General features: G+C 45.0%; 2 protein-coding genes, 2 long non-coding RNA genes and 3 pseudogenes across 11 annotated transcripts in view; all 7 read left to right on the top strand.

Annotated features, from left to right (window-relative positions):
- The window catches only part of LOC147982660 (uncharacterized), a 1,745-nt gene extending 52 nt beyond the window's left edge, over window positions 1–1,693 (top strand). The window contains exons 1-3 of the long non-coding RNA XR_015614884.1: window positions 1–65; window positions 145–330; window positions 1,513–1,693. The exon at window positions 1–65 is cut by the window's left edge and continues 52 nt beyond it. This is a non-coding gene — a long non-coding RNA (uncharacterized LOC147982660). The remainder of the gene's footprint in view (window positions 66–144; window positions 331–1,512) is intronic.
- A 15,486-nt stretch (window positions 1,694–17,179) lies between these two features.
- Window positions 17,180–18,924, top strand: LOC147982659 (uncharacterized). Its single transcript, XR_015614883.1, has 3 exons — window positions 17,180–17,296; window positions 17,376–17,561; window positions 18,744–18,924. It is a non-coding gene; the product is annotated as an uncharacterized LOC147982659 (long non-coding RNA).
- Window positions 18,925–41,552: 22,628 nt separating this feature from the next.
- On the top strand, window positions 41,553–46,772 carry LOC125534701 (uncharacterized; annotated as a pseudogene).
- A 295-nt stretch (window positions 46,773–47,067) lies between these two features.
- On the top strand, window positions 47,068–64,235 carry LOC125535013 (receptor like protein kinase S.2). Of its 8 annotated transcripts, XM_048698075.2 has the most exons (22): window positions 47,068–47,288; window positions 47,390–47,544; window positions 51,317–51,526; window positions 51,645–51,903; window positions 52,008–52,233; window positions 58,080–58,230; window positions 58,337–58,543; window positions 59,540–59,618; window positions 59,763–59,878; window positions 59,964–60,219; window positions 60,325–60,556; window positions 60,642–60,795; window positions 60,911–61,585; window positions 61,696–61,716; window positions 61,811–61,872; window positions 61,979–62,033; window positions 62,109–62,148; window positions 62,297–62,625; window positions 62,711–62,845; window positions 63,021–63,169; window positions 63,315–63,383; window positions 63,794–64,235. In XM_048698075.2, exons 2-22 carry the CDS (start codon window positions 47,407–47,409, stop codon window positions 63,846–63,848), a joined length of 3,618 nt encoding a protein of 1,205 aa, XP_048554032.1. In that variant the 5' UTR covers window positions 47,068–47,288; window positions 47,390–47,406; the 3' UTR covers window positions 63,849–64,235. The 8 variants fall into 8 exon arrangements, with proteins under 8 accessions (XP_048554032.1, XP_087398751.1, XP_048554034.1 ...); XM_087542625.1 differs by having other exon boundaries at window positions 59,781–59,878; window positions 61,979–62,148; XM_048698077.2 differs by lacking the exon at window positions 61,696–61,716.
- Window positions 64,236–65,347: 1,112 nt separating this feature from the next.
- On the top strand, window positions 65,348–66,710 carry LOC125535015 (uncharacterized; annotated as a pseudogene).
- An 8,483-nt stretch (window positions 66,711–75,193) lies between these two features.
- Window positions 75,194–76,018, top strand: LOC147982658 (uncharacterized). Its single transcript, XM_087539617.1, has one exon. It carries the CDS (start codon window positions 75,194–75,196, stop codon window positions 76,016–76,018), a length of 825 nt encoding a protein of 274 aa, XP_087395743.1.
- Window positions 76,019–100,137: 24,119 nt separating this feature from the next.
- LOC147982657 (protein FAR1-RELATED SEQUENCE 5-like) lies at window positions 100,138–130,138 on the top strand (annotated as a pseudogene).
- Window positions 130,139–144,179: the final 14,041 nt, after the last annotated feature.

Genomic DNA, 144,179 nt, shown 5'->3' with positions numbered 1-144,179 from the left:
TCTCCACGAAAGAGAAGAATAGTCCTAGCACTGACCAGAAGCATGCAAGGAATTATGTTGATGGAGTAAGAGTAAACAACACTTCATTATTTAATGATTCAAATTGATAATATCATGTTACAAATAATTTTAAAAACTATGCAGGTAAAACAAAATTGGACACCAGAGCAAATAATGTCCGAGTACACCGATTTAGAAGACCATTATGTCGATCAAGTAGAAGCATGCATCAACATTGGTCTACAATGTGTGGAGATTGATCAGCACAAGAGGCCTACCATACAGAAGATTGTCAACATGATCAATAAGATATCAACGAATTAGAGCAAGGTAATGATTTTAGATTACTCAAAATGAGTCTTTTGAAAACATTCAACAATGTTGCACATAGATAACGAACATTACTTATAAAAGGAAGTCCATTACCCACGTTTTCGTAGCTTCGCCTTCAACTTGTAAAGAAATATGTGATTGTTTACTCCATAGTTGAAGCCAAGACCAGCAACCTAGAATTTTAGCATGCGAGATATAACATACGAATATTGCCCATTTAAAATTTTGAATTTACTTAAGAGTCTACAAAAATATGCTTGGAAGCTTCACATGATATAGTAACAGTTGGATACAATAAATTCTGAGTTCAAACCATAAACTTATTACAAAATATTGGTTAATAATTACAATTCACCACTATAAGAAATTTTATTTTGAACACGAACCCAATGATGTAGCATTTTCTAGCACCGGACATGTTACATTAACCCAACTACTTCATGTACCTTGGAAGTGGAAAAATATCTATGGCAACTTGATGTCCACTTCTTAGGTAGGCCGAATGTGCATGTATTTTATAAAGATGTAACCTACTCATGTTCTATACATCAGCCCGTGGGAATTCACTATGCCATAGAGAAAGCTATCATTTGAGATGTTTGCATTGGAATATGACTTCTCTAGAAGAATGTTTATCTATTATTTTTATTTTTATTATCTACTCTTGAAATGATGAAAATTAAAAGGGTAGGATAAAGTATGAAAGAATGCACCCTTAGGTTTTTCCAGTGTCAAATAAAAAGTGAACCCTATTCTCCTAGACAAAAAGACGCGAGAAAACCAGTTAACCATATCCCTCGTCCACGAGATGTTTTTGGCATTGAATCACTTTCAAGTCATGGAAAGATAAGAACCATGAAGATGCTATATGCTCACCATTTCTAATTGAACTTCATTCAAATAGTTTGCTAAATATGTTACTTCCGACTTGTTCCATATTTGAAGTTTTGTTATCTACTACTCCCTCCGTTCCTAAATACTTGTCTTTTTAGGCATTTCAACAAGTGACTACATACGGAGCAAAATGAGTGAATCTACACTCTAAAATATGTACATACATCCGTATGTAGTAGTCATTTGAAATGTCTAGAAAGACAAGTATTTAGGAACGGAGGGAGTATATAGTAATGCAAAATCTCTATATTTCTACTGAAGTTGACATCTGTCATGAAATTTCAGGACTTGCATCCCAGATGAGGTAAAAGAAGATCCAATAATGCTTCAAAAATACAAGTGTATTGCGGGAACAAGAGCCACTATTGTCACGTCATTGTTGAAATATTTAAACTTTATTACCTTTGAAGTTTTCTTCAACCCAAATTACTTTTGCTTACCAAGAGAAAATAGTATGGTTACACAATTGTGCCTTTTTATGTTAGTTTAAGATATTATTATTTTTCTTTTTCCCATTTTTTGAGGGAAACAATAGGAGTTTCCTGCATATTTTTAGTAATTTTAAAATAAATAATACAGGTTCCAATAAATTTAAAAGAAAAAAGAAAAACAAAATTGAGAAAGAACTATATAGCCAGCTAGTTACAACAAAACTCTCAGGTCAAACCTGAGTGTGACCGAAGAAAAGAAAAGAAGCTATAAACATGCGAATCTTCATCTGGGATCTTGTACCCATTGTGGCATAGCAGCAAAAGAATTTCTAGTAGCTCTATGTACCAGACACTTAAGCTCGTTTTTTAGCCTGTTCCTGCAAGCATAGAGGCTGGGAGGGATGTGCTTCAAGATAAAGTCATTTTGTGTGTTCCATATTGCCCAGGAATCATGAATGATGATGTCCACAGTGAATGGTAAATTTAGATGATCGCATAGCCTTGAAATCTGCACTTGAATATCATCATTGTCGGAGTCTAATTTGGGCAAATGTATCCAGCAAAGTTGTGCAAACCTGCAATTAAAAAGGAGGTGGCCTCTAGTTTCCAGAGTAGAGTCATTGTACATCACACATGTGTAGTCCTTGAGAAAAAAAAAGGTTTTGCAGTACATGAGCTCTCTGTTACTTAGCCTATTCATCAACAAGAGCTAGAAAAAGACCTTGTGCCGCAGCTGACTGAAGGTTTCCATGGCCAATGAATAGCTTGTAGGGTTTCGTACGTGTTCCCACATCAGAAGTTTGTAGGCTGTAGACACTTGAAACACCTGAGCTCCTTTAGGGAATCGCAAAATGTTAGAGTCATCACTTGGATACATGCCATGGAAGAGATGCTGCATATCTTGGAACCAAGAAAAAGCTTCTTCAGAAAAAGGTAGATGAAACATGGTATAAGAATCCTGCACTTGTAATGTTTTCTGCAAACACATGTTAGGACTTTTAAGAAAAGAACAGTTGATGCCATGCAGTTGAATAAGGAATAATAATCAATGTATATGACCTGATGCAGGGAGACATATAGCATGCTACTTGTATTTGTGTACCCGCTTGAGACAATCTCTCCACCAAAAACAACAAGGAGCAGATTGATTTGGTGGTAGCCCTTGCTGATAGTAAGATTCCCAAAAAAGTTTGACCCATGGAATGTCCATGCACTTATAGAATTTGTGCCCCGTTTTAAGAAGCAGACTATCATTTTTAATGTCCAAATCAATGATACCTAGTATTCCCTGATTCTTAAGGCTGCAAATCATATCCTAGGCTGCCAGTGGTTAGTTCTTTTTCTTTAAATATTTCCCTCTCCAAAAACAGTGTCTTATATATTTATTTGCCTCAGAAATAGTACCTTTGTAGAGTTTGAGACAACTCGTAACAAATGTGGGAAGCGAGGAAAGCACATCCTTCACCATTAGAAGCTTCCCATCATAACTCGGAAACAGAGCAATGACTTAGTCTTTTTAAAATTCTTTCAATTAGAGGCAAGAAGAACTCCATTCTTGGTTTATTTAGGATTAGAGGCATGCCCAAGTAGGTGAATGGAAAGGTACCCATTTTGCACTATAAAATTTCTTAGAAATTCTGGAGATCTTCATCGGGAATATTAATAAGCACTAGACTGGATTTATGATAATTAACTTTAAGGCCAGAGGAAGCAACAAAAGTGTCCACCAACTCCTTAAGATGAGTCATCTGATTAGGACAAGCCTTGACTATAATGAGAGTGTCATCTACATACTCAAGGATTGGATAATCAAGGCAAGATAGCCTGGTGATGGGTGGGGTCAGTCTCCCCTGCTGCATGACATTGTTTAAAATGGTTTGAAAGAAATCAACAGCTACTACAAATTGTAGGGGATAAAGGATCTCCCTGCCTAACCCCTCTTCCGCATTTAAAATGACAACCAGGGACACCATTCAGTAGAACAGATGAAGTGGTAGAGGATAAAACTTGCTTAACCCAGTTGCACCACTCAACCTTCTTCCCAAATATTTAGAATAATGGGTATGATATGTATCTATGTGCCGCCCTCTCATCCTTCTTCCATTGTTCTCTACTCCTTTCCGTCTATCCTTCACTTCTCTCTCACCATCGTGGAGATCTCGGCCCGCTCAGACATATATAGTTTAGGCCTGATCATCATGGAGATCTCCACGAAAGAGAAGAATAGTCCTAGCACTGACCAGAAGCATGCAAGGAATTATGTTGATGGAGTAAGAGTAAACAACACTTCATTATTTAATGATTCAAATTGATAATATCATGTTACAAATAATTTTAAAAACTATGCAGGTAAAACAAAATTGGACACCAAAGCAAATAATGTCCGAGTACACCGATTTAGAAGACCATTATGTCGATCAAGTAGATGCATGCATCAACATTGGTCTACAATGTGTGGAGATTGATCAGCACAAGAGGCCTACCATACAGAAGATTGTCAACATGACCAATAAGATATCAACGAATTAGAGCAAGGTAATGATTTTAGATTACTCAAAATGAGTCTTTTGAAAACATTCAACAATGTTGCACATAGATAACGAACATTACTTATAAAAGGAAGTCCATTACCCACTTTTCGTAGCTTCGCCTTCAACTTGTAAAGAAATATATGATTGTTTACTCCATAGTTGAAGCCAAGACCAGCAACCTAGAATTTTAGCATGCGAGATATAACATACGAATATTGCCCATTTAAAATTTTGAATTTACTTAAGAGTCTACAAAAATATGCTTGGAAGCTTCACATGATATAGTAACAGTTGGATACAATAAATTCTGAGTTTAAACCATAAACTTATTACAAAATATTGGTTAATAATTACAATTCACCACTATAAGAAATTTTATTTTGAACGCGAACCCAATGATGTAGCATTTTCTAGCACCGGACATGTTACATTAACCCAATTACTTCATGTACCTTGGAAGTGGAAAAATATCTATGGCAACTTGATGTCCACTTCTTAGGTAGGCCGAATGTGCATGTATTTTATAAAGATGTAACCTACTCATGTTCTATACATCAGCCCATGGGAATTCACTATGCCATAGAGAAAGCTATCATTTGAGATGTTTGCATTGGAATATGACTTCTCTAGAAGAATGTTTATCTATTATTTTTATTTTTATTATCTACTCTTGAAATGATGAAAATTAAAAGGGTAGGATAAAGTATGAAAGAATGCACCCTTTGGTTTTTCCAGTGTCAAATAAAAAGTGAACCCTATTCTCCTAGAGAAAAAGACGCGAGAAAACCAGTTAACCATATCCCTCGTCCACGAGATGTTTTTGGCATTGAATCACTTTCAAGTCATGGAAAGATAAGAACCATGAAGATGCTATATGCTCACCATTTCTTATTGAACTTCATTCAAATAGTTTGCTAAATATGTTACTTCTGACTTGTTCCATATTTGAAGTTTTGTTATCTACTATATAGTAACGCAAAATCTCTATATTTCTACTGAAGTTGACATGTGTCATGAAATTTCAGGACTTGCATCCCAGATGAGGTAAAACAAGATCCAATAATGCTTCAAAAATACAAGTGTATTGCGGGAACAAGAGCCACTATTGTCACGTCATTGTTGAAATATTTAAACTTTATTACCTTTGAAGTTTTCTTCAACCCAAATTACTTTTGCTTACCAAGAGAAAATAGTATGGTTACACAATTGTGCCTTTTTATGTTAGTTTAAGATATTATTATTTTTCTTTTTCCCATTTTTTGAGGGAAACAATAGGAGTTTCCTGCATATTTTTAGTAATTTTAAAATAAATAATACAGGTTCCAATAAATTTAAAAGAAAAAAGAAAAACAAAATTGAGAAAGAACTATATAGCCAGCTAGTTACAACAACACTCTCAGGTCAAACCTGAGTGTGACCGAAGAAAAGAAAAGAAGCTATAAACATGCGAATCTTCATCTGGGATCTTGTACCCATTGTGGCATAGCAGCAAAAGAATTTCTAGTAGCACTATGTACCAGACACTTAAGCTCGTTTTTTAGCCTGTTCCTGCAAGCATAGAGGCTGGGAGGGATGTGCTTCAAGATAAAGTCATTTTGTGTGTTCCATATTGCCCAGGAATCATGAATGATGATGTCCACAGTGAATGGTAAATTTAGATGATCGCATAGCCTTGAAATCTGCACTTGAATATCATCATTTGTCGGTGTCTAATTTGGGCAAATGTATCCAGCAAAGTTGTGCAAACCTGCAATTGAAAAGGAGGTGGCCTCTAGTTTCCCGAGTAGAGTCATTGTACATCACACATGTGTAGTCCTTGAGAAAAAAAAGGTTTTGCAGTACATGAGCTCTCTGTTACTTAGCCTATTCATCAACAAGAGCCAGAAAAAGACCTTGTGCCACAGCTGACTGAAGGTTTCCATAGCCAATGAATAGCTTGTAGGGTTTCGTACGTGCTCCCACATCAGAAGTTTGTAGGCTGTAGACACTTGAAACACCTGAGCTCCTTTAGGGAATCGCAAAATGTTAGAGTCATCACTTGGATACATGCCATGGAAGAGCTGTTGCATATCTTGGAACCAAGAAAAAGCTTCTTCAGAAAAAGGTAGATGAAACATGGTATAAGAATCCTGCACTTGTAATGTTTTCTGCAAACACATGTTAGGACTTTTAAGAAAAGAATAGTTGATGCCATGCAGTTGAATAAGGAATAATAATCAATGTATATGACCTGATGCAGGGAGACATATAGCATGCTACTTGTATTTGTGTACCCGCTTGAGACAATCTCTCCACCAAAAACAACAAGGAGCAGATTGATTTGGTGGTAGCCCTTGCTGATAGTAAGATTCCCAAAAAAGTTTGACCCATGGAATGTCCATGCACTTATAGAATTTGTGCCCCGTTTTAAGAAGCAGACTATCATTTTGAATGTCCAAATCAATGATACCTAGTATACCCTGATTCTTACGGCTGTAAATCATATCCTAGGCTGCCAGTGGTTAGTTCTTTTTCTTTAAATATTTCCCTCTCCAAAAACAGTGTCTTATATGTTTATTTACCTCAGAAATAGTACCTTTGTAGAGTTTGAGACAACTCGTAACAAATGTGGGAAGCGAGGAAAGCACATCCTTCACCATTAGAAGCTTCCCATCATAACTCGGAAACAGAGCAATGACTTAGTCTTTTTAAAATTCTTTCAATTAGAGGCAAGAAGAACTCCATTCTTGGTTTATTTAGGATTAGAGGCATGCCCAAGTAGGTGAATGGAAAGGTACCCATTTTGCACTATAAAATTTCTTAGAAATTCTGGAGATCTTCATCGGGAATATTAATAAGCACTAGACTGGATTTATGATAATTAACTTTAAGGCCAGAGGAAGCAACAAAAGTGTCCACCAACTCCTTAAGATGAGTCATCTGATTAGGACAAGCCTTGACTATAATGAGAGTGTCATCTACATACTCAAGGATTGGATAATCAAGGCAAGATAGCCTGGTGATGGGTGGGGTCAGTCTCCCCTGCTGCATGACATTGTTTAAAATGGTTTGAAAGAAATCAACAGCTACTACAAATTGTAGGGGATAAAGGATCTCCCTGCCTAACCCCTCTTCCGCATTTAAAATGACAACCAGGGACACCATTCAGTAGAACAGATGAAGTGGTAGAGGATAAAACTTGCTTAACCCAGTTGCACCACTCAACCTTCTTCCCAAATATTTAGAATAATGGGTATGATATGTATCTATGTGCCGCCCTCTCATCCTTCTTCCATTGTTCTCTACTCCTTTCCGTCTATCCTTCACTTCTCTCTCACCATCGTGGAGATCTCGGCCCGCTCAGACATATATAGTTTAGGCCTGATCATCATGGAGATCTCCACGAAAGAGAAGAATAGTCCTAGCACTGACCAGAAGCATGCAAGGAATTATGTTGATGGAGTAAGAGTAAACAACACTTCATTATTTAATGACTCAAATTGATAATATCATGTTACAAATAATTTTAAAAACTATGCAGGTAAAACAAAATTGGACACCAGAGCAAATAATGTCCGAGTACACCTATTTAGAAGATCATTATGTCGATCAAGTAGAAGCATGCATCAACATTGGTCTACAATGTGTGGAGATTGATCAGCACAAGAGGCCTACCATACAGAAGATTTTCAACATGATCAATAAGATATCAACGAATTAGAGCAAGGTAATGATTTTAGATTACTCAAAATGAGTCTTTTGAAAACATTCAACAATGTTGCACATAGATAACGAACATTACTTATAAAAGGAAGTCCATTACCCACTTTTCGTAGCTTCGCCTTCAACTTGTAAAGAAATATGTGATTGTTTACTCCATAGTTGAAGCCAAGACCAGTAACCTAGAATTTTAGCATGCGAGATATAACATACGAATATTGCCCATTTAAAATTTTGAATTTACTTAAGAGTCTACAAAAATATGCTTGGAAGCTTCACATGATATAGTAATGGTTGGATACAATAAATTCTGAGTTTAAACCATAAACTTATTACAAAATATTGGTCAATAATTACAATTCACCACTATAAGAAATTTTATTTTTAACACGAACCCAATGATGTAGCATTTTTCTAGTACCGGACATGTTACATTAACCCAATTACTTCATGTACCTTGCAAGTGGAAAAATATCTATGGCAACTTGATGTCCACTTCTTAGGTAGGCCGAATGTGCATGTATTTTATAAAGATGTAACCTACTCATGTTCTATACATCAGCGCGTGGGAATTCACTATGCCATAGAGAAAGCTATCATTTGAGATGTTTGCATTAGAATATGACTTCTCTAGAAGAATGTTTATCTATTATTTTTATTTTTATTATCTACTCTTGAAATGATGAAAATTAAAAGGGTAGGATAAAGTATGAAAGAATGCACCCTTAGGTTTTTCCAGTGTCAAATAAAAATTGAACCCTATTCTCCTAGAGAAAAAGACGCGAGAAAACCAGTTAACCATATCCCTCGTCCACGAGATGTTTTTGGCATTGAATCACTTTCAAGTCATGGAAAGATAAGAACCATGAAGATGCTATATGCTCACCATTTCTTATTGAACTTCATTCAAATAGTTTGCTAAATATGTTACTTCCGACTTGTTCCATATTTGAAGTTTTGTTATCTACTATATAGTAACGCAAAATCTCTATATTTCTACTGAAGTTGACATGTGTCATGAAATTTCAGGACTTGCATCCCAGATGAGGTAAAACAAGATCCAATAATGCTTCAAAAATACAAGTGTATTGCGGGAACAAGAGCCACTATTGTCACGTCATTGTTGAAATATTTAAACTTTATTACCTTTGAAGTTTTCTTCAACCCAAATTACTTTTGCTTACCAAGAGAAAATAGTATGGTTACACAATTGTGCCTTTTTATGTTAGTTTAAGATATTATTATTTTTCTTTTTCCCATTTTTTGAGGGAAACAATAGGAGTTTCCTGCATATTTTTAGTAATTTTAAAATAAATAATACAGGTTCCAATAAATTTAAAAGAAAAAAGAAAAACAAAATTGAGAAAGAACTATATAGCCAGCTAGTTACAGCAACACTCTCAGGTCAAACCTGAGTGTGACCGAAGAAAAGAAAAGAAGCTATAAACATGCGAATCTTCATCTGGGATCTTGTACCCATTGTGGCATAGCAGCAAAAGAATTTCTAGTAGCTCTATGTACCAGACACTGAAGCTCGTTTTTAGCCTGTTCCTGCAAGCATAGAGGCTGGGAGAGATATGCTTCAAGATAAAGTCATTTTGTGTGTTCCATATTGCCCAAGAATCATGAATGATGATGTCCACAGTGAATGGTAAATTTAGATGATCACATAGCCTTGAAATCTGCACTTGAATATCATCATTTGTCGGTGTCTAATTTGGGCAAATGTACCCAGCAAAGTTGTGCAAACCTGCAATTGAAAAGGAGGTGGCCTCTAGTTTCCGGAGTAGAGTCATTGTACATCACACATGTGTAGTCCTTGAGAAAAAAAGGTTTTGTAGTACATGAGCTCTCTGTTACTTAGCCTATTCATCAACAAGAGCCAGAAAAAGACCTTGTGCCGCAGCTGACTGCAAGGTTTCCATAGCCAATGAATATCTTGTAGGGTTTCGTACGTGTTCCCACATCAGAAGTTTGTAGGTTGTAGACACTTGAAACACCTGAGCTCCTTTAGGGAATCGCAAAATGTTAGAGTCATCACTTGGATACATGCCATGGAAGAGCTGCTGCATATCTTGGAACCAAGAAAAAGCTTCTTCAGAAAAAGGTAGATGAAACATGGTATAAGAATCCTGCACTTGTAATGTTTTCTGCAAACACATGTTAGGACTTTTAAGAAAAGAATAGTTGATGCCATGCAGTTGAATAAGGAATAATAATCAATGTATATGCACTGCTAGGGAAAAGCCTACCAGCAGCGGGGGTTTTGGGCCTCTCAGTTGCGCGGGCACCGGCGCTACTAATAAGGCGCTACAGCTAACGTATAGCAGTAGCGCCGGTTGTCCCACACTACTGCTATACATGAATAGTTGTAGCACTCTTTGGGAAAGGGCGCTAGTGATATTATCTGCAGCGCTGTTTGCTGGGACGCGCTACTGACAGTGCGACGCTACTGCTAAATTTGCCCCCTCGCTACTACTAGTTTATTTATTAGTTTTTTTCCTGCATATTTGTTTTGTATTTGTTTTGTATTTGAATAGGCTTTATACAATAATCTTTAGCATATCATACACATACAAATGTAATCATAGCATATACATACAATTAGTCTCATCAAATCATGTCATCATCATAATCATCATCCAACACAAAGTGGTCTCTCGTCATCATCTCGAAAATAGCGATACAAGTCTCTAATGATATGCAAATACATCGTCATCCATCTAAACAATGATATACGCGAGAAGAGCTATCACTTTGAGAACATGAGTTCGTATCCCTCTTTCGCATTAGCATGAACCTCTAAACTAACTACTGCCTGTCGCTCGGAAACCGGAAGGGCCTGACACTCCGGCCACTTGTCGTATATATACTCCTGGCATAGCACTTCTTCGCCATCTATGATCTATGCACCTGCATCATCACATGAGTCAATGATATGCAACATATATAGTTGAGCAACAGAAAGAGACAGACTTGGCAAAAATAAAAACAACATATCATAAGCATAAATAACAAAGTTCATTGTACCCCAAAATGCCCTAACTAGAGTGATTTTCGCTAGTCGAGGAGGAGGACGGTTTAATTACATCACAAATAAAGTTTCACCGTGCATAACTCAAAGTTTTGTCATACAGAAAGTATGGACTAAACGGACACATTGTCATATATCGACAATCACTCCAACATGTCGTTCCATCCATCCAAGTCAGGGAGATAGTCCCCGAGCCTAGTGAAAGGCTTCAGGTCGAGACGCTGAGAGGCTATCCATGTTCAGACGTCTTCCCGCGACATTTGTCCTTCTCCGTAGAACATCCCTGTTTTTACGACGACCTCCTTCATGATGATTTGGGCAAGTTCGCGCTGGATGTTATAGAACTCAGCTCGAAGTCGATGATCCTCGATATCTCCTATGTCCTTTGCCCATTGCAGAATATGGGCATCACCGGATCTAGGTGACATGCAAAGGTTCGGGTGATCCCGTCTGTACTCCAGCATGTGGTGTAGGACATAGAATCCATCATTAAGAGAATCGTTCGGTTCCTGGATGCAGCAGAAGTCGGTCTTATGGCCGAAGGCGACCCTGCCGCCCCTTCTCTTCTTGTCCCTGACCTCCCCACCCCTTGCTTGGTAGTAAAACATAACACTGTCAAGAACATCCTTGATGTGGGTGTAATCCTTTTTGTGAATGTTCTTCAACGAGTCCAAGTAAAGAGCGTGGGAGAATCGGGGGTAGAGGATGATGAGGACGACGCGCCCGCCGCTGCGCAAAATAAGTCCTCAAATTAATTAACCTCCATCGTGCAAATGAATGATTGAAATCGAAGGAAGGATAGCAGCGCGGATGACTTACACGGGACGATAAGGCACGAGAATCGCCCCCTTGTCCTTATTGGTGAGCATGAAACTGACGATGTAATCCCTGGCGTATTCACGGTGATTTGCGCAGACTCCCAAGAAGCCCTCGTGCATGTAGTACGAGTCAGCGACACAGATATGAGATATCTGCTCAACCCCGATGATGTAGTTCATGTGCAAGGCATAAAGGCGGACAAACGTAAAATCCAGCTTCTTCACGTGAAACATGTCGAATATGTAATCGAATCGGAGGAAGAACTTATCCGCGGGGAAGCTGTCGACGTATGACATTTGCCGCGGAACGTTAACCACGTAGAGTGGGTATCCTGGATCTTTCGAGGCGATGAGGTCTTTCTCTACCCGCAGCACATCGTCATGAAGTCTCTTTAGATCGCCGAATCTGGCCCGTAGCACTGTTGCAGGTAGGATTGGTTGACCGGGGATATGCCATTTATCCGCACCGGGGATATCTATACAGTCCTGAAGCCGAGGCTGCTGAGGCGGCTGGATCATAGAAACAGCTTTTTTGCCTTTCCTCGCTCTCTTCCTAAACTTCTTTACTACCGGAAGGTCGTCCATAATATGTTGAGACGGAAATTCAGGCACCGACTCATGACGCTCAAACCCTGAGGAAGCGCCAGTATAGACATACTGTTCAGCAGCGCCATCGTCGTCCTCATCCTCATCCATGGCGATGTCATCAGCGACTAATGGAGCCTCCTCCATACCCCGTCCGCTATCACCCAAACCGACACCCGACGATAATTGGATAGGTGGGGTGATGATGTTCATACCTTGCTGAGGCTGCATGCTCGTGGGTGTGCTCCCGGCCGCCTCCAGACGAAGCAGACTCTTTGGCCACAACAGGACCCACCCAGCATTGCAACAATCACCAAGCCGCCGCGGTGTCTCGTCATCATCCCCCAGTATTACTGGAGGACGAAAATTCTCGTGGCCCGGTTTGACACTGGCCACGGAAACCTTGAAGACGTTCGGGGGGATCGGCCGGCTGTGGAACAATGGTTCCTTCGGCTCCATTATCGTCGCCTTCCCCACGTCCACCTTCTGGTCGCCGATGGTGTACAATATGGTGCATGGGGTTTCGTCGGCCTGCAAAGAGAAGTCTGCGACGTGAGACATCCGAAAGGCAACGAAAACGGGAGATTATACATTTATATTGAAGGGGGCCGGTGTGACAGATACCGTGAGGGCGTCGAGCTCAGCCAAAGACGAAGCACCGCCTAGCACGTCCGGTGTAGGAGCCGGTGCGGGAGCAGGTGTAGCTGCAGGTGCTGGTGCAACGCTAGTCGAGCTACTCCCCGCCAAGAAGTCAGCAAGGGGAAAGTCCGCTGCATCTTTTTTTGGATTTTGCCTGGTCCAATTGAAAACGGCCGGAACCAAGGTAGTAGAAATATCTAAAGCCACCTGTTTTGCGGCAGCTACCGCTGTTGCGACTGTCTCAGTTGATTTCTTCTCAACCACAATCTCAACCCTCTCGTCGATGTTTTCTTCATTTAACCTCCGTCTTTCCTTTCTCTCCTAAGTGGTCTCACGGTAGTACTTCTTCCACATGGCGCCGTCTCCGACATCGTGCACGCGTCCATACAACGGTCGAGTATCCACCGGTTGTTGTTTCAATATGTTCAACGCCCGGTTGAATGGAGTGTCCCACTTGGGCCTCGCCAATGCCTCAGACGGCGAGTCGCTTTCGACCGCAATCCTATGCTGCTCTCTCTGCAAAAGGCACAACGATCGTTTATAAATATGACTAACGTGTGCAGTCGAATTGATCAGAAACTAAAATTACCAGCAGTCTCATGAACTCCGTAATGACCGGTGTTGTCTCGTAAACCTTTTTCACTGGGTCCCAACGGTGCTGGGCCCTGATGACGTCACGCTCCTGTGGGACGGTGAACTCCGCCAAGGGGTCTGGGATGCCCAGACTCGTGGCTTCTGTGTCCTCCTTGGCCCATTTGGACCTCTTTCCGCCGTAACCACGGCTTCCGAGGTGGTGGCTCCCAATGTTCCTCTCTTGAATCCCCTTCATGTACTTAGACTTTTTTTGGCATCTTCGGCCTCGCAAGCCTCCTTGAATATTTGAAACTGCTCTTCCGTGATTGTCGGATTATCCTTTACAATCTCGGAGTAGGGTTCCTTCTTGTCGATGATCCTTGCTTTCACTCGATTTTTCCAGGCAGCCAACGCGTCGCTAAACTTGGTCATGGCGTGTTTGTTTATCTTCTTCATTGCCGGGTCCTCATCTGGATCTTTATAATCCTTCTCATTCTGGCCCGGGAACAAGAATATCTGGTGAAACTTCTTTAGGAGGGAGCTCCTCATATTTTCTATCTTCTGTAGTTTCTCATCGTTGATGGTGGCGGTTGTCCGTATGATGCAGCCTATTTGATTGCCGTAGCATCGACGCGCTTCCTCGGGCGCCGTTGGCTCAAAATTGCCGTCGTCCACCTCCGTGACCACCACTCTAGTAGCCCTGAGTTTGTTAGGAACCCGTTGCCTCTTTGCTTTTGGTTCTACACCGGCTCCGCTCCCCGAGGCAGCGCCGGTCTCAGTCTCAGCGTCGGTCTTGATGCCGGTCTGAGTCTGAGCGCGGTCTCAGTCTCAGCACCGGTCTGCGTGTCGGTCTCAGTCCCTGATGCCACCGGTGGGCCCAGCAATAACATCGGTTGATCATCGGTAAGGCTAAAAAATTCGTCTGCCGCCCGGTAGGCGTCGTCGCAATCACCAGAACCCTGTCCTTCATCGTTGCTAGCCATGTTTCCTATGATTAAATCTAGTCAATTAATTCTAGACCTAATAAAATGAATAATGACATAAAAAAGGCCTATTGTTTTGCAGGAATGTTGACTCCTTCCTGGTGCGGCAAATCACGGGCACTCAATATGTCCTAGTTTGTAGCACAAGTCATGCCGAAATTCACGGAAAATTTTGGCATGAGCTTTGCTAAAAAGTGGACAAATCGAGAACCTGAAATTTGCCGGAAAAGAAATGAATCAACATTCCGGCAAAACATAGGCCACTAAGCATCATTCCCTGCAAACAGTGTCCAAATATACACGAGTAACCACATGTACAAACAGTGTAGAAGAAAATTCATTTAACTACTAATAGAACAAAATTCAGTTAATTTTAGTGCTCTATAATGATGAAAGGAAAAAAAATCAGTTAACTACTAATTTCATTCATTTAGGTTATTCATTTAACATCACCTAATTAACCTACTGTACCAATACTACTAGCAGCACTACTAACCTAATTAACCTAGCAAAACTCTAGTGCCCTAACTAAAAAACATCTAATTAACATCTACTAGTGCCACTATTGCCCTAACATAATTAACATCTACTAGTATCACTATATACTATACAAGCAGCATCTACCCTAATTAAACCCTACCGCCCTAACTAACTTTTGTTGTAAACCAAATTTTTTGCTCTAAACTAATTTTTGCTCTAACATCTACTACTTAACATCCTTTGCTCTAAACTAAATTTTTTGCTATAAAAAAACTTTTGCTCTACTAATTTTTTCTCTAGAATGCAGAGAGAGATGAGTGGGGGGAGGGGTGGGGGACTTACAGAGAGGGGAGAGACGGTGGCGGGGAGGTGCTCGGTGATGGAGGCAGGAGCGGAGAGGGCGGGCTCGGGCACGGGCAACGGCGGTCCTGGGCGGGCTCGGGCGGCGATGAGGTGGAGGGCGCCGACGGTGACGTCAAGGGCGGTCTCGGGCGGCGGCGGTGAGGCTGAGAGCGGCCTCGGGCGGCGGCGGTGAGGATGACGGCGGCCTCGGGGGGAGACGGTGAGGTTGCGGGCGTCCACGCCAGCAGGAGACGGCGGCGAAGTGGGGCGACGGTAAATTGGGGAGACAGCGGCGAGGGCGAGGGATTTGGGGAAGAAGTGGTGGCCGGGGGGCCGGGGGGGAAACCACTGTTTAAGTGAAACGTAACGGTAGCGCGTTTCCGAAAACGCGCTATAGCTAAGTTAGCTATAGCGCGTTTCCTGAAACCCGCTACTGCTATTCCTTTCTCCTTTTTTCCCTTTTTTCTTTTATTTTTCTTTACATTTTATTTTTTTCTTTCTCCGTTTTCTATTTCTTCCATTTTCATTTACTTTCCTACTTGTTTTTCACTTTATTTTATTTGCGGTAGCAGCAGCACCTTACACGTAAGCGCTACAGCTAAGGAGAGTAGCAGTAGCGCTGGGCCAGTATACGCGCTACTGCTAGGTTGGGCTAGCCATGCGCGCCCAGTTCAAACATAGCAGCAGCGCTTTTCGCTAGTACGCGCTGCTGCAAAAGTCATAGCAGTAGCGCGGTTTATTTACGCGCGCTGCTACTAAGTAGCAGTAGCGTTTGATTTTGTACAGCGCTACTGGTAAGATTCTGTGTATAGGCTTTTCCCTAATAGTGATGACCTGATGCAGGGACACATATAGCATGCTACTTGTATTTGTGTACCCGCTTGAGACAATCTCTCCACCAAAAACAACAAGGAGCAGATTGATCTGGTGGTAGCCCTTGCTGATAGTAAGATTCCCAAAAAAGTTTGACCCATGGAATGTCCATGCACTTATAGAATTTGTGCCCCGTTTTAAGAAGCAGACTATCATTTTGAATGTCCAAATCAATGATACCTAGTATTCCCTGATTCTTAGGGCTGCAAATCATATCCTAGGCTGCCAGTGGTTAGTTCTTTTTCTTTAAATATTTCCCTCTCCAAAAACAGTGTCTTATATATTTATTTGCCTCAGAAATAGTACCTTTGTAGAGTTTGAGACAACTCGTAACAAATGTGGGAAGTGAGGAAAGCACATCCTTCACCATTAGAAGCTTGTTACTCAGACTAAAACGCGTATAGAGATGAGGACGAGTGCGCTACAAGCAGTCAAGTCAACTGATCAGAAATATCTCCTTGGTTTGCTTTATATATACCAACAGGCAACAGCCAACGGTAGCAAGGAATCCATTCATTCAGATCTGAAGTACATCCCCTCTTGTTGTTCTCTTCCCAGCTTGGATCCCTTATCAAATGTTCCTCTTGAGAGTGTCATCTACATACTCAAGGATTGGATAATCAAGGCAAGATAGCCTGGTGATGGGTGGGGTCAGTCTCCCCTGCTGCATGACATTGTTTAAAATGGTTTGAAAGAAATCAACAGCTACTACAAATTGTAGGGGATAAAGGATCTCCCTGCCTGACCCCTCTTCCGCATTTAAAATGACAACCAGGGACACCATTCAGTAGAACAGATGAAGTGGTAGAGGATAAAACTTGCTTAACCCAGTTGCACCACTCAACCTTCTTCCCAAATATTTAGAATAATGGGTATGATATGTATCTATGTGCCGCCCTCTCATCCTTCTTCCATTGTTCTCTACTCCTTTCCGTCTATCCTTCACTTCTCTCTCACCATCGTGGAGATCTCGGCCCGCTCAGACATATATAGTTTAGGCCTGATCATCATGGAGATCTCCACGAAAGAGAAGAATAGTCCTAGCACTGACCAGAAGCATGCAAGGAATTATGTTGATGGAGTAAGAGTAAACAACACTTCATTATTTAATGATTCAAATTGATAATATCATGTTACAAATAATTTTAAAAACTATGCAGGTAAAACAAAATTGGACACCAGAGCAAATAATGTCCGAGTACACCGATTTAGAAGACCATTATGTCGATCAAGTAGAAGCATGCATCAACATTGGTCTACAATGTGTGGAGATTGATCAGCACAAGAGGCCTACCATACAGAAGATTGTCAACATGATCAATAAGATATCAACGAATTAGAGCAAGGTAATGATTTTAGATTACTCAAAATGAGTCTTTTGAAAACATTCAACAATGTTGCACATAGATAACGAACATTACTTATAAAAGGAAGTCCATTACCCACGTTTTCGTAGCTTCGCCTTCAACTTGTAAAGAAATATGTGATTGTTTACTCCATAGTTGAAGCCAAGACCAGCAACCTAGAATTTTAGCATGCGAGATATAACATACGAATATTGCCCATTTAAAATTTTGAATTTACTTAAGAGTCTACAAAAATATGCTTGGAAGCTTCACATGATATAGTAACAGTTGGATACAATAAATTCTGAGTTCAAACCATAAACTTATTACAAAATATTGGTTAATAATTACAATTCACCACTATAAGAAATTTTATTTTGAACACGAACCCAATGATGTAGCATTTTCTAGCACCGGACATGTTACATTAACCCAACTACTTCATGTACCTTGGAAGTGGAAAAATATCTATGGCAACTTGATGTCCACTTCTTAGGTAGGCCGAATGTGCATGTATTTTATAAAGATGTAACCTACTCATGTTCTATACATCAGCCCGTGGGAATTCACTATGCCATAGAGAAAGCTATCATTTGAGATGTTTGCATTGGAATATGACTTCTCTAGAAGAATGTTTATCTATTATTTTTATTTTTATTATCTACTCTTGAAATGATGAAAATTAAAAGGGTAGGATAAAGTATGAAAGAATGCACCCTTAGGTTTTTCCAGTGTCAAATAAAAAGTGAACCCTATTCTCCTAGACAAAAAGACGCGAGAAAACCAGTTAACCATATCCCTCGTCCACGAGATGTTTTTGGCATTGAATCACTTTCAAGTCATGGAAAGATAAGAACCATGAAGATGCTATATGCTCACCATTTCTAATTGAACTTCATTCAAATAGTTTGCTAAATATGTTACTTCCGACTTGTTCCATATTTGAAGTTTTGTTATCTACTACTCCCTCCGTTCCTAAATACTTGTCTTTTTAGGCATTTCAACAAGTGACTACATACGGAGCAAAATGAGTGAATCTACACTCTAAAATATGTACATACATCCGTATGTAGTAGTCATTTGAAATGTCTAGAAAGACAAGTATTTAGGAACGGAGGGAGTATATAGTAATGCAAAATCTCTATATTTCTACTGAAGTTGACATCTGTCATGAAATTTCAGGACTTGCATCCCAGATGAGGTAAAAGAAGATCCAATAATGCTTCAAAAATACAAGTGTATTGCGGGAACAAGAGCCACTATTGTCACGTCATTGTTGAAATATTTAAACTTTATTACCTTTGAAGTTTTCTTCAACCCAAATTACTTTTGCTTACCAAGAGAAAATAGTATGGTTACACAATTGTGCCTTTTTATGTTAGTTTAAGATATTATTATTTTTCTTTTTCCCATTTTTTGAGGGAAACAATAGGAGTTTCCTGCATATTTTTAGTAATTTTAAAATAAATAATACAGGTTCCAATAAATTTAAAAGAAAAAAGAAAAACAAAATTGAGAAAGAACTATATAGCCAGCTAGTTACAACAAAACTCTCAGGTCAAACCTGAGTGTGACCGAAGAAAAGAAAAGAAGCTATAAACATGCGAATCTTCATCTGGGATCTTGTACCCATTGTGGCATAGCAGCAAAAGAATTTCTAGTAGCTCTATGTACCAGACACTTAAGCTCGTTTTTTAGCCTGTTCCTGCAAGCATAGAGGCTGGGAGGGATGTGCTTCAAGATAAAGTCATTTTGTGTGTTCCATATTGCCCAGGAATCATGAATGATGATGTCCACAGTGAATGGTAAATTTAGATGATCGCATAGCCTTGAAATCTGCACTTGAATATCATCATTGTCGGAGTCTAATTTGGGCAAATGTATCCAGCAAAGTTGTGCAAACCTGCAATTAAAAAGGAGGTGGCCTCTAGTTTCCAGAGTAGAGTCATTGTACATCACACATGTGTAGTCCTTGAGAAAAAAAAAGGTTTTGCAGTACATGAGCTCTCTGTTACTTAGCCTATTCATCAACAAGAGCTAGAAAAAGACCTTGTGCCGCAGCTGACTGAAGGTTTCCATGGCCAATGAATAGCTTGTAGGGTTTCGTACGTGTTCCCACATCAGAAGTTTGTAGGCTGTAGACACTTGAAACACCTGAGCTCCTTTAGGGAATCGCAAAATGTTAGAGTCATCACTTGGATACATGCCATGGAAGAGATGCTGCATATCTTGGAACCAAGAAAAAGCTTCTTCAGAAAAAGGTAGATGAAACATGGTATAAGAATCCTGCACTTGTAATGTTTTCTGCAAACACATGTTAGGACTTTTAAGAAAAGAACAGTTGATGCCATGCAGTTGAATAAGGAATAATAATCAATGTATATGACCTGATGCAGGGAGACATATAGCATGCTACTTGTATTTGTGTACCCGCTTGAGACAATCTCTCCACCAAAAACAACAAGGAGCAGATTGATTTGGTGGTAGCCCTTGCTGATAGTAAGATTCCCAAAAAAGTTTGACCCATGGAATGTCCATGCACTTATAGAATTTGTGCCCCGTTTTAAGAAGCAGACTATCATTTTTAATGTCCAAATCAATGATACCTAGTATTCCCTGATTCTTAAGGCTGCAAATCATATCCTAGGCTGCCAGTGGTTAGTTCTTTTTCTTTAAATATTTCCCTCTCCAAAAACAGTGTCTTATATATTTATTTGCCTCAGAAATAGTACCTTTGTAGAGTTTGAGACAACTCGTAACAAATGTGGGAAGCGAGGAAAGCACATCCTTCACCATTAGAAGCTTCCCATCATAACTCGGAAACAGAGCAATGACTTAGTCTTTTTAAAATTCTTTCAATTAGAGGCAAGAAGAACTCCATTCTTGGTTTATTTAGGATTAGAGGCATGCCCAAGTAGGTGAATGGAAAGGTACCCATTTTGCACTATAAAATTTCTTAGAAATTCTGGAGATCTTCATCGGGAATATTAATAAGCACTAGACTGGATTTATGATAATTAACTTTAAGGCCAGAGGAAGCAACAAAAGTGTCCACCAACTCCTTAAGATGAGTCATCTGATTAGGACAAGCCTTGACTATAATGAGAGTGTCATCTACATACTCAAGGATTGGATAATCAAGGCAAGATAGCCTGGTGATGGGTGGGGTCAGTCTCCCCTGCTGCATGACATTGTTTAAAATGGTTTGAAAGAAATCAACAGCTACTACAAATTGTAGGGGATAAAGGATCTCCCTGCCTAACCCCTCTTCCGCATTTAAAATGACAACCAGGGACACCATTCAGTAGAACAGATGAAGTGGTAGAGGATAAAACTTGCTTAACCCAGTTGCACCACTCAACCTTCTTCCCAAATATTTAGAATAATGGGTATGATATGTATCTATGTGCCGCCCTCTCATCCTTCTTCCATTGTTCTCTACTCCTTTCCGTCTATCCTTCACTTCTCTCTCACCATCGTGGAGATCTCGGCCCGCTCAGACATATATAGTTTAGGCCTGATCATCATGGAGATCTCCACGAAAGAGAAGAATAGTCCTAGCACTGACCAGAAGCATGCAAGGAATTATGTTGATGGAGTAAGAGTAAACAACACTTCATTATTTAATGATTCAAATTGATAATATCATGTTACAAATAATTTTAAAAACTATGCAGGTAAAACAAAATTGGACACCAAAGCAAATAATGTCCGAGTACACCGATTTAGAAGACCATTATGTCGATCAAGTAGATGCATGCATCAACATTGGTCTACAATGTGTGGAGATTGATCAGCACAAGAGGCCTACCATACAGAAGATTGTCAACATGACCAATAAGATATCAACGAATTAGAGCAAGGTAATGATTTTAGATTACTCAAAATGAGTCTTTTGAAAACATTCAACAATGTTGCACATAGATAACGAACATTACTTATAAAAGGAAGTCCATTACCCACTTTTCGTAGCTTCGCCTTCAACTTGTAAAGAAATATATGATTGTTTACTCCATAGTTGAAGCCAAGACCAGCAACCTAGAATTTTAGCATGCGAGATATAACATACGAATATTGCCCATTTAAAATTTTGAATTTACTTAAGAGTCTACAAAAATATGCTTGGAAGCTTCACATGATATAGTAACAGTTGGATACAATAAATTCTGAGTTTAAACCATAAACTTATTACAAAATATTGGTTAATAATTACAATTCACCACTATAAGAAATTTTATTTTGAACGCGAACCCAATGATGTAGCATTTTCTAGCACCGGACATGTTACATTAACCCAATTACTTCATGTACCTTGGAAGTGGAAAAATATCTATGGCAACTTGATGTCCACTTCTTAGGTAGGCCGAATGTGCATGTATTTTATAAAGATGTAACCTACTCATGTTCTATACATCAGCCCATGGGAATTCACTATGCCATAGAGAAAGCTATCATTTGAGATGTTTGCATTGGAATATGACTTCTCTAGAAGAATGTTTATCTATTATTTTTATTTTTATTATCTACTCTTGAAATGATGAAAATTAAAAGGGTAGGATAAAGTATGAAAGAATGCACCCTTTGGTTTTTCCAGTGTCAAATAAAAAGTGAACCCTATTCTCCTAGAGAAAAAGACGCGAGAAAACCAGTTAACCATATCCCTCGTCCACGAGATGTTTTTGGCATTGAATCACTTTCAAGTCATGGAAAGATAAGAACCATGAAGATGCTATATGCTCACCATTTCTTATTGAACTTCATTCAAATAGTTTGCTAAATATGTTACTTCTGACTTGTTCCATATTTGAAGTTTTGTTATCTACTATATAGTAACGCAAAATCTCTATATTTCTACTGAAGTTGACATGTGTCATGAAATTTCAGGACTTGCATCCCAGATGAGGTAAAACAAGATCCAATAATGCTTCAAAAATACAAGTGTATTGCGGGAACAAGAGCCACTATTGTCACGTCATTGTTGAAATATTTAAACTTTATTACCTTTGAAGTTTTCTTCAACCCAAATTACTTTTGCTTACCAAGAGAAAATAGTATGGTTACACAATTGTGCCTTTTTATGTTAGTTTAAGATATTATTATTTTTCTTTTTCCCATTTTTTGAGGGAAACAATAGGAGTTTCCTGCATATTTTTAGTAATTTTAAAATAAATAATACAGGTTCCAATAAATTTAAAAGAAAAAAGAAAAACAAAATTGAGAAAGAACTATATAGCCAGCTAGTTACAACAACACTCTCAGGTCAAACCTGAGTGTGACCGAAGAAAAGAAAAGAAGCTATAAACATGCGAATCTTCATCTGGGATCTTGTACCCATTGTGGCATAGCAGCAAAAGAATTTCTAGTAGCACTATGTACCAGACACTTAAGCTCGTTTTTTAGCCTGTTCCTGCAAGCATAGAGGCTGGGAGGGATGTGCTTCAAGATAAAGTCATTTTGTGTGTTCCATATTGCCCAGGAATCATGAATGATGATGTCCACAGTGAATGGTAAATTTAGATGATCGCATAGCCTTGAAATCTGCACTTGAATATCATCATTTGTCGGTGTCTAATTTGGGCAAATGTATCCAGCAAAGTTGTGCAAACCTGCAATTGAAAAGGAGGTGGCCTCTAGTTTCCCGAGTAGAGTCATTGTACATCACACATGTGTAGTCCTTGAGAAAAAAAAGGTTTTGCAGTACATGAGCTCTCTGTTACTTAGCCTATTCATCAACAAGAGCCAGAAAAAGACCTTGTGCCACAGCTGACTGAAGGTTTCCATAGCCAATGAATAGCTTGTAGGGTTTCGTACGTGCTCCCACATCAGAAGTTTGTAGGCTGTAGACACTTGAAACACCTGAGCTCCTTTAGGGAATCGCAAAATGTTAGAGTCATCACTTGGATACATGCCATGGAAGAGCTGTTGCATATCTTGGAACCAAGAAAAAGCTTCTTCAGAAAAAGGTAGATGAAACATGGTATAAGAATCCTGCACTTGTAATGTTTTCTGCAAACACATGTTAGGACTTTTAAGAAAAGAATAGTTGATGCCATGCAGTTGAATAAGGAATAATAATCAATGTATATGACCTGATGCAGGGAGACATATAGCATGCTACTTGTATTTGTGTACCCGCTTGAGACAATCTCTCCACCAAAAACAACAAGGAGCAGATTGATTTGGTGGTAGCCCTTGCTGATAGTAAGATTCCCAAAAAAGTTTGACCCATGGAATGTCCATGCACTTATAGAATTTGTGCCCCGTTTTAAGAAGCAGACTATCATTTTGAATGTCCAAATCAATGATACCTAGTATACCCTGATTCTTACGGCTGTAAATCATATCCTAGGCTGCCAGTGGTTAGTTCTTTTTCTTTAAATATTTCCCTCTCCAAAAACAGTGTCTTATATGTTTATTTACCTCAGAAATAGTACCTTTGTAGAGTTTGAGACAACTCGTAACAAATGTGGGAAGCGAGGAAAGCACATCCTTCACCATTAGAAGCTTCCCATCATAACTCGGAAACAGAGCAATGACTTAGTCTTTTTAAAATTCTTTCAATTAGAGGCAAGAAGAACTCCATTCTTGGTTTATTTAGGATTAGAGGCATGCCCAAGTAGGTGAATGGAAAGGTACCCATTTTGCACTATAAAATTTCTTAGAAATTCTGGAGATCTTCATCGGGAATATTAATAAGCACTAGACTGGATTTATGATAATTAACTTTAAGGCCAGAGGAAGCAACAAAAGTGTCCACCAACTCCTTAAGATGAGTCATCTGATTAGGACAAGCCTTGACTATAATGAGAGTGTCATCTACATACTCAAGGATTGGATAATCAAGGCAAGATAGCCTGGTGATGGGTGGGGTCAGTCTCCCCTGCTGCATGACATTGTTTAAAATGGTTTGAAAGAAATCAACAGCTACTACAAATTGTAGGGGATAAAGGATCTCCCTGCCTAACCCCTCTTCCGCATTTAAAATGACAACCAGGGACACCATTCAGTAGAACAGATGAAGTGGTAGAGGATAAAACTTGCTTAACCCAGTTGCACCACTCAACCTTCTTCCCAAATATTTAGAATAATGGGTATGATATGTATCTATGTGCCGCCCTCTCATCCTTCTTCCATTGTTCTCTACTCCTTTCCGTCTATCCTTCACTTCTCTCTCACCATCGTGGAGATCTCGGCCCGCTCAGACATATATAGTTTAGGCCTGATCATCATGGAGATCTCCACGAAAGAGAAGAATAGTCCTAGCACTGACCAGAAGCATGCAAGGAATTATGTTGATGGAGTAAGAGTAAACAACACTTCATTATTTAATGACTCAAATTGATAATATCATGTTACAAATAATTTTAAAAACTATGCAGGTAAAACAAAATTGGACACCAGAGCAAATAATGTCCGAGTACACCTATTTAGAAGATCATTATGTCGATCAAGTAGAAGCATGCATCAACATTGGTCTACAATGTGTGGAGATTGATCAGCACAAGAGGCCTACCATACAGAAGATTTTCAACATGATCAATAAGATATCAACGAATTAGAGCAAGGTAATGATTTTAGATTACTCAAAATGAGTCTTTTGAAAACATTCAACAATGTTGCACATAGATAACGAACATTACTTATAAAAGGAAGTCCATTACCCACTTTTCGTAGCTTCGCCTTCAACTTGTAAAGAAATATGTGATTGTTTACTCCATAGTTGAAGCCAAGACCAGTAACCTAGAATTTTAGCATGCGAGATATAACATACGAATATTGCCCATTTAAAATTTTGAATTTACTTAAGAGTCTACAAAAATATGCTTGGAAGCTTCACATGATATAGTAATGGTTGGATACAATAAATTCTGAGTTTAAACCATAAACTTATTACAAAATATTGGTCAATAATTACAATTCACCACTATAAGAAATTTTATTTTTAACACGAACCCAATGATGTAGCATTTTTCTAGTACCGGACATGTTACATTAACCCAATTACTTCATGTACCTTGCAAGTGGAAAAATATCTATGGCAACTTGATGTCCACTTCTTAGGTAGGCCGAATGTGCATGTATTTTATAAAGATGTAACCTACTCATGTTCTATACATCAGCGCGTGGGAATTCACTATGCCATAGAGAAAGCTATCATTTGAGATGTTTGCATTAGAATATGACTTCTCTAGAAGAATGTTTATCTATTATTTTTATTTTTATTATCTACTCTTGAAATGATGAAAATTAAAAGGGTAGGATAAAGTATGAAAGAATGCACCCTTAGGTTTTTCCAGTGTCAAATAAAAATTGAACCCTATTCTCCTAGAGAAAAAGACGCGAGAAAACCAGTTAACCATATCCCTCGTCCACGAGATGTTTTTGGCATTGAATCACTTTCAAGTCATGGAAAGATAAGAACCATGAAGATGCTATATGCTCACCATTTCTTATTGAACTTCATTCAAATAGTTTGCTAAATATGTTACTTCCGACTTGTTCCATATTTGAAGTTTTGTTATCTACTATATAGTAACGCAAAATCTCTATATTTCTACTGAAGTTGACATGTGTCATGAAATTTCAGGACTTGCATCCCAGATGAGGTAAAACAAGATCCAATAATGCTTCAAAAATACAAGTGTATTGCGGGAACAAGAGCCACTATTGTCACGTCATTGTTGAAATATTTAAACTTTATTACCTTTGAAGTTTTCTTCAACCCAAATTACTTTTGCTTACCAAGAGAAAATAGTATGGTTACACAATTGTGCCTTTTTATGTTAGTTTAAGATATTATTATTTTTCTTTTTCCCATTTTTTGAGGGAAACAATAGGAGTTTCCTGCATATTTTTAGTAATTTTAAAATAAATAATACAGGTTCCAATAAATTTAAAAGAAAAAAGAAAAACAAAATTGAGAAAGAACTATATAGCCAGCTAGTTACAGCAACACTCTCAGGTCAAACCTGAGTGTGACCGAAGAAAAGAAAAGAAGCTATAAACATGCGAATCTTCATCTGGGATCTTGTACCCATTGTGGCATAGCAGCAAAAGAATTTCTAGTAGCTCTATGTACCAGACACTGAAGCTCGTTTTTAGCCTGTTCCTGCAAGCATAGAGGCTGGGAGAGATATGCTTCAAGATAAAGTCATTTTGTGTGTTCCATATTGCCCAAGAATCATGAATGATGATGTCCACAGTGAATGGTAAATTTAGATGATCACATAGCCTTGAAATCTGCACTTGAATATCATCATTTGTCGGTGTCTAATTTGGGCAAATGTACCCAGCAAAGTTGTGCAAACCTGCAATTGAAAAGGAGGTGGCCTCTAGTTTCCGGAGTAGAGTCATTGTACATCACACATGTGTAGTCCTTGAGAAAAAAAGGTTTTGTAGTACATGAGCTCTCTGTTACTTAGCCTATTCATCAACAAGAGCCAGAAAAAGACCTTGTGCCGCAGCTGACTGCAAGGTTTCCATAGCCAATGAATATCTTGTAGGGTTTCGTACGTGTTCCCACATCAGAAGTTTGTAGGTTGTAGACACTTGAAACACCTGAGCTCCTTTAGGGAATCGCAAAATGTTAGAGTCATCACTTGGATACATGCCATGGAAGAGCTGCTGCATATCTTGGAACCAAGAAAAAGCTTCTTCAGAAAAAGGTAGATGAAACATGGTATAAGAATCCTGCACTTGTAATGTTTTCTGCAAACACATGTTAGGACTTTTAAGAAAAGAATAGTTGATGCCATGCAGTTGAATAAGGAATAATAATCAATGTATATGCACTGCTAGGGAAAAGCCTACCAGCAGCGGGGGTTTTGGGCCTCTCAGTTGCGCGGGCACCGGCGCTACTAATAAGGCGCTACAGCTAACGTATAGCAGTAGCGCCGGTTGTCCCACACTACTGCTATACATGAATAGTTGTAGCACTCTTTGGGAAAGGGCGCTAGTGATATTATCTGCAGCGCTGTTTGCTGGGACGCGCTACTGACAGTGCGACGCTACTGCTAAATTTGCCCCCTCGCTACTACTAGTTTATTTATTAGTTTTTTTCCTGCATATTTGTTTTGTATTTGTTTTGTATTTGAATAGGCTTTATACAATAATCTTTAGCATATCATACACATACAAATGTAATCATAGCATATACATACAATTAGTCTCATCAAATCATGTCATCATCATAATCATCATCCAACACAAAGTGGTCTCTCGTCATCATCTCGAAAATAGCGATACAAGTCTCTAATGATATGCAAATACATCGTCATCCATCTAAACAATGATATACGCGAGAAGAGCTATCACTTTGAGAACATGAGTTCGTATCCCTCTTTCGCATTAGCATGAACCTCTAAACTAACTACTGCCTGTCGCTCGGAAACCGGAAGGGCCTGACACTCCGGCCACTTGTCGTATATATACTCCTGGCATAGCACTTCTTCGCCATCTATGATCTATGCACCTGCATCATCACATGAGTCAATGATATGCAACATATATAGTTGAGCAACAGAAAGAGACAGACTTGGCAAAAATAAAAACAACATATCATAAGCATAAATAACAAAGTTCATTGTACCCCAAAATGCCCTAACTAGAGTGATTTTCGCTAGTCGAGGAGGAGGACGGTTTAATTACATCACAAATAAAGTTTCACCGTGCATAACTCAAAGTTTTGTCATACAGAAAGTATGGACTAAACGGACACATTGTCATATATCGACAATCACTCCAACATGTCGTTCCATCCATCCAAGTCAGGGAGATAGTCCCCGAGCCTAGTGAAAGGCTTCAGGTCGAGACGCTGAGAGGCTATCCATGTTCAGACGTCTTCCCGCGACATTTGTCCTTCTCCGTAGAACATCCCTGTTTTTACGACGACCTCCTTCATGATGATTTGGGCAAGTTCGCGCTGGATGTTATAGAACTCAGCTCGAAGTCGATGATCCTCGATATCTCCTATGTCCTTTGCCCATTGCAGAATATGGGCATCACCGGATCTAGGTGACATGCAAAGGTTCGGGTGATCCCGTCTGTACTCCAGCATGTGGTGTAGGACATAGAATCCATCATTAAGAGAATCGTTCGGTTCCTGGATGCAGCAGAAGTCGGTCTTATGGCCGAAGGCGACCCTGCCGCCCCTTCTCTTCTTGTCCCTGACCTCCCCACCCCTTGCTTGGTAGTAAAACATAACACTGTCAAGAACATCCTTGATGTGGGTGTAATCCTTTTTGTGAATGTTCTTCAACGAGTCCAAGTAAAGAGCGTGGGAGAATCGGGGGTAGAGGATGATGAGGACGACGCGCCCGCCGCTGCGCAAAATAAGTCCTCAAATTAATTAACCTCCATCGTGCAAATGAATGATTGAAATCGAAGGAAGGATAGCAGCGCGGATGACTTACACGGGACGATAAGGCACGAGAATCGCCCCCTTGTCCTTATTGGTGAGCATGAAACTGACGATGTAATCCCTGGCGTATTCACGGTGATTTGCGCAGACTCCCAAGAAGCCCTCGTGCATGTAGTACGAGTCAGCGACACAGATATGAGATATCTGCTCAACCCCGATGATGTAGTTCATGTGCAAGGCATAAAGGCGGACAAACGTAAAATCCAGCTTCTTCACGTGAAACATGTCGAATATGTAATCGAATCGGAGGAAGAACTTATCCGCGGGGAAGCTGTCGACGTATGACATTTGCCGCGGAACGTTAACCACGTAGAGTGGGTATCCTGGATCTTTCGAGGCGATGAGGTCTTTCTCTACCCGCAGCACATCGTCATGAAGTCTCTTTAGATCGCCGAATCTGGCCCGTAGCACTGTTGCAGGTAGGATTGGTTGACCGGGGATATGCCATTTATCCGCACCGGGGATATCTATACAGTCCTGAAGCCGAGGCTGCTGAGGCGGCTGGATCATAGAAACAGCTTTTTTGCCTTTCCTCGCTCTCTTCCTAAACTTCTTTACTACCGGAAGGTCGTCCATAATATGTTGAGACGGAAATTCAGGCACCGACTCATGACGCTCAAACCCTGAGGAAGCGCCAGTATAGACATACTGTTCAGCAGCGCCATCGTCGTCCTCATCCTCATCCATGGCGATGTCATCAGCGACTAATGGAGCCTCCTCCATACCCCGTCCGCTATCACCCAAACCGACACCCGACGATAATTGGATAGGTGGGGTGATGATGTTCATACCTTGCTGAGGCTGCATGCTCGTGGGTGTGCTCCCGGCCGCCTCCAGACGAAGCAGACTCTTTGGCCACAACAGGACCCACCCAGCATTGCAACAATCACCAAGCCGCCGCGGTGTCTCGTCATCATCCCCCAGTATTACTGGAGGACGAAAATTCTCGTGGCCCGGTTTGACACTGGCCACGGAAACCTTGAAGACGTTCGGGGGGATCGGCCGGCTGTGGAACAATGGTTCCTTCGGCTCCATTATCGTCGCCTTCCCCACGTCCACCTTCTGGTCGCCGATGGTGTACAATATGGTGCATGGGGTTTCGTCGGCCTGCAAAGAGAAGTCTGCGACGTGAGACATCCGAAAGGCAACGAAAACGGGAGATTATACATTTATATTGAAGGGGGCCGGTGTGACAGATACCGTGAGGGCGTCGAGCTCAGCCAAAGACGAAGCACCGCCTAGCACGTCCGGTGTAGGAGCCGGTGCGGGAGCAGGTGTAGCTGCAGGTGCTGGTGCAACGCTAGTCGAGCTACTCCCCGCCAAGAAGTCAGCAAGGGGAAAGTCCGCTGCATCTTTTTTTGGATTTTGCCTGGTCCAATTGAAAACGGCCGGAACCAAGGTAGTAGAAATATCTAAAGCCACCTGTTTTGCGGCAGCTACCGCTGTTGCGACTGTCTCAGTTGATTTCTTCTCAACCACAATCTCAACCCTCTCGTCGATGTTTTCTTCATTTAACCTCCGTCTTTCCTTTCTCTCCTAAGTGGTCTCACGGTAGTACTTCTTCCACATGGCGCCGTCTCCGACATCGTGCACGCGTCCATACAACGGTCGAGTATCCACCGGTTGTTGTTTCAATATGTTCAACGCCCGGTTGAATGGAGTGTCCCACTTGGGCCTCGCCAATGCCTCAGACGGCGAGTCGCTTTCGACCGCAATCCTATGCTGCTCTCTCTGCAAAAGGCACAACGATCGTTTATAAATATGACTAACGTGTGCAGTCGAATTGATCAGAAACTAAAATTACCAGCAGTCTCATGAACTCCGTAATGACCGGTGTTGTCTCGTAAACCTTTTTCACTGGGTCCCAACGGTGCTGGGCCCTGATGACGTCACGCTCCTGTGGGACGGTGAACTCCGCCAAGGGGTCTGGGATGCCCAGACTCGTGGCTTCTGTGTCCTCCTTGGCCCATTTGGACCTCTTTCCGCCGTAACCACGGCTTCCGAGGTGGTGGCTCCCAATGTTCCTCTCTTGAATCCCCTTCATGTACTTAGACTTTTTTTGGCATCTTCGGCCTCGCAAGCCTCCTTGAATATTTGAAACTGCTCTTCCGTGATTGTCGGATTATCCTTTACAATCTCGGAGTAGGGTTCCTTCTTGTCGATGATCCTTGCTTTCACTCGATTTTTCCAGGCAGCCAACGCGTCGCTAAACTTGGTCATGGCGTGTTTGTTTATCTTCTTCATTGCCGGGTCCTCATCTGGATCTTTATAATCCTTCTCATTCTGGCCCGGGAACAAGAATATCTGGTGAAACTTCTTTAGGAGGGAGCTCCTCATATTTTCTATCTTCTGTAGTTTCTCATCGTTGATGGTGGCGGTTGTCCGTATGATGCAGCCTATTTGATTGCCGTAGCATCGACGCGCTTCCTCGGGCGCCGTTGGCTCAAAATTGCCGTCGTCCACCTCCGTGACCACCACTCTAGTAGCCCTGAGTTTGTTAGGAACCCGTTGCCTCTTTGCTTTTGGTTCTACACCGGCTCCGCTCCCCGAGGCAGCGCCGGTCTCAGTCTCAGCGTCGGTCTTGATGCCGGTCTGAGTCTGAGCGCGGTCTCAGTCTCAGCACCGGTCTGCGTGTCGGTCTCAGTCCCTGATGCCACCGGTGGGCCCAGCAATAACATCGGTTGATCATCGGTAAGGCTAAAAAATTCGTCTGCCGCCCGGTAGGCGTCGTCGCAATCACCAGAACCCTGTCCTTCATCGTTGCTAGCCATGTTTCCTATGATTAAATCTAGTCAATTAATTCTAGACCTAATAAAATGAATAATGACATAAAAAAGGCCTATTGTTTTGCAGGAATGTTGACTCCTTCCTGGTGCGGCAAATCACGGGCACTCAATATGTCCTAGTTTGTAGCACAAGTCATGCCGAAATTCACGGAAAATTTTGGCATGAGCTTTGCTAAAAAGTGGACAAATCGAGAACCTGAAATTTGCCGGAAAAGAAATGAATCAACATTCCGGCAAAACATAGGCCACTAAGCATCATTCCCTGCAAACAGTGTCCAAATATACACGAGTAACCACATGTACAAACAGTGTAGAAGAAAATTCATTTAACTACTAATAGAACAAAATTCAGTTAATTTTAGTGCTCTATAATGATGAAAGGAAAAAAAATCAGTTAACTACTAATTTCATTCATTTAGGTTATTCATTTAACATCACCTAATTAACCTACTGTACCAATACTACTAGCAGCACTACTAACCTAATTAACCTAGCAAAACTCTAGTGCCCTAACTAAAAAACATCTAATTAACATCTACTAGTGCCACTATTGCCCTAACATAATTAACATCTACTAGTATCACTATATACTATACAAGCAGCATCTACCCTAATTAAACCCTACCGCCCTAACTAACTTTTGTTGTAAACCAAATTTTTTGCTCTAAACTAATTTTTGCTCTAACATCTACTACTTAACATCCTTTGCTCTAAACTAAATTTTTTGCTATAAAAAAACTTTTGCTCTACTAATTTTTTCTCTAGAATGCAGAGAGAGATGAGTGGGGGGAGGGGTGGGGGACTTACAGAGAGGGGAGAGACGGTGGCGGGGAGGTGCTCGGTGATGGAGGCAGGAGCGGAGAGGGCGGGCTCGGGCACGGGCAACGGCGGTCCTGGGCGGGCTCGGGCGGCGATGAGGTGGAGGGCGCCGACGGTGACGTCAAGGGCGGTCTCGGGCGGCGGCGGTGAGGCTGAGAGCGGCCTCGGGCGGCGGCGGTGAGGATGACGGCGGCCTCGGGGGGAGACGGTGAGGTTGCGGGCGTCCACGCCAGCAGGAGACGGCGGCGAAGTGGGGCGACGGTAAATTGGGGAGACAGCGGCGAGGGCGAGGGATTTGGGGAAGAAGTGGTGGCCGGGGGGCCGGGGGGGAAACCACTGTTTAAGTGAAACGTAACGGTAGCGCGTTTCCGAAAACGCGCTATAGCTAAGTTAGCTATAGCGCGTTTCCTGAAACCCGCTACTGCTATTCCTTTCTCCTTTTTTCCCTTTTTTCTTTTATTTTTCTTTACATTTTATTTTTTTCTTTCTCCGTTTTCTATTTCTTCCATTTTCATTTACTTTCCTACTTGTTTTTCACTTTATTTTATTTGCGGTAGCAGCAGCACCTTACACGTAAGCGCTACAGCTAAGGAGAGTAGCAGTAGCGCTGGGCCAGTATACGCGCTACTGCTAGGTTGGGCTAGCCATGCGCGCCCAGTTCAAACATAGCAGCAGCGCTTTTCGCTAGTACGCGCTGCTGCAAAAGTCATAGCAGTAGCGCGGTTTATTTACGCGCGCTGCTACTAAGTAGCAGTAGCGTTTGATTTTGTACAGCGCTACTGGTAAGATTCTGTGTATAGGCTTTTCCCTAATAGTGATGACCTGATGCAGGGACACATATAGCATGCTACTTGTATTTGTGTACCCGCTTGAGACAATCTCTCCACCAAAAACAACAAGGAGCAGATTGATCTGGTGGTAGCCCTTGCTGATAGTAAGATTCCCAAAAAAGTTTGACCCATGGAATGTCCATGCACTTATAGAATTTGTGCCCCGTTTTAAGAAGCAGACTATCATTTTGAATGTCCAAATCAATGATACCTAGTATTCCCTGATTCTTAGGGCTGCAAATCATATCCTAGGCTGCCAGTGGTTAGTTCTTTTTCTTTAAATATTTCCCTCTCCAAAAACAGTGTCTTATATATTTATTTGCCTCAGAAATAGTACCTTTGTAGAGTTTGAGACAACTCGTAACAAATGTGGGAAGTGAGGAAAGCACATCCTTCACCATTAGAAGCTTCCCATCATAACTCGGAAACAGAGCAGTGACTTAGTCTTTTTAAAATTCTTTCAATTAGAGGCAAGAAGAACTCCATTCTTGGTTTATTTAGGCTTAGAGGCATGCCCAAGTAGGTGAATGGAAAGGTACCCATTTGGCACTATAAAATTTCTTAGAAATTCTGGACATCTTCATCGGGAATATTAATAAGCACTAGACTGGATTTATGATAATTAACTTTAAGGCCAGAGGAAGCAACAAAAGTGTCCACCAACTCCTTAAGATGAGTCATCTGATTAGGACAAGCCTTGACTATAATGAGAGTGTCATCTGCATACTCAAGGATTGGATAATCAAGGCAAGATAGCCTGGTGATGGGTGGGGTCAGTCTCCCCTGCTGCATGACATTGTTTAAAATGGTTTGAAAGAAATCAACAGCTACTACAAATTGTAGGGGATAAAGGATCTCCCTGCCTGACCCCTCTTCTGCATTTAAAATGACAACCAGGGACACCATTTAGTAGAACAGATGAAGTGGTAGAGGATAAAACTTGCTTAACCCAGTTGCACCACTCAACCTTCTTCCCAAATATTTAGAATAATGGGTATGATATGTATCTATGTGCTGCCCTCTCATCCTTCTTCCATTGTTCTCTACTCCCTTCCGTCTATCCTTCACTTCTCTCTCACCATCGTTCTCATATTCCTCCCCCAATCTACTACTTTATTCTCTAGCGGCCCTCACCATTATTTTGGTTCCACCATTATTCTTAGGTCATGTCCATTAGAACCACCAAGATTGGGTGTGCACTTACCACTGGTGTGTGGTGGAAGGGTTGGGGCGGGACAAGGGGTGGATGATGCTAGAAAATAAGCAACCACCACCATTGGAGGGAAGGGTGGACGAGTCGATGTGTTCGGGGATGAGTGGGATCGAGGGGAGCTCAGCTATATAAATAGCATATGCCAACCTAATATAGGGGCAATTTTTTGCCATTTGTACGAATCGGCTCATCGCAAACGGATGAATCATCTCACACCTAAGTATGGCCCATCACTCCCAACATACTGCTATTATGAAGGGCACATTACGAATAGTAGAAACCATCTTTGCGATGTGTAGCATATTGCAAATGGCAGAAACACAAATAATCGTTTGTGATGTGTATCGCATCACATTGGCAAAGGGCAACCTTTTGCATCAATTCATCACACATATTCTTCACTCATTAATTCACAAGACAATATATCCATAGAACACACCAATTCATTCACCAGAAAATTCATCCATATAGCACGACCATTCATTCATTCACAAGACAACATAAGAATCAACATAATATATAGATCATTTTGTTGACAACCATACACGGATCAACGAATACATAGACAATATAGCTGTGCTAATCTGATTCAACAGTCTCCTCATGACAGATCTGGTGAGTGTTGTATTTTGGTGGATTACCCGAGAGTTAGTTTCATGCCGGCATATCTAAAGAGAGATGCAATGCCACGGTCATATAATACAGAAAGAGAAGAGAACAAATTTTCAAGATCAAGAGACATTGAAATAACAAACATCCATCGCCAGTTGAGGACTCCGGTTCCTATTCCTGGCGCCGAGGCAGTACTCCATAAGTCGACATTCTCCACGTGTACAATTTTCCACACTATTTTGATAATATCCCATAATTGTCGATGAACAATTTTTTTTTGTTTTCCATGCAACGTTTCTCAACAGTGGCATCCGAGCCAGGTCTATGCGTAGATGATATGCACGAGTAGAACACAAAGAGTTGTGGGCGGTGATAGTCATACTGCTTACCACCAACGTCTTATTTTGATTCGGCAGTATTGTGGGATGAAGTGGCCCAGACCAACCTTACATGTCCACGCACATGAGACCGGTTCCACCGACAGACATGCAACTAGTTTTGCATAAAGGTGGCTGGCGGGTATCTGTTTCTCCTACTTTAGTTGAATCAAATTTGACTACGGACGGTCCTTGAAGAAGGTTAAAACACCAAACTTGATGAATCACCGTTGTGATTTTTGCGTAGTTAAGAACGGTTCTTGCTAGAAGCCCGTAGCAGCCACGTAAAACTTGCAACAACAAAGTAGAGGACATCTAACTTGTTTTGTAGGGCATGTTGTGATTTGATATGGTCAAGATATGATGTGATATATATTGATGTATGAGATGATCATGTTTTGTAATATCGACAACCGGCAGGAGCCTTAGGGTGGTCTCTTTATTGTATGAAGTGCAAGCGCCATGTAATTGCTTTACTTTATCGCTATGCGTTAGCAATAGTTGTAGAAGCAATAGTTGGCGAGACGACCCCGACGCAACGATGGAGATCAAGGTGTCGAGCCGGTGATGATGGAGTTCATGACGATCCTTTGGAGATGGAGATCAAAAGCACAATATGACGATGGCCATATCATGTCGCATATTTTGATTGCATGTGATGTTTATCTTTTATGCATCTTATTTTGCTTAGAAGGGCGGTAGCATTATAAGATGATCCCTTCACTAAATTTTAAGATAAAAGTGTTCTCCTCGAGTATGCACCGTTGACAAAGTTCGTCGTTTCGAAGAACCATGTGATGATCGGGTGTGATAGATTCTATGTTCGCATATAACGGGTGTAAGACAGTTTTGCACATGTAGAATACTTGGGTTAAACTTAACGAGCCTAGCATGTACAGACATGGTCTCGGAACACTGGAGACCGAAAGGTCGAATGTGAGTCATATAGTAGATATGATCAACATAGAGATGTTCACCGTTGATGACTACCCCGTCTCACGTGACAATCGGACATGGGTTAGTTGATTTGGATCACGTATCACTTAGATAACTTGAGGGATGTTTATTTAAGTGGGAGTCTTTAGTAATTTGATTAATTGAACTTAATTTATCATGAACTTAGTCTTAATAGTTTTGCATATCTATGTTGTAGATCAATAGCTCGCGTTATAGCTCCCCTATATTTGTTAATATGTTTGTAGAGAAAACTAAGTTGAAAAGATGATAGTAGGAATGATGCGGACTGGGTCCATGATCTGAGGATTATTATCATTGCTGCACAGAAGCATTATGTTTTGATACAACGCTAGGTGACAGATCTATTGATGGAGCAAATGCAGACACTATGAATGTTTTGGCAAGCTTGATATGATGACTACTTAATAGTTTAGTGCGCCATTCCTTACGGCTTAGAGCCGGGACTTCAAAAAAGTTTTGAACACCACGGACCATATGAAATTTTCCTAGAGTTGACATTAGCATTTCAGACTCATGCCCGTGACGAGAGGTATGCATGAGACCTCTGACAAGTACTTTGCCTACAAGATGGAGGAGAATAGCTCAGCCAGTGAGCATGTGCTCAGAATATCTGGGTACTACAACCGCTTGAATCAAGTGGGAGTTAATCTTTCAGATAAGATAGTGATTGACACAGTTCTCTAGTCACTATCACCAAGCTACTAGAACTTCGTGATGAATTATAATATGCAAGGGATGACAAAAACGATTCCTGAGCTCTTCGCAATGCTGAAATCAACGAATAATCATGATCTTGTGTGGTAGAGGGTTCGTGACAAGACCAGAGATGGTGACAAAGAGAACCATAGCGGATGAAGGGTGCGAATGGGGGTCAGGTGCATAGAAGTCAGTTGTGATTGGGCACTAGAGGGGTGGCGGTGGATGTGGAGACAAAAACTGGAAAGAGTGACCACCATCGTCTTGTTCAGATATGGAAAGGGTGTGGGAATAAAAGGGTTAAGGATACGAAGGACTGAAGTTTCTCATATAGTTATTTTATGCCGACCATTTGCAATGGGGCACATGTTGCAAACACACACTCAATAATGCATATCAATAACGTCATGTCTCACATCGCCCACATGTGGTTTGGGCAGATCGTGTGCGATGAGAAGAGTGTTTTGGACCAACCGTGATCCATCAGTTGCACCAAGCGACAACTTTTTGGGCCTGCCACATTGCTAACACGAACAATTGGGCATGTGCGTGAGACTGCTCTTCCGCAAACGTTTTTGTGCCAACCGTGTGTGCGACAAGGGGCTTGTTAGACCTAATTGTTTTACCAACCTCTGATATGTCTGTGATGGGTCTTGGTTAGAAAAGGTTTCTTCGACAACAGCCCGAGGACACCACTGTTGAATGGAATTTTTCTTCCATGTTTGGTATCAACACCCCTTGTGATACAGCCCTTGTATACTAGTACTTCTGCATTTACATATAAAATCAGAGGAATGATCAAAGGTAAATTGCACTACTACAAGTTGTTATTACTGACGAGCTATATGTGAGAGGAAGGGGGTAATATATTAACAACATCATCGGCAGGTGAAAAACACGGTCGTCAGTGGTGACTTTTTTTGCGGGCAGTGGTGACTTCAATAGAAATGCAAAATTTAGCCCAATGTTAGACTTGTTGGTAGTGCTACTGTGACCAGGACAGATGACCTAATTTTTGGCCCATATGTGGTATTGTAAACACCGGTGACTGGATTATTCCCCTGGTGGAAATTCCTACCCATTATTCTCCTCTCACGCACCCTATGTCCATGAGAGAAGAAGGCGACCCCAACATCCCCTGCCGGTTGGACCTTTCCCTCTCCTCTAGTGACCACATTTATGATTGCATCCAAGGCTACCTCAGCTCTACCCAAGACTGCCTTCGCCATCTAGGCACTACATTATTGAATTCATGCTCCAGTCAGTTGCTCCAAAAGTCCGAACTGATGGAGGAAGGGGGTAATATATTTCAACACCCCCCCCCCCCACACACACACACATTTAGGATTGTTGAGGCCTTAGATGTGGGATCAATGTAGGCCATGATCTTTTTATTTTAATACTGCGTTGGCAGGGTCTTTAACTCAATACCTCTTGGCTCGGATACCATATTGAATTCCCGCTCCAGCCAGTTGCTCCAAAAATCCAAACTATGGGAGAGGGCTGAACATTATACTCCAACACTCCTCCTTACATCTATGCTCCTTTGGTGTTTATGACGCGGGGGAAGTGTTGGAGTGTAATGTCAAACCCTCTGCAATAGTTCGGGATCATGGGTGAACTGGTTAGGTGCATAAACTTGCAACCAAAAGGTTCAGGGTTCAATACCCAGTGCAATGAATAAGTATGGTCTGCCCCCGCTTTTGTAGCCCACGTTATAAACCTCAAAGGAGCATAGACATGTGGGGGAGTGTTGGAGTATAATATCCGACCCTCTCCCATACTTCGGACTTTTAAAGAGGGTCGGACATTATACTCCAACATAGATGACCAGGAGCGCCATTGTCGGCATCAGATCTTCCGTCTCAATCAAAGCAGTGAGGTTGAGGCCAATGACAGTTGCTTCTTTAAGCCATTAGGATTGCCATCGCCACCATGGAGCTGGCATGGCGGATCCGATCTCTCATCCTCCCCAGCTGCATATCTCCTTGCACCCACCTCCGCTGGATAACTGTCATGTAGGGATCGATAACTTGGAGCTTTGCCACCAAATCTGGATCTCCCTCCATGACTACAATGGTGAGGTCAATGTCATTAGCAGCTGCTTCTTCATGGCTTCTAGGAAGAATACCCCGCAAAGGCCTTGGCACGCCGGATCCGGTTTCCTCAACATCTCCTCGCACCCCCATTTTGTTTTAGGCGTGTCTCATTTCCTTGCTTCCGTTTCGGTGGAAATTTCAGATGGTAGTGATGATGGGTTAGGCTCTAGATCCAAATGGTTCGACCTAGCAAGTCGTGTCGTCTCCCTGGAACAATGCTTCTCACTAGGGACATATGATTCCATAGTTGATGACCACTAACAGGCGACTCTGTCTGTGGTGGTACAATTGTTACCGTTGATGACAAACTACTAGTTTGCTTGGTCCCCATCAGTGTAGAGGAATTCTCTAACTGTCAGTAATGATGTATCATGTAGTAGTATTGGAGAATGAAAATATCTAATACATGACCCACTTTAGATGTAGTGATGATGCATTATCTGGTGAACAATGCCGTATTCACTGATTGTGGTGATTCCGTAGATGATTTACCACTAACAGACGATTCTCTTCTTTAGTGATAAAATTGTTACCAATGACGATAAACTATTGACAGGCCCGGCAACTGTTAATTTAAAATAATTTTCACCCGTTAGTAACGATGTTTTCCGAAAAGTGGCATTTTTTATTTAAGTTGTATATCGAGTTGATACAACCGGGATAGGCGAATATTCTTTCTCTGCATGATAAGATGCACACAACTAACAAGTCTCTGAAAAAGTACTAGTACTGGAATGAAAATATCTAGTTCATCATCTACTTCAGTTAATGTGATGTTGATGCATTATCTAGTAATCTAACATAAGTACTCCCTCCGTTTCCTAAATTTAAGTTTTTTTTGAGATTTCAATAAGGGTCTACATACGGGTCAAAATCAGTGAATCTACACTCTAAACTATGTCTATTTTACTGAAAAAGTCTAAAATATGTCTATATACATCCGTATGTAGTTTGTATTGAAATCTCTAAAATGACTTAATTACATTTAGAAACGGAGGGAGTACATGCTTGTCCTGTGCCATGTGATGGGATTGCGCCATTACTAATTGAGCATCTGGATTTCATATCTGAACATGACTTCTGGTATTAGAGTTGCTAGTGTATCCAAGTACAGATCAAGAAAGGATAGTAGATAATTAAAACATAGCTGTCTTTATGTCAAGTTGGGTGTCTGCATAGTGCTTGCAACTTGGAACCATTCAAAACACAATGGATCAGCTTGTTCCATGGCATAAGACCGTAACAATAATTGTCGAGTTCCATGAAAAGTTTACATAGAAATATTGAACAGACGGGAACAGATCATGATCCACATCTTCAGGCACTATTACATGGCACAGTCCTTATTTTAGCCAATTGTTCAGAGGTTAGAAACTGACGAGGCTCCATGTTATAACGTGATGGGGCTGCAAAATCCATTTTTCGGGACCCCCAAGTCGTCTCACAGCTCTTGGGAAAATAATAGTCCATTGTTGTTCAACAATTTCATAATGAGCCGTTTCATGGCGCATGATGCCCTTGAAACAACAAATATCACTAATTAGATCCCTTTATGTCTAGTTTGATAAATGCAAAGGAGAAGGCGTTCAAGAAGATATTTCGTTTTAGCAAGATCTGTCATTTTTGTTAACGACCTAACAGTTCAAAACATGTCCGGCCAGTCTGGGCTTGTTTAAACAATGCCATTCGACGATCCACTAGTTCATAGTATTCCAAATACGACTCTACATAATTAAATCCCACAAGCCATTTCATTTACCTAGGTACAACCAGACTTGAACATGACATGATGCACATCTTCTGGCACTCTGCATAAGAAACAGCTCACATGGCTTGTGTAAATTAATATCTTTGGGACCGCCCCCCCTATAGCACCATGTGAGTATGCGACAATACACAGCAATATAGCTAGGATATTAGTGCCAGCACAGAACCATGTTAATTAGTGGGGCATCATTTCATCGATCCACTGGACTGCAAGACTATACTTAAATTTAAAGAAGTGCTGCAGCTTACGGGCAACGCAAGAGCTGAAACCAGCGCAAGAAGTGAAGTACATGGGATTGGCACTTTGAACACAGTAAGTTGATAAGCCAGACAAGAACACACAGATTAAACACAGTAAGCTACTAGAGTAGGAGAGGGATCTAGGTAGCTAGTGAGAGGGAGGGAGCCATGGCAGATCGTGGACGTGGGTGCGACAGATCCGCGACCTCGCCTACGACGTGGAGGACTGCATCGAGTTCGTCGTCCACCTCGACAAGAAGAGCAGCTGGTGGCTCCGCCTGATCAAGCCGGCAAGCTGGCTCCCCAGGTCCTGCGTGGATCTGGGGCCGCTGCCGCTCGACGAGGCCGTGGACGAGCTGGACCGCCTCAAGGCCAGGGTGGAGGACGTCAGCAACAGGAACACACGCTACAGCCTCATCAGCGACTCTGGCTCCAAGCCCGCCGCCGGGGAGAAGCATGATCAGCAGCCATCATCCCGTGATGACGCGGGCGGCACGACGGCATTCAACAGCCTCTTCGAGGCGGCATTCAAAACCACCCAAAAAGGGCGCCAGCGGGACCTCACCCAGCTGCTCACCACCAAGAAAGGCGACGACCTCAGAGTGATCTCAATCTGGGGCACGGGCACCGGCACCAGCACCGGAGGTGGGGAGGATCTTGGGATGGCATCCATCGCTTGGAATTGGAACGCCTACATTGATACTGAAACATGCAAAAACTTCGCCTACCGTGCCTGGGTGAAGCTGATGCGTCCTTTCGATCCCCGCGAGTTCATCCGGTCTTTGACAGCTCAGTTCTATGCCGCGACGTCGGTAGGTGGTGGTGTACAAGCCCTAATGAAGATGGAGGAGGCCATGCAAGGAGGAGGAGATTCCCTCAAGGATTTCGAGCGGCTTGTCATGAAAAATAGGTATCTTGTTGTGTTGGAAGACCTGTCCACCATGGCAGAGTGGGATGCTATCAGGAGGTTTTTTCCAAACATGAAGAGTGGCAGCTGCATCATCTTGTCCACGCAGCAATATGAGGTGGCAAGTTTGTCTGTGGGACATCCATACCAAGTGCTGCGCCTCAACTAGCCAGTTAATCACATTCTCAGCAAAAGTGCTTTAAAATAACTGCATATTTTGTATCACAAATTCACAATAACATTATTATTTTTACGTATTTTTGCAATCTGTTTTTGTTTCTATTGGTGAATGGACTAATTACACATTTAATGATGTCCTCAATTTGCACAAACTAATGTATATATATGTATGTAACTAATTATTTGTAGGGGTCTCAATATGATGCGGATAAATGCATGGAGATCAATAATGCACCCGCCAGCCAGAATGTATCAATCAGCAACTGTAAAGAGGAAGCAGCCAAGAAGTGGATAGTCAAGCATCCTCTTGTTGGACGCGAGTCAGAAATGATAGATCTTGATCTAAATGTAATTTTTGCACGACGCAAAAGCTACCAAATTATGTCCGTGTGGGGAATAGCTGGGGTTGGAAAATCGGCTCTCGTCAAGAACATGTTCTGCCAGAGAATTCTTAAGGCCAAACTATTTGAGAAGTATGGTTGGGTGGATGTATCACATCCATTCAATTTATGGGACTTCTCTAGAGTCCTACTTGCTAATCTTACTTCTGGATATCTTCAAGCCAGTGAAACTGAGGACTTGTGTACAATGGGAAGTAGAAATCCCATTGTAGAGTGTTGTGAGATTATGAAAAAGTATAGATGCCTGGTTGTTATTGATGGACTGCAGTCCAAGAAAGAATGGGATCTCATAAAAGCTGACTTGGTATCTGGATCTCATCGTCAGAATGTTATCATCGCGGTAACAACTGAACAACAAATTGCCACCCATTGCCGCGGAGATAAGGGAGATCTCGTGTTTAATGTCAAAGGTCTGGAAGCCGACACAGCCATTGAACTCTTCAAGAAGGTTAATTTTCGTATGAACCTTCCTACTATTTTTTTTTACTTCCTTCTCTTCAGTTCCTTGTATGTATGTTTGTACGAATTAACTTGATGTCTTTCCTCGTATTTTGTTATGCATGTGCTATTATTTTGTAAAGTACAATATGTGTGTCACTTATGTTCATTTTTTTAGTTACATCCTTTTATAGACTTATTAAAACGAGGAAAAATATGTAGTTGAATCTGCAACCATCAATAAGCAGATTTTTCTCGCTCTATAAATCAATTTTAAAAATACCAAATTCTCTGACATATTAGGTATCGGACAAATTAGAGACCCAAAGCCCTTGTCATTTTAATGACTCCTTGGATGCACTACAATGTGTTACCCATGTGACATTGATATTGTTGTGATCCCAAGCCATATGGCAGAACAACCAAGAAATAGTAAAATGTTTTAAGTAAAATTGGATCATGTTGACGTTCTAGATGTATAGCATGCCACAAAAGATCTATGCCCAATTTTTATCTGTTTTTATTTAATGTGCATATTAGAGTTGACTGAAGTCAAACTTTGTAAAGTTTTAACAAGTTTATAGAAAACAGTATAAACATTAATTTACCATAACAAATTTATATGATGTGAAAGTACATTCAATAACAAATATAATGGTGTTGATTTGTTATTGTATATGTTTGGTATTTTTGTTTACAAACTTTGTCAAAGTTTAAAAAGTTTTCTTGACCTACCGGAATGGGCAGCAATGAAAGGAGAAATTATTGAGGCGGTCAAGGACTTTTTCAGCACAGGACACATGCCGGATGGGGTTAATGAAACAGTAATTGTTCTTATTCCAAAAGTTGATAACCCGGTTCGACTCAATGATTTCAGACCTATAAGTCTGTGTAATGTCATCTATAAAATTGTTGCTAAGTGTTTGGTGAACAGACTGAGACCAATCTTAAATGACATCATTTCGCCTTACCAGAGTGCATTTGTTCCAGGGCGTTTGATCACAGATAATGCACTGTTAGCCTTTGAGTGCCTTCACTTCCTTCAGCATGAGAAAAATCCAGAGAATAGTTTCTGTGCATACAAACTGGATCTATCCAAGGCTTATGACAGGGTGGACTGGGGGTTCTTGGAGCAAGCAATGATCAAGTTGGGATTCTCCCACCAGTGGGTACAATGGATAATGTCATGTGTTACCTCGGTGAGATATTCAGTCAAATTTAATGGAGCCATCTTGGATTCGTTTGAACCGACGCGTGGGCTTCGGCAAGGTGACCCCCTGTCCCCATTTCTATTCCTATTTGTGGCCGACGGTTTGTCTGCTTTACTAAGGCAGGGAGTGATGGCACGGGCAGTCAAACCTATTAAGATATGTAGCAGAGCACCTGGAATATTACACTTGTTGTTTGCATACGATACCCTCTTGTTCTTTAAGGCTAATGTTATGCAAGCCACTTATGTGAAGGATATTATACACAGATCTGCGCGGGCCACTGGACAACTTATAAATCCTCAGAAATGCTCTATACAGTTTGGTGATAGTTGCCCATTGGTAATACAAACCTGTGTCAGACAAGTCTTGCAGGTGCAAAATTCAGAATTTGAAGGAAGATATCTTGACTTACCCACACCTGATGGGCGTATGCATAAGGGAACGTTTCAAATGTTACAAGCTAGCCTGACGAAGAGGATCATGGCGTGGGGGGATACTCTCTCAAAGGCAGGGAAAGAGTCTTTAATTAAATCTGTCTTGCAGGCCATTCCGACATACATAATGGGGTTTTTAAAATTGCCATATGCTATCTGCTATGACCTCACGCGGCTTGTACCAAACTTCTGGTGGGGCTCGAAGCAAGGGAAAAGGAAAACACACTGGCATGCTTGGGATAAGCTTCTGGAGCCAAAAGGAAAGGGCGGCCTTGGCTTCCGTGACTTCCGGTTGTTTAATCAAGCCCTCCTCGCGCGACAAGCATGGCGTCTATTGATCAATCCAGACTCGCTATGCTCTCAGGTATTGAAAGCAAAATATTATCCTAAATGGATCCCTTGAGGATATAGTTTTTTCAGGCAACGCATCATCGACGTGGCATGCCATTCAACATGGGCTTGAGCTCCTGAAAAAAGGACTCATCTAGCGAGTGGGGAACGGCGAACACATCCGTATTTGGCGTGATCCTTGGATCCCACGGCCAACATCCTACCGGCCGATTACACCACGAGGCACTTGTCGGCTTTGGAGGGTGTCAGATCTTCTTGGTATCAATGGCCGATGGAGGACGGACCTTCTTCAGCAGCATTTTGTGGCCCCAGATGTGCAGTGCATTTTGGTGATCAAGGCCAGCCCACGCCGGCTGGAGAATGTTTTGTCATGGGCGCCTGATGCACGAGGTTTCTTCAGTGTCCGCACGCGTGCCGTCTGGAAGGCAGTGTGGGGGTGCCCTGCTCCCCCAAAGGTACAAGTTTTCGCATGGAGGGTTGCGGCAAATTCTCTGGCCACACTTCAAAATAAAAATAAAAGAAATTTGGAGATCACTGATATATGTGTTCTGTGTGGCATGGAATGCGAGGATACGTTCCACGCCCTTTGCAGATGCCCATTGGCCCAGCGACTCTAGAATGTGATGGCGAACACATGGAGGACGATGCCCAAGCTGGAGGATGTTGTCAATACTGCCCAGAGTGGGTTATGCACCTGCTTGATGGCTGCTAAGCGGACGGACGACTACCAGTAATCATGACTCTATGGCGAAACTGGCACGTCCGTAACGAGGTTTATCATAACAAGCCAGCTCCCCCGGTGGAAACCTCCTTCAGATTCCTATGCGGATATATCAACTCACTGTTGAGCGTACAACAGCACCCTCATGCTGATGTTGACAAAGGGAAATCTGTGATTGTCTACAGCAAGCAGGAGCGGAGCCACAGGGAGCAGGTGAAGCGTCCGGCTAGACCACCAGAGCATTGGAAGAAACCGCCAATGGGGTGGGTGAAATTAAATGTAGATGGCTCGTGGCGAGATGAGGATGCTTCAGGTGGAGCCGGCATGCTGCTCCGTGATCATACAGGCGCTGTTATCTTTGCATCATGTCGTTTTATCCAGCGGTGTGTGAATGCTCTAGAAGCGGAGATTGTAGCAATCCTGGAGGGGGTGTCGCTAGCAATGGAGAGAAGTAGTGAACATCTCATGGTGGAGACGGACTGCTTGGTAGCTGCACAGATGATTCAGGCCCAGCTTCCTGATAGATCCTTGCTAGCTCCCATGGTAAATGACATCAAGCAACTCTTAGCTGGTAGGCCACATGAAATAATCGCCATCGGTAGAGACCAAAACAAGGCGAGCCATGCACTGGCTCACATGGGGCGCACGCTCCCCAAGACGGCTGTCTGGCTGCGCTGTGCTCCGGACGAGGTCGAGACAATTTGTCAGTCTGAGTGTAATGACTCTGGTTGAGTAATGAAAGTGGTTTTGTTCGCAAAAAAAAAAAGAGATGTGAGGAAGACGATGGCTCCCATCGAACGGCTACGTGGGCAAAGGATCCCGCGGCTGTGTGGCAACGAGCCGAATTTTGGACCGGTCGACATGCGCCTAGTGTTCGCTTTTTATTTTTTTTCCTCTGGACGTACTCTTTTGTGTATTCTTGCTTTTTTTGTCCTATCGGAATGGGTCGGATAATGATCACGGTTGTTGGATTGCACAATCGATGGGTCCGCTGGTAATAAATGCTCCCGTAGAAAGAAAGAAAATTTCGTTGGAGTTATGGCCCCACGCGAGTCAATTATTAGCCGGTGCAGCGTATCTCTCGCACCTTCCTCCCTCCCTTAGGACCCCGTGGCCGTCGGTGACGGGGGCGGGAGCACAAGCAGGCAGTGCGGCCATGGCGGCTGCAGCGGTGGAGCTCTAACACGGCGGCAGATCTGATCACCAACCTCAAGCTGAAATTTGAGAGGAGATCTGGTTGCGTTTGAGGTACGAATTACTACACAGGAGCAGGAGCGTTCCTTCCTTTGCATCCTTTTTTCAGTTTTGCAGGCTTCTTTCACTTAGTGTTGTTTTTGGTGCCATGCCAGATCTAAGCATATGTGGTATGGAGGCCAAGCTGCTAGAACAACCCACAAGTGGAAGCGAGCCAAGTAAGCTACCATACCAATTGATAAAACAGATTACAAATGATTTCGATGAGGCACGAATACTTGGGAGTGGTGGATTCGGAACAGTTTACAAGGTACGTAGTAACGTATTATGGATTAATTAAACCATGTTACCATTTATCTTTTTTTTTTGGAATTTTCAACCGGGGGGGGGGGGGGGGGAGTTTCCCCCACCTGAATATATTGATCACGACGGCTAGGCCTCCAGAATTTTTACACAGAGAGAGAGCTATTACAGACAAGACAGGTAAACATGGGTACAAACCACCCAGGAGGGGGGGGGGGGGGCAAGCCTAGTTAGCAAGGGCCATAAGGCAGGAGTCGACATGAGCCCGGGGATCTTGTTGCAAGCGCACACGCCACAGATCGGCATCCTCTCTACAGCACTGACGGGCTCTGGACAAGGACGGCACCAGCCGCTGGAAGACCACGGCGTTGCGATGTTTCCATAGCTGCCAGCAGCACAGCATCACGAATTCCCCTTCAGAGGCGACCACATCTCTCGCCGCCCTAGCAAGGGCGTTCAGGTTGGAGGCCGACGCCCCGTCCACGCACACCCCCACTTTGCGCCAGAAATCTGCCGCGAACGGGCAGGTGAACATCAGGTAGTCTACAGTCTCGAGCACAGTAGGGCACAGGGGGCAGCCATCCTCATCGGCTGCAAGAATGCACTTCCGAAGCAGGACGTCCCGCGTGTGGATGTGTCTCTGAACCAGCAGCCAGCAGAACACTTTGACCCTGGACGGCACTCGCGCGCTCCATATCATAGTGGCGAAGGGGGCGGTGACCCTGCCGAACCGCATGAGGGCGTAGACCGAGCTGGAGGACAAGCCCTCCGCTCGCGCCCGAGCGTGTATCAGCCAACGCTCATCGGTGCCGTTAGGGCGTGGCGCCTCGCCCAACAACCTCTGTACCTCCCGCAGCTCGTGCGCACCGACGGCCGTGAGTCTTGGAACCAGAGAGCTAAGAAGCCCGTGCCGCCTCACCTGCCACACCGTGACCTCGACCTCGACAGCATGCGAGAGGAGAGCGGGAAAGGCCGAGGCGATTGCACCACAGGGAAGCCATTGGTCCCACCAGAAGGAGCAGCACCTGCCATCCCCCACGTCCACCCTAGTAAGGGATCGGTAGAGCGGCAGCAGCTTGACGATGGAGGCCCGGTGCTCGCCCAGCGCCAACTCGCCGCGCGAGAGTAGAGAGTGACCGGCCGTGCCAGCCCAGACCCACGACGCCCATCTCGACCGTGGCGAGGCATGCAGCCGGGTGTATCATCTTGAGAAGGAGGCACTCATTTTGGGTGGCCAGGTCACGCACACCCAGACCACCTTCGGCTTTAGCGCGGCAAACCTGTTTCCATGCGACCAGGCATTGGGCACCAGAAGCCCGTTCAGCCACGTTCCAGAGGAACGCGCGACGGAGCCCATCCAGAGCATGGATGACAGCAGGCGGCAGGAGCAGCGCCGCCATGGCGTAGGTCGGCAAGGCATCGAGGACGGCATTGATGAGGACAAGCCGCCCAGCAGGCGAGAGAAGGCGAGCAGCCCATCCGGCAAGGTATTTGTCTACCTTCACGATCATGGGCAAGAAGTCGGCGAAGCGCAGTTTTTCCCACGACAACAGCAGACCAGGTACGACTGCGGGGACACGCCGGCGGCACACCCCAGGGCGGCCACCACCTGCTCCACCACACCATCATCGGCATGCATAGGGACGAGGGTGCTTTTGGCGAAGTTGATCACCAACCCGGTGGCCTCTACGAACTGGTCCAGAAGCAGTTTTAGGCGTGCCGCCCCCTGCTCACACGCCTTCATGATGATTAGGGTGTCGTCGGCATACTGGAGCACCCCCGCCGGGGCACCCGGCAGCAGGGGGTGGCGCAGCTCGTTGTCGTTGCGGATGAGACGATGAAGGACGTCGGCGACGATGATGAAGAGGTAGGGGGAAATGGGATCCCCCTGCCGTAAGCCGCAGCCAACCTGGAACCACCTCACCGGCACACCGTTGAGGAGGACGGCCGAGCGCGAGGAGTGGAACAGTGAATCCATCCATGCGCACCAGAGCGGCAGGAACCCCCGCACCTCCATGATAGCCCGCAAGCTAGCCCAGTTGATGGAGTCAAACGCCTTGGCGAAGTCGAGCTTCAACACCACGGCCGGCGCGCGCCGCCTGTGGCAGCACTGCACCAGCTCCGTGGCGTACACGAAATTCTCCGAGATGCTGCGGCCTCTCACGAAGCCGGATTGATCCTCGTCGATCAGGAGGGAGATTTGTCGCTGAAGCCTCGTCGTGAGCCCCTTGCAGAGGATCTTGACGTCGCCGTTTTGGAGCGAGACGGGCCGAAAATCAGCCGGGGTTGGGACGCCCGGTTTCTTGGGCAGAAGGGCGATGTAGGCTCTGTTGATCCCGTCGAGGCGCGCCGTTCCAGCATGGAATTCGTCGAAGAGGCGGTGGATATCCGGCACCACCTCCGTCCACGCCGCCTGGTAGAAAGTAGGCCCCAGCCCGTCTGGTCCCGGGGCGCTGGTGCGGTCCAGGGCATCGGCGGCGGCCTTGATCTCGGCGTGGGTGAACGGCGCCACCAGCACCGCCCCGTCCACCACGGGGACGTGGGCGTAGAGCGCCGGCGGATCAAAACGCCAGGTGGGGGGCCTGGGCCGGCCCAGCAGCTTAGAGTAGAAGCCCAGCAAGGCGGCGGCCTTGCCAACATGATCCACCACCCGCACCCCTTCAACTTCCAGAGCACCGATCGTGTTGCGGCGTCGTCGGGTGGAGGTGGAGGCGTGAAAGAACTTGGTGTTCTCGTCGCCTTCGCGGACCGCCCGGCGTTTCCCTCGCCGCCGCCAGTGTGCGCACTGCCTGCGGACGGAAGCGGCAAGGGCGAGCCTCGCGTCGAGCCGGAGGGACGCCTCAGCTGCAGAGAGATCACGCGTTTCTTCCCAAAAATCGAAAAGATCAATCAAAAAGCGACAGTCATTATCGAAAGTGGGGATGAACCGGTGTTGCTTTTTCCATACCTTGGTGGCCTACCTGAATGCTTTTTTCCGGGCAGCAAGAACACCCGCGGCGCCAGAACCACTGACCGTACCCAACCAGGGGAGGAAGGAGTGATCAAGAAGCCAGGCTTTTTCAAAGAAGAAACGCGACGGCTTGGGAATTTTGGTAGAGGCAGTGACAAGGAGCGGCACATGGTCAGAGGTGGTGCGGGGGCGCGACTGAAGGTTCGTGTCCGGGAAGGCGACATCCCAAGAGTTGTCTAAAAATGCCCGGTCGAGCCTAGCCAGGATCGGCGGGTTTTGACGATTCGACCAGGTGAAAAGGCGGTCAGAGAGGTGCAGTTCATGAAGCGCAAGAGAGTTGATAAGCGAGTTGAAAACGGATGCGCGCCCGGCGTGGAAGGCCCCCCCACTCTTCTCGCTGCGGTGACGAATGAGGTTGAAATCCCCAACCACAAGCCAAGCCCCCGAAACGCTGGGAGGGAGGGTGAGCATGTCGTTAACAAAATCCGTCGTTAAAGAGTGGTCCGAGGGCGCATACACGTTAGTCAGCGTGAGACGCTCCCCCGTGGAAACACAGGCAAGGGTGACCGTGAGCGAGAAGGCGGACTCCAAGGAGGAGACAAGAGAGAAAGAGGAGGGATCCCAGGCCGTAAGCACCCCTCCACGGCTGCCATCGGCAAGCTTGGCCACAAACTGCGATAGACGCCCGGGGAGGAAAGAAACAGCTTTGCGGGAGTCGAGCTGAGCGAGTTTGGTTTCCTGAAGACAAACAAAGCTGGGATCCGCTGAACAAACGGAGTTTTTAACAACATCACATTTATCTTTGTCTCCCACGCCTTGGACGTTCCAGGATAACAGACGGAGAGACAGAACAGAAGAACTACCCATTACAACAGCCAACACCCTGGCAAGAGAGATGAGCACGATGACACAAGAGAGAAAGGAAAAAGATACAACCATCCACGCAAATGCAGACTACACGAGCTACATGCATGGAGGCGACGAGGCCAGGGAGGCGCCCCCATGCAAAACTCTGCTTAATTATATGCTCCTTAACTTGGTGAATCCGATAGCTCCTTCACTCTCAATATATGCTCAACCTAGCGTTTCAACAATGCCATGAACTACTGCTAGCACAACAGTGATTTTTGAGTATTAACTAGAAATATGCTGGACAGGGTGTGTATGAAGATGGGAGACAGATTGCCGTCAAGGTACTACATTACATTTCCGGAGTAGATGATAAGGAATTTCACAAAGAATTCGACAATCTCAGGGGGCTCAAGCATCCAAATATTGTGGAGTTAGTTGGCTTCTGCCATGAATGGGAAAAAGAACTTGCTGTGTTTGAGGGGAAACAGGTGACAGCTGAACGTTTGCGTATGGCGCTCTGCTTCGAATATGTACAGCAGGGTAGCCTAAACAAACATATATCTGGTAATTAAGTTGGTGCCCTCTGCATTTTACACAGCACATGGAAATGTATTCTTTTAGATCTACACATTGTTCTAGAAATACTAATTTTATTTGGTTTGTTTCAGATGAAAACACTGGATTTACCTGGCACATACGTTATAAAATAATCAAAGGGATCTGTGTAGGGCTACATTATCTTCGTGAAGGAGAACATCCTATAATGCATTTTGACTTGAAACCAGATAACATATTGCTAGATGAGAATATGTCGCCCAAAATCGCGGATTTTGGTTTATCAAAGCTCTTTGGTGAAGAAAACACAAAAAAGACAATGAGTTCCGCCGGTACCTGGTAAGCATTCTCTGTGTCAGTTCCGCCTAGGTAACTGTTACACGCCTACATGAGGCTTTCTTTGTGTGTTTTCATTTCTTTATGCTAGAATTTTTTTACTTGTATGAAAGAAAAATATCGATCTTCCAAACAATACTTATATATGAATACAATTTCCAAAGCGATTTTCTCTTCATATTTCCATATAATACAGTGTCACCCGTTGTTCTGCTTTAGTGTCTTACCATCTTCTAACTTATATGGACATTAGTGTGGCGGCCTCATGTAGCAATAAAGTTTTTAAAAAGTGAAGGCCCATCTATATGTCCCTGTCCGACCACTTTCTACACCATCCTCAACTTGAAAACCCAAATAAGGTGGTTGTTCCCCCGCCCTCAACATGAGACGCGGGTGGTTAGAAATGTTGGAGGTTTAGAATTAAAGGATTGTGGACAATCGGGTTCAAAATGAAATCCAGATAATAGTTGTGGTTTTAAATAAATGGGCTTCTTCTATGTTAGGAATTTAGGATAATAAAAAATTTACATGAGACGCGGGTGTTCTAAATCTATCTATTATTGTATACAAAAGAATTTATGGACTCACCAGAAAAAAAAAAGAGAAATAGATTAGAAAAATCCCACAATAATTCGGAAGATCTAACCATTAATTTGGTGGGCCTTTTCTAATCAACAAACTATAACCGTCAGATATTCGTAAACCAAGGTGGACCCATGAACTGAACGAGACCGTAAACCAAGGTGGACCATCGATGCCAAAAAAAAGGAAGTTTTCACAAACTACAGACATGCAATCTACCACAATCTAAATAGTCATAGAAAGCTAAACGCCAGGTCGGTGTTCCTCTTCTTCGCGGTGACGTTGGTCCGGAGTAGGTTGAGCTTGACGGCGTTGTTCGTCATCAACATCGACCACCGCACCTCAGATTCCTCTTCCCTCTGGGCGGCATGGTTCTTGGCATCGGCGATGCACTGCTCGATGGATGCTTGCAGCCACTCGGCAGTCGGTGCGGCGTCCTTCGCCGTCTTGGCTCGTTCGTTGCCATCAGGGCGCCCATCACCCGCCCCCAGCGTGGGCGCGTCCGGCTTGTACGTCTCTTTGGCCTTGGCGAGGGTGCGCCGGACATCCGCCCACTTCTCGCACTTCTCGATCCGGGTGAACACATGGAGGTACTTGAACTCTTGGTCGTTGTTGTCCTGGCGGTACATGGTGAACATCCGAACCATCTGCGCCGAAGAACAAGTGTCGGCGATGTACACGGCAGCGGCAGCGGTGCGAGGGGCCGAATACTTCTTTGGCGGCATGGCAGGATGGAGGACGGATGGCGGGGAAAGGGAGGAGAATGGCGGGAGAAGAGGGGCAGAAGGGGGGAAATGGAGGGGAAAAGTGGGGGATCGGCGGAAAAAGGCCTCTCTCTCGCCGACAGAGTGGACCCACGCGCCTTTTGGCTTCAGCAGGCGCCCCCAGGCGCCCTCCCGGGGGCTTGGGTTCGCCGGCTATTATTTCGGCCCAAACCGACGATAAATAAGGTCCTGGGGCATCACTGGGCCGATTTTTCGGCGCCGGCGCTAAAAAAAGCCCTGGGGGCATGTTGGAGGGGGCTGGGGGCGAGTGGAGATGGTGTAAGCGCTCTATTCACGAGAGAAGCGGGACTAAGAAGTGGTGGACTGCCTCAGTCGTTCCTCACAGGACTGCACGAGCCAGTCCGCGTTCTTCATTGGTGGATGAGGACGCGAGGAATATTTGGTGACACCGTACAGGAATTGAGGATGATTGTTGCATGCATAGCTAACGTGGGTGGGTAGTTGCTGCATGCACGGGCACGCGGCTGAAGTAAAGTATGTTGAACATGTGTTCATGTAAATAGGTCCGGGTTTTGTATGCCGCACCTGTAGTGTCTTTCTTTTTTTTGATGGAAAGACAGTAGGAGAGGCTCCTACTGTGTGTGTATATTGCTTTTTGTAAAGAGTTACATGTGTGTTACAGATTTGTTACAAGATGGTGTCCTTCCATCACCCCCCACCCGGGGGGGGGGGTGTTATGGAGGAACACTATACAAGTAGTCACTACTCAAAGAACAAAGAGGGAATTAGGCTAGTGAGTTACAAAAAGTAGTTACAATGGTCTTCTGAGCCTCTTTCACCCTGTATTGGAGGAGGCTAAAATCTCCCTTGAAACGTGTCAACCAGGATGCAGTACTAGGGTTGACCCCTCTGAAGTGTTTGTTATTGCGTTCTTTCCACAAACTCCATGCTGCCGTGAGGACGATTTCCATGAAGAGAGGTGTACGGCCAGCCTCATTGGTTTGCGCGATCAGATCAAGTCTGGAATCGAAATCGGGCCAGGCAACATCAATCTTCTCCCAACAAGCTTTACTGAACGGGCAAGTGAAGATCATGTGGTCAACCGTTTCCTCAACATTCTGCCCACAGAGAAGGCAGTCAAACACCTCACCAATATTGTAATGATGATGTTTTAGCATGTTCCTTGTGTTCAGTCGGTCAAGCAGTAGCAACCATCTGAAGACTTTGATTTTCATGGTGCTTTTGGATCGCCACAGTAGTTTAAAGGTCGGGCGTTTTGGGGCATGTCTGAAACAGAAGTTGTAGTAGTCTGCAGCTTTGAACTCCGTTTTCCCCCAAGCATAGTGCCAGGCGTCAGTGGAGGTCGTGGAGGGGCGCAGATGAGTGGTCAGGGACTGCATATCACGAACTTCCAGAAGGGCTTCAGGAGAGAGGGGCAGATGAAAGAGTTCATGCAGGGACGTGCTCTCCAAGAAATCCTTGACGGATGCGTCTTCATGCAAGGCAAATGAAAAGGCCCGGGGGTGCGATGTCTCCAAAGTGTTGTTTAGCCAAAGATCTTTCCATATGAGGGCAGTTGTCCCATCAACCACCTGGACACATGAAATCCCATGGTATTGAGGTGTAAGTTTAGGCACGTCACGCCACCAGAACGAACCCACCGCGTCCAAAGCATGAGGAATTTTGCTTGGGACATGGTTTGCAAACCTAAAATAAATGAAGGCCTGGGAGTCATTAATCTGAAAATTCAGAATGAAGCTTTGCTCATGAAATTCTTGCACAAATTCTACAACAAGAAAGATGTCCCATGGGTGCACCTTCTTTGGGACACCTACTATGTAGTGTCTTTCTCCCTCTGTATTTACATGTATCTTGGGACATAAGACACCGGTCGCACCCTTTGTACCTATATATGTGTCTAGTGCATGATTAATGAGAATATCGATGCACACAATCAATTCTACATGGTATCAGATACCGTCCTGATCCTTTCCTCCTAATCGCTTACGCCTACTTAGTTGCCGCCGTCGCCGCTGCCCGCCCCTCCCCGCAACCGCGCCACCTCCTCTGCCGCGCCGCCCCTCCTGCCGCGCCTGTATCCAGTATACATGGCTAGGTGTGGAGTCAGATCTACATTGGCCTGGCTTACTGTGTTTCTCTTTTACTAGAGGCCTTTGATTTAGAGTCGGAGGGAGTAGTCAATGATGTAGGTCTTATAATTAATTTTCCAATATTAGAAATTGGATTTTACTGCATTTTTCAATTAGTTTGCCTTCTATAGAGAGGAAAAAATATTTCCTTTAAAAGAGACTAGCACACATGCCCGTGCGCTGCAACGGGATAATAAAATTATATGCCTCTAGCTCATTATAAGAATGGATCAAGACCCCCACATGTCTGCATTCTCTAGTTCTACATGGCACCCTTTAATTAGAGCCAAACCAGTATATTCTTTTTTATTAGCACGCGCCGATAATTTGTTTCAATTATAATTAACCAGCATATTCTCTTTTTATTGGCACATGGAAGCTACCACTATCAATAATTTAATTATGGTGTCCCTTATTCTGAACAAGCGAGTTAGCTCGATGTGCCGAATGCGGAGCAGGCCCAGTATGGGAGTGATCGAACTCACGTCCTCAAAGACCCAACCACATGTTGCTAGGCACTCAAACAAACGTGTTCTGCTAACCAATGGTCAACGTGAATATTAAAGAATATAATGCAACGACAGATTCGAGTCTTTTTTTTTACTTTTCAAAAACTGATAACTATGAAATGCCAAATATACTTCGCAACGTCAACAATTTTCCAAAATTCCACGCATTTAAAAAATACAAAGAAATTTTTTTAATGGAACATTTGTTGAAATTCACAAACATTTCTTAAAAGCATGAACGTTTTATGAAAATACGTTTTTTAAGTTGTGAACAAGTTTTGGAAATGGGAACATGTTTTGAACATATAGAAGAAATTTAGAAAATGTGTATTTTAATGCAAAAATTGTTTTAAAATTTTGAACATATCACTAAAACAAGAATATTTCTCAAATTTTTAACATTTTTTAAATCTTCAACAAAATTTTGAAAAACCCAAACAGTTTTCAAAAAATGGAAATACTTTTGAAAATTCTGAAAAAAAATCCGAATGACAAAATTTTAAAATTTCAAACATATTTTAAATAGGAACACAATTTCGGAATTCATATAATGAACTATCGAATATACTTGGCAACAAGAACAATTTTGAAAATTATGAACATTCTTTTGAAAATTCCATACATTTTTGGACAAAGCAAGAACAAAAATTTGAACGAAACATTTCCTGAAATTCACATACATTTCTTAAAAACATGAACCTTCTTATAAAAACATAAACATTTTTTAAGTTCTGAACACTTTTTAAAAATGGGAAGATGTTTTAAAGATGCATAAGAATTTTAGAAAATGTGTTTCTTTAATGCAAACATTTTTTCAATTTTTAAACATATCACTAAAACACGAATATTTTCCAAATTTGGAACGTTTTTCAAATGTATTTGTTTAAATCTTGAACAATTTATAAAAATACAAACAGATTTTGAAAAGGGAATATTCTTTAAATTTTGAACAAATTTTGCCACGACAAAAAAATCCAATCATTTTTTAGAGTAGGAACACATTTTTTAATTTGTAAATTTTACGAAATTTTGAATAAAAAATGAAATTGCGTTTTTTTTGAAAATTTGCAATTTCAGAAAAATTAAAAAATAGACTTTCAATGGGAAAAATAAAAAAGAAACAGGAAATAAAAGAGAAAGAAACAGAAAAAGAAAATTTGAAACAGGACACAAATAAAAATGGCCCGATGATTATTGGGCGCGCTGTGCGTAGGTGAAACTATTTGCCGCATTCAGCGGGAAATAGGATTTGTTTATTGCTGCATGGGCAGGAAAAAATGGGCTGACTTTACTGGGCCATTAGGCGCGCGGCCCACATACGAAATTCTGTACAAATCATTTTTCCTTTGCTAATAGACGGACGTACGAAAGTTTAGTACCACCTCGGATAGAAAAGAAAATCCTTCCATGGTGAATGAATGAAAAAATCGGAGAAACACACCTTACTTTATTATTAAAGTAGATATAGATAATATAATTATACATACATAGATAATAAAATAATTAAAATAACATATCTATTACAAAACTATGTTTGTAAATGGCTCATATTTGTGAATATGATTACACTTAGTTCAATTTTCTTCGCACAAATATTTCGTTCTAATTACCAAACTTTATAAAATTCTAGCCCGAACATCGAGTGGACCACTTTGCTAGTTAACGTAAAGGTAAATCAAAACAGTGTTATTTGACACGTAATATAAAACCATATATGATCTTCAGGTTCGTTTACTTTTGAATTTTATTAATTGGAAAGATAAGTTTGGATAAAAGAAATGTGCATCTGTTATTAAGTGTTTTCATGCAGTTTATCAAATTTGGGCATCGTTTATTTTTTGTGGTTTTAATCATCTAATTGTTGTAACATACATGACATGCAGTGGATACTGGCCACCGGAATATATAAAGCATCAGATAATATCACTAGAGTTCGACATATTTAGTTTAGGTGTGATCATTGTAAAGATAATGAATGGACATGAAAGCTACAATTCAATTGTCGAGATGCCAAAACGAAAATCTGCTAAGCTTGTAAGAATACATCTTTTCTATGTCAATTCCAACATCAATACACTGTTATTTTTATCAATTGGCCTTTGTGTGTGCTATCATTCTAACTTTAAGACCGATGTTGGAGGTACATGAAAGCTGGAGGAAAAGGCTACGTGGAACATTGAGTCACTCATCACTCGAAGTATACTGCAACCAGGTGAAAAGATGCATTGAGATAGCATTAGATTGCTTGATATCAAACCGAAAAGAAAGACCTACTATACAGGATATTGTGTCTAGTTTGAACGAGACTGAAACGATGATAGGTGACCGAGGCATGCAGAATGAACAGGTGACATTACTCTTGACTCATATGGCCTTTCTGTTTATCGGCATCTACCTTATACTCTTTTCGCTAGAATTATAAAATGCACATGAGTTTCAAGGGATTATCTGACACAAAAGTAGTATCAGCGATAAGTGCTTTTTAATAATAATAAAATTAGCAATATTAATTTGAATCTTTAATCTATATATTATTGAACAAACTTGACAAGCATGTGTGTTTTATATTTCTGAATGGAGAGAGGAAGTTTTTAGTGTTCAAAGTGCAACTCATATGAATTAGTAATTTTGTGCCCGTTAAATAGTTCATTCATGGCCATCAATGGTGTCCCAAGGAACAAATGATTTTTTGTTCACCACTTGGATTGGAAAAGGTATAGTCTATTTTTCTCATCTAGTTAGACATGCATCTTCAAAGCGATCACACATGTCCAGTGGCGGCCCTACGTGCAAGCTATTGAGTCCACATAGGCTTTTTCTAAAACCCCTTGAATTTGCATGTTAGTCCCTGGTGTGTAATGACCAGATCCCACATGTTTTGTCCGGCCGCCACTGTGCATATGTCCCTAGACTACTTTCTCATCTAGTTGGGGACTCATCTCGAAAGCGATGACCTATGTCTTGCACAAATCCAAAGCCCTACTCTCTCTGGTCTATGAAAGAGTGGTGGTGTTTTGGATGTTGCCAACCTCCATGGCACGGCTAGGTCGACGGTGGAATCAGGGGAAATCTCCTTCTCTTGAGGCAAACAGCTACCCTTCACTTCTTCCCCTACCTTCAAAGTCTTCAATGGAATCTTCCTGGATCCACTACCCATGAGGAGCTCGAATCTCTCTCTCTCTCTCTCGGACCGCCCCAGAATCTTATGGTGCTCCACTCCGCCATGGAGAGGCCACCTCATTCGGCGAGCTCCTCCGGGACGCCCCATGGGACGAAGCGTTACACCGTGGGCTTTCATGTCTCGAATTTTTTATCCTTAATTTGTATTTTCTGATATATATAGTTCTCTGAAGACGATGGAGAGTCCACCCTCCCTTCCGATCTCAGCAGCATCACCATCAGCTCCGGTCCTTCTTCAGCAGGTTAGCTAGAGCTAGCTATCTCATCTTTAATTAACAAGAATACTCTGCCGGTTTGCACTAATTTCTCGTTCTCTACTTATAATTACTGAATTGCAAGGGCACGGTGAAGCTAAACTAGCATGCATATGTCTACTCATTAAACAGAGAAATTCCCGTATGTAGAGCCGAAGATTATGCCATGGAGCTTACTAGAAGAGATAACAGATGATTTCTCTGAAGCGCGGTTAATTGGTCAGGGCGCACATGGAATAGTTTACAAGGTAAAGTGAACATTATTTTCATTTCCAAATATTTTTCATCATCACGTCATGCCTGACAGGCTCGACATGTCAAATTAATTACTAGGGAGTTGATAAGGATGGACATGCCATTGCTGTCAAAATGCTCCATGGATATCCTTTTGATATGGAGATCAAGCAGGTGATTGCAACCATCCCGAAAGTCCATCACCCAAATATCGTACAGCTGATTGGCTACTGCCATGAGATAGAACAAGTGGTTGTGGAGTATAATGGAAAAATTGTAATTGCTGACAAAATACACAACGGGCTGTGCTTCGAGTATTTGCCAAATGGTTCCCTTACCACGTACATTACACCAGGTATATGTTAGATTGCAACATCCAAGATACTATATCAGTTGTCTTTCAGTTTTAAAGAAAATATAATAACCTAATTTTGGATGCCATCGTTGCTTATGCTTACAGACGACGTGGATTCTGGACTTGATTGGCAAACACGGTACAGAATAATTAAGGGCACATGTGACGGTTTAAAATACCTCCATGAGGGATTGAAGAGTCCTATCATTCACATGGATCTAAATCCTAGCCATATACTGATGGATGAGAATATGACGCCCAAAATAGCTGGTTTTGGTTCTGCAAGACTCTTTGGTGTAGAAAATACCAATAGAACGATGAGTGTGTTGGGAACTAGGTGAGCTAAATGCCCCAACCTAAGCTGTACATTTACTTTAAACTGACCATAATGGTGATAATATTTTTCTTATTTCGGTATGCAGGGGATACATACCACCAGAGTTCATTGAAAAACAAGTAATCTCGAAAGAGTTTGGCATATTCGGCTTGGGTATTATAATCCTTAAGCTGATGAAAGGGCAGAAATCATATCATGAATGGGATTACAAGTCTCCTGAGAAGTTTATTGAGCTGGTGGTAAGTAGGAGTAGGTCCTTTCTTGTGCTGTCGTTAATTAATTGCTACAATGAACTAATGTTGCAGCTACATTAATTTACATTGTATGTGCTCCTCCTTCCATCGAATTTCGTAGGCACATGAAAAATGGGGGGAGAGGCTACAAAAAGCAATGGACGTCACATTAGTTGAAGGACATTTCCAGCAGGTTAAGAAATGCTTGGAGATAGCGGTGAGGTGTGTTGAATATGACAGACACAAAAGGCCCACCATCGGTGAAATCGTACGTATGCTGAATGAAACAGAAACCAGCTTGATTCCCCAAATAGACTCTGAGCTGCTTCTTCATGTCCATCCCCTTGAGCTGACATTCATGTTGTCAATATCGTTGGAAGTGCCGAGAAAAAAGAAGGCGGCTTCGATGTCTTCTAGCTGCTCGCTGCATCTAGATAACAAGGGAAACGACCGTGTCGCGTTCCTGCTTGTAGCCAACAGCCCCAGTAGGTACCTGGCAAAGGATCCACTCTGTGGTGTTGTGCCGCCAAGGTGTGCCTACACCCTCATTCTGACAATGTGCAATAATAAGCAGCAGCCATTGCCGAAGTCGTCGATAGATAGCGGTGCCGACTTCTTCACACTGCATAGCGTTTTGGTGGGTCAATATGAGCTCGACAAAGATACCGTCTCGGCCAAGTACCGAGAATTTTTCGAGACAACCAAAGAGAAGGCCGGGCATGAGGTACAAGAGGTGACATTGAATGTTATCTGTTGTCAACAACAAGCTGATTGTGGGACATCATCTGATTCTGAGGTACATAATTTAATTTGCTAGTATCATATTGTATGCTTAGTGGTCCACAATTAATTATTGTTTTATTTTGTTGGCTTGCACACTGTGTGATCAATTAATCTGGCTGGCAGCCAAGTGAGCCCACAGTTGAGGTGATTTCCTATAGTCCGTTCGTCTTTCTTAACTATCGTAGTATCAATCAATCATACAAATTGAGTGAATGTCCTTATACTGGGTTTAAATCAGACCATAACCAAGCGAGATGCTCAGCAAATTTCGTCCATAGATGTGCATCCAATGGAACCCTGGTGAGTGTATGCTTACTATCATCGACTGTGTGTGTGTGTGTGTGATGCATATATATGTCAGTACTCATCCATCAGTTGCTAATTTGCAAATAATCCTAATACAAAGGATTATGACGACACATCGCTCAGGGAGCCTTCGTGTTTGGAACTACAAGACAATGGTATGTTGTCGATCGCTGCTTACATACATTCTCAACGTACTTATACTGATTCAAGTTACATGTTTATATCCTCAGGCAACACTGAACTCGATCCAAGACGTCACAGATGAATCAGGCATGCACCAGCACCCATATGCGTAATTCATATGATTTAGTCCAATAATCAACACTTACACATTTTATACAGTAACTGCTCACATATGCGTGCTAAAGCATACACTCATGTATGCATGGATATATTCACTCCATGCCTGAATATGCAGTTCATTTGGCTAAATTTACCGCACGGGAGAAGTGGATCGTTGCCGGCGACCGCAGCGGGTGCATCCATGTGCACAACTATGAGAAAAATGAAAAAGTGGAAAGCTTTGATGCTCATAACAGTTGCATCACAACTTTGGCTGTGCATCCAACGGATCCATTTGTGTTATCGTCATCTGAAGATGTTGATCATCTTATCAAGCTTTGGAACTGGGCCGAAGATTGGGATTGCACAGAATTTCACGGACACATTGGTACAGTGACGCAAGTGACCTTCGACCCAAATGACTCCAATAGTTTCGCTAGTTCTTCCTTGGATGGCACAGTCAAGGTTTGCTTTCATTCTTGTTCTTTATATATTTTTTCTGCCAAATGTGTTGGTGATTTTTTTTTCTGCCTTTACCAATATTGGGTAGATCTGGAGTATTTGTTCCGATGACCCCAGTAAGTTCATCACACTGAACTTGGGTGAGCATGGGCTCTACGTTGATTACTTTACACGCAATAATCAGCATCATCTAGTCGTGGGCTGTAAGGACAGAACTGCACAGGTACCATCCTTTTTCCTGTCCACATATACTAGTTTCTCTCCACCAAAAAATAAAGAAGACGCTCAATTACTTAATCTATGTAGCTAGCTACTGTATTAGTTAATTAAGTCTCCATACATGATATATGATCGTTAAAAAAAGTCCTTTTGTTGTTGTTCTCGTTGTGTTGAATCAGATCTGGAAATTGGAGACGAATGAACGGGTACACGAGTTAGAAGGGCATACAAACCTTATCAGTGCCGCCAATTTGCACGCGGAGCTTCCAATCTTAATCACAGGTTCACATGACGGGACTGTACGCATATGGAACTCCACTACCTACAAGTACGTACAATTCTTCTGCCCTTTACCGCAGCATGTGTATATAGCTACATTAATTTTCCTTGTGTAAGACTGCAAGTATATATAGCACTGGTACCTACATTGAGGTTCTTAATTAACACTGCATGAGGCCTTCCCATCATTACAGGCTCGAGAACATAATCGGTTTCAACCTCGGTGCAGTTTATGCTTTTGGATGTATAAAAGGCTCAAGGAGGTAATAAACAACATTCTTGTACTTTATCTACTTTACTAATACTAGGAATTAGTGACTAAGTTGTATGCATTATGTATTGTATATTTTCCTGGAAATTGTGGGTGAAAACATAACTTAAACTGGCAGGTTGGCATGTTTGATTACTTCCTTGCTAGCTAGTTGTATATATGAGAAATTTATTATGTGAATATCATGGCGTATCTGACCTTCAAACATGTGCGTCGTACAACTACATGGATGCTGTAAACACACATTTGCGTCTCATATAAATTATGTTTTGTAGCATCAGTAACTATGGAGATATTCCTTCATGTATTTGCATCATCCTCCATTAATTGTATTGTCTCAGTTTTTTGGGAAAATGTTGAAATTAATTGATAACCGAAGGACATACTGGCTGGTTTGTGTAGGATCGTGGTCGGGTGTCACCACGGAATTGCAATGATGGACATTTCTTTGCCTTGAAGACTATGTTGCTATCAGAGCAAAACAAGAGCATAGCAAATTTATCAAGTGTTGTTTGCCTCCGTTGCTTATTGATGACTAAGACTTAAGATCTGATTGCATTCGGGGTTGTGGTTATATTGATAGAGTGTTTTAATGTATCCAATAAATATGTTAGAGGCAAAATATGTGTAGAAAGCACATCAGAACTGATACTCTACAAGCAAAATATTTAGTTAGCAGCACTACTGCTGCATCGCGATACCTTTTTCCATGTTTTGAGAGACTAAAACAAATATGGTACTGAACTTTAAAAAGCTGCACGACTATCCAGTCTGGGCCAGTGATGATCCCAGCCTATCACAGCCAGGTGACGGGTGCATTTGTACCCATCATTTCATTAGTTCATTCATTCTGGATACCGTTGACATTTTTCTTTGGATTATCTCTTTAATTGCGTGCTGAACACTAATTAATTGCAAGATGTTACATATCTCATCACTCAATGCTATCTATAAAGAAAATGACTGATATTATCTGCTACTGCTAGTGAGAGATGGAGAGTAGGTTTCGTTACCAGCAGATTTCCGTGCGCTTGGTCTTGATGTCATCCAGCAAATGGAAGCTCCGCAGAGCATGAGCACGAGTCAAACCAGCGTCAGACACTTCCACGAAGGCGCTGTCGAATCCTGTACCGCAAGTTCCACAATGCGACTAGGATGAGGAAGTGATGAAACAAGTCGACTGAATACATACATCAGTCTTGTAGCAGGCAGACCGGCAACTTCCATAGACAAGTTGGCATAAATCCTAGCAAATCTGTAGTTGCCTGAAGCAAGCAGCAAAATGCGCCTGAAATCAATCAAGGTGTGTGGCTTCACCGTCTCATGCGCCTGAAATGCTCTGCTTTGGAGGGGCCGGGGTCATGGCCTACCGGATTCAGCATAAGGGGCATCAGGCTGCTAGAGCAGAGCAACAAGGCCAGCCGTGTGGAGGCTGGCATGCGTTTGAGTTGTGAAGCAGAGCTACCTCCTCCTTCAGGCCGAGCTCGTGCAATGAAAGGAACTTTGAATCAAACTGTAAGTGCATGTTGTCTTGTCTATCACAACTACAGAGCTGGGGGCGTACATATATTATCCTGAACAGCTGAATGGAAACCAATTACACATACCAATATGGATGCATAAATAGCGAAAGTCTTAGGGAGAAGAATAAAACTATGCTTCATTAGACCGTATTGGGGATCGGCTAGGTGCCGGTTATTAGAAACATGTTGTTGACGTATGAAAAAAATGTAGAATAATAACGAAAAGAACAAAGAAAACCAAAAAAGAAAATAAACAAAATAAAAAAACGAAGAAACAAGGTGCAAAAAACGAATGAAACGGTAGTGTTGGTTTGCTGGCCAGGAAAAGCCCATCCGCATTCTTGTTTTGTTTGTACCCAGCCCATGATGGACCTACCTCCGTTCCTATTATCTCCCTCCGCCGCCGCTCAGCTCCAGGTTCACCGCCGCCGCCGCTCTGCTCTGTAGATCTGTGCCAACTTGCTCTGTAGATCGTCGGAGAGAGAGGATAAACGGCGGCATGCGGCGGATCCTCAACCTTGGGTTGTATGACAGCCACAGGCGCTTGGACCTCCTCAAGATTAATTTTTTTCACCCCACGGCGGAACAAGACTGATGCATGGCAAGATGTTGCCAACAGCACTGACACCAGCCGAGGCCAACACGACAGGAAGAAGGATCTCCAGCACCACTTATCTGGCGGCGGCGGAGGCGGGGGCGCCCAAGATTGACCCGCCAAAAACCGAGCTGGTCATAAGGCGCCGCAGCTCGACTACTCCATGGGGAACTATCACACCGTTCATTTCTTGCCCACCGCCTCGGAGAGCAAGGTCGTCATGGCTGACCGCCGGAACCGCATGCTGCGCTTCGACGTCGTCGATGGCACCCGCTGCATCGATACGCTGCCATGGCTCAACGGACCCAAGGTGATGCCGATGGCCATCTCCGTCCCTCCAACGGATGTACACTTCCATGATGACGAAGACACGGGTGTCCTCTACATCATCGATGGCCTCCTCTACCCGCACATGGCGGAGGAGCGGCCGCAGTTCGAGGCCCTGGTGTGGAGGGGGATCCGCCCCGCATGTCACAGGATCTGGCACTGCGACATCCTCCCGCTGCCGCCGTGGATCACCCACCGCAAGCAAGCCTTCGTCCACGGCCATGCCCTCGTCGGTGACACCATCTGCTTCTCCATCTCTGCTGGCGCCGAGGGTGCCGGCACCTACCGCTTCTCCAACTCTGCAGGCGCCTAGGGTGCCGGCACGCGGCACCTACTGCTTCCACATGGCGACTTGTGAGTGGAGCAAAGCTGGCGACTGGCTCATGCCCTTCCATGGCAAGGCGGATTACGTCCCCGTCCCCGAGCTTGGCCTCTGGTTTGGCATCTCCTCGCAAGGCAACCTCCCCTGCGCTGCTGACCTCTCGGGCCTTGTCACAGGGGAGGAGCCGTCACCGGACAAGATGCGGATCTGGGCTCGTGATGACCTGCCAGAGGAGTGGCAGCCCAACATTTTGTTCAGGTCAAGGTCGCGAGTCTTGGTTCTGGCAGGTTCATCCTCATGGACATCTTGGGTACCATTGCATCTGCATCTGGCAAGGACTTCAGCGCTATAGTTCCCAACAAGGAATTTACCCTCTTCACTGGTATGGAGCTAGCGTTCAGCAATGGCAGCAAAGGCAACGAGAGCAGTAGCTCTGTTGACGACGAGAATGGCGGCAAAGGCAAAGGGACAATGTGTGGCCTCCGTATGATGAAGCACAAATCCGGTCGTTACATGTATAACAGGCAATTGAAGATCCAGGCGGTGTTCTGAATGCATGCATGATTCAGCAACAAGTCATTCAGACTTGCAACGGACAGTTTCCGAGTTGAGCGCTCAACAACGTGGTGCCTTCTTGAAGGGGTAGTAACACACCTTCAGGATACTCTCGCTAAGAGAACACAGATCTTGGAGTGCTTGTTTTGCGAACAGGCATAATTTGAATATAACTTGAACGATTGCTGATAGCAGTTATTCTATTTGAGGCTTCCATCTCATTCATCAATACAATAGTTGAGTGATCTGATCAGGCACCAACTACATGCCTCACCAGTGCCATCGGGAACATGTCTCGCCTTCAGCGAGTCCTGGCTCCGGACTCGCTCAAGGGCGAGCAAGCTGAGCCGGCCCACGAGCGCCGTACTGGCCGCCATACTTGGTTAGGCCAGCCCGGAAAACTTCTATTCGTCCCTGTAAACATTGTGATGGTTGAATAAAGCTTTGTGAGTTTGCCTTGAAAAAAAAACCTGAATCTAGCTGAGAAGGAATGCAAACCCAAGCGGCCGCGGCTGGTGGCGATTATGTTCAGCCGAGGAATAAAATACTAGACTAGACTAGTGGGCAGGCTCCAATCCAATCATCAAGCCGAGGTGCCACAGTGTTCTTCCTGAAAATTATGGTGGTTCAGAACCGCGACCGTTCATCTAGCGCCGCCGCCGCACCTTTCTCCTCGAAAGAAGTCCACATCACCCGCCAGGGTTTCACAAACCGGCTAATTTACCCCCTGAAGTTTAAAACCGGGTACTTAACCCCCTGTCTTTCTCAAAACAATGTGAATTACCCCCTAAACCTGATTATAGTGGTTTTGTGAGGTGGTTTGCTGTGGTTTTGTGAGGTGGTTTGCTGACGTAGCAACGTTGCGAGGGGCCAGGTCGGCAGAGTTCTTTCTTCCCTATCCCATCTGCCTGCAATCACGTGTATACGGCATCGTTCACATCCTCTCACCTAAACCATCCTTGGTGCCGGCGTGCCAGTTTCACCCCGACATCGAGGTCCCCCGCGAACAGCTCGACGTTGAGGTACTCCATACTCGCTGTACAACATCAAACAGTTTACAGCAGCCGACAAGGAGCCCTAGCATGATGGAGCTCGTCCGGCGTGGTTCACTAAGCACCGCACGCTTTGATTTTTCGTAGGATGTGGTATAGGTGCACCACATCCCTCCCATTCATCCTCTCCTCGAACCCCGGAGTCATGCACTTCTCGACCTTCACCTTGAAGTCTCTGCCCTTATGGAGTTGTGCAGGCGGCCGGGACACACATCTTGCTCCTGAAGGTGGAAAACATGACGGCGCTGTCCGGGATGGAGGAGAGTCACTCTGCCGAAATCTCCTTGACCTCGCTCTGCGGCAGCTCCGGCATGTTCGTGCCGGTGACGAGCACCAGCCTGCCGAGCTGGGAGACGAGTCTTGATCACGAGCGAGGGCCTGACTGGCCTCGAGCCCAGCGAGGAACCGAGGACGCCATGGTAACATGCATGACTCATATTTGTGAACACATAGGTGATTTTGGCAGCCTGGTGGTGAGGGAGGACAAAGGTGATGCTCGCGTTTGACGTCCTTGAACTCGCTGATATACACAGGTACACACATCATGGGGAGGAATTCAGTTAGATGTGCTTGGACAGCGGCAAGCCGGATGAGTCAACGCTCCTGGGAGTCCTAGCAGTATTCTCAGATCGGCGATGGGTCAGAGCTGCAGCTTCGATGATGCACTCCGCGCCTGATTGAAGCGATGGCTTTCGATGTGTGACACTCTGGTGGCGTCGTGTAGGCTGCACGGCAACCCGTGGATGATGCGGTTCACCATCAAGAAGCTGACAGAGTTGAAAGAATGGACCAGCAAGCTACATGGTGATGTCGGCATCCAGGCGCTGCACACGACGCCGGCGTGGTGCAGGCGTGCAGCTGAGGATGGACAAGGCCAGGTGCAGTTGGGTGCAGGTCCGAAAGGACAAAACCACCTGCCAAAACCACTCTAATCAGGTTTAGGGGATGATTCACATGGTTTTGAGAAAGGCAGGGGGTTAAATACCCGGTTTTGCACTTCAGGGGGTAAATTAGCCGGTTTGTGAAACACTAGGGGGTTATGTGGACTTCTTTCCTTTCTCCTCTAGTCGCCGCGCCGTCGCCGGGCGAAGCCCGCGTGGCCGACGGCAGCGGCGGGCCGCCTTCCCGCGGCGGCCTCCGGTCTGTAGGGCAGCAGTTCCGGCAGCGCGTCGGCGTGTGTCGGGATTCGTCCAGGTCCCGGCGACCGGTGGCTGCTCTCGGCGTCCTCATGCGGGGTGCAGCAGCGGTCACCGGCGGCATGGCTGTGAGGCTGTGTCAGGGGTGGAGGCATGTGCGACGTGATGACCAGATCCGTCTGCTTGTGTGGCGGCTGGGCGGCTACTAGGCATTGGGCCTGGCCACGTCTCGGTGGAGTTAGGCCAAGGGACCATTTTTTTTGAAAAAGGGGTGACTCCCCGGCCTCTGCATCAAAAAGATGCATACGGCCCTCTTATTAAGGCCAAGGGACCATGGGTGTTGCTGTCATGCGTGATGCGGCGTCGTGGGTCTTGGCTGCCAGACAATTCTACTTTCCGGCTTCAGATCCGGCCATGTCGGCCCCTAGGTCGATGGCTTGGACAGAACTCTCTTCGGCAAGGTGGCAATCGACGGTGATGTGCTGCACGATTTGGTGCGGTGGACTCTCTGGATTGCAACGGCCACTGAAAGATCTTCATGGGGATTTCTCTCCTCAGATCGGTGGTTGCCTTTGACGGTGAGATGCAATATATGAACGATGTCTTGACGCAGAGGGTAAGGTTGTGCAGTGGCGGAGGTCGGTTTTCTAGCCCATCACGCGCAGTGCTTGGATCGCGGAAAAGTGGTGGCGACAACATATGATTGACTCCGATGGTGGTGCTTCTAAAGTACCTGGTCTTTAGCTCCGGGGTAAAAACCTAGGTCTGACATAAGTTGTTCATACACGGCAACGGTGATGCTTTGCGTCGTGATCTTGTTGAAGGCATTGCTCGGATAAGCTCAGACTGATTCTTCAGGGTGAAAACCTAGAACCTGACCTTTGATGGTTGGATCCGGTGACGGCGGCATAGAGTGTCGCTCCCTTCATGAAGGCGTTGCTGTTGAGGAATCTCATTGTCCTTATGGTGTCATGAGATGGTTGGTGCGGATACGGTTGTTGCTGTATATTGTCGATTGCAGATTTGTTTGATTCGATGTTTTTTTCCTCTCGTTTAGGCATAGCTTTGGTCTTATATGACTTTGCTATTTGCCAGCGGGTTTTGTGTGTGTGCGTTGATGTTGGCTGTGTGATCCTAGCTATGCAGAGGCCAGGTGTGTGCTCACTGTGTTTGTATCCACTTGATGCTTCATTTTGAGTCAATAAAATCCACCCTTTGTCGGAAAAAAAACCATGAAGTGGTTGGTCTCTGGAAGAAAAGAAACACAACAAAGTAGCACCAATTTACTACTTTTTGTATGACAAAGGCAGACAAGATGTTTGCAGCTGCAGCGTCCTGCGATCAGTACAATGTGCCGGATTTCATTCATGTTGCAGAAAGACGACTTGAGCTGAGACGTGAATTCGCTTTTGCTTTCTACCAGTGGGGATCCTATGGGCAATGAGATTGCGTTTTCTTGGACAGATGAAAAGGATGCTAATTTCAAGGCTGTAATGCAGATCAACGCACCATCTCCAGGAAGGAACTTATGGAACCGTCTCCAGTCCTCCATCTCCAGGCTTGGACGGAGGTGCTACCAGAATAGGATCACACCAAAGAAGGTAGATATATACATAGTGATGATGAGGAAGAGACAGAGTTTAGGTCAAAGTGCAACCAAGCGCGCTGTTTTTTGCATTCAAAGTACTCACTGCATGGATCTCGATGATCACTAGTTGTTGATCGCATTCTGGGATGCTGGTTGAAGCATGTTTCATTGATTTGGCTATGCACATGGAATCGTTGGACTGCATCACATGTATTTTCAGCATAGAAGTCTAGAATTGGGATTATGTATGCAAATTGTTGGATATACTTCATCTATCGCTGTTTGTGGCAATATTATTTCGAGTTATTTACCCAAAACCATCACACTTGAGGCTAGGGTAACAACTTAGGGCCAGTTCTTTTGCTAGCTTCTAGAATAAGCTCCCATGATCCGAAAATCATGGCCGATCGAGCTTTTCCCCCAGTTGATGGCCTGCGTTCTCGTGCTGAAACGGCTGCCATGGCAAGGGTCGAGAACGCAATCGAGATCGTCCGCAGTGCACGCACGGCGAGAAGCAGCGAGAGGCTATGGCGCATGGGGAGGAGATGAAAGGAGGAGTGGGAAAGCTTGGGGACATGGTGGTTCACCCGGGGTCTGCCGGTGGCCTCGATGATGAGGAACAGCGGCGGCGCTGACATTTTTTCATCGGTCGGACTGGTTAAAGACCGGACCGGACCGATAATTTTTCGGGTCGCATTTGGCAGACCGGACCGCCCATTTTCTCTAGCGGGCCAAGACTGAGCGGGCCAAAAAGCCCGATCGGTATGTCCAGCCCTACATGCTCTATGTGAGGTGCGTGCTGGGTTGACTCTACAGTCTACACGAGCCGCCGGATGCCCGCCGTTCAAAAGCGCTACATGGCGCCCCGCTGAACCTCCGGCTGCCTGCACCGGCTTGGAGACAGCCAGCTTCGATGGCGCCGTTCATGTCGTCGACGCCACCTCAGCAGAAGGAGAGTCTGGGCGTCCCGCTGAGCCGCCGGTGGCCTGCACCGACTGGAGGGCAGCGGGTGACGACGTTGCTGTCCGAGGAGGTGACGACGGCTGCGACGCAACCACAACCAGTGGCGTAGAAGGCGAGGATGACTCTTGTCGGTGAACCCGCAGGGATCTTTCAAGACATCCACGTAACGTCGAGTTGACTCGAAGATCCGTGGCAAGCTCCATGCCTCTCGGCGTCTGCGGCCAAGAGTTAAACAGGGTGACCGCTAAAAGCACTGAACCACCTCCCGTCACACCTCCATAGCCCATACTCGATAGTGCCCATCGTTGTACTTGAGTCTCATGAATGTTATTCGCCGGAGCAGAACTAGAAGATGGATGGTTGGATGGGTTCCTGTTGTGCTTCGAGGTCTCCATCTCATCATCCTTCTCCTTGGTGCCGCTCTCATCATCAGCATCATCACCCTTGCGTCTCCAAATAAACGTGACAAAGTCAAGGTCCGGAATGTATCCAGCCGGCTCCCTCCTGAACGTGAAAGCGTAGACCTTGAGCTTAACTAGCACATCTGCTGTAACAAAAGGCCAAGCGTCATTCTTGTCCTTAGACAAAATCTGAGAGTTGGTCATAGCCACGAGAATTCAGACTACACCACGGCGTCGCAGGCTAATGAGATCCATATCTAAGGTCTTGCCCAGGATGATGGCGCTCCCCACGGCTCCTGTACGGACATGCGTTGCGAGCGTCTCTGGCGATGGTGGCGTCGGTGGCGGTGTCTCGGCGCAGGGCGGCGGTGCTCAGGCCCCGGCGGAGGACCCGGCGGCTGGCTGGGCGGCGGCTCGCGCCCCAGTCCCCAGGCGGACGGCTGCGCCCCCCCTGGGCGCCGCCGGGTGGTCGGGAAGCCGCTTTTGGGCATTGGCGGAGGATGATTCGGACAGCGACGAGGAGGCGGAGTTAGGCGACGCGGTGGCGCCGGGGGCAGGTGGCCGTCCGGCCTGCTCCCTTGGCGACTTCGTGTCGCGGGCAGAGGAGCTCGGGGGCTCCCTCAAGGACGGGCGCCGTCGTGCGTTTGCGCCCGGAGGCCGTGGCTCGCGGCGGTTTGTTGCGGCTGCACCCAGAGCGGCTCGCCCAGTGTGGCGCCGCGAGGGTCGCGACAACCTTGCTGCGCCAGACGCGGGGCTGCTCCTGCAGCTCACGGCAGACCAGCTGTGTCCGGCGCCGGCGTCCCCCATGGCGGCGCCGGCGGCGCGGAGGACGCTGGGCGTGGTCAACCCTAGGGCGGGGGCGGACCAGCCAGTGGTCCAGTCGGGCCAGCCCACGCGGGTGGTGGACGGCCCAAATGCGGTGGTGGCGCGGGCTGGGGCCCAGTCCCCTGACGCGCGCGTGCTGCAGGGAAACGTTCCTGTCCCCAGGACCCAGCCCGACCCACAGGGGGCGATCCAGCCCAACCAGCCCAGCCCAGAGAGGCTAAATCCCTCGCTAGGTTTTCCAGCCACCGCTGCGGAGGTGCGGCGCTTCGGTCGTCTCGCCCGATTCCTCTCACCCACTCCACTCCCCTCCCCACTGCGGCGCACCTTTGCTGAAGTAGTGGCGATGGGCTCCAAGCAAGATCGTCGGGGGGAAAAGCCTCCCATGGAGCAGCCGTGGGACCGCAACCGTGGTCGCGCCGACGACGAGGGGGGTTGGGGACCACCGCCTGCATGGTGGCTCAAGGAACAGGAAAGGAAGAAAAAGAAGAAGGCGGAGCACAAGCAGCGCGGCCTCGAGCTCAAGCGCAAGGGGATGCAACCAGCGCCGGGCGGCGACCGGGGCGGCGACTCCCACGCGAAGAAGAAATCCAAGCCTGCGGGGGCGGCGGCCTCCAAGCTTCCCCTCCCGCCCAGAGCTGAGGTGCCGGGCTCATCCAAGGGCACGGAGGCGGAGCCAATCCCGATCGAGGAGGCCGACGGACCTGTATGCTTCCGATGCGGGCGCACGGGCCATTTTCAGAACTTCTGCACCTTCAAGCCTCTGTGCGTGGTGTGCACCAAGGAGGGGCACACGTCTGCGCAGTGCCCGACCCGGGGCAAGCCTCTGCTCCTCCAAACCATGGGACACGCCATCTTCGGCGAGGGCTTCTTCTGCCTCCAGTACCCGGATGTTTCGCGGGAGGAGCCGCAGATCCAGCTGGGGGCCAACGCGGCTGTGCTCTCCATGCCTTCCGGCGCGCTCACCCAAGAGATTCTACAAGTGGAGCTGCCACACCTCTTCGAGGGCGAATGGGACTGGCAGATCTCCGCAATGGAGGGAGGGGCGTTCTCAGTGGTCTTCCCTGATCCGGTGATGCTCCGGATGGCTACCAGGAGCGGCAAGCTGTTCCTCTCCCTCAACAACCTCATGGTGGACATCCGCGACGCGGTCCTCGACGCCCCCAAGGGAATGGCGATGCCAGAGGTGTGGGTCAAGTTGGGAGGAATCCCTCCCAAGCACCGGCGCTCTGACCTGCTCATGGCGGCCACCGCCATGCTTGGCCGTCCCCTGCAGGTGGATGAGGAGTCCCTCACTCGTCGGGGGCCAGTCCGTATACGTTTCGCATGCCACACCCCCCGCAAGCTGCGCGGTCTGGTCCAGATCTGGTTCAATGGCGAGGGCTTCAACATCACCATCGAGCCCGAACTTCCCCCAGAGCAACTCACGGCACCTGCCCTGCCTTCTCCACACCCGCCTTCTCCAACTGACCAAGACAGGGGTGTGGAGGGGCCCGACGGCAATCTGGGCGGCAACAAGGAGGCGGATGCAAGCATGGAGGATGATTCCATCGATACGACGGCTTGGGAGAAGCTGGGCATCTCTGACAAGGGCGGGGCGACAAACAGGGCACCGATGCCTCCGATGGAGCCGCCGCTGACAGGGGGGTCCATGGAGCTGGATCTCCCCATCCCCAACCAGTATGGCTCCAACCTGGGCTCAGTCACGTCCCCCCCGGTGCGGGCGGTGGCGGAGCCTGGTGCGGGCCAGATGGAGGAACCGCTAGGGGAGGCGCGCACTCCTATTGCGGTGTCCATGGAGTCGCAGCCGCTTGCCTCACGCTCTCCATCCCAAGGGGGGCGCAGCTCCAACAAGCTCGGGGCGGTGAAGCAGCTCAAGAAGGTGGCCGTGCGCAAGGTTAGCGCGGAGGCCGTTCGTGTGGCGGAGCTCCTGGGCGCGCCGGTGACCCCCCGGCAGGCGGTGATGGCGCTGGCTGTGCCCACCTCCGCTCCGATCGCGCTAGAGGCGGACAAGACGGTGCCTGTCCCGAAGGCCAAGCGTTCCAAGACCGTCGTGGACGGGCAGGTGGCTCATGTGCGGGTCAGCGCGTGGGCTAAGGGCGCTAAAGGAAACATGCCTTCGCTCCAACGCGCCCAACTCCTCCAAGCACAGAAGAATCTGGAAACCTCAGGTAATCCATTGCCCCGCTTCTCGATTTTGGATTCTTTCTCGGACGAGCACCTAGGCGAGGTGTTGGTGGAGAGTGGAGTTGAACCAATCGGGGAGGGCGGGGTTAGCGAGCTAATCTCGCTGGTGCGCGCTAAGGAACTAGCTCAGGCGGCACTCGCAGCGGCGGCTGCTCAACACGCGGAGCGTATGGCTGTCGAGGAGGATCCCTCGACGTCGCTAAGTCTCCGGCCCGAAGGGGAGACAGCAACAGGGTTTGCTGCTCCTCCCTCGCCTCGCTGCGGCAAGGCGAGGCGCGTGGCCAAGGCGATCACCTCTAGGGGGGTCCGCCTGCGAAACCGCGTCATCTAGATGCGGATGCTCATTTGGAACATCCGTGGCTTCGGCCACTCGGGGCGGCGCACCCAACTCCGCGACTACATCAGGAAAGAAGGGATAGATATAGTAGGGCTCCAGGAAACCATTAAAACTGATTTTCGTCACCAAGACCTCGTAGCCATAGACCCTTTGGAGCGTTCCATTTGGCAACATAGCCCGGCTAATGGGCATTCGGGTGGCATGCTGCTTGGCTTTTGCAGTGCCATATATGAGGTGCTGTCCTGGGAGGTAGGCACCTTCTTCATTGCAGCCAATATTCGCGTGAGAGCTTCGCTACGCGAGCTCGTGATCCTGCAAGTCTATGGACCAGCAGATCACTCACGTTCGGCAGAGTTTCTGGGAGAACTCGAAGCCAAGGTGCTGGCAGTCGCCGCATCCCAGGTCCCGCTCCTAGTGGGTGCAGATTTTAACCTCATCCGATCGAGCGCGGACAAAAACAATGACAACATCAACTGGTCAAGGGTGACCATGTTCAACAACGCAATTGCGTCAATGTCACTTAGGGAAGTGGCAAGGACGGGGGCAAGATACACTTGGACCAACAAACAACTAGCCCCGGTGAGATCCGTCTTGGATCGCGCCTTCATGTCTCCGGAATGGGAAGTGGTGTTCCCATTATGCTCGCTCCTTGCTGAAACAAGGATCGGCTCGGACCATGTTCCACTCATCTTATCTTCAGGGGAAGATAAGGTACGTCGCAGCCCGCGTTTCTTCTTCGAAACAACGTGGTTCGAGGCCCCTGATTTCGACAACATCTTTCGGGAAAGATGGTTGAGAAGTGTTCAAGCCACGGGCTAGCAGCGCGGCCCTATGGAGTTTTGGACAGCGGTGGGGGGACGCTTGCGTGCAAGCCTCAAGGGATGGGGCGCGAATCAGGGACGAGACGAGAAAGTTTTGAGGACGAGACTTCTCGATGAGATCGCAATCCTCGACACTCAAGCAGACTCGCGTCCATTCTCGGAGCAAGAATGGGCGCATCGATACGCCTTGGAAGGGCAAGTCGAGGAGTTGCTCCGATCCGAGGAGGAATACTGGAGGCGCCGAGGAGGACTTAAGTGGACGCTCAAGGGAGATGCGAACACTGGCTACTTCCACGCGTACGCGAATGGACGTTGCAGGAAATGCCTAATCCTGAGGCTGCAGACAGAGCAGGGGCTCCTTCTCCAGCAACCAGCGATTAGCAAACACATCTACGACTTTTACATAAGCCTGATGGGGACCGACGAGCCTCAGCGCGCCAGGCTGAGCGAGAACGCCTGGCTGCCAGCTCAAAAGGTCTTGGAGTCGAAGAACGAAGAGCTGGGGCTCGCGTTTCTCCCCAAGGAGATTGACGATGCTCTCCAAAGCATGAAAACTGACACGGCACCGGGGCCTGATGGGTGGCCGGTGGCGATGTTTAAACACTTTTGGCCACTGTTGCGCGAACCCATCTTCGCGTTTTGCAATGGCTTCATGCGCGGTTTTGTGGACATTGCTAGGTTAAACTTCGGAGTGCTCTCCCTAATTCCGAAAGTACCGGGTGCGGATAATATCCGCCAGTACAGACCAATAGCGCTCATTAATGTGCCTTTCAAAATATGTGCCAAGGGTTGTGCCACGCGGCTTACTCCGATCGCACACCGCACAATCAGCCGTTCCCAATCTGCCTTTATCCGCGGTAGGAACATTTTGGAGGGACCATTAGCGTTGCAAGAGACCCTCCACGAACTTAGGCGCACGCGCGAACCGGCGATTTTACTTAAATTAGACTTCGAAAAAGCTTACGACCGCGTCAACTGGGATTTCCTCAGACAAATCCTATTGAGCCGAGGCTTCTCGCCGGTGTGGGTGCACAGAATCATGCAGTTGGTCTCGGGTGGCCAAACTGCGGTCTCGGTGAACGGAGAGGTAGGGCACTTCTTCCGGAACAAGCGCGGCCTTCGCCAGGGTGATCCCATATCACCGCTCTTGTTCAACTTCGTGGCAGATGCACTTGCGACCTTGCTTCGGAAAGCAACGGAAGCAGGCCACATCAAAGGGGTGTTGGGGCACCTCATCCCAGGGGGGATATCGCACCTGCAATACGCTGACGACACGCTCCTGCTGTTCCAACCGGACCTGCACAGCGTGGCCACGATCAAAGCCCTGTTGATTAGCTTTGAACTTATGTCGGGGCTCAAGATCAACTTCCACAAATGCGAAGTGATGCCCATGGGACTCGAGCTGTCCGACAGTAGGCGCATCGCGGACCAGCTCAATTGCAAACTCGGCAAACTCCCTTTTACTTACCTTGGGCTCCCGTTGGATGCCAAACGCATCTCGATAGATGGCTGGGCGCCACTCTGGACCAAGGTGGGTGGGCGGGTCTGTCCGTGGAGGGGGAAGTTCCTCTCTTCTGCAGCCCGGCTAGTGCTCACAAACGCGAGCCTGTCCTCGCTGCCGCAGTTCGCAATGGGGCTGTTCCTCTTGGCCGAAGGGGTGCACGCCAAGATGGACACTCCAAGGTCCTGTTTCTTTTGGGAAGGTGCGGGACCCAAACGCAAGTACCATATGGTCAGATGGGACGCGGTGTGCAGACCCAAGGACCTAGGGGGGCTAGGGATCACAAACACACGGATCCTCAACATTGCACTCATGTGCAAATGGATCTGGAAGCTGTCGCAGGGGGCGACCGGTCTGTGGGTGGACATGCTGCGCAATAAATATTTCCCCAATGGGAACTTTTTCGAAGGCAGTACGCGGGGCTCTCCTTTCTGGAATGACCTCCAAGCGGTGCGCCCGGCCTTCGCCCTTGGCGCCAAGTTCGTCGTAGGGGACGGGCGCTCGGCCCGCTTCTGGCTTGACCTATGGCTGGGAGCGCAGCCCCTTTGGGCCCAATTTTAGGACTTGTATGTCCTAGCGGTCAACCCGGAGATGACGGTAGCGACGGCCCTAGCCTCGAACCCACCCGCGATCCACTTTCGTCGAGAGCTAACGGGCCTTGAACAAGCACGCTTTGAGGAGCTGCTGGGCCTGACTCAATCGGCGACGCTGTCCACTTCCGCGGACACGGTCACTTGGGCTCTCACCACGTCCGGAAAGTTCACGGTCAAATCCCTCTACCGCAGGCTATGCCAAGCTCAGGGACCGGCATTCCCAATGCCGACCGGTTTGTGGAACGCCCGTATTCCGCTTAAAGTCAAGGTGTTCTTCTGGCAACTTTTCCGCAATAGACTCCCCACATCGGCCAATGTTGCAAAGCGCAACGGCCCGTCATCCGGATTATGTGCCATTTGTAATACCATGGAAGATGCGAACTATGTGTTCTTCCGCTGCCCCCTTGCGCGCTTTGCCTGGAGCGCAGTCCGAGCTGCCACCAACACCAATTGGGACCCGCGATCGGCCGCTAACCTAGCGGCCATAGTTGCGTCGACGACGGGTGGCAGTAAACGCGTCCTTTGGAGTTGCCTCGGTGCCCTAGCCTGGGCAATGTGGCTTACAAGGAACAAAATTGCCATCGAGGGAATCTTCCCATCACACCCTGCTAATATTCTTTACAAATGCAACATTCTTATGCAGCAGTGGAGTCCGTTGGCGAAGCACAAGGATGCTGAGAAGATGAAGCAAGCTCAAGATCGTCTTCGCCAAGTCTACGTTTTGGCTAGGGAGCCGCCCGCCGCTTCTACGACGTGAAGTGGTTTCTTTTGTCTTGCGAGCGAGCCTGCGTGCTCTATGCTCTTTGGTCTTTGGCCTGTAATAGACTCGCTTTGATTACTTCTGGCCTCTGGCCTGTCTGCGACCTTGCTGTGCTTTCGTGCCAGCGTAACCTGAGCCTCCGCGCTCGTGACCTTGCTGTGCTTCGTGCCAGCGAAACCTGAGCCTCCGCGCTCGTGACGTTTGTCCTAGTCCTCGTCTGTAAACGCTGCCTAAGTTTGTGGGCTTTATTAAGTTAAAGCCGGACGCTTGTAGCGTCTCCGTTCTAAAAAGGTCTTGCCCATCAAAGTACCAACGGCCCATAGACCCCAAAAATGAGCACTGTATGAGGAACGCCCTCGACATGTAGCCAAATCTGCTGAAGCTCGAGCTTATGTGGGACCTCCTACGACCTCCATGGGGTGACAGTCATCTGGGCAATAATCGATGGGACGTTCATCTGAATTCCATCAACCCTATCCAAATGCTCGAAAGACGAAAAGCTAACAAGGTAAGCATCGGACCCGTGTTGAATAGCCTCCCACTTCCACTGATCATGTACTGGGCATCTCCTGGCAATCTGACTCTCGACGATGCTAGCCGTTACCATCAACCCACTCACCTGAACACGGGCGATCGGTGTCTGTGTCGGCGCCAAATGATCCTTCGCCACACTATCTAGCAACTGGGCAAAGTAAGTCTCCTCAGCACCAACTCCTGAGACAAAAGCATTGGGCTTGGGTTGTTTCAGAACAGGGCACCGCAACGTTGCATGAGCGATTTTGTCACAAATATAATAGTAATGCTGCACTGTGCAATCCTTCGCGACATGCATATCCACCGCACACTTCCAGTACCGGACCCCTTTCTTAGCATTGCTCTTTGGCACTGTAGGATCCCCCTCACATCGGAAACGCGAGCCCCCAGAGTAGGGACATCGACAGTAGTAGGCCCCTGTGGCACCTGAGTGTTCTGCGGCTGCACAACCTGCTGATATGACTGCACATACTGCTAGTGTATTGGTTGATGCGGTACATGTTGCTGAACCTGCATGTGCTGAGGGGTTGGGTGAAAACCATGTTGCAAAGCTCCCTCGGCAAACTGCTGTCGTTGCGGCTTCTTCTTCTTCTTCTTCTTCTCTTTGTGTTTCTGGACCGGTTGTGCCACAATACCACCCGGATGGAACTGTAGAGGGACGGACACCCCGGCCAGCGAAGTCCCATACATAGTGGCTGGCCCACCGGCGGCGGCCGGACAGTACGGCGAGGCGTAGTGCCCGGCCTGGCCATAGCCAGGGGCTGGTTCCCACCGCAATTGTAGACCGGCGCCGGTCCTCCTTGATGAAGAGGTGGACCGGAGAAGCCCGACGCCTGAGCCGGAGGGCGCGAGGGAGTGGAGGTCACCCCCACGACCGGAGGGGGCTGAGGGTTTGTCCTGGCGGCACCCCGCACCGAAGGAGGCACGCCCGCCATGGGGCGCTGATGCGCTGCCACGTAGGAACGGGCAACCCCGGCGCCGGGAGGTGGTGCTGGAGACGTATGCAGTGTCGGCGAGGGGAGTGAGATATTCGCGGCGACGATCGAAGCTCGAGGGACAGCAGACGACGACAACGACGCTGCAGCCGAAGGCATGGAGTTGATCGATCGCTGCTGCGTAGGGTGGTTATTCCAGAGAGCCCACATACGTCTTCTAAGAGACTAAGAAAAGCCCAAGAAAACCAACGTTGCATGCAAGGGCCCGTTCCCGAGGGCGCAATTGGAGGAGTTTTTTTTTGCGGGGAGCACAACTGGAGGAGTTTAGCTAAGCATTGCTTTAGTTTTTGGGACGCGTCTAGGGAGCAGCCGGGTGCTCCCTAGCGTTTCCTGGCAGCCACCCATAAAAGGTAATTTTCTGCCCCCCCCTGTCCAGGATAGGAAAGTACCTGGCCCCCGCTCCCGATTCCCGCAGCCACCCATCGAGCGGACAAATCACCTGGTCCTCCCCTTTGCCCGATCCCTCCCCCACCCCTGCGCATCTTCTTTTCTCCTTTCTCCTCACCTAACCCCTAGCCCCATCTTCTTCTCTCCCAAGCAAAGAAGGACAGCACGCCCCTTCCCCTCACCACTTCCAGATCCAAGAAAACCTTCATAGCCCTCCAATGGCGGCTCCATTGATGTTTCTTCTCTAGGCGCCTGGTTCCTGATTGCCTTGCAAAAAGGCAAAAAAAACAAGGCAAAAAGGTCAGATTAGCTCATCTTCCAGAGCCCCCTCCTCTTTCCCCACGATTTGTACAAGGCTTCAGATGTGCAAAATATTGTGTAAAAAAGATGTGATGTTAAGCATGTTTAGTCTGCTGTTTGGGCAAGTTTCAGCCCCCTGATTTGGGCAAATTTAGTCTGATGTTAAGCATCATATTTCTTCCCAGTTTTCAAAATCTATTTGCAAATCTGTTGCATATGAACACATTTATAAATCTGTAGGCAAGTGCTGATAGTAAATGCTGACAAAAATATTAGGAAAATATAATGCCTTAAGCAAGAAAAACAACTGAGCAAAAAACAGTACTTATAAGAGGATGAGAAACAAACAGATCATGATCTTTCTGACGTGTTCCGGTTCTATTAATTGGTTAAAACAGTGCAAAAATAAACATTCTGTTTGAGCAAAAACAGTGCTATAATGAGGCAACTAAGTATATGTCTGCACAAAACTTTGAAAACTTATGCCATGGCAAAACATGAACACTTTTGAAACTTATAAGACAATGAATACTGACATCACTATGGCTTATTGGAGCAACTTACATTATAGGATTAAGCAAAAAAGCATAATGATGTCAAGGCAACTCTTGAAGAAACTAGAAAAAGATTCCTCTTGGACATTTGTTTCCATTATTCCTTGGTTACGATAGTGAAAACACACTAGAAGAAATAAATGTAACTGAAATTGCAACTAAAAAACAAGAGACAGTTGCCTAGTACAATTTACCTTTGTTGTATCATATTATTCACCATGATCCAAGAAAAGTTGGAAAGTTGCCAGGATACAGTGGCAAAATTATTAGTATTTCATCCTGCAAAAGAAGGAAAAAGCCAACAACAAAATCCATATACCAACAACTATCTCAACTGCGAAACATTACTTCAAAACATACTGAGCATATCCAAAAACACACAAACTTGCTGCTGTAAAAGATGAAACCTAAAAATGTCAACTTAAGTTCTTTCTAACACACAAACATAAGTACTGAAAGCAGAAATAGTCTGAATATAAAAGAGCAATCATGCCCATAATTCTAACTTAAGTTTTTCCTAACACTAAACATGCTCTAATCTCTCTGAATTGGGAGTGAATTCCATTCTGAAGACACTTCAAAGTAGCACTTCTATGGCAGTATGCTTGCTTCCCCAAAATCAAATGTTGCCTGCGTTTAAAGAAAAACAAAATAAGAAAATATATTATGAAACACAAAAAACAAAAAGCCTATGTTATGTTTATATGTACAAACATGGTTCATTCAGGCAAGCTCCATGCATATCCTGAAAATAATATATTGCCTGACATATATAGTTTGACTTGCCTGATTATATGGTTTGGGTTGCCTAATAGTGCACTTTGAATTGCCTGGTTATGTTCAACTTCTATCTTGTGAATCTGGTGTGCTTGCATTGCTGTGTTGTTTCCTTGCCTGAGTTTAGTGTGGTACTAGCTTGCCTCAACAACGTAAAAATTGCTTTGGTGGGTGGGTGAGCTATTGGCTTGCCTGTATTTACTGTGCTACTTGCTTCCATCCCTCTGTTGACTTGCTTCACTTTTTCCCATATTCTCAATAAATAAAACAGGTTGACAATGATTGACCTGAATGAAGAACCAGCTGAAAATAATGATGATCCATTGTACTGTACATAACATGCTACTGGAAATGCAGAATTTGTGGCGGAATCACCTAATCCCCCTATCATCCAAAGAGTCGATGGTGCTGCTACAGAAGCAATGGAGACAGATGGGCAGTCAAGTCATGGGGGCCGTGCTCCGGGCAGTACACAAATACCTGCAGCTATAGCAGCTGGGAGTGATGCTCATACCCTTGATGTCACAGGTGCTGCAGGTGATTGTTGGGGAACGTTGCAGAAAACAAAAAATTTCCTACGGTTTCACCAAGATCCATCTAGGAGTTCATCTAGCAACGAGCGATTGGATTGCATCTACATACCTTTGTAGATCACGTGCGGAAGCGTTCAAAGAACGGGGATGAGGAAGGCGTACTCGACGTGATCCAAATCACCGGAGATCCTAGCGCCGAACGGACGGCACCTCCGTGTTCAACACACGTACGGTCAGCGTGACGTCTCCTTCTTCTTGATCCAGCAAGAGGGAAGGAGAGGTTGAGGAAGATGGCTCCAGCAGCAGCACGACGGCGTGGTGGTGATGGAGCTGCAGTACTCCGTCAAGGCTTCGCCAAGCGCTATGGAGGAGGAGGAGGTGTTGGAGAGGGAGAAGGAGGCAACCAAAGTCGTGGATGAAAAGCCCTCCTTCCCCACTATATATAGGAGGGCCAAGGGGGGGCGCCGGCCCTAGGAGATCCAATCTCCTAGGGGGGCGGCGGCCAAGGGAGGTTTCCCTCCCCCCCAAGGCACCTAGGAGGTGCCTTCCCCTCCTAGGACTCTTCCCCCTTGAAACCCTAGGCGCATGGGCCTCTTGGGGCTGGTTCCCTTGGCCCATGTAGGCCAAGGCGCACCCCCTACAGCCCATGTGGCCCCCCCAGGACAGGTGGCCCCACCCGGTGGACCCCCGGGACCCTTCCGGTGGTCCCGGTACAATACCGATGACCCCGAAACTTGTCCCGATGGCCGAAACAGGACTTCCCATATATAAATCTTTACCTCCGGACCATTCCGGAACTCCTCGTGACGTCCGGGATCTCATCCAGGACTCCGAACAACATTCGGGTTACTGCATATACATATCCCTACAACCCTAGCGTCACCGAACCTTAAGTGTGTAGACCCTACGGGTTTGGGAGACATGTAGACATGACCGAGACGACTCTCCGGTCAATAACCAACAGCGGGATCTGGATACCCATGTTGGCTCCCACATGCTCCACGATGATCTCATCGGATGAACCACGATGTCGAGGATTCAATCAACCCCGTATGCAATTCCCTTTGTCAATCGGTATGTTACTTGCCCGAGATTTGATCGTCGGTATCCCAATACCTCGTTCAATCTCGTTACCGGCAAGTCACTTTACTCGTACCGTAATGCATGATCCCGTGACCAGACACTTGGTCACTTTGAGCTCATTATGATGATGCATTACCGAGTGGGCCCAGTGATACCTCTCCGTCATACGGAGTGACAAATCCCAGTCTTGATCCTTGTCAACCCAACAGACACTTTTGGAGATACCCGTAGTATACCTTTATAGTCACCCAGTTACGTTGTGACGTTTGGTACACCCAAAGCACTCCTACGGTATCCGGGAGTTACACGATCTCATGGTCTAAGGAAAGGATACTTGACATTGGAAAAACTCTAGCAAACGAACTACACGATCTTTATGCTATGTTTAGGATTGGGTCTTGTCCATCACATCATTCTCCTAATGATGTGATCTCATTATCAATGACATCCAATGCCCATAGTCAGGAAACCATGACTATCTGTTGATCAACGAGCTAGTCAACTAGAGGCTTACTAGGGACATGTTGGTGTCTATTATTCACACATGTATTACGATTTCCGGATAATACAATTATAGCATGAATAAAGACAATTATCATGAACAAGGAAATATAATAATAATGCTTTTATTATTGCCTCTAGGGCATATTTCCAACAGTCTCCCACTTGCACTAGAGTCAATAATCTAGTTACATTGTGATGAATCGAACACCCATGGAATTCTGGTGTTGATCATGTTTTTCCCTAGGGAGAGGTTTAGTCAACGGATCTGCTATATTCAGGTCCGTATGCACTTTACAAATCTCTATGTCTCCATCTTGAACATTTTCACGAATGGAGTTGAAGCGACGCTTGATGTGCCTTGTCTTCTTGTGAAACCTGGGCTCCTTGGCAAGTGCAATGGCTCCAGTGTTGTCACAGAAGAGTTTGATTGGCCCCGACGCATTGAGTATGACTCCTAGGTCGGTGATGAACTCCTTCACCCATATTGCTTCATGTGCTGCCTCCGAGGCTGCCATGTACTCCGCTTCACATGTAGATCCCGCCACGACGCTCTGCTTGCAACTGCACCAGCTTACTTCCCCACCATTCAAAATATACACGTATCTGGTTTGTGACTTAGAGTCATCCGGATCTATGTCGAAGCTAGCGTCGACGTAACCCTTTACGACGAGCTCTTCGTCACCTCCATAAACGAGAAACATTTCCTTAGTCCTTTTCAGGTACTTCAGGATATTCTTGACAGCTGTCCAGTGTTCCTTGCCGGGATTACTTTGGTACCTTCCTACCAAACTTACGGCAAGGTTTACATCAGGTCTGGTACACAGCATGGCATACATAATAGAACCTATGGCTGAGGCATAGGGGATGACACTCATCTCTTCTATATCTTCTGCCGTGGTCAAACATTGAGCTGAGCTCAATTTCATACCTTGTAACACAGGCAAGAACCCCTTCTTAGATTGATCCATATTGAACTTCTTCAACATCTTATCAAGGTATGTGCTTTGTGAAAGACCTATGAGGCATCTTGATCTATCTCTATAGATCTTGATGCCTAATATATAAGCAGCTTCACCAAGGTCCTTCATTGAAAAACTCTTATTCAAGTAGGCCTTGATGCTGTCCAAGAGTTCTATATCATTTCCCATCAAAAGTATGTCATCTACATATAGTATGAGAAATGCTACAGAGCTCCCACTCACTTTCTTGTAAACGCAGGCTTCTCCATAAGTCTGCGTAAACCCAAACACTTTGATCATCTAAACAAAGCGAATGTTCCAACTCCGAGATGCTTGTACCAGCCCATAAATCGAGCATTGGAGCTTGCACACCTTGTTAGCATTCTTAGGATCGACAAAACCTTCCGGCTGCATCATATACAATTCTTCCTTAAGGAAACCATTAAGGAATGCCGTTTTGACGTCCATTTGCCATATTTCATAATCGTAGAATGCGGCAATTGCTAACATGATTCGGACGGACTTCAGCTTCGCCACCGATGAGAAAGTCTCATCGTAGTCAACCCCTTGAACTTGTCGATAACCCTTAGCGACAAGCCTAGCTTTATAGATGGTCACATTACCATCCGCGTCTGTCTTCTTCTTAAAGATCCATTTATTTTCTATGGCTCGCCGTTCAACGGGCAAGTCAGTCAAAGTCCATACTTCGTTTTCATACATGGATCCTATCTCGGATTTCATGGCTTCTAGCCATTTGTCGGAATCCGGGCCCGCCATCGCTTCTTCATAGTTCGAAGGTTCACCGTTCTCTAACAACATGATTTCCAAGACAGGGTTGCCGTACCACTCTGGTGCAGAACGTGTCCTTGTGGACCTTCGAATTTCAGTAGGAGCTTGATCAGAAGTATCTTGATCATCATCAATAACTTCCTCTCTAGTTGGTGCAGGCACTTCAGGAACATTTTCTTGAGTTGTGCCATTTTCCGGTTCAAGAGGTAACACTTCATCAAGTTCTACTTTCCTCCCACTTACTTCTTTCGAGAGAAACTCTTTCTCTAGAAAGAATCCATTCTTGGCAACAAAGATCTTGCCTTCGGATCTGAGGTAGAAGGTATACCCAACAATTTCTTTAGGGTATCCTATGAAGACGCATTTTTCCGACTTGGGTTCGAGCTTTTCAGGTTGAAGTTTCTTGACATAAGCATCGCATCCCCAAACTTTTAGAAACGACAGCTTAGGTTTCTTCCCAAACCATAATTCATACGGTGTCGTCTCAACGGATTTCGACGGAGCCCTATTTAAAGTGAATGCGGCAGTCTCTAAAGCATAGCCCCAAAAAGATAGCGGTAAATCGGTAAGAGACATCATAGATCGAACCATATCTAATAGAGTGCGATTACGACGTTCGGACACACCATTACGCTAAGGTGTTCCAGGCGGCGTGAGTTGTGAAACTATTCCACATTTTCTTAAGTGTGTGCCAAATTCGTGACTCAAGTATTCTCCTCCACGATCTGATCGTAGAAACTTGATTTTCCTGTCATGTTGATTCTCAACTTCACTCTGAAATTCCTTGAACTTTTCAGAGGTTTCAGACTTGTGTTTCATTAAGTAGATATACCCATATCTACTCAAATCATCAGTGAGGGTGCGAACATAACGATAGCCACCGCGAGCCTCAACACTCATTGGACCGCACACATCAGTATGTATGATTTCCAATAAGTTGGTTGCTCGCTCCATTGTTCCTGAGAACGGAGTCTTGGTCATTTTACCCATGAGGCATGGTTCGCACGTGTCAAATGATTCATAATCAAGAGACTCTAAAAGTCCATCTGCATGGAGCTTCTTCATGCGTTTGACACCTATGTGACCAAGGCGGCAGTGCCACAAGTATGTGGGACTATCATTATCAACCTTACATCTTTTGGTACTCACGCTATGAATATGTGTAGCATTACGCTCAAGATTCATTAAGAATAAACCATTCACCATAGGAGCATGACCATGAAACATATCACTCATATAAATGGAACAACCATTATTCTCGGATTTAAATGAGTAGCCATCTTGAATTAAACGAGATCCTGATACAATGTTCATGCTCAAAGCTGGCACTAAATAACAATTATTGAGGTTTAGAACTAATCCCGTAGGTAAATGTAGAGGTAGCGTGCCGACGGCGATCACATCGACCTTGGAACCATTCCCGACGCGCATCGTCACCTCGTCCTTCGCCAGTCTCCGCTTATTCCGCAGCTCCTGCTTTGAGTTACAAATGTGAGCAACTGCACCGGTATCAAATACCCAAGAGCTACTACGAGTACTGGTAAGGTACACATCAATTACATGTATATCACATATACCTTTTGTTTTGCCGGCCTTCTTGTCCGCTAAGTATTTGGGGCAGTTCCGCTTCCAGTGACCACTTCCCTTGCAATAAAAGCACTCAGTCTCGGGCTTGGGTCCATTCTTTGGCTTCTTCCCGGCAGCTTTCTTGCCAGGCGCGGCAACTTCCTTGCCGTCCTTCTTGGAGTTCTTTTTACCCTTGCCCTTCTTGAACTTAGTGGTTTTATTTACCATCAACACTTGATGTTCTTTCTTGACTTCTACCTCTGCTGATTTCAGCATTGCAAATACTTCAGGAATGGTCTTTTCCATCCCCTGCATATTGAAGTTCATCACAAAGCTCTTGCAGCTTGGTGGAAGCGACTGGAGGATTCTGTCAATGACCGCGTCATTCGGGAGATTAACTCCCAGCTGAGTCAAGCGGTTATGTAAACCAGACATAGTGAGTATGTGCTCACTGACAGAACTATTTTCCTCCATCTTACAGCTGAAGAACTTGTCGGAGACCTCATATCTCTCGATTCGGGCATGAGCTTGAAAAACCATTTTCAGCTCTTCGAACATCTCATATGCTCCATGTCTCTCAAAACGCTTTTGGAGCCCCGGCTCTAAGCTGTAAAGCATGCCGCACTGAACGAGGGAGTAGTCATCAGCACGTGTCTGCCAAGCGTTCATAACGTCTTGGTTCTGTGGGACGGGTGGATCACCTAGCGGTGCTTGTATGACATAATCTTTCTTGGCAGCTATGAGGATGATCCTCAGGTTCCGGACCCAGTCCGTGTAGTTGCTACCATCGTCTTTCAGCTTGGTTTTCTCTAGGAACGCGTTGAAGTTGAGGACTACGTTGGCCATTTGATCTACAAGACATATTGTAAAGATTTTAGACTAAGTTCATGAAAATTAAGTTCATGTAATCAAATTATTCAATGAACTCCCACTTAGATAGACATCCCTCTTCTAGTCATCTAAGTATAACATGATCCGAGTTAACTAGGCCGTGTCCGATCATCACGTGAGACGGACTAGTCAACGTCGGTGAACATCTTCATGTTGATCGTATCTTCTATACGACTCATGCTCGACCTTTCGGTCTTCTGTGTTCCGAGGCCATGTCTGTACATGCTAGGCTCGTCAAGTCAACCTAAGTGTTTTGCATGTGTAAATCTGTCTTACACCCGTTGTATGTGAACGTTAGAATCTATCACACCCGATCATCATGTGGTGCTTCGAAACAACGAACTGTCGCAACGGTGCACAGTTAGGGGGAACACTTTCTTGAAATTATTATGAGGGATCATCTTATTTACTACCGTTGTTCTAAGCAAACAAGATGAAAAACATGATAAACATCATATGCAATCAAATAATAATAGTGACATGATATGGCCAATATCACACAGCTCCTTTGATCTCCATCTTGGGGCTCCATGATCATCTTGTCACCGGCATGACACCATGATCTCCATCATCATGATCTCCATCATTGTCTCTCCATGAAGTTGCTCGCCAACTATTACTTCTACTACTATGGATAACGCGTTTAGCAATAAAGTAAAGTAATTTACATGGCGTTTCTCAATGACACGCAGGTCATACAAAAAATAAAGACAACTCCTATGGCTCCTGCCGGTTGTCATACTCATCGACATGCAAGTCGTGATTCCTATTACAATAGCATGAACATCTCATACATCACATATAGATCATTCATCATTCATCACAACTTTGGCCATATCATATCACAAAGCACTTGCTGTAAAAACAAGTTAGACGTCCTCTAATTGTTGTTGCAAGTTTTACGTGGCTGAAGTAGGGTTCTAGCAAGGACGTTTTCTTACCTATGTGAAAGCCACAACGTGATTTGTCAACTTCTATTTACCCTTCATAAGGACCCTTTTCATCGAATCCGCTCCAACTAAAGTGGGAGAGACAGACACCCGCCAGCCACCTTATGCAACTTGTGCATGTTTGTCGGTGGAACCGGTCTCACGTAAGCGTATGTGTAAGGTTGGTCCGGGCCGCTTCATCCCACAATACCGTTGAAGCAAGATAAGACTAGTAGCGGCAAGAAAGTTAACAACATCTACGCCCACAACAAATTGTGTTCTACTCGCGCAAGAAGAACTACGCATAGACCTAGCTCATGATGCCACTGTTGGGGAATGTTGCAGAAAACAAAATTTTTCCTACGGTTTCACCAAGATCCATCTAGGAGTTCATCTAGCAATGAGCGATCGGATTACACCCGTTGTATGGGCAGCCCTTTCACCATTCCACTAAGGCCCATGAAGGCCCATATGGCTCCCGGGGGGTTCCGGTAACCTCCCGGTAACCCGGTAAAATCCCGATTTCACCCGAAACTCTTCCGATGTCCAAACATAGGCTTCCAATATATCAATCTTTACGTCTCGACCATTTCGAGACTCCTCGTCATGTCTGTGATCACATCCGGGACTCCGAACAACCTTCGGTACATCAAAATGCATAAACTCATAATGTAACTGTCATCATAACCTTAAGCGTGCGGACCCTACGGGTTCGAGAACAATGTAGACATGACCGAGACACGTCTCCGGTCAATAACCAATAGCGGGACCTGGATGCCCATATTGGCTCCTACATATTCTACGAAGATCTTTATCGGTCAGACCGCATAACAACATACGTTGTTCCCTTTGTCATCGGTATGTTACTTGCCCGAGATTCGATCGTCGGTATCCAATACCTAGTTCAATCTCGTTACCGGCAAGTCTCTTTACTCGTTCCGTAATACATCATCTCACAACTAACATATTAGTTGTAATGCTTGCAAGGCTTATGTGATGTGTATTACCGAGAGGGCCCAGAGATACCTCTCCGACAATCGGAGTGACAAATCCTAATCTCGAAATACGCCAACCCAACATCTACCTTTGGAGACACCTGTAATGCTCCTTTATAATCACCCAGTTACGTTGTGACGTTTGGTAGCACCCAAAGTGTTCCTCCGGCAAATGGGAGTTGCATAATCTCATAGTCATAGGAACATGTATAAGTCATGAAGAAAGCAATAGCAACATACTAAACGATCGGGTGCTAAGCTAATGGAATGGGTCATGTCAATCAGATCATTCAACTAATGATGTGACCTCGTTAATCAAATAACAACTCATTTGTTCATGGTCAGGAAACATAACCATCTTTGATTAATGAGCTAGTCAACTAGAGGCATACTGGTGACACTTTGTTTGTCTATGTATTCACACATGTATTATGTTTCCGGTTAATACAATTCTAGCATGAATAATAAACATTTATCATGATTATAAGGAAATAAATAATAACTTTATTATTGCCTCTAGGGCATATTTCCTTCAGTCTCCCACTTGCACTAGAGTCAATAATCTAGATTACACTGTAATGATTCTAACACCCATGGAGCCTTGGTGCTGATCATGTTTTGCTCGTGGAAGAGGCTTAGTCAACGGGTCTGCAACATTCAGATCCGTATGTATCTTGCAAATCTCTATGTCTCCCACCTGGACTAGATCCCGGATGGAATTGAAGCGTCTCTTGATGTGTTTGGTCCTTCTGTGAAATCTGGATTCCTTTGCCAAGGCAATTGCACCAGTATTGTCACAAAAGATTTTCATTGGACCCGATGCATTAGGTATGACACCTAGATCGGTTATGAACTCCTTCATCCAGACTCCTTCGTTTGCTACTTCCGAAGCAGCTATGTACTCCGCTTCACATGTAGATCCCGCTACGACGCTTTGTTTAGAACTGCACCAACTGACAGCTCCACCGTTTAATGTAAACACGTATCCGGTTTGCGATTTAGAATCGTCCGGATCAGTGTCAAAGCTTGCATCAACGTAACCTTTTACGGTGAGCTCTTTGTCACCTCCATATACGAGAAACATATCCTTAGTCCTTTTCAGGTATTTCAGGATGTTCTTGACCGCTGTCCAGTGATCCATTCCTGGATTACTTTGGTACCTCCCTGCTAAACTTATAGCAAGGCACACATCAGGTCTGGTACACAGCATTGCATACATGATAGATCCTATGGCTGATGCATAGGGAACATCTTTCATATTCTCTCTACCTTCTGCAGTGGTCGGGCATTGAGTCTTACTCAACTTCACACCTTGTAACACAGGCAAGAACCCTTTCTGTGCTTGATCCATTTTGAACTTTTTCAAAATTTTGTCAAGGTATGTGCTTTGTGAAAGTCCAATTAAGCGTCTTGATCTATCTCTATAGATCTTAATGCCTAATATGTAAGCAGCTTCACCGAGGTCTTTCATTGAAAAACTTTTATTCAAGTATCCCTTTATGCTATCCAGAAATTCTATATCATTTCCAATCAGCAATATGTCATCCACATATAATATCAGAAATGCTACAGAGCTCCCACTCACTTTCTTGTAAATACAGGCTTCTCCGAAAGTCTGTATAAAACCAAATGCTTTGATCACACTATCAAAATGTTTATTCCAACTCCGAGAGGCTTGCACCAGTCCATAAATGGATTGCTGGAGCTTGCACACTTTGTTAGCTCCCTTTGGATCGACAAAACCTTCCGCTTGCATCATATACAACTCTTCTTCCAGAAATCCATTCAGGAATGCAGTTTTGACATCCATCTGCCAAATTTCATAATCATAAAATGCGGCAATCGCTAACATGATTCGGACAGACTTAAGCATCGCTACGGGTGAGAAAGTCTCATCGTAGTCAACCCCTTGAACTTGTCGAAAACCTTTCGCGACAAGTCGAGCTTTGTAGACAGTAACATTACCGTCAGCGTCAGTCTTCTTCTTGAAGATCCATTTATTCTCAATTGCTTGCCGATCATCGGGCAAGTCAACCAAAGTCCATACTTTGTTCTCATACATGGATCCCATCTCAGATTTCATGGCTTCAAGCCACTTTGCGGAATCTGGGCTCACCATTGCTTCTTCATAGTTCGTAGGTTCATCATGATCTAATAGCATGACTTCCAGAACAGGATTACCGTACCACTCTGGTGCGGATCTTACTCTGGTTGATCTATGAGGTTCAGTAGTATATTGATCTGAAGTTTCATGATCATTATCATTGGCTTCCTCACTAACTGGTGTAGGTGTCACTGAAACAGTTTTCTGTGATGTACTACTTTCCAGTAAGGGAGCAGGTACAGTTACCTCATCAAGTTCTACTTTCCTCCCACTCACTTCTTTCGAAAGAAACTCCTTCTCTAGAAAGGATCCATTCTTGGCAACGAATGTCTTGCCTTCGGATCTGTGATAGAAGGTGTACCCAACAGTTTCCTTTGGGTATCCTATGAAGACACATTTCTCCGATTTGGGTTCGAGCTTATCAGGTTGAAGCTTTTTCACATAAGCATCGCAGCCCCAAACTTTAAGAAACGACAACTTTGGTTTCTTGCCAAACCACGGTTCATAAGGCGTCGTCTCAACGGATTTTGATGGTGCCCTATTTAACGTGAATCAGCCGTCTCTAGAGCATAACCCCAAAACGATAGCGGTAAATCAGTAAGAGACATCATAGATCGCACCATATCTAGTAAAGTACGATTACGACGTTCGGACACACCATTACGCTGTGGTGTTCCGGGTGGCGTGAGTTGCGAAACTATTCCACAGTTTTTCAAATGTACACCAAACTCGTAACTCAAATATTCTCCTCCACGATCAGATCGTAGAAACTTTATTTTCTTGTTACGATGATTTTCAACTTCACTCTGAAATTCTTTGAACTTTTCAAATGTTTCAGACTTATGTTTCATTAAGTAGATATATCCATATCTGCTTAAATCATCTGTGAAGGTGAGAAAATAACGATATCCGCCACGAGCCTCAATATTCATCGGACCACATACCTCGGTATGTATGATTTCCAACAAATCTGTTGCTCTCTCCATAGTACCGGAGAATGGTGTTTTAGTCATCTTGCCCATGAGGCACGGTTCGCAAGTACCAAGTGATTCATAATCAAGTGGTTCCAAAAGTCCATCAGTATGGAGTTTCTTCATGCGCTTTACACCGATATGACCTAAACGATAGTGCCACAAATAAGTTGCACTTTCATTATCAACTCTGCATCTTTTGGCTTCAACATTATGAATATGTGTATTACTACTATCGAGATTCAACAAGAATAGACCACTCTTCAAGGGTGCATGACCATAAAAGATATTACTCATATAAATAGAACAACCATTATTCTCTGATTTAAATGAATAACCGTCTCGCATTAAACAAGATCCAGATATAATGTTCATGCTCAACGCTGGCACCAAATAACAATTATTTAGGTCTAATATTAATCCCGAAGGTAGATGTAGACGTAGCGTGCCGACCGCGATCACATCAACTTTGGAACCGTTTCCCACGCGCATCGTCACCTCGTCCTTTGCCAGTGCCCGCTTATTCCGTAGTCCCTGTTTCGAGTTGCAAATATTAGCAACAGAACCAGTATCAAATACCCAGGTGCTACTGCGAGCTCTAGTAAGGTACACATCAATAACATGTATATCATATATACCTTTGTTCACCTTGCCATCCTTCTTATCTGCCAAATACTTGGGGCAGTTCCGCTTCCAGTGACCAGTCTGCTTGCAGTAGAAGCACTCAGTTTCAGGCTTAGGTCTAGACTTGGGTTTCTTCTCCTGAGCAGCAACTTGCTTGCCGTTCTTCTTGAAGTTTCCCTTCTTCTTCCCTTTGCCCTTCTTCTTGAAACTAGTGGTTTTGTTAACCATCAACACTTGATGTTCCTTCTTGATTTCTACCTCCGCAGCTTTCAGCATTGCGAAGAGCTCGGGAATAGTCTTGTTCATCCCTTGCATATTATAGTTCATCATGAAGCTTTTGTAGCTTGGTGGCAGCGATTGGAGAATTCTGTCAATGACGCAATCATCCGGAAGATTAACTCCCAATTGAATCAAGTGATTATTATACCCAGACATTTTGAGTATATGCTCACTGACAGAACTGTTCTCCTCCATCTTGCAGCTATAGAACTTATTGGAGACTACATATCTCTCAATTCGGGCATTTGCTTGAAATATTAACTTCAACTCCTGGAACATCTCATATGCTCCATGACGTTCAAAACGTCGTTGAAGTCCCGATTCTAAGCCGTAAAGCATGGCACACTGAACTATCGAGTAGTCATCTGCTTTGCTCTGCCAGACGTTCATAACATCTGGTGTTGCTCCAGCAGCAGGCCTGGCACCCAGCGGTGCTTCCAGGACGTAATTCTTCTGAGCAGCAATGAGGATAATCCTCAAGTTACGGACCCAGTCCGTGTAATTGCTACCATCATCTTTCAACTTTGCTTTCTCAAGGAACGCATTAAAATTCAACGGAACAACAGCACGAGCCATCTATCTACAATCAACATAAACAAGCAAGATACTATCAGGGACTAAGTTCATGATAAATTAAAGTTCAGTTAATCATATTACTAAAGAACTCCCACTTAGATAGACATCCCTCTAATCTTCTAAGTGATTACGTGATCCAAATCAACTAAACCATAACCGATCATCACGTGAGATGGAGTAGTTTTCAATGGTGAACATCGTTTATGTTGATCATATCTACTATATGATTCACGCTCGACCTTTCGGTCTCCGTGTTCCGAGGCCATATCTGCATATGCTAGGCTCGTCAAGTTTAACCTGAGTATTCTGCATGTGCAAAACTGGCTTACACCCGTTGTAGATGGACGTAGAGCTTATCACACCCGATCATCACGTGGTGTCTGGGCACGACGAACTTTGGCAACGGTGCATACTCAGGGAGAACACTTCTTGATAATTTAGTGAGAGATCATCTTATAATGCTACCGTCAATCAAAGCAAGATAAGATGCATAAAAAGATAAACATCACATGCAATCAATATAAGTGATATGATATGGCCATCATCATCTTGTGCTTGTGATCTCCATCTCCGAAGCACCGTCAAGATCACCATCGTCACCGGCGCGACACCTTGATCTCCATCGTAGCATCATTGTCGTCTCGCCAATCTTATGCTTCCACGACTATCACTACCGTTTAGTAATAAAGTAAAGCATTACATCGCGATTGCATTGCATACAATAAAGCGACAACCATATGGCTCCTGCCAGTTGCCGATAACTCGGTTACAAAACATGATCATCTCATACAATAAAATTCAGCATCATGCCTTGACCATATCACATCACAACATGCCCTGCAAAAACAAGTTAGACGTCCTCTACTTTGTTGTTGCAAGTTTTACGTGGCTGCTACGGGCTTAAGTAAGAACCAATCTCACCTACGCATCAAAACCACAACGATAGTTTGTCAAATAGACTCCGTTTTAACCTTCGCAAGGACCGGGCGTAGCCATACTTGGTTCAACTAAAGTTGGAGAGACAGTCGCCCGCAAGCCATCTATGTGCAAAGCACGTCGAGGGAACCGGTCTCGCGTAAGCGTACGCATAAGGTTGGTCCGGGTCGTCTCGTCCAACAATACCGCCGAACCAAAGTATGACATGCTGGTAGGCAGTATGACTTGTATCGTCCACAACTCACTTGTGTTCTACTCGTGCATATAACATCAACATAAATAACCAGGCTCTGATACCACTGTTGGGTTTCGTAGTAATTTCAAAATTTTTCCTACGCACACGCAAGATCATGTGATGCATAGCAATGAGGGGGATAGTGTTGTCTACGTACCCAACGCAGACCGACTGCGGAAGCGCTGACACGACGTAGAGGAAGTAGTCGTACGTCTTCACGATCCAACCGATCAAGTACCGAAACTACGGCACCTCCGAGTTCGAGCACACGTTCAGCTCGATGACGATCCCCGGACTCCGATCCAGCAAAGTGTCGGGGAAGAGTTCTGTCAGCACGACGGCGTGGTGACGATCTTGATGAACTACAGCAGCAGGGCTTCGCCTAAACTCCGCTACAGTATTATCGAGGAATATGGTGGCAGGGGGCACCGCACACGGGTAAGGAATAGATCACGTGGATCAACTTGTGTGTTCTAGGGTGCCTCTACCTCAGTATATAAAGGAGCCAAGGGGGGAGGGGGGCGCCGGCCAGGAGAGAGGGCGCAGGAGGAGTCCTACTCCTTCCGGGAGTAGGACTCCGCCCCCAATCCTATTCCAACTAGGATTCCCAAGGGGGAAAGGGGGAGAAGGGTGGCCGGCCACCTCTCCTAGTCCTAATAGGACTAGGGGAAGGGGGGAGGCGCGCAGCCCTTATGGGCAGCCCTTTCACCTTTCCACTAAGGCCCATGAAGGCCCATATGGCACCCGGGGGGTTCCGGTAACCTCCCGGTAACCCGGTAAAATCCCGATTTCACCCGGAACTCTTCCGATGTCCAAACATAGGCTTCCAATATATCAATCTTTACGTCTCGACCATTTCGAGACTCCTCGTCATGTCCGTGATCACATCCGGGACTCCGAACAACCTTCGGTACATCAAAATGCATAAACTCATAATGTAACTGTCATCGTAACCTTAAGCGTGCGGACCCTACGGGTTCGAGAACAATGTAGACATGACTGAGACACGTCTCCGGTCAATAACCAATAGCGGGACCTGGATGCCCATATTGGCTCCTACATATTCTACGAAGATCTTTATCGGTCAGACCGCATAACAACATACATTGTTCCCTTTGTCATCGGTATGTTACTTGCCCGAGATTCGATCGTCGGTATCCAATACCTAGTTCAATCTCGTTACCGGCAAGTCTCTTTACTCGTTCCGTAATACATCATCTCACAACTAACATATTAGTTGTAATGCTTGCAAGGCTTATGTGATGTGTATTACCGAGAGGGCCCAGAGATACCTCTCCGACAATCAGAGTGACAAATCCTAATCTCGAAATACGCCAACCCAACATCTACCTTTGGAGACACCTGTAATGCTCCTTTATAATCACCCAGTTACGTTGTGACGTTTGGTAGCACACAAAGTGTTCCTCCGGCAAACGGGAGTTGCATAATCTCATAGTCATAGGAACATGTATAAGTCATGAAGAAAGCAATAGCAACATACTAAACGATCGGGTGCTAAGCTAATGGAATGGGTCATGTCAATCAGATCATTCAACTAATGATGTGACCTCGTTAATCAAATAACAACTCATTTGTTCATGGTCAGGAAACATAACCATCTTTGATTAACGAGCTAGTCAAGTAGAGGCATACTAGTGACACTTTGTTTGTCTATGTATTCACACATGTATTATGTTTCCGGTTAATACAATTCTAGCATGAATAATAAACATTTATCATGATTATAAGGAAATAAATAATAACTTTATTATTGCCTCTAGGGCATATTTCCTTCACAACACACGTACGGTCAGCGTGACGTCTCCTTCTTCTTGATCCAGCAAGAGGGAAGGAGAGGTTGAGGAAGATGGCTCCAGCAGCAGCACGACGGCGTGGTGGTGATGGAGCTGCAGTACTCCGTTAGGGCTTCGCCAAGCGCTATGGAGGAGGAGGAGGAGGTGTTGGAGAGGGAGAAGGAGGCAACCAAAGGCGTGGATGAAAATCCCTCCTTCCCCACTATATATAGGAGGGCCAAGGGGGGGGGGGGGGCGCCGGCCCTAGGAGATCCAATCTCCTAGGGGGCGGCGGCCAAGGGAGGTTTCCCTCCCCCCCCCCAAGGCACCTAGGAGGTGCCTTCCCCTCCTAGGACTCTTCCCCCTTGAAACCCTAGGCGCATGGGCCTCTTGGGGCTGGTGCCCTTGGCCCATGTAGGCCAAGGCGCACCCCCTACAGCCCATGTAGCCCCCCCGGGACAGGTGGCCCCACCCGGTGGACCCCCGGGACCCTTCCGGTGGTCCCGGTACAATACCGATGACCCCGAAACTTGTCCCGATGGCCGAAACAGGACTTCCCATATATAAATCTTTACCTCCGGACCATTCCGGAACTCCTCGTGACGTCCGGGATCTCATCCGGGACTCCGAACAACATTCGGGTTACTGCATATACATATCCCTACAACCCTAGCGTCACCGAACCTTAAGTGTGTAGACCCTACGGGTTCGGGAGACATGTAGACATGACCGAGACGACTCTCCGGTCAATAACCAACAGCGGGATCTGGATTCACATGTTGGCTCCCACATGCTCCACGATGTTCTCATCGGATGAACCACGATGTCGAGGATTCAATCAACCCCGTATGCAATTCCCTTTGTCAATCGGTATGTTACTTGCCCGAGATTCGATCGTCGGTATCCCAATACCTCGTTCAATCTCGTTACCGGCAAGTCACTTTACTCGTACCGTAATGCATGATCCCGTGACCAGACACTTGGTCACTTTGAGCTCATTATGATGATGCATTACCGAGTGGGCCCAGTGATACCTCTCCGTCATACGGAGTGACAAATCCCAGTCTTGATCCGTGTCAACCCAACAGACACTTTCGGAGATACCCGTAGTATACCTTTATAGTCACCCAGTTTTGTTGTGACGTTTGGTACCCCCAAAGCACTCCTACGGTATCCGGGAGTTACACGATCTCATGGTCTAAGGAAAGGATACTTGACATTGGAAAAACTCTAGCAAACGAACTACACGATCTTTATGCTATGTTTAGGATTGGGTCTTGTCCATCACATCATTCTCCTAATGATGTGATCTCGTTATCAATGACATCCAATGCCCATAGTCAGGAAACCATGACTATCTGTTGATCAACGAGCTAGTCAACTAGAGGCTTACTAGGGACATGTTGGTGTCTATTATTCACACATGTCTTACGATTTCCGGATAATACAATTATAGCATGAATAAAGACAATTATCATGAACAAGGAAATATAATAATAATGCTTTTATTATTGCCTCTAGGGCATATTTCCAACAGTGATACCGGTGGCACTGTTGGTAATGGTTTGGGTGCTGAAAATGATGATGAAGCTTGGTCACAGCCCAAGGAGCCTTACGTGGGCATGAGGTTTGACACTTTGGAAGATGCCAAGGTGCATTAAAATGCATATTCCTTGCAAATGGGGTTTTCAATCAAAATGAATAGTTCAAGGAAGGATCTCAAAACAGGGGAGTTGATAAAACAACAGTTTGTTTGCAACAAGTTTCGGAAGCCTGATGTTGACGACGGAGGGGCAGAAAAGAATCACGTGCTAGATGACATTGTTGAGCAAGAAAAAGATGATAATGAAGATGAGGCTATTGTCTTTCTTGATGATGATAGTAAAGGCAAAAAGAGGAGCAAGAAACGAAAAAGAGATAAAATTGTGCAAACTGGTTGCAAAGCTAAGATGATTGTGAAGGTAATAGATGGCAGATGGGAAGTGATCTACTTTGTTAGCGAGCACAACCATCCGTTGGTTGACAAGCCATGTTTGACTAAGTATTTGCGATCACACCAAGGGATCCCGCCGGAAGAAAGGGCCTTCCTTACTCATCTTCATAACTGCAATTTAACTACAGGTATTGAACCACACCCACCTCCCCCCTATCTTCTAACTTTAAGAACCTGCACATGCCTACTGGTTGTGTGTTTCTTAGCCTATAAACAAGTACCTGTTTTTGCTTGAACCATGTCACTGATTTGCTTCAAACAAATGCCTTAGTTGCTTGATAGTGCCACTAAATTGCTTACAACAGTAGAAAAAAGACATAAAATGCCTGATTTGTTTCTGGATGCTGGACTTGCCTAATGTTTACCTGTTTGTTGCTCAATGCAAAGTTCCTGCTTGCCTAGTTTTTTTATAAAACAAATTTGGTGTTGAATGTGAACTTGCCTATGGTTAGTCTCTTTGTAGCTAAAATGTACAATAGTACTTGTTTCTGGATAGGGTCAACTTGCCTATGATTGAAATTTGTATTGCTCACTAAATGCATAATTACCCCCTTGGTTTGTTTTGTGTATTTTTCTCATGTGTTGCCTGGGGCATATGGTTGTAGTTGCTTGTATAGCTTCATGAATTGCCCAAGCTTTGCATTTGAGTTGCCTTGCTGAAAACAGAAAAGAAACTATTTTTGGCACTGTTTTTGTGTAGAAAAAGGATTGACCACCATTGTGACTTCATGTCAAACAGTTCGTATGATGCACATCATGTCAGATTTCTATGGGACAGAACTCATTGTACCTTATGGCACTAAACACATTACAAACCTCAAGACGCTCTTGAACAAGGATGATACAAAAGAAGGGGATATGATAGAGACAGTTGCTTACTTTAAAGATCAGCAGAGAGAGGATCCAGATTTTTTTACAAGAGAAAATATGATGAGGAAGACAGGGTTGGGAATATTTTCTAGGTCGATGGTGCAGCAAGGAAGGCGTACGTGGAATCTTATCATGATTCACTGGTAGAAAAAGGGCCTATAGTCCCGGTTCGTAAGGGCCTTTAGTCCCGGTTCCAGAACCGGGACGAAAGTGTCGGTACTAATACCTCCCCCCTTTAGTCCCGGTTCAATCCAGAATCGGGACTAAAGGCCCTCCACGTGGGCAGTGCGCAGAGCCCAGTCAGGAGACCCTTTGGTCCCGGTTGGTGGCACCAACCGGGACCAATAGGCATCCACGCGTCAGCACTTCTGTGGCTGGGGTTTTTGTTTTTTTTTGAAAGGGGGGGTGGGGGTTTTGGGGGGTTAATTTAGGTGTTTCATATATTGTGTTAGCTAGTTATAATTAATAGAGAGAAGTGTCCTCTGTTATGTCCGTGCTTGGTCGACGCTACGTACTATACATACGTATATAGAGAGGACTAGACACGCTAGCTAGCTAGTAAGCAAACGAAGGAAACAAAAGATCGTCATGAACATATATGCATATATACAGAGAGAAGTGATACCGACCACCTCTCCTTCTCCGAGAGATTGGTCGAACAACAAGTTCTCGTATATCTATCTGACACTACCGGCTACATATATACAATAATTATCTCTTACAAATATAATCATACAGACTCAGGGTCCACATAGAATTCTCCGTCTTCAGGGATCACGTGGTCAAGAAAGAATGCCGCCAATTCCTCTTGAATTGCTCGCATGCGATCTGGTGCTAGGAGTTCATCCCGCTTCTGAAACATCTAATTTGAAGAAGGGGGTCAATACATATATATATATATATAAATGAATGAAACTCAACACAAATGATGGTAATAAAATAAAATTGTGAATGTTGTTATTTAAGTACTTCATATTGTTCGTTAGAGTACCCGCCCCGCTCACAGGTCGTGTGGCGGATGGACTCGCAGATGTAGTATCCACAGAAATCATTCCCTTGTTCCTGCCACAACCACTTTACAAGACATAGAGGTCAATCAAACTGATAAGCAAGAATGCTAAATGGTATTGATGAAACTAGCGCTTGAATCACTAGGAGATGCGCGGAACATGCTACTATAGTACTTACTTTCGGGTGTCTAAATTCCAGCTCCTTCGGCAGTCCCAGAACTGTTTTGGTGAATTTTCTCCAAACCCTGCCGGACAAATAAAACAATTACTTGATATCAGGAAATGAACAAAGTTGCTGATATGGTGGATAATGATCGATTTAACTTACTTCTTGAGGATTTCAGTCATGTCCACATACTCCTTGGGATCTTTTCGTTTAGAGTCCAAGACGGTTACTACTCCCTGCTCAAGCTTAATCTCTAGGAGAATATAGTGGAAACTGCACACACATGCATAACTCATGAATTACATTACTATAACCTTGACTAATATATAAGGGAAACCGAATACGCACAAGACAGTAACACTCACCTAAAGTTGTAAGGAAAGAGTATTATATCTTTGTTTTGATTTATTACGAACGATCGTAGCAAGTTGGCCTCGGTAGCTGCGGCATGAAGTTTAACCTGAGTTGCATCTATGAGATGTGTGTTAATGAACCCAATATCACCGACTTGTCTTTTCTTCAATTCGGCGATCTTCAATCTGCATAATATAGTGAGGATGATTATAAATACATGCAATGAAAGAGCTAAGCTATATAGAGAAACTTAATGATAGAAGTAGTACTACTTACAGATAGTAGCAGGCGACCGTTGTTTTATCGAGGGCCAATTGATTGAAAAACTGATAGAACTCCTCAAATGGAACAGGCAACAGATCAATTCCAATGAGGTCATGCTCCTTTTTAACTTTCACATACAAAGTACTCCTCCCCCCAGAGTCTCTGCAGATTTTCAAGTACCAATCATGCAATCTTCGCATCATCGTTGATAGAGATCTTTCATCTTTGACGAGAGGCTTCCCGTACTCGTATCTTTGTATTTGCACCTCCATGGGTTCATAATGTACTTCGTCGGGCAGGTAATCTGCAAGATTGCTATAACCGGGCACCATCCTCGGATCATTATCGACGTTGTGGCTAGGCACCTTGAGCGGGGGGCACGATTGCTTCGCTTGTTCGGCGAGCTGGGCAATTTGTTTCCCAGCTCGTCGTTCTTTTAGCCTTTGATCACTGACAGTACTTCCCGACCGCTCCGCTTCGGCAAATTCCTTTCCAATAATGCGGTCATAGTTTCCTTTCCGCGGATTAGACTTCGGTGGTTTTGTCAGGGCAGCCAGAGTGCGCTTCACTTTCACCCGATCTACCTTCTCCTCCGGAGGTGGATGTTTCTTTGCTTTCACCCCTTCAAAGAAGTTCCTCACTTCTTCTCGCGCGATCTCGGCGTTCTCCTCCAGGGTCCTCTCATATGGTAACTTCTCTGGAGTCTTCAGAGAAGGACCGAATCTGTATGTCCTCCCGCCTCTGGTTGTACTGCTAGACGCCGATCGAGCAGACGGAGCGGTTGTCTTCTTTACTTGCTTAAGCGGCGGAGGAGAAGGACTATGACGCGCCGGAGCAGCTGGAGCGGCGGCAGGTCTCTTCCGCCATTGCTGACGAGGTGGAGAAGGAGGAGGCTGGCTGCTCGGGCGCGTCGGCGCAGGCGGAGAAGGAGGCGGAGTGCCGCCATGCGCCGGAGAAGGAGCCGGCCGAGGGCCCTGATGGTCACTCGCCGGAGGAGGAGGCGGTGGAGGCGGAGTGCCCTGACTCGCCGGAGGAGGAGGAGGAGGCGGTGGCGTCCAGTTCGGAAGGTTGATGAGCTCCTTCCGCCATAGGCGTGGAGTCTTCAAAGCAGACCCCAGCCGAGTCTCCCCTTCACCGGTAGGGTGGTCAAGCTGGAGGTCCTCAAATCCCTCCGTTATCTCATCCACCATCACCCTAGCATATCCTTCTGGAATCGTCCGGCAGTGAAAAGTTGCGCCGGGTTCAGTAGGATAAACAGAGCCAATAGCCGCCTTGACCTTCAAATTCATCCATTGCGTCATAAGGTGGCAATTTTGAGACTCCGTTATAGCATCCACGGGATAGCTGGCAGGAGCCGTCAAGGCATGCTCCAGCTGAAGCAACTCGGTGGAAGCCACACTGCTTCTGCGCTGAGATGGCGGGGTAGCTTCGGGGGAGGCTTCGGCAGTACGTTTGCTGCGATTTGCTTCTCGTTCCTCTATCGCGTCTACCCTTGCTTGCAGCGCCTGTATTTGGGTCTGCTGCACTTTTTTCCTCCTCTCATGGGATTTGTAACCGCCTGCGTCCGGAAACCCAACCTTCCACGGAATGGAGCCTGGCGTGCCTCGTGTCCGTCCAGGGTGCTCAGGATTCCCGAGGGCCATTGTGAGCTCGTCGTTCTCTCTGTCTGGAAAGAACGTCCCTTCCTGCGCTGCTTCGATATACTGCTTAAGCTTACTGACTGGTATGTCCATTTGATCATTCGTCCAAATGCACTTCCCTGTTACAGGGTCCAGTGTTCCGCCAGCCCCGAAGAACCAAGTCCGGCAACGGTCTAGCCAGTTAATTGTCTCTGGTTCGATCCCTTTATGAACCAGATCATTCTCAGTCTTGGACCACTTAGGCCGGGCTACGAGGTAGCCACCTGACCCCGTGCGATGGTGAAGCTTCTTCTTCGTAGCATTTTGTTTGTTTGTCGCCGACATCTTCTTACTCTTTTCTGATGTCTTGTGGGCCACAAATGCGGGCCAGTGATATCTGATCTTCTCATATCTGCCCTTGAATTCTGGTGTCTCATTATTTTCGACAAACTTATTCAGCTCTTTCTTCCACCTCCTGAATAGTTCTGCCATCCTCTTCAGAGCAAAAGACTTGATTAATTTCTCTTTAACTGGGTTCTCTGGATTATCCTCAGGCGGTAGGGTGAAATTTGACTTCAGCTCAGTCCAAAGATCATTTTTCTGCATATCATTGACATAAGACACCTCAGGGTCTTCTGTAGCCGGCTTAAACCATTGCTGGATGCTTATCGGGATCTTGTCCCTAACCAGAACCCCGCACTGAGCAACAAATGCGCTCTTTGTCCGGAGGGGTTCAATAGGTTGGCCGTCGGGCGCGATTGCTATGATCTCAAACTTTTCATCCGAGCTCAACTTTTTCTTCGGGCCTCGTCTCTTTACCGAAGTTTTGCTCGATTCGTAGGGCTAGAAAAAAGAACAAAGACTTAATTAATATGTGTACATACCAAAACAATGAATGCATCAATCAGCTAGTCAGCATAGGCTTAACTAATATATATACCTGGCCGGACTCGGTTCGGTCACCGGAGCCGTCATCACGGTCTCTTTCTTGCACCGGCATTGGGTCATCGGAGCCGTCCTCATGTTCTTCTTCTTGCACCGGCATTAGGTCACCGTAGCCAGCTTGTTCACCCTCTCCTTCCAGACCATCGGTTTCATTGAGAAACAACGAGATGGCATCACTTCCTTCTGCGATTATGTCCCACAACAACGCTTCTTTTGTTGCTTCGTCTAGGGCGGTGTCCATAATTTCTACAAATATTTACAACATTGCAATTATTGTTCAAACATGACAGATGGATATATTAGTGCCAAACGTAGAACTAGCTACCTAATCATAGTATGCTATCGGGAGGGGGTATATATCGACAACGACGACACTACATCTATTCTTTCTTCTCCTCTTTTTTTTCTTCTTCCTCTTCTTTTTTTATCCTCTTCTTCCTCTCATGTTCGCTAGGATCACCGAGGGGTCGGGAGGTTTCCTAGTGTCAAGGGATTCAACAAAACCATGTCTTCATCATTAGGCGAAAGTAACATGTGCATGATGGTACGAAGCTCTTCAAAGTTGTTCTGGAACGGAGTCCTAGATAGGATAATTCGCTTTTTGGTACAAAGTTCAGCAAGAGCCTTCCGAATATCGCTATTTGGAAGGCCTTTGCTGAATTCGTACCAAAAGGCGGATTATTCTATCCGGGACTCCATTCCAGAACAACTTTGCAGAACTTCGTACCAACATGCCCTAGTTACTTTCGGCTAATGATGAAGGCATGGATTTCTTCAATACTTTGACACTAGGAAATGCCCCATGGGCTGAAGTGGGAGGGGAACCAGCCCCTAGTGGGCTGGTGCGCCCCCCATGGGCCTCCCCTGCGCCTAGGGTTGGAAACCCTAGGGGTGGGGGCGCCCCACTTGGCTTGGGGGGCACTCCACCCCCCTTGGCCGCCGCCCCCTTGGAGATTCAATCTCCTAGGGCCGGCGCCCCCCTAGGGGTCCTATATATAGTGGGGGGAGGGAGGGCAGCCGCACCCTAGCCCCTGGCCTCTCCCTCTCCCTCCCGTGACACTCCTCCCTCTCCCTGAGCTTGGCGAAGCCCTGCCGAGATCACCGTTACTTCCACCACCACGCCGTCATGCTCCTGGATCTTCATCAACCTCTCCTTCCCCCTTGCTGGATCAAGTTGGAGGAGACGTCTTTCCAACCATACGGGTGTTGAACGTGGAGGTGTCGTCCGTTCGGCGCTAGGTCATCGGTGATTTGGATCATGACGAGTACGACTCCATCAACCCCGTTCTCTTGAACGCTTCCGCGCGCGATCTACAAGGTTATGTAGATGCACTCCTCTCTCCCTCGTTGCTAGATGACTCCATAGATTGATCTTGGTGATGCGTAGAAAATTTTAAAATTCTGCTACGTTCCCTAACAGCAGGTGCCCACGAGGCACCAGGGCGTGGGCCCCTGGCCAGTCTCCGGTGCCCATCTTCTGCTATATAAGCCCATTTTCCCTAAACAAAATAAGGAGAGGACTTTCCAGATGGAACGCCACTGTCTTGAGGAGGAACTTGGGCAGGAGCACTTTTAATCTCCGGCAGAGCAATTCTGCCTGAGATACTTCCCTCCATGAGGAGGAAATCGAAGCCATCGTCATCACCAAGAACCCTCTCATCGTGGGAGGGCCAATCTTCATCAACATCTTCACCAACACCATCTCATCTCAAACCCTAGTTCATATCTTGTATTCAATCTTTTTATAGAAACCTCAGATTGGTACCTCTGAGTTGCTAGTAGTGTTGATTACATCTTGGTTGATTCTACTTGGTTCATTTGGTGGAAGATTATATGTTCAGATCCTTCATGATATTCAAATCCCCTCTGATCTTGAAGATGCATATGATTTGTGATTAGTTACTTTTGTTGTTGAGGACATGAGAGAAGTCTTGTCGTAAGTAATCATGTGAATTTGGTATTCGCTCGATATTTTGATGATATGTATGTTGTTGATTCCCTTAGTGGTGTTATGTGAACGTCAACTACATGACACTTCACCATATTTGGGCCTAATGAAATGCATTGTGGAGTAGTAATTAGATTATGGGCTAGAGTGACAAAAACTTACACCCTAGTTTATGCTCTATTCCGTAAGGGGATGATTTGGATCCAAACGTTTCATGCTATGGTTAGATTTATCTTAATTCTTATTTCATAGTTGCGGATGCTTGCGATAGGGATTAATCATAAGTGCGAGGCTTGTTCAAGTAAGAACAACGCCAAGCACCGGTCCATCCACATGTCAAATTATCAAAGTAGCGAACGCAAATCGAACAAACATGATGAAAGTGATTAGATGAAATTCCCATGTGTCCTCGGAGCGTTTTACTTGCTATAAGAGAAAGTTTCGGCCTGTCATTTGCTACCAAAAAGGATTGGGCTACCTTGCTGCACTTTTTTTACCATTACTATCTATTTCTTGTGAGAAATTATGTTACTATCAAACTATCTGTTACCGATAATTTCAGTGCTTGTAGAAAATACCATGCTGAAAATCGCTTGTCATTTCCTTCTACTCCTTGTTGGGTTCGACACTCTTACTTATCGAAAGGACTAAGATTGATCCCCTATACTTGTGGGCCATCAAGACTCTTTTCTGGTGTCGTTGCCGAGGAGTGAAGCGCCTTTGATGAGTGGAATTTGGTAAGGAAAAAAATCCCATTATATTACGTGCTGAAATTTACTGTCACTTGTTGCTATGGAATGTAATCCTTTGAGGGGTTTGTTTGGGATATCTTCACCTTGACTGGAAGCACAAAGAGTTTCTCCTCAATCTACTACACCTACTCAAAATATTTATTACGATATTCCTTCGGTATGATAGAGAAACTTCTAGCTAATCCTTATGCAGAAGATGAAACAATACATCCTGACATGCACCTAATATATATGGTTGAAGTTTGTGAATTATTTAAACTTGCAGGTCTATCCAGAGATGAAGTTATAAGAAGGTTTTCCCTTAATCTTTGAAGGGAAATGCATTGACATGGTATAGGCTATGTGATAATATTGGAACATGGGGTTGGAACTGATTGAGATTGGAATTTCATCAAAGGTTTTATCCTACGCATCTGGTTCATTGTGATCGGAATTATATATATAATTTTTGGCCTCGTGAAGGAGAAAGTATCGCTCAATCTTGGGGGAGGCTTAAGTACATGATGTACACATGCCCCAATCATGAACTCTCAAGGGAAATTATCTTACAAAAATTTTATACTCGGCTTTCTCATGATGATCAAACTATGCTCGATTCTTTTTCTACCGGTTCCTTTATGAAGAAAACTATTGAATTCAGATGGGATCTTCTGAAAAGAATTAAACACAACTCTGAAGATTGGGAACTCGACGAAGGTAAAGACTCATGTATAATACTTAAGTTTGATTGTGTTAAATCTTTTATGGACACCGATGCTTTTCATAAGTTTAGCACTAAATATGAACTTGACTCTGAGATAGTATCTTCCTTTTGTGAAATCATTTTCTACTCATGTTGATCTCCCGAAGGAGAAGTGGTTTAAATATCATCCACTTATTAATGAAAAGATTGAGGAACCCGTTATAGTTAAAGATGAAACTATCATTTACAATGTTGATCCAGTTGTGCCTACCACTTATATTGAGAAACCACATTTTCCTGTTAGGATAAAGGAACATGCTAAAGTTTCAACTGTGGTTAGTAAAAGTAATATTAGAACACCTAGACCCTATGAACAAATTAAAGCTAAACGTAATGTTGCTATGGTTAAAGATCTCTTGGTCAATAATATCGATGGGCATCTTATTTACTTCTGTAATGGAGATACTAGAATTGCTAAACCTAATCTTAGAGATAAGAATAGACCTGTTGTTGGCATGCATGTTGTCTCTGTTAAAATAGGAGATCATTGTTACCATGGCTATGTGATTTGGGTGCTAGTGTGATTGTTATTCCGTTCACCTTATTGATACGTCTCCAACGTATCTATAATTTTTGATTGTTCCATGCTGTTTTATTATCATTCTTGGATGTTTTACAATAATTTTATAGCAAATTTATATCATTTTTGGGACTAACCTATTGACATAGTGCCTAGTGCCAGTTGCTGTTTTTTGCTTGTTTTTTACTTCGCAGAAAATCAGTACCAAACGGAGCCCAAACGCAGCGAAACTTTTTGGAGAATTTTTCTGTCCAGAAGACACAGGATGGGCCAAAGAAGTACCAGAGGGGTGCCCCGAGGGGTAGGGATGGCAATGGGTCGGGTTTGGGGCGGGTGGAGCTAGTCCAAATCCAACCCATGACCCATCTTCGTACCCTCTGCCCATCCACCAAATTATCCATGGGCACAACTTGTGCCCATGCCCAAACCCGCTGGATACCCACATACCCATGATGCTCCATGGGCATAGAAAAGTCAATATGAAGCCTTCACAAAGATCAAATTAACTCATCATCATTCACTCACAAATGACAACATAAACTACATGCATAAGTAGGCAACAAGTAATACGATGAGTCCTTAAGTGTGACATACCAGAGGTTGATTCTGCATCATATAGCTTATGGCACCAGTTGCATATTGCCTGCCATTTCCCATTGATCTGCTCTTTCTACTGTCACTGGCTTATGGCCGCACATGTCATATGGGTATCCATTAGATATCCATGGAGCACAAACTATAACCGTGCCCGACCCGGCTGTTCGTGGGTATCCATATCCACGGACCCATTGGTAGAAATACGCTCCATACCCTTGCCCAACCGGGTCGGGTATCCATGGGTATCTAGATCCATGGATAAAATTTCCATCCCTACCGAGGGGGGCACAACCCACCTGGGCGTGCCTGGGGGCCTGGTGGGTTGTGCCCACCTCGACGGCTTCCTGCACCGCCTCTTTGCTCTATAAATACCCAAATATTCCAGAAACCCCAGGGGAGTCAATGAAACATAATTCCAGCTGCCGCAAGTCCCAGGACCACCAAATCCAATCTAGCCACCATCACGGAGGGGTTCATCATCCTCATTGGGTGCCGCTCTGATGATGCATGAGTAGTTCATTGTAGACCTATGGGTCCGTGGTTAGTAGCTAGATGGCTCCCTCTCTCTCTTTTCATTCTCAATACAATGGTCTCTTGGAGATCTATTTGATGTAACTCTTTTTGCGGTGTGTTTGTTGAGATCCGATGAACTTTGAGTTTATGATCAGATCTATTTTATCCATGAAAGTTATTTGAGTTTTGATCTCTTATATGCATGATTACTTATATCCTCACATTTCTTCTTTGAATCTTTGATTTAGTTAGGCCGACTAGATCGATTTTTCTTGCCATGGGAAGAGGTGCTTTGTGATGGGTTCGGTCGTGCGGTCTTCTTTCCCAGTGACAGAAGGGGCAGCAAGACACGTATTGATCATTGCCATGAAGGATGGGGTCTATTCCTACATGAATAGATCTTTTCTACATCATGTCATTGTTCTTATTGCATTACTCCGTTTCTCCATGAACTTAATAGACTAGATGCATGCTGGATAGCGGCCGACGTGTGGAGTAATAGTAGTAGATGCAGGCAGGAGTCGGTCTACTAATCTTGGACGTGATGCCTATATAATGATCATTGCCCAGATATCGTCATAATTATTTGAAGTTCTATCAATTGCCCAACTGTTATTTGTTTACCCACCGTATGCTATTTTCTCGAGAGAAGGCACTAGTGAAATCTATAACCCCCGGGTCTATTTCCTCATCATATATCTTTAGTTCCATATTGCTATTTTCCTTTTTATTTATTTGCAAATTTATTTTCAGATCTATATTATCAAAAACCCAAAAATATCCCACTGAATTTTATTTGCCGTTATTCTATTTGCATCTACCAAATTATATCTTTACCAATCTTTTACCCATGAGGGATTGACAACCCCTCTTACGCGTCGGGTTGCAAGTATTTGTTCTTTGTGTGCAAGTACCGTTTATATAGTGTTGCTTAGTTCTCCTACTAGTTTGATAACCTTGGTTTCATCACTGAGGAAAATACCTACCATAGTTGTGCTGCATCATCCCTTCCTCTTCAGGGAAAAACTGACGCAGACACGAGACATCATTTATATCAAGAGATTATGAGTGATATTGCACCTGTTGAGATGGAAGAAATTGATGTTACTATTAAACTTGCGAATAGGGATACTATTTCACCGCTAGGGATTGTTAGAGATGTTGAAGTCTTGTGTGGAAAAATAAAATCCCCTACTGATTTTCTAGTTCTTGGTTCTCCACAAGATGATTTTTGCCCCATTATATTTAGTAGACATTTTTTAATATGTTTAATGCTAAGCTTGATTGCAATAAAGAAATTGTCAGTGTTAACTTTGGTGACGTATCTCATGAGTTTAATTTCTCCAAGTTTCGTAGACAATCTCATGATAAAGAATTGCCTAGTAAGGATGACATTATTGGTCTTGCTTCTATTGTCGTACCTCCTATTGATCCGTTGGAACAATATTTGCTAGACCATGAGAATGATATGCACATGAATGAAAGAAATGAAATAGATAAGATGTTCTTTGATCAACCACCTATCCTTAAACACAATTTGCCCGTTGAAACTCTTGGAGGTCCTCCTCTACCTAAAGGTGATCTCATGTTTGAGTTGAAACAATTACTCCCTCCGTCCGGGTTTATTAGGCCTAAAGACAACTTCTCTTAGACCAAGACACATAGTAATTTTCTCACATTAACTCTTCCACCACACTCCCAATGCACCCTCTCACATGCATGCAGCCAATGAAAAACATGCATGAAGTGTATTAATTTCTCAGCCATGACACCAACAACAATGGTTTTCAATGCAACTAATGAAATGGTTGCATGCATGCACCTTTCCAAAGCCAGGCCTTATAAAAAGGGACGCGCTTGTGATGCTGAGAATCCTAATAAACCCGGACGGAGGGAGTACCTGGTACTTTGAAACATGCTTATCTTGATGAAAAGGAAATATATCCTGTTATTATTAGTGCTAACCTTTCAGAGCATAAGAAAAAAGACTACTTAAAGTTCTGAGGAAGCACCGTGCTGCTATTGGATATACTTTGGATGATCTTAAGGGCATTAGTCCCACCCTATGTCAGCACAAGATTAATATGGAACAGGATACTAAGCCGGTTATTGATCACCAACAACGGTTAAATCCTAAGATGGATGATGTAGTAAGAACTGAAATATTAAAGCTTCTGGAAGCAGGTATAGTCTATCCCATAGCTGATAGTAGATGGGTAAGTCATGTTCATTGTGTTCCTAAGAAAGGAGGCATTACCGTTGTTTCTAATGATAAAAATGAACTTATTCCACAAAGAATTATAGTTATAGGATGGTAATTGATTTTACAAAATTAAACAAAGCTACTAGAAAAGATCATTACCCCTTGCCTTTTATAGATCAAATGTTACAAAGACTATCTAGACACACACACACACACTTTTGTTTTCTTGATGGATATTCTGGTTTCTCTATGACACTTGAGTTCAGCCTGTAGCGTCCTTGTCCGAACCTTCGGTAGTAAGCCTATATAATTTCTTATCTTGCTTTGTCTGTCATGGGACAAACTGACTAGCACAAGTCAGTCTTCCTAGTTCCCAACAAGTAACGACTAGTACACGATCAACCAGTACAACTTCTAGCCAAGTAAGTCTTCCCGGTTCCCACCTAGTAAATGCTTCACATAAACATTGTTTAATTATCAATCTTCTAGTTTGTCTTATAACTGTATAGCAAACATACTCATGCGTTGCAATGGAAAAAACAAACTCTCATGCACCCCTAATGAGTTGTCACTTTTTCTCTTTGTACCATCGTCAATGGTGGTCACCTGTCCATCTATTTATGATAAACATGATAAGTCCCAAGGGGGAGAGTTTGATCATCACATTTTAGCATGGACGGATTGTATAATATAAACATGGCTAAGCAAAATTTATAACATGAGGTTCAAAAGAAACGAGGTTCAGTCTCAAGGCGGCGAGTTTGATGAGTTGCCAAGCTCCTCCACCATACATGTTATGGTGCCAACCAATTCAACGTCATATGTCCATGCATGCCACACGCCGCGCCCTCAAAACACTATCCAGACACCCGCACATGTAGGTTAATTACCACACCCATTCTTTCCTTCTTTTAATTTCCATTTCTTTTCTTGCCCATTTATTTAATCAAGGTCCTCTCTCTCTCACATTGGCCCATCCAGCCATGGAATTCCTAGCAATCTCATTTAATTAATGGGATATTTTCTTCCTCCAATTTAATTATTTGTGATTTTCGAAAAAATGTTACTAAAATTCAAAATTGTTTTGGCTTTTTATAAATCGTTCAAAACTTTCAAAAATGTTCCGGTTATAAAATTATGTTCACAAATTCAAAAAATGTTTGCTAGTTTGTTCAGAAATTTAAAATGTTCACATTTTCTAAAAATTGTATAGAAGTTCAAATTGTTGCTTATTCCAATTTTTGTTCATAAATTCAAAAAATATTCAGTACTTTAAAAAAAGCATCGACTATACAAAAACACATATAAAAGAAATTTTCCTCATTTTCCTAATTTTGTTTGGATTTTCAAAAAATGTACCCACTTTATAAAAAATGTTCGTAATTCTAAAAAATGTTTCGTGTTTTTCAAAAAATAAACTCGAAATATATAAAAATAGTTCATATTTTTTAAACTGTTCGATATATCCAAATTGTACGTGTTTTGTAAAATGTTCAGAATTTTAAAAGTTGTTCCTATTTTCCAAAGAACTGAGCATGTTTTCGATACATGATTCGTGGTTTTAAAAAATGTTCAGGATTGTTCAAAACTGTTCACATTTTTTACGCTGTTTGAGATTTCAAATTGTTTGGGTTTTGTCATAAAATGTTTGGAATTCCAAAAATATTCAAATTTTATCAAAAAGATTAGATTAATAAATTATTTTTGTTTTTTGAAAATATTGGCATTTCAAAATTGTTAACATGGTTTCGAAATGAAAATTTGAATATTTTTGATAATATGCGCTCAAATATGAACATTGCTATGGATATTTATATATTTCACACATTCTGTACTTTGTAGCAGCCACCGCTCTAGTGGCAAGCATGTCACTTGAGCAGTGTGTGGTGGTGAGTTCGAATCCTCATGAGCTCCAAAATCACTAATTGAGAAGCATTCCTTCCGAAGATCACTTCCACCCTTCCAGGTTGTGACAAGTGGCATGCTGGATGTGTGCCATTTGTCGTAACCTGTGTTTTCCCTTTTTTTCGTAGAATCAGTCATTCAAAACATTTTATCTCTTAAATCACGTGTCTAAATCTCGAACACTTTTCACAGTTGGATTCCTCGCGTCGAGATTCAAAATTAGGTCCCATGTTGATAGGTTTCGACGAATTTTTTTCACGAAAAAAACCAAACAAAAAACCCAACGAAAAAACCAAACTGCAAGCACTTTTTTTTCCTTTCCGAGAGGCACAGTTGTGCCTCTCACGGAAGCAAATCGGTGCCTCTCACGGAAGGAAAAAAAGAAAATGTTTTTTTTTCATTTTCGAGAGGCATGGTCGTGCCTCTTGCGAAAGCAAAACTGTGCCTCTCACAAATGAAAAAAAGATAAACTGCATTTTTTTCAAGAGGCATGGCCGTGCCTCTCGTGTAAGAAAAATTGTGCCTGTCATGGAAGGAAAAAAGAGAGGAAAAAGTTTTTTTCGTTTTCGAGAGGCACGCCGTGCCTCTCGCGGAAGCAAAACCGTGCCTCTCACGGAAGGGAAAAAGAGAAAACTCATTTTTTATGTTTTCGAGAGGCACGTCCATGCCTCTCGCGGAAGAAAAAAACACATTTTTTCGCGCAATTTTTTTAATTTTGTTTGTCGAAAAGCTAAGAAACACCGGCAGAAGATGAAAAGCCAAAAAAGGAAAAAACTTCTAAAAAGCCGAAAATGCGTGCGTAAACCCTAAAAAAACTTAAAAACCGGAGGAGCGTCCAGAGCGCGACACGTGGTGACGGATGATAGCGGCGCGCTCTCAGCCCACCTCAAGTAACCCTTCAGGAGGCTCCCGAAGGAACGCTCCTCGATTAGTCGCTGTCCATGAGCTCCCTTCTTTTTAACCATTTTTTACGTCTCGCACTAACAAAAACTAAAGAGCTTCGCTCTGCTGAGCTGGCCCGTGCAGAGCCTGTGCGTCAAGATCTGCGTCTCTTTTTTACGCCACGCGCTAAAAAAAATTTTGAGTTGCGCCGCGCGGTAAAATAAGAAGTAGCTTTGAGCTGGTGGGCCGGCCCAATAGTGTCCAGAGCCTGTGCATGTTGCTCTACGTCATATAAAATCGACAAGTAGGTCAAAGCTACCCTAGAGGCGATCTAGGGTTCCACTGTTCCTCCGGCGGCGACGTCGGAGTCCACGGAAAATATCTCGGTGGCGACGTTGGGGAGATCAACAATAGGTCCAAGGACACAAGGCCCGCCCTGCATGGCGGCTCCATCGCTTGTGGGAGTAAGGGAGGAGGAAGAGAAGTTGAAGGCGGCGGCGATCGTGGAAGGCGAGGAGGAGGAGGCCAGGAGGCAGATCGGAGTGAGAAACACAATGACGGGGGGATCGACTAGCAGGGGCCCTCCGGCAGGGGGAGCAGGAGGTAGCGGAAGCGGGGGTGGAGATGCGTTAGAGGAGGAGGATGAAGATTGGGATTACTATGGCCCGGAACCAGATTTGGAGGACAAATTTGCTGGCATGAAGCTGCATGGAGAGGAGGAGGACGACCTCGATCTGTCAGGGGAAGTCGAGGAATTTATCAAGGGGGTGCGGTGGCTAGGATTGTTTCGTGTTCATACCACCAAGCCTTTCAATCATGCAACACTGTTGAGGCAGATGCGAAGCGCTTGGGCCGCTGCCCAAGGAGTGACTTTCAATATCAAAGGCCCAAACCTCTTTTTCTTCCAGTGCCACTGCCTTGGTGACTGGAAGCGGATCATTGATGGAGGGCCATGGATTTTTGGCTATGCTCCGATAATAGTGCAGGAATATGATGGCTTCACTGATGTGTCTGAATACAAACTGAATAAAGTTCCATTATGGGATCGAATCATGGGTTTGCCTGATGGTTTGACAGCTAAGAAAGAGCTAGCAGAAAAGGTAGCCGCCAAGGTTGGAGAACCACCTTTTACAGTGACAGTCAGTGAGGGAAAAATTAACCTTCTAGCACCTTGAGGGCACGAGTTTTTGTTGATGTTGATACACCACTCATGAGGTTTGCTCCGATAACGTTGCAAAAGAGGAAGAATATCCTATTTATTATGAGAGGTTGCCGGATTTTTGTTTTTTCTGTGGCTTGATGGGTCATACAGTGGAAGAATGTGGCGACGGAATTCATGACCCACACAATTGTGAATGGGGGAGAATGGCTCCTTGCTACGTCTTGAGCTTGCGTTGGTTTTCCTCGAAGAGGAAGGGATGATGCAGCAGAGTAGCGTAAGTATTTCCCTCAGTTTTTGAGAACCAAGGTATCAATCCAGTAGGAGGCCACGCTCAAGTCCCTCGTACCTGCACAAAACGATAGCTACTCGCAACCAACGCGATTAGGGGTTGCCAATCCCTTCACGGTCACTTACGAGAGTGAGATCTGATAGATATAATATTTTTGGTATTTTTGGTATAAAGATGCAAAGTAAAAAGTAAAGGCAAAGTAAAAAGCAAAAAAAGATTAAAGTGATGGAGATTGATATGATGAGAATAGACCCGGGGGCCATAGGTTTCACTCGTGGCTTCTCTCAAGAGCATAAGTATTCTACGGTGGGTGAACAAATTACTGTTGAGCAATTGACAGAATTGAGCTTAGTTATGAGAATATCTAGGAATGATCATGTATATAGGCATCACGTCCGTGACAAGTAGACCGAAATGATTCTGCATCTACTACAATTACTCCACTCATCGACCGCTATCCAGCATGCATCTAGAGTATTAAGTTAAAAACAGAGTAACGCTTTAAGCAAGATGACATGATGTAGAGAGATAAATTCATGCAATATGAAATAAACCCCATCTTGTTATCCTCGATGGCAACGATGCAATACGTGCCTTGCTGCCCCTTCTGTTACTGGGAAAGGACACTGCAAGATCGAACCCAAAGCTAAGCACTTCTCCCATGGCAAGAACTATCAATCTAGTTGGCCAAACCAAACGGATAATTCGAAGAGACTTGGAAAGATAACCAATCATACATAAAAACATTCAGAGAAGATTCAAATATTATTCATAGATAGACTTGATCATAAACCCACAATTCATCGGTCTCAACAAACACACCGCAGAAAGAAGATTACATCGAATAGATCTCCACAAGAGAGGGGGAGAACTTTGTATTGAGATTCAAAGAGAAAGAAGAAGCCATCTAGCTACTAACTATGGACCCGAAGGTCTGAGGTAAACTACTCACACTTCATCGGAGGGGCTAGGATGATGTAGAATCCCTCTGTGATGACGGCCCTCTCCGGCGGAGCTCCGGAACAGGCCCCAAGATGGGATCTCGTGGATACAGAAAGTTGCGGTGGTGGAAATAGGTTTTTGGCTCCTGTTCTGATCGTTTGGGGGGTACGTATGTATATATAGGAGGAAGGAGTATGACGGTGGAGCACCGAGGGGCCCACGAGGCAGGGGGCACACCCTAGGGGGGGCGCCCCCCACCCTTGTGACCTCCTCTTTGACTCCTTGGAGTAGGGTCCAAGTCTGCTGGATCACGTTCGGCGAGAAAATCACGTTCCCGAAGGTTTTATTCCGTTTGGACTCCGTTTGATATTTTGTTTCTCCGAAACACTAAAATAAGCAAAAAAAACATCAATTCTGGGCTGGGCCTCCGGTTAATAGGTTAGTCCCAAAAATAATATAAAAGTGGAAAATAAAGCCCAATATAGTCCAAAACAGTAGATAATATAGCATGGAGCAATCAAAAATTATAGATACGTTGGAGACGTATCAGGCATCCCCAAGCTTAATTCCTGCTCGTCCTCGAGTAGGTAAATGATAAAAAGAAAATTTTTGATGCGGAGTGCTACTTGGCATAATTTCAATGCAAATCTTCTTAATTGTGATATGAATATTTAGATTCGAAAGATTCAAGACAAAAGTTTATATTGACATAAAAGTAATAATACTTCAAGCATACTAATAAAGCAATTATGTCTTCTCAAAATAACATGGCCAAAGAAAGTTATCCCTACAAAATCATATAGTCTGGCTATGCTCTATCTTCACCACACAAAGTATTTAAATCATGCACAACCCCGATGACAAGCCAAGCAATTGTTTCATACTCTAACTTTTTCAAAACTTTTTCAATCTTCACGCAATACATGAGCGTGAGCCATGGATATAGCACTATAGGTGGAATAGAATGGTGGTTGTGGAGAAGACAAAAAAGAGGGGAAGATAGTCTCACATCAACTAGGCGTATCAACAGGCTATGGAGATGCCCATCAATAGATATCAATGTGAGTGAGTAGGGATTGCCATGCAACGGATGCACTAGAGCTATAAGTATATGAAAGCTCAAAACGAAACTAAGTGGGTGTGCATCCAACTTGCTTGCTCATGAAGACCTAGGGCAATTTGAGGAAGCCCATTATTGGAATATACAAGCCAAGTTCTATAATGAAAGATTCCCACTAGTATATGAAAGTGACATAACATGAGAGACTCTCTACTATGAAGATCACAGTGCTACTTTGAAGCACAAGTGTGGTAAAAGGATAGTAACATTGTCCCTTCTCTCTTTTTCTCTCATTTTTTTATTTGGGCCTTTTCTCTTTTTTTATGGCCTCTTCTTTTTTTTGGCCTCTTTGGCCTCTTTTATTTATTTTTCGTCCAGAGTCTCATCCCGACTTATGGGGGAATCATAGTCTCCATCATTCTTTCCTCACTTGGGACAATGCTCTAAAAATGATGATCATCACACTTTTATTTATTTACAACTCAATGATTACAACTCGATTCTAAAACAAAGTATGACTCTATATGGATGCCTCCGGCGGTGTACCGGGATATGCAATGAATCAAGAGTGACAAGTATGAAGGAATTATGAATGGTGGCTTTGCCACAAATACTATGTCAACTACATGATCATGCTTAGCAATATGACAATGATGAATGTGTCATGATGAACTAGATGGTGGAAAGTTGCATGGCAATATATCTAGGAATGGCTATGGAAATGCCATAATAGGTAGGTGTATGATACGGGCGAAAAGTGCACGGTATTAGAGGCTAGCAAAGGTGGAAGGGTGAGAGTGATCCATGGACTCAACATTAGTCATAAAGAACTCATATACTTATTGCAAAAATCTAGAAGTTATCAAAGCAAAGTATTACGCGCATGCTCCTAGGGGGATAGATTGGTAGGAAAAGACCATCGCTCGTCCCCGACCGCCACTCATAAGTAAGACAATCAATAAATAAATCATGCTCCGACTTCATCACATAACGGTTCACCATACGTGCATGCTACGGGAATCACAAACTTTAACACAAGTATTCTTTAAATTCACAACTACTCAACTAGCATGACTTTAATATTATCACCTCCATATCTCAAAACAATTATCATGCTTCAATATTTTCTTAGTATTCAACACACTCAAAAGAAAGTTTCACAAATCTTGAATACCAAGCATATTATTATTAAGCAAATTACCATGCTATTAAGAGACTCTCAAAATAATTTAAGTGAAGCATGAGAGATCAATAGTTTCTTTAAAACAAATCCACCACCGTGCTCTAAAAGATCTAAGTGAAGCACATAGAGCAAAATTATAACGCTCAAAAGATATAAGTGAAGCACATAGAGCAAAACTACATAGCTCAAAAGATATAAGTGAAGCACATAGATCAAAACTACATAGCTCAAAAGATATGAGTGAAGCACATAGTGTCCGACACCGAAGGCCACATGTATCTCACACCCACGATGCTTGCTAGCTATTTAGGGTTTCCTCTACCGAAAAGAAGAGGAGAAATAAATAAGAAGAAGAAAAAAGAAGAAAAAGAAGAGGAGAAGAAGAAAGGAATAGTGGAGAAGAAGAGAAAATAGAATATATTCTATTTTCTCTTTTCTCCACTATTCCTTTCTTCTTCTCCTCTTTTTTTCTTCTTTTTTTCTTCTTCTTCTTCTTCTTCTTCTTCTTCTTCTTCTTCTTATTCTTATTCTTATTAGACGGAAGCCCGCGCCACTTGTGGGATGTGGGTGTAGTGTCCGACACCGACGGTACATGTATCTCACACCGACGATACTTTCTATTTAGGGTTTCTCCTCTACCGCTCCTCGACCTCTCGACGACCCTCGTTCCCGATAAAATAAAGAAGAAGAAGAAGAAGAAGAAAGAAGAGAAGAAAGAATAGAGGAGAAGACTTCCTCTTCTTCCTCTCCTCTTCTTCTCCCTCTTCTTCCTCTTCTTCCTCGCCTCTCTCATGAATGTCCGGCGTTCTCGACCCCCCCCCCCCACGTGTCGAAGAAAAAAAAGAAGAAAAAAAAAGAGGAGAAGAAGAAAGGAATAGAGGAGAAAAGAGAAAATAGAATATATATTCTATTTTTCTCTTCTTCTCCTCTATTCCTTTCTTCGTCTCCTCTTCTTTTTCTTCTTTTTTCTTCTTCTTATTTATTTCTCCTCTTCTTCCTCTCCCCTCTTCTTCTCCTTTCTTCCTCTTCTTATTTCCTTTTTCCTCTCATTCTTTTTATTCTTCTTCCTTCTTAAAAATACAAGAAGTAGTATTGCCTAATTCATTGTTCATATGAATATACAAACATTTGCATATTTACAATAATTAATATCACCAAAAAAATCTATGAACAGAAAAAAAATCCTAATTTTTCTAAAAAACAATATTTTGCATTATTCACATACACATATACATTATAGCCACATACACATATACATCACATATGAACACAAAAATTAAAGAAATAAAAATAAAAAAACAGAGCCGGGCGGCGGCTCACAGCGCGGGGGCAGGCGAGGGCGCCGGCACGCGGGGGCGGGACGGGGCAGGGGCTGGGCGACGGCGAGCACGGGGCGGCGACGGCGAGCCCGTAGCAGGGGAGCTCGAGGCGACGGCGGGGGCGGCGAGGGCGCCGGTGCGCGGGGGCGGGACGGGGCAGGGGCAGGGCGACGGCGAGCACGGGGCAGGGGCGACGGCGACGGCGAGCACGGGGCAGGGGCGCGGGGCGACGGCGAGCCTGACGGCGTCGTCAGGGCGAGCTCGGGCAGCCTGGCGGCGTCGTCGGGGCGGGGAACTGGCGATGAAATCTGAAAAAACGCTAAGTCTTTGCTTATATAGACGGAGCATTAGTCTCGGTTGGTGGCACAAACCGGGACCAATGCCCCCTTTAGTCCCGGTTGGTACCACGAACTGGGAACAAAGGCCAATTTTCAGCAGCCCAAAGGGCGGGAAGCGGCGGCCTTTGTTCCCGGTTGGTGCCACCAACCGGGACTAAAGGGGGGCATTGGTCACGGTTGGTGCCACGAACCGGGACCAATGCCCCCTTTAGTCCCGGTTGGTGCCACCAACCGGGACCAATGGCCTTTGCTGCCCCGAGCCCAAAAGTTTAGTCCCACATCGCTAGCTGAAGGGCGCCGGCACTGGTTTATAAGCGCTGGTGTGCCTACCCATTCGAGCTCCTCTCTAATGCAGGCTTTCGGGCCTAAGCTTGCTACTGCCTGTGGGCCTATTGGGCCTTCTGCGGGCCTGAATCCTGGCCCATGTAGGGATTCTAGTAGTATTCAGGCCGTGGAGGCCCAGTAGGAGGCATTTTTTTGGTTTTTTCTTTTTTATTTCTATATTTTTTGGTTTTTTATTTTTTATTTCTACTTACAACTAAATACTTACAGTTTTTTAGTGATTTCTTTTTGCTTTTAGGTCACAAAAATTATAAACTTTCTGTTAGTGCCATTAGTTTTAAATATTAAATAGTTTAAATTTGAATTTTTAAAAATTTGTGTGAATCACTAGTTTATGAATAACTTTACTATAAAAATAGAGTTTTTTTCTATTTATTTTTTTATTTCTACTTAAAACTAAATACTTACAGTTTTTTAGTGATTTCTTTTTGCTTTTAGGTCACAAAAATTATAAACTTTCTGTTAGTGCCATTTGTTTTAAATTTTAAATAGTTTAAATTTGAATTTTTAAAAATTTGTGTGAATCACTAGTTTATGAATAACTTTACTATAAAATTAGAAATTTTTTCTTCTTTCCTATTTATTTTTTATTTATACTTACAATTAAATACTTATAGTTTGATTTTAGGTCACAAAAATTATATTCTTTTTGCTATTGAAGAATATTATAGTTTTATTTTAGTTGATCATAACATAATATTTTAATTGATTGTTTTTATTTTCATAAAAGTTTTGTAGTTTATTCTGTTTGCTATTAATTCATTCTTTGAGCTAAATGACTCTGAAATTGGAAAGCATTTCAAAATGAACTCTGAAAAGGTTGAAAGTTGGCATGGTATCATCATTTCACCCACATAGCATGTTCCAAAAAGTAGAGAGGGTTACGACAAAAACTTGATGCACTTCGTGTACAAAATGGACAATCACTTTCGAAGTATCAAAGTTTCAAACCATAAGACATGAAAGCATTTCAAATGAACTCTGAAAAAGTTGAAAGTTGGGATGGTATCATAATTTCACCCACATAGCATGTGCATGTACAAAACGGACAATGGTAGCATGTTCGTCTGTTACAAATTTGGCATGGTATCATCATAATAGTTGCGGGAGAAAGTCTTCACTTTTTCTTCGCTTGTGTCATTTGCTTATTGCGCCGTAACCATGTATAATCTTCATTGTTTATCAGGATGCTTGGGTCAGCCTTGACATTGAAGGGAGGAATTTCATGAAACTTTTCATAATCTTCAGACATGTCTGTCTTGCCGTCCACTCCCAGGATGTCCCTTTTTCCTGAAAGAACTATGTGGCGCTTTGGCTCATCGTATGATGTATTCGCTTCCTTATCTTTTCTTTTTCTCGGTTTGGTAGACATGTCCTTCACATAGATAACCTGTGCCACATCATTGGCTAGGACGAACGGTTCGTCAGTGTACCCAAGATTTTTCAGATCCACTGTTGTCATTCCGTACTGTGGGTCTACCTGTACCCCACCGCCTAACGGATTGACTCATTTGCACTTAAACAAAGGGACCTTAAAATCAGGTCCGTAGTCAAGTTCCCATATGTCCACTATGTAACCATAATATGTGTCCTTTCCGCTCTCAGTTGCTGCATCAAAGCGGACACCGCTGTTTTGGTTGGTGCTCTTTTGATCTTGGGCGATCGTGTAAAATGTATTCCCATTTATCTCGTATCCTTTGTAAGTCAATACAGTCAAAGATGGTCCCCTGGACAACAAGTACAACTCATCACAAATAGTGTTGTCACCTCTGAGACGTGTTTCCAACCAACTGCTGAAAGTCCTAATGTGTTCACATGTAATCCAGTCGTCGCACTGTTCCGGGTGTTTGGAGCGCAGACTGTTCTTGTGTTCATCGACATACGGGGTCACCAAGGTAGAGTTCTGTAGAATTGTGTAGTGTGCTTGAGACCAAGAATATCCGTCCCTGCATATTATTGAGTCTCTTCCAAGAGTGCCTTTTCCAGTCAGTCTCCCCTCATACCGCGATTTAGGGAGACCTATCTTGTTAAGGCCAGGAATGAAGTCAACACAAAACCCGATAACATCCTCTGTTTGATGGCCCATGGAGATGCTTCCTTCTGGCCTAGCGCGGTTACGGACATATTTCTTTAGGACTCCCATGAACCTCTCAAAGGGGAACATATTGTGTAGAAATACGGGCCCCAGGATGACAATCTCGTCGACTAGATGAACTAGGACGTGCGTCATGATATTGAAGAAGGATGGTGGGAACACCAGCTCGAAACTGACAAGACATTGTGCCACATCACTCCTTAGCCTTGGTACGATTTCTGGATCGATCACCTTCTAAGAGATTGCATTGAGGAATGCACATAGCTTCACAATGGCTAATCGGACGTTTTTCGGTAGAAGCCCCCTCAATGCAACCGGAAGCAGTTGCGTCATAATCACGTGGCAGTCATGAGACTTTAGGTTCTGAAACTTTTTCTCTGGCATATTTATTATTCCCTTTATATTCGACGAGAAGCCAGTCGTGACCTTCATACTGAGCAGGCATTCAAAGAAGATTTCTTTCTCTTCTTTCGTAAGAGCGTAGCTGGCAGGACCTTTATACTGCTTCGGAGGCATGCCCTCTTTTTCGTGCAAACGTTGCAGGTCCTCTCGTGCCTCAGGTGTATCTTTTGTCTTCCCATACATGCCCAAGAAGCCTAGAAGGTTCACGCAAAGGTTCTTCGTCACGTGCATCACGTCGATTCAGGAGTGGACCTCTAGGTCTTTCCAGTAGGGTAGGTCCCAAAATATAGATTTCTTCTTCCACATGGGTGCGTGTCCCTCAGCATCATTCGGAACAGCTAGTCCACCGGGACCCTTTCCAAAGATTACGTAGTGTAAATCATTGACCATAGCAAGCACGTGATCACCGGTGCGCATGGCGGGCTTCTTCCGGTGATCTGCCTCGCCTTTGAAATGCTTGCCTTTCTTTCGACATTGATGGTTGGTCGGAAGAAATCGACGATGGCCCAGGTACACATTCTTCCTGCATTTGTCCAGGTATATACTTTCAGTGTCATCTAAACAGTGCATGCATGCGTGGTATCCTTTGTTTGTCTGTCCTGAAAGGTTACTGAGAGCGGGCCAATCGTTGATGGTCACGAACAGCAACGCCTTAAGGTTAAATTCCTCCTATCTGTGCTCATCCCACGTACGTACACCGTTTCCATTCCACAGCTGTAAAAGTTCTTCAACTAATGGCCTTAGGTACACATCAATTTCGTTGCCGGGTTGCTTAGGGCCTTGGATGAGAACTGGCATCATAATGAACTTCCGCTTCATGCACATCCAAGGAGGAAGGTTATACATACATAGAGTCACGGGCCAGGTGCTGTGATTGCTGCTCTGCTCCCCGAAAGGATTAATGCCATCCGCGCTTAAAGCAAACCATACATTCCTTGGGTCCTTTGCAAACTCATCCCAGTACTTTCTCTCGATTTTTCTCCACTGCGACCCGTCAGCGGGTGCTCTCAACTTCCCATCTTTCTTTCGGTTCTCACTGTGCCATCGCATCAACTTGGCATGCTCTTCGTTTCTGAACAGACGTTTCAACCGTGGTATTATAGGAGCATACCACATCACCTTCGCAGGAACCCTCTTCCTGAGGGGCTCGCCGTCAACATCACCAGGGTCATCTCGTCTGATCTTATACCGCAACGCACCGCATACCGGTCATGCGTTCAGATCCTTGTATGCACCGCGGTAGAGGATGCAGTCATTAGGGCATGCATGTATCTCCTCCACCTCCAATCCTAGAGGGCATACGACCTTCTTTGCTGCGTATGTACTGTCGGGCAATTCTTTATCCTTTGGAAGCTTCTTCTTCAATATTTTCAGTAGCTTCTCAAATCCTTTGTCAGCCACAGCATTCTCTGCCTTCCACTGCAGCAATTCCAGTACGGTACCGAGCTTTGTGTTGCCATCTTCGCAATTGGGGTACAACCCTTTTTTGTGATCCTCTAACATGCGATCGAACTTCAGCTTCTCCTTTTGACTAATGCATTGCGTTCTTGCATCGACAATGACCCGGCGGAGATCATCATCATTGGGCACATCGTCTGGTTCCTCTTGATCTTCAGCAGCTTCACCCGTGGCAGCATCATTGGGCACATCGTCTGGTTCCTCTTGATCTTCACCAGCTCCCCCCGTTGCAGCATCACCGTATTCAGGGGGCACATAGTTGTCATCGTACTCTTCTTCGCCGTCTTCCATCATAACCCCTATTTCTCCGTGCCTCGTCCAAACATTATAGTGTGGCATGAAACCCTTGTAAAGTAGGTGGGAGTGAAGGATTTTCCGGTTAGAGTAAGACCTCGTATTCCCACATTCAGTGCATGGACAACACATAAAACCATTCTGCTTGTTTGTCTCAGCCGCATCGAGAAACTCATGCACGCCCTTAATGTACTCGCGGGTGTGTCTGTCACCGTACATCCATTGCCGGTTCATCTGCGTGCATTATATATAATTAAGTGTGCAAATTAATAGAAGTTCATCATCACATTAAAACCAAAGTGCATACATAGTTCTCATCTAACAACATATAGCTCTCCAGAGCATCTAATTAATTAAACCATACATTGAAACTATGTAAAACATTTCAATGCGAAAACAAATGCGATCATAATCGCAACCAAGGTAACAATTGATCCAATGGCATAATGATACCAAGCCTCGGTATGAATGACATATTTTCTAATCTTTCTAATCTTCAAGCGCATTGCATCCATCTTGATCTTGTGATCATCGACGACATCCGCAACATGCAACTCCAATATCATCTTCTCCTCCTCAATTTTTTTATTTTTTCCTTCAACAAATTGTTTTCTTCTTCAACTAAATTTAACCTCTCGACAATAGGGTCGGTTGGCATTTCCGATTCATATACATCCTAGATAAATAAAATCTATGTCACGTTGGTCGGCATAATTTTCATAAACAATAAATGAACCAATAGTTATAAAGATAATATACATACCAAATCCGAATCATAGACAGGACGAGGGCCGACGGGGGCAGATACCAAAACCATCGCACTATATAAGATGCAATAATAAATGTAAGAAAATGATACAAGTATCTATCTAAACATACAAGTAAGAATATTTTTCCTTTCAGAAAGAAGATAAGAACAAGAGGCTCACCACGGTGGTGTCGGTGATGAGATCGGCGCGGGTGATCGACGGCGGTGAAGACGGGGACGGGGCGTGACGGACCGCTAAATCTAGACAAATCTCGAGGAAAATGGAGCTTGGAGGTCGAGCTTCGAGAGGAGAAAGCTTAAGTAGTGTGGCTCGGGCATTCCATCGAACACCTCATGTGCATAGGAGGTGAGCTAGAGCACCACAAAGCCCTCTCCCCCTCGGCCAGAAAAAACAGAGCACTGTGCTCTGCTCTTGCGCGAGGGGGTATATATAGGCACCTCATTGGTCCCGGTTGGTGGCATGAACCGGGACCAAAGGGGAGCCTTTGGTCCCGATTCAAGCCACAAACCGGGACCAATGGTGGTGGGCCAGGAGCGAGGTCCATTGGTCCCGGTTCATCCCACCAACCGGGACCAAAAGGTCCAGACGAACCGGGACCAATGGCCCACGTGGCCCGGCCGGCCCCCTGGGCTCACGAACCGGGACCAATGCCCACATTGGTCCCGGTTCTACACTGAAGCGGGACTAATTGGCTGAGCCGTCCTGGACCATAGCCCTGTTTTCTACTAGTGATTGTATCTCCTTTGACACAACGTATATGACTAACATGTACAACATGCCCTTTGCAACAGTCATTGGGATTAACAGGCATGGGCAGTCGTTCATGTTGGGTTGTGGCTTTGTTAGGCAAGAGTTGGCATCGAGCTTTGATTGGCTATTCCAGACCTTCCTTGAGGCAATGCATAATGTAGCACCCACCAACATCATAACCGACCAAGACATCGCAATGGCACAGTCAATTAAAAAGATCTTTCCTACAAGTGTGCACCGTTGTTGCCGCTGGCATATTATGAAAAAAGCACAAGAAAAGCTTGGAGCATTGCTGGGGTAAAACCCTGGCTTGTCCAAAGATTTCAACAACTGTGTTGACTTCAGCTTGACGCCGGAAGAATTTGAGGCAAGGTGGTGTGAGCTAATGATGAAGTATGAGGCTATGACTGACTCCCACTTCGAGAATCTATACAAGTACAGAGAGACATGGGTGCCCTGCTACTTCAAGCACCAATTCTTCCCTTTCTTGCAGTCAACTCAACGCAGCGAGGGGTTCAACGCTGTCCTTAAGCGATATGTGAACCCACACAAGTCCATTTTGAACTTTGTGAAGCAATATCAGAAAATCCAAACACACATACTAGTCCGGGAGGGTTCAAAAGACTACAGGACAGGACATTTACAGACTGAAATGTGGTCATCTTACCCAATAGAGAAGCAGGCGTACGGTTCATATACTAGGGACTTGTACGAGAAGTTTCGTGATGAGTTTCAGTTGACTACAAGGTACAATGTGCGACCACATGGTGAAAACTTGTATGAAGTTTACCCCAATCAAGAGTGGGTTGCCAAATATGGTTCTAGGGGCTATTTTGTCACGGTGGAAGCTAGTGCTGGAGACTACAGATGTGACTGCTGCAAGATTGAGAGGGACGGCATGCTTTGCTGCCATATCTTGAAAGTTTTCAACCAACTTGGTGTTGATGAAATCCCAGCGCAGTACATACTTAGAAGGTGGACACCTATGGCAATTCCCAACGCACCCCCTGCTGTCGAAGAGCAACCTGATGAGATGCCACCATAATCGAAAAAGGAACTCAGGCATGCAAATTTGATGATGGATTTTGGTAGTCTTGCCCAGGTTGCTAGTGCGTCAGATGCTGCGACGGATATTGTAAAGAAACATATGCGTGGTGCGCGTCATGAAATCAAAAATCTCAACATGTCAAAGAAGAAGAAACCGGCAGCACCAACAAGTGGGCCCTCTGGTGGTCCTCCACCATCAGCTGATGGTTCTGCACCACAACCGAGTAACTCTTAGGCAACTGGTGGCCCTGCGGTGCGTCCTGGAGGGCCTTCACAAGCCCCTTCTGTACCTAGGCAGCAGCGACCTGCTTCTGCGCCACCACCGAGAAACACTCAGGCAACTAGTGGCCCTGCGGTGCGTCCTGATGAACATGCACAAACCTCTTCTGGACCTAGGAAGCAGCGACCTACTTCTGCAACGCAGAGAAAAAATGCACCAAACCTAACTGGCAACTCTATGAGTGAGGATGGACACCAACAGACAGCATCCGGGGCTGCAGCGATGCAAAAAAGGGCTGTACCACTACCCATGAGCCCTCCCACACAAGGCTGCTGGCCTGTACAGCAACTGTCAAGATATGTGCCACTGAACAGTGGAGCAGCGCCGCACCTTTCAAGGGGCTCAACAATGACAAGGCCTGTGCAAGCGCTAAGAGGAGCTGCGCCACAACTTTTGATGGATACGACACTAGCAAGAAGGCCTGCGCGACCTCCTATGGGTCCTAGACCAGCAATTTGGCCTGCACCACAAACTATGGGGGCTATACAACCACCGCGGGGGCCTAACGCAGCAAACACAACCTATGTGGCTGGTCCTGGACTGGCACCATTGCCTGCATCAACAGCAACACTGGATGGCTGGATTGGGCAGCATCCAGAGTCTTCAACAACACAAGAAGAAAATGCCAATGCAATTTCATCTCCTACTGCGCAAGCTCCTGGTGGATATGCGCACCAGCCGCTTAGTATGGCATCTCTACATGCAGCTGTTGCAGTCGCACAAGGTACTACGATGGTTGAACCACAGTTTGGAAGACCTGCTACCACACTTGGCCCTGCAATTCCTAGAGACCCTCCAAAATCAACAACAAAAGGGAGGGCAAAGTCAAAAAGAATTCAATCAGCACTTGAGCTGCATCCGAAGAGAAAGAACAAGTGCAGCTATTGTGGTTCTTTTAACCACAATGGTGCAAGCTGCCCGACCAGATTGGTGTAATGGTCACACAGTGACCAGATGGCTGAAAAAGATGTGTCGAATGACATTGACGATTTAAACTATTTGTGGGTCTGTATGTTTGAACATCCTAAACTATTATTTATGGTTTACGGTTTCTTGTGGCTGACTTGCCTGGTTATAAGTTTTGAGTTGCCTGGTTATAAGTTTTGAGTTGCCTGTTGTGTGCTTTGAATTGCCCCGCAAACACCCTTGCCCTCCCCATAATAGTCGAAAACTTACATACATAAGATTCTGCAATGCTATAAAATGCAACAATTCCCTGGTTATGTAATGATCATACTATTTGTCTTTCATTTGTCTTTTATGGGTTCTTCTGAATAACTTGCCTCAAATTAAAGCTTAAATTGCCTGTTTATGCAATAGAATTGCCTAGTCCAAGTTGTTATACAGGCAACTCCTCCCCCGGCACTCCAAAATTCACAAAAGAGCAAAAGAAACAACACATGCATTTACATGGATGTAGCGCGCGTGGGGGGAGAAAAAACTGACCTATGCTAACTTGAGTATGGTTTTCCATGGAGCATTGTTGTTGGCGTTCTCAACCCACGTGTTAGGTAATTGTTTCCTAATGCTTGGAATATCCTCAGCTGTGAATTTTAGAACAGCCCTTGCCTCCCAACCGTTTGCTATCGTCAGAGAAAAAACACCACAGTCGAACCTAAACAAAAAATTGAAAAAAGAACTGGATGCTTACTCTATGTAGTATTGTGTCGCTTGTAAAAAACTAAACAAAACCATAGTTAATATGTGAAAAAGAAGTGGATGCTTACTCATTATTTTATTTTGGAACGTCGATGTTGGTAAGCCCAAACTCATCCAGTGAGACGCGGGAACTGGCGTAATGCTCTTCCCATAGAGACCGAAAACTTGCAACCATCTTCCTTGCGCAAACATCTAAAGACTTGTTTTTGAGCGTCCTCCAAGAATCAAGAGTTTCAAAACGTCGATCCCTTATGTTCACGTTAAAAATCCAGTAATGATTGCCTGTTTTAGGTTTTGTCTTGTCGATGTTCTCTAACACTGGGAACATAATCTGTTAGAAAAAACAAAAATTGGGTTAGTAGAAAAAAATACAATACTAGAAACTGGACTGAAGAAGCAAAAAATGCACATGCCAGTTTTGTGCTAGTGTGAGTAATTTGACAAAAACAGAAAATGCATTATCTGCTTGTGTAAGCAACCAGCCAAAAATGCACAGGCAAGTTGTGCAAAAAATGTAAGAAACTTGCCATAGAAAAGCAATTAAGAAATGGACTGAAGAAGCAAAAATGCACATGCCAGTTTTGTACTAGTGTGAGTAATTTGCCAAAAACAGAAGATGCATAGGCAACTTATCTACTTATGTAAGCAACTAGCCAAAAATGCACAGGCAAGTTGTGCAAAAAAATGTAAGCAACTTGGCACATAGAAGCAATTTTCATGAGTGTAGTCAACTTGCCCACCACACAACCCACCCACCCCCTAAGAAATATTTACATTTGTGTGAGAAAAAGTTTTAGCATAAAAAGTCATATATAAAAAATGCATTGGTAAAAAGTGAAGAAACCATTAACTTACCATGTCTTTACGGTCCAAGCGATTCGACTTCTTGAACCGGGAAATGAGCTCCTTGCCGTTCAATTCCATGTTTAGCATCTGAACCTGATGTAAAAAAATACAGACATGAACATGACCTTTTATGAAAAAAAGAAAAAGAAAAAAACACAAAACTACACTATTAGTTGCTTCGCGTTTTCTTACCGAGAACCTGACGGGCATCATGAGCTTCTTTGAGTCTGGTGGCAAGTTCATCATTATATTCTGTATACCAACTTCCATTACATGGCTCAAGACAAAACCTTCCTTCTTCATTGAGTTTGCGAGCCTGACCGTGACAAAGTATTCGCCATATTCAATTACCCTTATGCTGCATGGGAAAAAAAGAGGCATTCAGCTCACAAAATCATTCCATGAATTGCCTACCACCATTTCAACTCAGGGAAAACACATAGGGGCATGGGCATATCAAAGGATAAACTACTTCAAAAAATAAGAATTTCACACTAAGCCAAGTTTCCTGATTCTATAAATGGATTGCTTGTAAACACAGTTTGAATTGCCTGGATAACATGACAGACCTTGCCTGGGGGAAAGTGCATTGTGCAATGGCTGCCAAAAAGAAATGCAGTGATATACTGTCATACCTGCTATCCATATCTGGTGATTCTTCTTCATTAATTCTTCCATGCAAAATAACTGATGCATACAATCTATTTGCTTCGGGTATGGACATGTAGACTTTCTTCTCATTATAGTCAATGAAAGGTGACCTCTTGCAAGGAGGTGGCTTGATAATCCTTCTCTCGAATTGATGTGGATGCATCTCTACTGAACTACTACTGCTGTAAACCTTGCTGCCTGACCCCACTTCTCCTTGGTTGGAACTTTTTTCAGGTGTTTGGTACGCATTTCCTTCTGCTTGAACACACAGTTCGTCTATGCCTTCAACGTCCAATAGATAATCATCATCGGTTATATCGATGATTGGCTGGTTATGTACTGGGAGTTCCTTGAACTCATGCTCTGTAAATGTGCTTGACCAAACATGTTGATGTGTTGTGTTGTCTGTAGATCTTGTGTGCAAATCATCTATGCCTAGATCGAAACTTGGTGCTGGGCAGTACTCTCTGAAAAAATCATTTGATCTTTTGGTGTCGCTGAGCTGTGATTTGTGGAGTTGGATTGGGCATTCTGCTGTTTGGATCAACACACCTTGCAAACAGGTCACTCACATCTAGAACATTGATTTCTAGTGCATTGGTTGTCTTCCCACTAACACGCATGAATTCATGGTACCTCTCCTCCACATGAGAGAAATGGGAAGTGTTCCCCTGGCCAGTTGCCTCTACTGCTTCTGGAACACTTGTGGCCTCAGGTTGGGCAAGTACAGTTGAGCAGACAGGCAATTTCCCTAGGGCTCTTAGCAACTTTTGTTCCGGACTTTTTCCCATGGTTACAGCTTCGGGCAGGTCTTGTATCCTATTCATCTCCGTACATGACACCGGAGGGATGTTCTCTTTCTCCTTTTTGTGTCCTGCATGATTTAATGGCGTAGCCTCAGGTGATGCGTTGAAGTCTTGCACCTTGGCCCTCTGGATACCATTGGCTGACTGCATCACATTTCCCCAAGATGAAGGAGGCACTTGACCATTTAAGTCACCTAGTGGTTGTGTTCTGCTGTGGTTTCCTGTGCTTACTAGCACTGTGGGTCCCTTCTTAAGTTGAACTAGACTTACTTTTGTGGGGTCCAGTGTTTCCTCTGCAGAACTTGCCTGAAAAATAGCTGGTCTTGCTTCCTCCTTAGACTGAGTTGCCAGAATATGTGATCCACTTGCTTGACATTGGGAATGAAAATTACCCGACTGCTTTGAATCTACTCCTGTAGGTACTGCCTCATCTCCAACTTTGCTGCACGGGGGTGCTGCTGAGCTTGATGGTGTACTCTTTACCACCTGTGTTTTGGCATCACTAGTAGAAAACAGGGCTTTGGTCGAGGCCGGGTCAGCCCATTAGTCCCGTTTCAGTCTAGAACCGGGACCAATGTGGGCATTGGTCCCGGTTCGTGAGCCCAGGGGGCCGGCCGGGCCACGTGGGCCATTGGTCCCGGTTCATCTGGACCTTTTGGTCCCGGTTGGTGGGATGAACCGGGACCAATGGGCCTCGCTCCTGGCCCACCACCGTTGGTCCCGGTTGGTGGCTTGAACCGGGACCAAAGGCTCCCCTTTAGTCCCGGCTCATGTCACCAACCGGGACCAATGAGGTGCCTATATATACCCCTCGCGCGAGCAGAGCACGCCAGTGCTCTGTTTTTCTCTGGCCGAGGGGGAGAGGGCTTTGTGGTGCTCTAGCTCACCTCCTATGCACATGAGGTGTTCGATGGAATGCCCGAGCCACACTACTTAAGCTTTCTCCTGTCAAAGCTCGACCTCCAAGCTCCATTTTCCTTGAGATTTGTCTAGATTTAGCGGTCCATCACGCCCCGTCCCAGTCTTCACCGCCGTCGATCACCCGCGCCGATCTCATCACCGACACCACTGTGGTGAGCCTCTTGTTCTTATCTTCTTTCTGAAAGGAAAAATATTCTTACTTGTATGTTTAGATAGATACTTGTATCATTTTCTTACATTTATTATTGCATCTTATATAGTGCGATGGTTTTGGTATCCGCCCCCGTCAGCCCTCGTCCTGTCTATGATTCGGATGTGGTATGTATATTATCTTTATAACTATTGGTTCATTTATTGTTTATGAAAATTATATCGACCAACGTGACATAGATTTTATTTATCTAGGATGTATGTGAATCGGAAATGCCAACCGACCCTATTGTCGAGAGGTTAAATTTAGTTGAAGAAGAAAACAATTTGTTGAAGGAAAAAATAAAAAAATTGAGGAGGAGAAGATGATATTGGAGTTGCATGTTGCGGATGTCGTCGATGATCACAAGATCAAGATGGATGCAATGCGCTTGAAGATTAGAAAGATTATAAAATATGTCATTCATACCGAGGCTTGGTATCATTATGCCGTTGGATCAATTGTTACCTTGGTTGCGATTATGATCGCATTTATTTTCGCATTGAAATGTTTTACATAGTTTCAATGTATGGTTTAATTAATTAGATGCTCTGGAGAGCTATATGTTGTTAGATGAGAACTATGTATGCACTTTGGTTTTAATGTGATGATGAACTTCTATTAATTTGCACACTTAATTATATATAATGCACGCAGATGAACCGGCAATGGATGTACGGTGACAGACACACCCGCGAGTACATTAAGGGCGTGCATGAGTTTCTCGATGCGGCTGAGGCAAACAAGCAGAATGGTTTTATGTGTTGTCCATGCACTGAATGTGGGAATACGAGGTCTTACTCTAACCGGAAAATCCTTCACTCCCACCTGCTTTACAAGGGTTTCATGCCACACTATAATGTTTGGACGAGGCACGGAGAAATAGGGGTTATGATGGAAGACGGCGAAGAAGAAGACTACGATGACAACTATGTGCCCCCTGAATACGGTGATGCTGCAACGGGGGGAGCTGGTGAAGATCAAGAGGAACCAGACGATGTGCCCAATGATGCTGCAACGGGTGAAGCTGCTGAAGATTAAGAGGAACTAGACGATGTGCCCGATGATGATGATCTCCGCCGGGTCATTGTCGATGCAAGGATGCAATGCATTAGTCAAAAGGAGAAGGTGAAGTTCGATCGCATGTTAGAGGGTCACAAAAAAGGGTTATACCCCAATTGCGAAGATGGCAACACAAAGCTCGGTACCGTACTGGAATTGCTGCAGTGGAAGGCAGAGAATGCTGTGGCTGACAAAGGATTTGAGAAGCTACTGAAAATATTGAAGAAGAAGCTTCCAAAGGATAACGAATTGCCCGACAGTACATACGCAGCAAAGAAGGTCGTATGCCCTCTAGGATTGGAGGTGGAGGAGATACATGCATGCCCTAATGACTGCATCCTCTACCGCGGTGCATACAAGGATCTGAACGCATGCCCGGTATGCAGTGCATTGCGGTATAAGATCAGACGAGATGACCCTGGTGATGTTGATGGCGAGCCCCCCAGGAAGAGGGTTCCTGGGAAGGTGATGTGGTATGCTCCTATAATACCATGGTTGAAACGTCTGTTCAAAAACGAAGAGCATGCCAAGTTGATGCGATGGCACAGTGAGAACCGAAAGAAAGATGGGAAGTTGAGAGCACCCGCTGACGGGTCACAGTGAAGAAAAATCGAGAGAAAGTACTGGGATGAGTTTGCAAAGGACCCAAGGAATGTATGGTTTGCTTTAAGCGCGGATGGCATTAATCCTTTCGGGGAGCAGAGCAGCAATCACAGCACCTGGCCCGTGACTCTATGTATGTATAACCTTCCTCCTTGGATGTGCGTGAAGCGGAAATTCATTATGATGCCAGTTCTCATCCAAGGCCCTAAGCAACCCGGCAACGAAATTGATGTGTACCTAAGGCCATTAGTTGAAGAACTTTTACAGCTGTGGAATGAAAACGGTGTACGTACGTGGGATGAGCACAGACATGAGGAATTTAACCTTAAGGCGTTGCTGTTCATGACCATCAACGATTGGCCCGCTCTCAGTAACCTTTCAGGACAGACAAACAAAGGATACCACGCATGCACGCACTGTTTAGATGACACTAAATGTATATACCTGGACAAATGCAGGAAGAATGTGTACCTGGGCCATCGTCGATTTCTTCCGACCAACCATCAATGTCGAAAGAAAGGCAAGCATTTCAAAGGCGAGGCAGATCACCGGAAGAAGCCCGCCATGCGCACCAGTGATCACGTGCTTGCTATGCTCAATGATTTACACTACGTAATATTTGGAAAGGGTCCCGGTAGACTAGCTGTTCCGAATGACACTGAGGGGCACGCACCCATGTGGAAGAAGAAATCTATATTTTGGGACCTACCCTACTGGAAAGACCTAGAGGAACCTTTGCGTGAACTTGCTAGGCTTCTTGGGCGTGTATGGGAATACAAAAGATACACCTGAGGCATGGGAGGACCTACAACGTTTCCACGAAAAATACGGCATGCCTCCGAAGTAGTATAAAGGTCCTGCCAGCTACTCTCTTACGAAAGAAGAGAAAGAAATCTTCTTTGAATGCCTGCTCAGTATGAAGGTCACGACTGGCTTCTCGTCGAATAGAAAGGGAATAATAAATATGCCAGAGAAAAAGTTTCAGAACCTAAAGTCTCATGACTGCCACGTGATTATGACGCAACTGCTTCCGGTTGCATTGAGGGGGCTTCTACCGGAAAACGTCCGATTAGCCATTGTGAAGCTATGTGCATTCCTCAATGCAATCTCTCAGAAGGTGATCGATCCAGAAATCGTACCAAGGCTAAGGAGTGATGTGGCGCAATGTCTTGTCAGTTTCGAGCTGGTGTTCTCACCATCCTTCTTCAATATCATGACGCACGTCCTAGTTCATCTAGTCGACGAGATTGTCATCCTGGGGCCCGTATTTCTACACAATATGTTCCCCTTTGAGAGGTTCATGGGAGTCCTAAAGAAATATGTTCGTAATCGCGCTAGGCCAGAAGGAAGCATCTCCATGGGCCATCAAACAGAGGATGTTATCGGGTTTTGTGTTGACTTCATTCCTGGCCTTAACAAGATAGGTCTCCCTAAATCGCGGTATGAGGGGAGACTGACTGGAAAAGGCACTCTTGGAAGAGACTCAATAATATGCAGGGACGGATATTCTTGGTCTCAAGCACACTACACAGTTCTACAGAACTCTACCTTGGTGACCCCGTATGTCGATGAACACAAGAACAGTCTACGCTCCAAACACCCGGAGCAGTGCGACGACTGGATTACATGTGAACACATCAGGACTTTCAGCAGTTGGTTGGAAACACGTCTCAGAGGTGACAACACTGTTTGTGATGAGTTGTACTTGTTGTCCAGGGGACCATCTTTGACTGTATTGACTTACAAAGGATACGAGATAAATGGGAATACATTTTACACGATCGCCCAAGATCAAAAGAGCACCAACCAAAACAGCGGTGTCCGCTTTGATGCAGCAACCGAGAGCGGAAAGGATACATATTATGGTTACATAGTGGACATATGGGAACTTGACTACGGACCTGATTTTAAGGTCCCTTTGTTTAAGTGCAAATGGGTCAATCTGTTAGGCAGCGGGGTACAGGTAGACCCACAGTACGGAATGACATCAGTGGATCTGAAAAATCTTGGGTACACTGACGAACCGTTCGTCCTAGCCAATGATGTGGCACAGGTTATCTATGTGAAGGACATGTCTACCAAACCGAGAAAAAGAAAAGATAAGGAAGCGAATACATCATACGATGAGCCAAAGCGCCACATAGTTCTTTCAGGAAAAAGGGACATCCTGGGAGTGGACGGCAAGACAGACATGTCTGAAGATTATGAAAAGTTTCATGAAATTCCTCCCTTCAATGTCAAGGCTGACCCAAGCATCCTGATAAACAATGAAGATTATCCATGGTTACGGCGCAATAAGCAAATGACACAAGCGAAGAAAAAGTGAAGACTTTCTCCCGCAACTATTATGATGATACCATGCCAAATTTGTAACAGACGAACATGCTACCATTGTCCGTTTTGTACATGCACATGCTATGTGGGTGAAATTATGATACCATCCCAACTTTCAACTTTTTCAGAGACATCCACCTCCGGAGGAGAAGGTAGATCCGGTGAAAGTGAAGCGCACTCTGGCTGCCCTGGCAAAACCACCCAAGTCTCCGCCGAAAGGCAACTATGAGCGCATTATTGCAAAGACATGGGCCGAAGCGGAGCGGTCGGGAAGTATAGTCAGTGATCAAAGGCTGAAAGAACGACGAGCAGCTGGGAAACAAATTGCCCAGCTCGGTGAACAAGCGAAGCAATCGTGCCCCCCCTCAAGGTGCCTAGTGACATCGTCGATCCAAGGATGGTGCCCAGTTATGGCAATGTTGACGATTACCTGCCCGACGATGTACATTATGATACCATGGAGGTGCAGATACACAGATACGAGTACGGGAAGCCTCTCGTCAAAGATGAAAAATCTTTAACAACGATGATGCGAAGATTACATGATTGGTACTTGAAAATCTGCAGAGAGTCTGGGGGGAGGAGTACTTTGTATGCGAGAGTTAAACCGGAGCATGACCTCGTTGGAATTGAACTGTTGCCTATTCCATTTGAGGAGTTCTATCAGTTTTTCAATCAATTGGCCCTCGATAAAACAACAATCACCTGCTACTGTCTGTTAGTACTACTACTTCTGTCATTAAGTCTCTCTATATAGCTCATCTCTTTCATTGCATGTATTTATAATTATCCTCGCTATATTATGCAGAATGAAGATCGCCGAATTGAAGAAAAGACAAATCGGTGATATTGGGTTCGTTAACACATATCTCATAGATGCAACTGAGGTTCAACATCGTCCCGGAGATACCGAGGCCAACTTGCTAGGATCATTCAAAAAAATGAAAACAAAGATATAATACTCTTTCCTTACAACGTCAAGTGAGTGTTACTGTCTTGTGCATATTCGGTTTCCCTTATATATTAGTCCAGGTTATAGTAATGTAATTGATGAGTTATGCATGCGTGTGCTGTTTCCATTATATTCTCCTAGAGATTAGGCTTGAGCAGGGAGTAGTAACCGTCTTGGACTCTAAACGAAAAGATCCCCAGGAGTATGCGGACATGACTGAAATCCTCAAGAAGTAAGTTAAATCGATCATTATCCACCATATCAGCAACTTTGTTCATTTCCTGATATCAAGTAATTATTTTCTTTGTCCGGCAGGGTTTGGAGAAAATTCACCAAAAAAGTTCCGGGACTGCCGAAGGAGCTGGAATTTAGACACCCGAAAGTAAGTACTATAGTAGCATGTTCCGCGCATCTCCTAGTGATTCCAGCGCTAGTTTCATCAATACCATTTAGCATTCTTGCTTATGTGACGCCCCCGATTTAATCATACACGCAAACGTGTACGATCAAGATCAGGGACTCACGGGCAGATATCACAACACAACTCTACAAATAAAATAAGTCATACAAGCATCATATTACAAGCCAGGGGCCTTGAGGGCTCGAATACAAGAGCTCGATCATAGACGAGTCAGCGGAAGCAACAATATCTTAGTACAGACATAAGTTAAACAAGTTTGCCTTAAGAAGGCTAGCACAAACTGGGATACAGATCGAAAGAGACGCAGGCCTCCTGCCTGGGATCCTCCTAACTACTCCTGGTCGTCGTCAGCAGGCATCACGTAGTAGTAGGCACCTCCGGTGTAGTAGGAGTCGTCGTCGAAGGTGGCGTCTGGCTCCTGGGCTCCAACATCTGGTTGCGACAACCAGGTAGAAGGGATAGGGGGAAAAGAGGGAGAAAGCAACCGTGAGTACTCATCCAAAGTACTCGCAAGCAAGGAGCTACACTACATATGCATGGGTATCAAATGGGATAAGGGTATCATATGTGGACTGAACTACAGAATGCCAGAATAAGAGGGGGATAACTAATCCTTTCGAAGACTATGCTTCTAGTAACCTCCATCTTGCAGCATGTAGAAGAGATTAGACTGAAGTCCTTCAAGTAGCATCGCATAGCATAATCCTAACCGATGATCCTCCCCTCGTCGCCCTGTGAGAGAGCGATCACCGGTTGTATATGGCACTTGGAAGGGTTTGTTTTATTAAGTATCCGGTTCTAGTTGTCATAAGGTCAAGGTACAACTCCAAGTCGTCCTGTTACCGAAGATCACGGCTATTCGAATAGATTAACTTCCCTGCAGGGGTGCACCACATACCCCAACACGCTTGATCCCATTTGGCCAGACACACTTTTCGGGGTCATGCCCGGCCGCGAAAGATCAACACGTCGCAGCCCCACCTAGGCACAACAGAGAGGTCAGCACGCCGGTCTAACCCTAAGCACACAGGGGTCTGGGCCCATCGCCCTTAGCACACCTGCACGTTGCGAACGCGGCCGGAAGCAGAACTAGCCCCCTTAATACAAGAGCAGGCTTGCGTTCCAATCCGGCGCGCGCCACTCAGTCGTTGACGTCACGAAGGCTTCGGCTGATACCACGACGCCGGGATACCCATAACTACTCCCGCGTAGATGGTTAGTGCGTATAGACCAAATGGCCAGACTCAGATCAAATACCCAGATCTCGTTAAGCGTGTTAAGTATCCACGAACGCCGACCAGGGCCAGGCCCACCTCTCTCCTAGGTGGTCTGAACCTGCCCTGTCGCTCCGCCTCAAAGTTCCACTCGCGGGTGCTCCTACGAGCCGACCCGTCTTTAATCACCACATGTATCAAGTATAAAGTACATAGTATAAACCCGCGATCACCTCCCGAGTGATCACGGCCCGATAGTATAGCACAGCAGACGGACAAGAAGGTAGGGCCACAGGTGGAAATACTAGCATCCTATACTAAGCAAGTAGGATTGCAGGTAAAGGTATCAACAGTAGTAACAAGGACAGGCTATGCATCAGGATAGGAATAACGAAAGCAGTAACATGCTACACTACTCTAATGCAAGCAGTATAGAGGAGAGTAGGTGATATCTGGTGATCAAGGGGGGGGCTTGCCTGGTTGCTCTGGCAAGAGAGAGGGGTCGTCAACACCGTAGTCGTACTGGGTAGCAGTAGCGTCGGTCTCGGTGTCTAGCGAGAGAAGAGGGGGAAGAAACAATAAATATAATGCAAACAAAAGCATGACGATGCATGACATGACAAGGCGTGATGCTAGGTGCGCCCTAACGCGGTACGAGGTGGTACCGGTGAAGGAGGGAAACATCCGGGAAATTATCCCCGGTGTTTCGCGTTTTCGGACAGAGGAACCGGAGGGGGAAAGTTGCGTGTTCGCTATGCTAGGGATGCGTGGCGGATGAACGGGCTGCGTATTCGAATTCGTCTCGTCGTTCTGAGCAACTTCCATGTTGAAAGTATTTTAATCCGAGTTACGGATTAAAAGATAAGATTTTCTGAAGATTTTATTAATTTCTGGTATTTAATTAATTATTTAAATTAATTCGAAATGAATTAATGACATCAACATGATGTCATGCTGACGTCAGCAGTCAACTGAGTTGACTGGGTCAAACTGACATGTGGGTCCAGTGGGACCCACCTGTCATACCCTGTTTAGGTTAATTAGGTCTTAGTTAAACTAAGTACTATTTAATTAAACTAACTAGTTAGTTAGCTTAATTAAACATGATTAATTAACTTAATTAATTTAGTTAATTAATCAATTAATTAATTAAATTCATTTCTATTTTTATTTATTATTTATTTTTCTAATTAATTTTCTAATTCCTTTTTTAATGGGGGCGTGGGCCCCGTTTGGCAGTGGCCCAGAGGGGGCCTAACGGGCGCTGGCGTTAGCGGGGCTGCGGGCTCCGGGCGGGGCGTACCCAGCGCCCAGCACGAGCGAGCAAGGCCGGCCGGCCGGAGCAGCATGCCGCGGCAAGGGGCAGCGCTGGCGGCGCGGCTAGCCGGAGCCGGCGAGGCAGGCGGAGGCGGTGCTGCAGGGGGGGCAGCAGCGGCGAGCGGCTACTGGGGTGGCCGCTATGGGCACGCGCGCGTGAGCGCTGGAGGCGCGGGCGTGGCCCCGCGCGTGTGAGCGCGCGTGGGTGCGCGGGCGGCAGGGGGAATAGCACGGCGGGGGCGCGCACTATGCGGCATGGGCTCGCGGTGCGCGGCGGGAGCGAGGCAGAGGGCGGCGAGCGCGCGCGTGCGCGTGCGTGCGTGAGCGGCGGGTGGCCCGGAGCGTGAGCTCCGGCACGCGGGCGCAGGGACATGGGAAGGAGGAGGGCGGAGGCCGTGGCCTCACCGGGCTTCGTAGGGGCAACGGCAGCGGGTGTCGAGGTGGGGGACGGGGACGGCGCGATGCGACGCAGGGGAGGATGACGGTGTGGCGGTCCGGCGAGGAGGCGTGGTCGAGGCGGCGTTCCGGGCGACGATGGGGCGACGAGGTCGGTGAAGGCCATTGGGGAGGAGGACGGGGACACGAGCTGGCTGATCCGGCAACGAAGTTCGGCGGCAGGGCGCGGGATCCACGGCGGCAACGGCGACATCAGTAGGGGCGCGGGCGGGGTTGAGCCCCGATCCAGATCGGGGGGCGAGAGGGAGGAGAGAGTGGGTGGGGAGAATGGGGGAGTGGGGGGTTACGGTTAGGGTTTCCCCCCCTCCTAGGGATAAGGTAGGGGCGGGTCGGCCGGCTGGGCCAGGTGGGCCGGCCTGGCCGGTGAGCTGGGCCGCCTGGCCCAGTTGGCCAGGGGGCCCTTTTATTCTTTTTTTTTTTGCTTTTGTATTTTCTTTTCTGTTGTTTGTTTTTCCCCTTTGTATTTTCTTTTACTATTTCTTTTCTGTTTTAATTCATTCAAAAGCAGTTAGGCATTTTATAAAAATTTGTTTACTTCACCATAATTACCGATGCAATAATAGACATAGCCCGAACATTTTATTTTTAATATTCGAAAACTTTTATTGTCGACTTTAAATTTAAGTTTGAATTTGACATGGTTTCGAATTATCCCAAGATTAGTAACAGTAATCGCAGATATCATGGCATCATTAGAAGAGTTTTACTGTAGCCAAATTATCCGGGCGTTACAAATCTCCTCCACTACAAGAAATCTCGTCCCGAGATTTAGGAGGTAGAAGGAAACAACGCGGGGTATTCATCACGTAGGCGATCGTCGCGTTCCCAAGTGGCTTCGTCTTCAGAGTGATTCGACCACTGGACTTTGAGGAATTTGATCGCCTTCTGACGTGTGCGGCGTTCAGCTTGGTCAAGGATGCGGACCGGATGCTCTTTATAAGAGAGGTCCTGTTGCAATTCGAGCACTTCATGATCCACCGCTCGGATTGGATCCTTGAAGCAACGGCGGAGTTGTGACACATGGAACACATCGTGAACCTGAGAAAGGTTCGGCGGAAGCTCCAGTTGATATGCCACCTTTCCACGCCTTTCGAGAATAGTGAAGGGACCGATATAGCGAGGAGCTAGCTTGCCCTTGATCCCGAAGCAGTGAGCACCCTTCATTGGGGTAACTCGAAGATAAGCCTTTTCGCCAGGTTGATAGACCATGTCTTGGTGATGACGGTCATACTGACTTTTCTGACGTGACTGAGCAGTATTGAGATTCTCGCGAATAATGCGAACTTGTTCTTCGGCCTGTTGGATAATATCCGGACCGACGAGTGGACGTTCCCCAGTTTCTGACCAGTTCAGAGGGGTTCGACACTTTCGTCCATATAGCACTTCGAATGGGGACATCTTCAGACTAGCTTGATAGCTATTATTATAAGAGAACTCGGCATATGGAAGAGATTCCTCCCATTTCTTGCCGAATGAGATTACACAAGCTCGAAGCATGTCTTGGAGAACTTGGTTGACACGTTCAACTGGCCCTTGTGACTGCGG

The sequence above is a fragment of the Triticum urartu genome, chromosome 2A (assembly GCF_056163025.1).
Source record: "Triticum urartu cultivar PI428250 chromosome 2A, HENAU_Tu73, whole genome shotgun sequence".
In the NCBI taxonomy this organism is placed as follows: domain Eukaryota; kingdom Viridiplantae; phylum Streptophyta; class Magnoliopsida; order Poales; family Poaceae; genus Triticum; species Triticum urartu.
The sequence above is the reverse complement of the archived record's forward strand: the minus strand, read 5'-3'. Positions and strand labels throughout refer to the sequence as shown.

What these genes read in the sequence shown, in the direction of transcription:
- LOC125535013 (XM_087542624.1), top strand. Translation starts at nt 47,407, where the DNA reads ATGGAGGCCAAGCTGCTAGAACAACCCACAAGTGGAAGCGAGCCAAGT. An exon ending in CTCCGGTCCTTCTTCAGCAG is followed by an intron (nt 59,619 to 59,762) that starts GTTAGCTAGAGC and finishes CTCATTAAACAG; the next exon opens with AGAAATTCCCGTATGTAGAG. An exon ending in CAAGTGAGCCCACAGTTGAG is followed by an intron (nt 61,717 to 61,810) that starts GTGATTTCCTAT and finishes GGTTTAAATCAG; the next exon opens with ACCATAACCAAGCGAGATGC.
- LOC147982658 (XM_087539617.1), top strand. Translation starts at nt 75,194, where the DNA reads ATGCGGATGCTCATTTGGAACATCCGTGGCTTCGGCCACTCGGGGCGG.